Raw genomic sequence first — 144,179 nt, 5'->3', positions numbered from 1 at the left:
CAGAATAGTGTATCATATCCCTGTGAACTGAAGTTAGATAGGTGTGAGTTGCCGTGTGTGCTGAAAACAACAACTGGGGTCCTCTGAAAGAGCAGAGGTGAAGTGTATCTGAGCCACCTCTTTACCTGCCTTTTTTTTTTTTAATTTTAAGCCAGAATTTATTTGGAATAGAAGCATTGTTTTGTTTTTAAAGATTGTTCTCTAATCTTTATAAACATGTGTGCATGCACACATGTGTATGTATATGGACACACATAAAATAATGTAACTAAGGACAAAATTTTTCTAACTCCAGACTATCCAACACCCTCATACAAACATACACATAGGCAAAACACCACTGCACATGAAATAAAAATAATTAAAAATATGTTCAAGCACTCTTTAGAAGCACACATACTAAAACTAGAATGGTAAATGCTAATTTAAAAATGAGTATAGCAGATGAAGAAGAAAAATAAAATAAAAACCTAAGTCACTTTATCTGAAACAGAAAAGTCAGATAAATTATAAAGAAAAATTCTAAAACACACTAATGTTGAAGTAAAATTAAGGCTAATCCATCCATTAATCTAGTTGGATATGATATCCAAGGATCTCCTTTTTCCTTGTCTTTAACCTATGCCTAGACCGAAAGGATCACACTGGAAAAAATTAAAACATTACTTACCCACTGTATATTTATTGATAACCAGGTAAAACCATTTGTAAAACACTATATGAAGGCAAATATGAAAAAGTATATATTTTTGGGAATGTAGGTATATGCTTATGACCTGAATAAAAGGTTGAGGGAGAAATATCTCAAGCTTGAGATCAGTTTAGGATGAAAAAAAGTAACCTTGTCATTTGAAAACAGGAAGAAACTTACGTATTTCATCTACAGGGGTATCAGACACAAACTATAAGCTACTATGAAATCTTGTAGAAAGCACTAATGAGAGAACAGAAAACAATCTCCACAGTAAGTTCTGGACACCTTCATGAGATGACAGCAGTTAGAACTGACCCTGAGAGATGGGAACACTCTGAATGCATGTAGTCAGGCAAAAGAAAATTTGAATACAAAGAAGAGGATGACTACAGAAACACTTACAGAAATTATCTGAGGACTAATGACAAAATGGCTTAAGGGCTGCTGGACTGATGGCTCTGTGGTTAAGAACACTATATATTCTTCCAGAGGATCCAGGTTCAATTCCTATCACCTATACAGCAGCTTACAGCCATTGCTAACTCCGATTCCAGAGAATCCAACACCCTCGTCTGGCTTCCGTGAGCACCAGGCATAAATGAGGTGCATGCATATATACATACATGTAGGCAAAACATTTATACACATAAATCTAAAAAAAAAGATAAAATAGTATATAGATAAATAGATGCCATCAACAGTGTGAAATAACCCAAAGAATTAAAGAAAATATTTATAAATTACATACTTACAAGAAAGTAAGAATATAGAATATATAAAAAAAAAATTTTATTGACAGCCATGGTGGTACATTCCTTTAATTACAGCACTCAGAAGGCAGAGGCAGGTTGATCTCTGTGACTTCCTTTGCCAGCCTGGTCTACACTGCCAGACCAGGACTACTCAGTAAGAACTGCCCCAACACTACCACCCAACTTCTATGAACAACAGACAACAAATAACCTAATCAAAAATAGACAAAGTATATTCTAACTTGGTGTTGAAGCCCTACAGCTGAAAACAATACATGTTTTGGTTACAAGATAAATTGAGCTGGCTCAGCAACTTTCTCTCTCTGGTAGCTAGCTTATGTATGCAGTCTGCATGGGGAGAAGACACCAACTGCCACGCCCAGTGTTGGGCTCTGAATGCTAAAATACTGACCTTCTGGACAAGATGTGCTCACTGAGTGTAAAACAGTAGCATGACCATTAGAAGGTAACCAACTACTTTCTGACTGTATTTGAAGTCAGCTGCACATGAAGGAATTCATGCCTGATACTGTAAATTTGGTGAAAAGCCTGAGTCAGGTATTCATAGGCTGTAGGGGAAACCTAGTACTGTTTTGCTACATGCCCACATTGTTAAACTGCTTTCTAAATGTTTACATTTATACTCATAGATTTGTATTGCTCTCAACCCTGTTCAGAGAGAAGCTTCTTTTTGCAATGCACAGTAGTTAAATTCAGAAATTCATAACCGGTCAAAGTGGCAAAAATAGGTGACTTAGGCCTAAATGGGACAACTATCATCTGTATCACAATGTATACCACAAGACACAGGGAACACTGACTGGGGCATCAGGTTATAAAAACTGGAGGATGCAAAGAAATGCCATAAACTGTCAATTCCTGGACATGACATGGTATTGTAGTCTTAAACCACAGATTATGGTTACCTGACCTGTTCAAGATCAACCAAGGTAGTTGAAATTCCAGCACGAGTGGAAAGGGGTTCAGGAGGTCTAACCCCTACCTCAACATAGCTGACTCCCAAATTGACTTCTTTTTTAAATAACCCTTTGATTCCAGTTAGTGGTATCTGTATGTGTGTAGGTGTGGGCCATCCACTTGAACATGAACAACTTTCCAGTGACCACAGTCCCTTCAATTGAAGAAGTCAATTTGGGAGTCAGCTATGTTGTATGTATATACATGTGCAGTGTCCAGAAGTTGAAGGGAAGGATAAGAGATGTATTTGATCAAAATACACGCATGCCTGGAATTCTCAGAAACTAAAAAAAATATATATATATATTGAAAAGGGAGAAGATATTTAAGAAGACATTTTTAAAGAATATATGCAAATGGAAAATAACCAGAAAAAAACATTTCCAATCAGAACAATAATGAAATATAATTTCATCCTCCCATAAAGATAACTATAAAAAAAGGCCACTTATGGATCTCACTCATAATCTCAATACTTGAGAGGCAGGAAGACTGCCACAAATCCCAGACCTGCCGAGACTGTACAGTAATTTCAAGGCTAGCCGGGAATACAGTGTCTCTCTAAAAGAAAGGAAGGAAATAAAATAACACAGAATTACTATATGTCAAAGCAATTTCATTCTTATGTATGCACCCCAAATAACTAAAAATGGTTATCTAATAAATATTTTGACGTGAATGTTCAGAACAACACTGTCCAGAATAGTCAAGTAGAAATTTAATGTCCAATAAAAATGAATGGTTAACACACTGGGATTTATAACAAGGAGAGAAAAAAAAAGGGGAGGGAGGAGAAAACTTGAAGAAAGATAGTAGATTGACAGTTATCAGGGTCTGGATGGAAGTAAATGAGGAATAACTGCCTCAGTTGAGTTTTCTTTTAGGAATGAAAATGTTTCAGATATAAATACAGAGGTTATATAACATTGTGAACATACTTAAATTTTAATTAATTAAAAAAAACTTTTGAGACAGTTTCGAGTACCCCAAGCTGGTGTCAAACTTCCTATGGAGATGAGAATGAGCCTCGTATTTTGATTCTTCTGTCTCTATCTCGTGAATGTTCCAATTATAAATCCACACCACCATGCCAGGTTAATGAAGGATGAGACTCAAACCCAGGGCTCCATATCTACTAGGTGAGCACTATATCAACCTGTAATACACTATATCAACTAAACTACATACACAGAGCACTAAATGCCATTTGATCGCTAACTTAACTTCATATGTAAAATTTTCCTCAACTTGAAAAACTTAAATAAAAATAACTATAGGCACAAAGAGGCTAAAGTTACTAATATCAAGGTTTACTGTCTCCAGGGACAAGAAAAGGATAGAAGATAAAAACACTGGCAGCAGCTGGTTCTACTGCAAACAAGCTAACAGGGTTCACGTTAGGGAAAATGTTTTGTTATAAAAATGGCCTGACACCTGATCCGTTTCAATCAGATTTGTTAAAGGGAACTTTCCAGAACCATCACGCAGCTACAAAATGTACATAAGTAGCAAAATCAACAAACTCTTTCCAGAATTATCAAGCCCATACCCATCTCTAATTTTTTTTTTTTTCTTGATCAAAAAACCTAATTCTGTCAGGCCATAGTGGTCTGCAAGAGCTGTCATACCCATCTCTTAAATGCTGCTCTTATAAATCCATGGTCTGAAGTTAATGGTGGAATCAAGTTCTATTTTTCTCTTGTACTTTCTTTTTCCCACCCTTATGTTTCTATCCACTGTTCTCCCTCCTCAAATTGAGTCAATGTTATGGAGCAGAGATAGCAAAAGCTCTTCTGTATTTTCTACACTAACACCAGTGAGGAGACTGGACCTAGTGAAAACATTATTGCCTTTAGCTTTAAGAGTCATGTCCCTCTTCCAAAGAGAAGATTCTTTGTCTTCATATTTCTGCACCCCATTTCTTTTTTTAAGGGAACTGGGGGGTAGGTTTGGAATCAGGATGTGTGAAGGAGTGAGAGGGTTTTGAGAGAGAAATTGGTAAGGGTGACATCTCTGCACAAGCCAGAGATCTGGGACTGGGGAGACTCCTGAAAGAATATGGGGGTGACCCTAGCTGAGACTCTTTAACAGGGGTGGGGTATGGAGCCTGAAGTGGCCACCTCCTGTAGCCAGGAAAAACTTCCAGTGGAGGGAGATGGACATCAACCTACCTACAAAACCTCCAACTCAAAATCTACCCTGCCTTCAAGGTGTACAGGGATAAAGATAGAGCAGAGATTGAGGGAATGGTTAAGCAATGACTGACCTGACTTGAGACCTATCCCATGGGAGCGAGCCAACCCCTGACATTTTTAATGATACTTTGCTATGCTTGCAGACAGGAGCCTAACATAACTGTTTCCTGAGAGGCTCCACCCAGCAGCTGATGGAAACAGATGCCAGGACCCACAGTCAAACATCAGGCAGAGCTCAGGGAGTCTTTTTCATTTGTTGTTTTATTTTTTTTAATTGGAAATTTTCTGCATTTACATTTCAGATGTTATCCCTTTCCCACAATCCCATTAGGAGGGAGGGAAGTTAAGAGGGTAGTAGGGGCAGAGAGTGAGAGAGGCAGGCAGACACACACACACACACACAGAGAGAGAGAGAGAGAGAGAGAGAGAGAGAGAGAGAGAGAGAGAGAGAGAGAGAGAGAGAGAGAGAGAGAGAAGAAGAAGAAGGAGGAGGAGGAGGAGGAGGAGGAGGAGGAGGAGGAGGAGGAGTAGAGAAGGGGGGAGGGAATGGGGAAAGAAGGTACAGGAAGGCAAGAGCAAGAGAGACCTGCACCCCATTTCTAAGAACTGACTTGATTATGCTTCTAATTTATCCTTCCTTCCATGATGCTAGGGGGTCTGCTACTAAGCAAAACTCCCAGTCCACCTACCATCACTTGATTTATTTAGAGACAGGGTTTCGGGGTTTCATGTAGTCCAGGCTGGTCTTGAATTGTGTAGCTGAAAGTGGGTCAAAAACTTCTGTGTATGTAGAAGAGTAGGCTATAACTAGACAGAAATCAAAAGCAGCATACCAACTGAAGAAAAAGGCAAATCCCTAATACCACAAACTCCTCTATATTCAGAGCACACTGATGACCTAAGTTAAACATGTACTGGATTTCTGACAGAAAGGTAATATAGGAATAAGAAGTCAGGTCTGTACATTTGTGTGTGTGTGTAATCATTTCTGAATTTGCCAATCACAGACTCAGACCCTGATTTTAGCTTTCCCAGAGTCCCAAGCTTCTCAGTATAAACAGAAAAAGCAAAGGGGGGAAGGGGAGACCCAGAGGACATGGAAGGGTGAAACCGTTAAGAGCTTTGGTAAGCACTCAGAACTCCCTAGAGTTCAGCCTACTTTAAGCCCTGATGACTTAGAGAAAACACTAACTACAGGAGTATAAGCTAGCACCTAGAAAAATTTGTACCCTTCATCTCCAAAGCCCACCCTGAAACATTGACTTTTGCTAGACAGCACACTCCCCTCATTCTCCTTCCCCATTAATAAAAGTCCCATACTTCATATAAGGTATAGCCATATTTGAACTCTCCCCCGACTAAAGTTTCTCAAATCCATCAGCAAATACAAAACATCTTTTGGATAATGGTGAGAAGACATGGGGAAGCAGAACTGGTCACTTGGCTCCTTGAACAAGATAAAAGGCTGGCACAATGAGAAACACTTGTTCTGGGACTCAAGAAGCTGAGGCAGGATGATCATAAGGAACCCAGTCTGGATAGTGTCTCAAGCACCAAAGAACACCACCACCCCCACAAATGTGAGGAGAAGGTAAGGAAGTGGGGGCTAAGTACATTTAGAACATTGCTGTTCTGACCACATTAGCTGCTTAGTCAGTGATTAACACTCCCTCAAGTGATAAATACTTTACAGAATTATAAAATGAACTAAGTAGACAGATTGATGGGAAAGTAACTTACCCTGTTAAGCCCTAGGCTTCCTTCCTTCTCTTTCCTCCAAGTGAAATCAATGTTTCATCTCTTCAGATCTAGGCTGTGTCTCACTTGCAGCTGTCCATTCAAATCACTTCTGCAAACTGCTGAAATGCTGGGTCTCAGTGACTAACATATGCCCTGCCAACCAGACAGACAAGGATGAATTCTCTCTAACGAGACAAGTCAGGACCTGGACACCTGCTTGAGTTTCCTTTCTGACCTGACCCTCTTCTCTGCCAAGAGGGCTCAAGACTCTGTCAACACTCTCCAACTCACCAAAGGCAGGCAAGCTGAGGAAAGATGAAACCTACCATTTCCTGGATGTCTTTCAAGGTAGCATTTCTGCTCTCACTTTACAGCTTCATTAGGAGGGGAAAGCCCTTGGGGTTAATTAAAGAACCAGTATTTGGCTGGAAAGATAGGCACCAAAGGAAAGGAACCTCTGGAAAATCTGTGTGTCAGTCTAGACCCAGGATGATTCTCCACAATGATGTCCTTTTTTTAGCTTTACACTTGTCAAACAGAATCTAATAATGTCCAAACTAGGGTCAAATACAAATATAAGTACTCCAAGAAGGCAGAAGAAAGTGGCATTTAATGGACAAGGAACTTAACTATAGATAAAACAAGAACTGCTTTGTAAAAATCACTTCACTGGTACGCAAGATATTCTCAAAGGACATTCTACATGACAGTTTCAAAAGAAAAAATGTTTCTGAAATATTAAAATAACTAAGACCAATTTTGAGTTACTGAGTAAAAATACATACTATGTATAGGGACAGTAAACGATAATCTTTTCACTCCTGGTAAAGGTTGCTGCTGATACAGTTCAATTGGATTTCCTAGATCCTTTCCACTTATAACCAATGAGCTCAAGATATCTGGATAGTGACCCAGTGCCCCCCCCCACACCTTTTTTTTCCCCACTTACATTTGACCTCAACTGTCACTTACCTGACTCTGGAAAACGAAACTTCTGGCAGTGAGGTCCTAGAATTCAGTATGCAATTTTACAAAGAAAGGATTCCCAAACTATAAAAAACAGGAACTACAAACAAGGAGTCAATGAAACATTGTACAACACCATATAGAATAGCTTTAGACGAAGGAAATCAGTTATGTTAAAAAATCAGAGATTAAGTAGAGGTTATTATTGTGATAAAGATTTTAGGTCAACTTCAAACTAAAGGAACTTCAAAATTAAATGATAATCTTCAATGAGCTCAAGAGTTCTGTTGCTGATGACTGAATTCCAGAAGGTATAAGAAAGCACAGGCTCTGATAACTCAGAAGTGTCATTTTTGGAAATAAAGGGATAGCACCGGGAGGAAAAAAAAACTGATAGTGGATATTTCTATTTTACTGCCACTACTTACATAGGTAGACATTAAAAAAAAAACAATTTAGAGATCTGAATTTTTCACAATTTGTATCGTGATTTGCAATGAAAATTATCTAAATATTTCACCATTTTTGGTAAAATAATCCATGAAGACGAAAAACCAGGCATGATAGTTCACTCCTATAAAAATTCTAGCCCTAGAGAGGAAGATGGATGAGTTGAAGGATAATCTGAACTACAAAGATTCTTTTCAGGAAAAGAAAAAGGAAGGAGAGGATAGGGTGTGGGTTAGAAAGAATTTCATACTTTATTAATTTGAAAGAAGTCTGTGAGGCTGGGTGACATCCAGCCTTCTCTTTCTATTTTTAAAGTTTTACTGATTTCTTTTTTAAAAGATTTATTTACCTATTATATATGATTGTTCTTTCTTCATGTATACCAGAAGAGAGAATCAGATCCCATTACAGTTGGCTGTAAGCCACCATGTGCCTGCTAGGAACTGAACTCGGGACCAATGGAAGAGTAGCCACAGAACCATTGAATCATCTCTTCAGCACCCCAAGTCTACCATTTTCATGCTTATTTGTTTAAGTTCTATTACTTTCTCCCTAATTTTTTTATCACCAACCTGTAATCCTACAAGTTGATAATGATGCTTTGTGCTTACCTATGACTCCCACAAACACTAACCCTAGCAAAAAATTATAGAGCTAAGAAGTTATTAACACTTACTATACTAGTTAAGTCCCTACTTTAATGTGAAATTTTCATAAAACAAAACCAGAAAAAATCTTCAAAGTACACAATAATTTTAGAGGCAGCTAATGGGCTGAATTTACAATTCTATATTAGACACTATAGTAAATAATTTAGATTGTTCTTAACTGGAATTTGCCTAGAATATTTTGATACAAAAATATATATTTTGATATGAAATGATGCTTTATGTGTTTCATAGCTACTGTTTAAAGTTATCTGCCATATTATAAATTGCTAGCAATTTCTGAATTTGCACAATGTTATACTCAATTCAACAATGGCAGAGGCAGAGCAACCTAATATTAGTAATTTTGCTTGCTATTAAAATACCCAATTTATCACTATCACTCTAACAAAGTTCAAGACAAGAACATCTCTTCCAACCCAGAATTGGTTTAAAAAAAAAAAAAAAAGTGACTTTCATTTTATATATGGTACCAGGGGTTGAACCTAGAGTTTTGCACATGACTAACAAGCACTCTACCACTGAACTATATATATCCTTAGCCCCAAGTGACTTCAAATACTATATTTTGGAAAATTATTGTAGGCATCCAATACTCAACTACTCACCTCACATTAAATAAAAAAGTGCAACAAAAGTTGAAGGGGGAAAACAAAATGTATGAAGAATTTAACTCATGAAATCATCATTAATTACCTATAGGATAATCTCTAAGAATATCCTAGCTCTGATAACAGAATTTTACAATTTGCATAAAAAGATTAAATTAGACTAGCTTATCCAAATAAAACCCAACACAGAGATAGGAGCAGCGGCCCATGCATGGAATTTATTGTGTGCTACTGTTTATAAAATACTTGAATAGTCCTGCACATGCATAATATTTCCAACTTAGACATAAGACCATACAGGGTGCACTTTCTGGCAAACAAAACAACAGATGGTTCCCGCTGCCTGATGCTATGAGCTGTATTCCAGGGCATAAGGGAAGCAGGCCACCAAAGTAAAGGGAAATACCAAACTACAGTGGCAATCAGTACAGGTCAGTAACTGTAAAATTAGCACATGGTTCCATTTAGTTTAACCAAGCGGTTCTGTAACTATCAAAAGTAAAATTTCGACATGCAGTCTTGACTTTTATGCTTCCACTAACATCTGAAGGGTTGAAGAGAACCATTGCTTCTAGGCTGCATTACTTAGTCAAAAACATTTCCAGACATTTTTAATTTCCTTTGCATTTAAACATAAAAATGATAGAAAGCCAGTAGCAAATCACCCTGGTGGTTTTTTAAGCAACTGGAGTACTCACAATAAACTAAAATTTCTCATAATATCTACGTAACCTATACATGTTGTACCTGTACATCATAGGTCTATATATTAAATATTTGCAAATGAAAACATGCATACACAAAATACGTCAAGTTTTACAGACATGATTTGAATTAAAATTTACTTTGACAATGTACAAACTTCTTTTAAAGTACCTTAAATGAGTAATTCTGTAATTCTTCATAATTTTAAAATTTAGGTTTTTTTATTTCCTTAAATCTCTGGGGTGTAAATCTCAAAAGATATGGGCAAAAAAGAATCTAAATTGGTTTTTGGATTTTGTTCAAGTAAGAGTCTTCTTAGAAATAGTTTATGCATTCATAATTGAAAAATACCAAGACTATGTTACAGAATTAGCCACATTTAAGAACTATGACCTGAGGTCAGCATTTTATATAAACACCAACTGGGTTTCTCAGATGTTGTCTACAATTCAAAATACATCTAGTAACCTCAGAAATATATTTTAAGACCATGCTAATCCATCCTTTTAAAGACATTTCACAGGGTGGAGGTGTGTGTGTGGGTGTTCCACGTTAACTCTAAAGATTGCATTTAAAGTCATGATTGAAAAAAAATCTAATTCTACTGAGGGAAAGACAAAGGAAATCTCATTTGTAAACGTCAATGTGTGAACCACAAGCATGAATGGAGGTATAGATATCCTCCACTGGAAATTGCCCCAAGCCCCTTGCTCACTGCTCTCCTCAGTGGCAGCGAGTACCCAATCTTATAGACAGCACAAGTCCCAGGGCCCTCAAGCTTCCATCCGGGAAGGGGGCAGGGGTCTCAAAAAGCACAATGGTTTCTTCAGAGAGATTATGACATTTATCATCAGCTCAGTCGAACGCTCCAGCTCCTTGAGTGATTTGTCCATTTTGGGCCCAAGATGTGAGAGTCCCTGGGAAGCCGCTGGTCACTGGGCACTATGGTTGCCAGTCCCGTGGTTCTCAGTGGTATGTGCGGTGTTCAGGGAATTGAAACCATCTTGCTGCACAGCATCTTTCCGGGGTGGCATTCTCTCATTGATCCTATCCAAACCCTTTGCCTCTTCAAAACTGCAGATTCTATGTGGTGGAGAGAATCCTCGTATTGCTTAACAAAACGCAAATTTGATAAGTCAGTAATTGTGAAAACAGTTCCGAGTTTCCAAAAACAACGAATTTTAAGAAGAAAAGAAATTACTGTAGATAGCAACATTTAAATTTTACTTTAGTTGAAATTCTATCCACATTTGAGTCTTCCTAAAAATATGAAACATTTTTAATCCTAAATAAAAAGAAAGCTTCATAGATAACAAGTTAGCATGGTTTTGTTTGCTTCACTTTAAGTAAATCAAAACAAACTAAAATTACCTCTCCCTGCTCACAGAAAACAACCTATAGGCAATGGCCTCCAGATATCTGTTTGCTTCTAACCAGTTATCCCCTATTACCTCAGACCTAAGAGCACATGGTGACCCTAACAGTGAGGGAGTAAAGAGGGGGCAAGTGAGGAAGCTGAAGGAGGACAATCCTCATCACACAGATATATACCAGAAACTTGGGAGGAGAAAGAAACGAATGAAGTAAAACCCAGCAGTTAGGAACTACTGTGAAGAACTATTATCCCAGCAATGGCAGTATAAAATAAAAAAGGTGAAAAATGCCTCCCATGTTAGAACTGTGTTTGGATGATAAGCAAAAAGGATTCATAATTTTACATTTAAAAACATGTTTCCTTTCATTTTCCAGCCAATCAATACAAACTATATCAAAACCAATGGCAATTCTTCTTGAGTGTCAAGGGGTTTTGGTTTAACTGTCTGGAGACAGAGCCTCACTACCTGGAATTATTATGTAGCTTAGCCTGGCCTCAAATCATGATCCCCCTGACAACATCCCTAATGCTGAGAGAAACATTCAATACCAAGCCAAGCGTACACTAATATTTATGGACTCAATATTCCTTTGTCTGGAAAGACAGATTCCATTAACAAAATGTTAGTTAAAACATCTACATAATCACTTACAGTCTAGCTGTTTAATATCTACTCTCTAGCACTGGATATAAAAGCATGAAGCAAACAGCTTTAGGCACCAAACAGAAGTGTGTAATATCAAGCTAAGTCTTGATACACATGAATATAATCCTAACTATAAAACTATAACCCAAACTACAAGAATCAAATCATTATAGTAGTACTTCCTGTATCAGAATGGGCAAAAAATAAGCTCACATGTTTATTTAGTGAAGGTTTCACTTGGGAGGGAAAAATCTGAGTAGCATAAACATACAAAATATGGCTAGGTCTCTTACTTGCAAGGTTAGTTTAATAATGTCCACTAAAACAGGCAACATAACTGCTACATATACAACATATGCTAAAGAAATCAGCAACAATGAACTCTAGATTATACTAGAAAAGAGAAAAGACATATATATGTATATATATACATATAGGTATCAGCTATTGTGACTTAAATAAAAGAGGGATGTGACTGTTAAACTTGATGAGTTAGCCAGTATGATTCATCTGTGCGAGCTAGGCATTAGACACACCCACAGGATATTCTCTGATTCCCACCCACAGACCACAGATCCCTGCCCAGTGCAAGGACTCTGATCGTACCTTTTTCAGCCTCAATAGCCTCAACTGTGGCTGTACAGAAGTGAGCAGAGGCATGCAAAATGAATGAGAGAGATGAGAAGGGTCATATTGTACAGCAGAAAAGGCAATGATTACTTAATATATCACAGTACCCCCAAACTACATCTTTTACAATTGAACACAAACTATACCCACACTAGAGAGCCCCATCCAACCCCCCAATTTCTAACACAGCACAGCTTACACACAGCACTATGACATCAGAGCACAGACATATAGACCTATTATAAAGACAAACACCACAGCACCCATGCAAATACACTCCAGTATTAATGACTCATCTTGAATTTACTGTTCTAGAATTTTTCAATTGTTTATCAGTGAATTACCGTTACAGGAAAATTATGATAATGGCACTGTAGCAGAAAAACAAACAAGATCTTTCTTTCACTTTAAATATGAACAACATTCATCATCACTTGATTCTCTGAGACAAAACTAAGAAGGGATCAGTAACAGATCTGTCCCTTTAGGGCAAAGAATAAACAACAAAATCTGGTATAACTATGATGAAATTTAAGGACCCTGAATTTGTTTATTAGTCTAAGTATAATTCTCAAGTTCTGTTCTTTAGGGAGAGCCTAAATGATAAATTTTCTATGCTAAGAACGTGGGGTTTGTTTGTGGTGAAGGAATCTGGCCTTGAACTCCTTACTAAGTGGTCATCTTGCATCATGTTTAGAGTAGCTGAATGGCTATAAGAGTATACCACTGTGCTCTGGCCCCTATCTAATGTTGACTGCTTAATATCTAAACACCTATAACATTGTAAAAATTCTATTTATATTCCATTTATCATGATGATGAATTTATTATGATGATGAAGGGAGAAGCCTGTATTCTTAGGTGAAGAATAAAAGGCTATTACTGGGCATCTTTTCAAAACTGTACACTCATCAGAAAGGAATTAAGGGATGGAACTAATGTCTTTCAGGCAATGAATCTTAATTATTTCATAATATGGATATGATATATAGATCATGTGAGAAAAAAATTCTTGATATAACTTGCACTGGCACATTTAAAGAAATGAACATTTAATCATGCATTTTATAATTAAAGATGCCTTCTTTTTGGGTAATGCAAAGTTGGTAGGTGAGAGCATTTGCTCTTCTTGTAGAGAATTCAAGTTCGATTCCCAGCAACCACTTGACATTTAAAAATTATCCCTAATGCCAGCCCCAGGGGATCTGACACCCTCTTCTTAACTGGGAGGACATCGTAAATGCACACAACACCATGTACATATAAGCAGGCCAAATACCCGCATGAATAAGATAATAAATTTTTAAAAACTTTAAAGGATACATGTTCATTTATTTTGGGGTTTAAACTATAAAGAGTTGACAAGGGAGAACAAGATCTAAAAATGCAAAAATAATAGTACTTGTTTTACAATGTTACCCTCTCTGCACCCAAAGTGTACACGCTCATGTTATAAGAATGCCACATTCATTTTTGCTTTGCTTCTTCTATAATAAAGGTAATTACAATACTTATTTCTGAAACATCTTTTTAAGAAACAGTATGATTTAGATATTATTTCATCCAAAATAGTTATGAAGAAAAACCTTAAAAACTAAATGTTAAAAATATAGGTAGTCTTAACCAGAATGTAGAGTGAATTGAGGATACAAGAGGTAGGATGAATATTGAATAAAATTTAGTTTTCCTTAACTATTAAATCAAATTTCTACTCAGACACACACATTATATGCCCACCATGAAACTCATCCTTGGGGGAAAAAAAAAAAAACAAAAACCTATCATTCTGTATCTGGAAAGAATTCTACAAAATTTGCCCAGGCAGAAAACAGGAACAAATGATCCTTTTAAGTGGACCTGGTGGCAATGCCTTTGATCCCAGCACTCAGGCTGGTGGAGCTCTGTGAGTTCCAGGCCAGCCAGAGCTACACGGTAAGACCTTGTCTCAAATAAACAAACAGAAAATGCACAAAACAGAAAGAAAAAAAAAACATTTATACTTATTAGTCCTCAAACATTCATTATCAGCCCCTTCAGAATGTAAACATTTTTCTTCATGAAGTTGAATGAAGAAAAAATGTCCATAAGAATATGATTTAAGAGTTTGTGATACTAGAAGTGATTATATATGAAGCATTCTCCAACTTGTATATGGTAATAAATTAAGACTAAAATTGATCTCATTAAGATAATTTCTATCTAGTTAATTATATCAAAAAATTAATTCTACTGATAGACTTTCTAAACGATGAAACATGACAGTAAGCTATGTACTCTGTTAAACTGAGAAGCTTAAAACTGAAAAATAAACATCTAGAGCTTAAATAGTAAACTAGAAACAAACATCTGGTAATTGTAAAATTCTACCTCAAAGCCACTACTGTACTTCTTAATTTTCAGTTACACAGGTGACAGTGCTAATGAGTGTCAGTACAGCACTGCCTTTAACTATTATATTCTTCAATATGACAAAGAATAAATGATAAACAGGAATTTGGCATTATTAAAATAGAGATACCTACGTATTTTCCCATATAGGTTGTGTTGTGGATAGACTTATAGGGTTAATTCCCAGTCAAATTACTATGGGAAAGCAGATACAGCACTCCAAAAAAAAAAAAAAAAAAAAAAAAAAAAAAATCAAACTGCAGCAGACTTGTAGTTTTTAAAAAACAACCCCCTCCACCCAAGAAATAACATGTAAAATTAGCTTCAAATATACTAAAAAGAAGCTGGGCATAGTGGTGCTTGTGCCTTTAATTCCAGCAGTCAGAAGGCAGAGGCTGGAGGAGTTCGATGGCAGTCTGGTCTATGAACTCCATGCCAGCCAAGGCTATATCATGAAACCCTCCCTGCCTCAAAAAACAAAATTAACCCCCCCCAAAAAAATTAAAGATATTGAAAAGTTACCTTCTATAGTCTGAAAATAGGCTTGAAATCTCAGAATTAAATTCATTTTTATATTACCTCTTAGTCATATACATTAACATCAGAGTTTGAATCTATAGAGATCTAGAACATTAACCTTTTAGTAAAACATCTCAAAGATGTGGTTTTTATATGAGCTTTGTCACTTCTTTTAAAATCAAGTTTTCATATGCTAGGGAAGTAACTTCCACCAAATGCTCAAACCATTACATCAAGAAGCGTCCCTAGCAAAACTAGGGAGCTGTCCAGTTTCCCAAATTAGACCCCTCACGCTCAGCTCCTTCCAGTAACTCACTCTATGCTGGGAACAGACAATCCCTTCAGCAAAGCTGCTGTCTCCCAAACCTTCCCTGCAGTTGAGGGTGGTTTCCAAGTTGGAGGAATGAGCTTCAGGCTGCATGCAAATTAAGAATAAATAGAAGTACCAAGCTGTCAACAAAGCATGTAATTAACAGGTGCTCAGTGTGAAATCTGAAAGCATGGTTTGCCATGGATACAACATAAAACTAATAATATATCCAAGGATAACTGAGAGATGACTGTTAAGTATATTTATTTAAATATGGTATCTTAATTTTTTTCTTTTCTAAACAAAGGGTATACTTTTCCTTATTAAAATGATCCTTTATTAGCAATAATTTTTAATTTATTGAATATTTAAGGTTTTGTTAATGTTTTAATTTACATTCATATAATTTCCTTTGGCATTTAAAAATCTCTGTAATAGAAAAAATCTAGGGCAAAGAAAATTATAAGGAAATTTTTTTAAAATCCAAAAATAAGAGAAAAAGAGATCTAGGGATGGAATATAGTTCAGTGGTTTAGTTTAGCGGTTCAGTAGTGTTCAAGGTTCTAGATTCTCAGATCTCTAGAACTATGACAAAAACTGAAAAACAAAACAAACAACAAAAAACCCCAAGAATCAACTAAACAAAAAACCTCATTCACCAGAGAAATCTGAAGTTACGTGCAGTTTCTATTAAAAATGAAAGCCGATACTGTACTAACTGTACTTCTTGTTTGCAACAGTGGTAACAACACATGATAAAATAATATGAACTAATAGTTATGTTTATCAAAAATTACTTTAATTAAAAGGACTTGTTTTGGAACTAAGTAAAATAACATTACAAGGGAGTTTGAAATTTATTCAAATACTTAAGACTCCTTCTTTTTCCACTTTAAAAATTTACTAATTACAACACCAATAAGTAACTGTAGTAATAGCAACAGAGCTATCATTGCCATTTTAATAAAACAATGACCTGTCAAAGTCACTTTATGTAGTTTTTTCACATCACAAATTCTGTATTCTATCCATAAGGGAAAGAAATTGAGACTGTGTGCTACTGTGTATTGGCAGCAATACTCATACTTCTTTCTTCTATTCAATCTGCAATGGGCTTTCAAAGATTACCCAGTACTTACACAGATGTTTAAAACAATAAAGTTAGCTTTAAAAAAAAAAAAAAAAACATAAAATATTCAACGAGCCAGATTACAGGAATGCTTTATGTATAGTTTTTTTATTTTCATGCAAAATAAAGGCACACTTAATAACACCCTTTCAATTTTAACTTACATGATTTAAAGTCAACCCTTTATAACAATAGCTTAATGTCTAACGTTACATTCATATTCAGAATGGACCAAGTGCAGCAACAGATGCGGCAAACCTAAAAATCAAGGTGCTACAAAGCTGCTTCTACATCAAAAGACAGATAAGCATCTAATAGAGTAATTTAATTGAACATATATTTACAGACATACAGCTATCCTAAAGAAAGACAGACAGATTTAGGAAAGCAGCTATATCTGCAGAGGAAGGAAACAGCATGTTACAGACAGTCAATTATACATAGAACATTTGACAAACACCACAGAAAACAAACTCTAATCATTTACCAGGGTACAAAACTCGGCATAAATCTTTTTGGCAAATGAGTGCATAAAGAAAGTTTTGGGGCCTAGGCAGAATTTTAACTCAAAAAATAAATACTTGAAAATATAAGCATAATCTAATACAATTATATAAATTTTAAAAGAAACTTGGAATTACATTTTCACTTTAATAATATGTATATCCCTAATTCACATTCTTGACTAAGGCTTTTAAAAGAAGGGGGTGCATTAAACAAATGAATAAATATTTCAGAATTATGACATGAGCTACTCCCATTTCAGTTTATGAAAAGCTGGGGAACTGATCATTATTTTCAGTTAAAAGACAACTCTACCAATATTGTGCCCTGGAGAGGAACTAATCAGATGCCTATGATATAGTACCCTGCTTATGTCAGCTGCTAAGACAGGAACTGAAAAGCAGAAGGAGTTCCCTGCATGCATTATGTGTATTGTTAGCAAAAGAGTGAGGTGTGCCCCAGTCCATCTGAGGCACAGCAAGTTGCATAACATCATTACCACTTTGCAAGGTCTGCCGTCCTCCAGCCAACACTCCACTAGGCAACATCCCTGTGGGAGTCAGGCCCTTGAGTGTCAGCACGCTTTCACTCTCCTCCCTAAAGCAGAGAAATTTAACAAGTATAAGAAGAATTAATAGCTCAAAAGTACAGCATCTGCCTAGTATGCACAATGCACTAGGCCTGATCCCCAAAAATTTCAAAAAGCAAAAAGAAACAAAATAAAAATCTATCAATAAGTATTTACTTTAAAAGAGGAGCTATAGCTCAGATGTGGTTGATGTATATAATTTATCACATTCATTGTTATTAACATATTTCCCTCAATTCCAAGATACTTAATTTTCCATATTCTAAATGTATCATTTTAGGAGGGTAGACATATTATAATTGAAGCATATATTGTTTTCCTGAAACCTCATCTTCCTAAATTTTAACCGCGAGAAGGTTAAGTTGTACTTTCATAAAACAAATATAGGATTTTATGGATTAGAAAATTCATCAGGAATCTTATTCTGATCTTCTGATTTTCAAGGTACAAATTTGCTGCTTTCACCACAAGATTAAATTTCAGTATGCTTGGTATGTTTTAGGTCCTGGGTTTGATACCAGCATCACCACAATATAGAACAAAAAGCAAGCAAACAAAACACCACCAGCTTCAAATGAATTTCTATTCCCTTCAACAGTACATAACCCTACAACTAGTTTCAATATAGAAAGAAAACCAGCTGCTTTAGGTATCAACCAGAACAATGCTCATAAAATACAATAAAATTATTTTTGGAAACAATTAGGAAAACCTATCAGTACCTGAGAACAGAGAAGACTCTTGCCATTTTGCCAATTGCTCGGATCTTGTTTCTTATGATTTCTTTCCGGGCTGCAGCTGAACCTACTTTCAATGGAATAAATAGAAAAAAAGGCTCAAGTTTAGGGCATTCAAGCATTATTTTATTATTCTACTAGCATATTCCAGACTCATCTAAATCAATACCAGGTCTCCTGCTACCAGCTCACATGGAGGAAACTAGATAAACTCATGCCAGAAAGTTTCTCAGTCCCTCAATGATTAGCCCAACTAATCAAATATTGGGAACTGAAAAGAACAATTCACAAACGTTAATTATCTTACAGCACTGACTAAATCAGGAGGAGTAAAATGGGGTAGGGATGGGGAGACTGGAGCCCAACTTGGACTACAAAGCAAATGACAAAAAATAGAAACAATCCTATAGTTTTTTAATTTTCATGGGAGCCTATGGCATGCAGACTAGACAAATGGAAGACTTCTGTTTATCACAAAAGCCTTTAACATGCACAGTGGAAATATGTAGTATTATAAAAGAATAAGCTTCTTTACTCTAAGCTAATCTCCAAAAATGTACAAAGGTAACAGTAATTACAAAGCTGACCACAAAGTAGGGACAAGTATTTTAGAAACAATGAATATCTCTTAACTTCATGGAATACCCGTCTTCTAAAATCATGCAAGCTTTAAATTTCCATAGGCAAATATGAGATAAATAGTAAGAAAAGACTCCCTTGAAAAGCTGGCTAAAGAATACAACAAAGAACTGGCTCCTTGGCTGGACAGACTCAAAGAATCACTCTTCCTTCCCTTGGTCTCCAGCAAGAACAACAATCTCAGTACTGTTACCACATACCTAGCAACTAGAGTTACTCTGGATCAGAGTGTGTTCCTTATACCTGTGCTTCAACATGATGAAAACACACATATGGAAGCACCATTGTTGACAAGGAAAAGCCAAGATGCTAGAGCAAAATACACCTTAGGTATGCAGAAGTTTGAACAACCAGAAGTCTTATAGGTGACAGCATTTAATTGAAAATTCAGACTACAAATACATGTAATTAAAAACTAAGATGATGACTAGACCTAGAATGAAAACAGGAAAAAAAACAAAACAAAACAAAAAAACCCCAAGTTCAAGGATGAAAACAGCATGTATTTAGAGGGCAGGGCTCTAGTATCCTATGTGTTATTCTCTAAAGGATAATATAGAGAGCGCTGAAGCTCCACGCCAAAAACTATGTGGTCATTACAGTATCAAAGGCATGTTCTTCAGATTAACTAAAAAGGTTAAGTATCAAAGGATATCAGAATCTGAAGACATATTGGGTATATTTCCTTATTTTACAGACAAAAATAAAGAAAGAAAGAAAAAACAAACCCCTGAGTTTATTAAATAACTCTTCCAAAGAGAAAGTCTAAGTTTCTTCTAATAAATTACTATAAATTTTATTTTTAAATTGGCAGAAATTTTAAAAAGTTTGATTTGTATAAAGAATAGTAGGTTAAGAAGAATGGCTATAACAATATACATTTGCCTTTTCAGCCTTAATTTATATATTTGTAAAACCAAATGATATGAAGACTATACTGAATTCAAATTTAAAAAAATTTTAAATATAAACACACTGTACAAATCAGGATTTAAAATCAGTCTACAAACACATCATGCATCATATTAAAGTAAATGTCCACTTTAAAAATACTTTGGGGAATAAGACGATCAAACACCCCTAATCATGCAGGGAAAAGTACAAAACATTACAAATAAGCAAAAGAATGAAATTTTAAAACAAGAGGAATGAAAAGAGGGAAAACTATTTCCATGCACAGAAAGACAGATGTCTTGGAATATGACTTCTAAAACATCAAATACTAAGTGTTATATTAGGTGTCAGGCTAAATTTGCACAAGGCCCAAAAAGATTCTTAAAACATTAGTCAATGAATGTGCCAACTTACACGGACATGAAGTAACTTATAAAGTCATATTTCAAAACAATGTTACTCTGTCTGGTCTGTACCTTTTTTATTGCCATATATGAGCCGTTCTTCAGATGGAGAGTCCAGAAAAAAGGAAGTGAATGATGGAGAAAAGGTGGTTGAGACAAATAAAAAGATAGAAATTTAACTTGGCAGTGGTACGAAGGATGAATGTAGAAAGAAGGAGAAAAAATGAAGGCCTCATATTTGAAATTTGGAAAAATGTAGTACTATAGAATTTGGTGAATAAAAGACAGATGCTATAGGGTAGAACTCTAAAGCAGAGATTTCTTAAAAGATATGTGTACAGAAAGAAATTATGAATAAGTGATTTTAATTTTTGATGAACATAGACATAATTAAGAGACAGGAGAAAAACATGAAAACACATAAGACCAATAAAAGACTGCTAACAACCACACATCTATAGCCATAACGCTAAGGAAATATGCCATCCATGAAAGTATGTTAAGTGAAAAGCAATGACACAAATAAGATACAAATGCGTGTGGTTCTTCACGGACACCAACATATGCAAAATCTGTAGCATATACAGGAAATGTAGGTAACTTTTCTCAGTGAAAAGCCTCAACCACTCCCAGCTAAAAAAAAGTTGAGTCTCCCACATTCCATGACAAAATGACATGATTTCTTCAATCTGAATTGTAGAATGTTTGCATATATTCAAATTTAACATTGTGCTGTTTGTTACAATCCAATCTGGGAAACGGAGTGACATCTTTTTGCAAAAATAGTGACAGATTGCTTCAATCCAAGTAAATAGCTTTAAGAGTAGCTGTAGAGGTGGTTTGAGTTTTCCAGATCTTATATTCTGATGCTAAGATACATGATAGGAGCTAGAGTTTAACTTATTGACACTAACACATAGATTATGCCTTTCTTTTACCAAAAATTGAGGACAAAAGATAGTATCTGAAAGAAACGTATGCATTCTAATACCATAGAAACTAGTGTTCAAAAATGTGTTCATAATTAACAGCTCTAAAAAGGATGCTACATATTCTATGCAATGTTTATACAGATTTATCTTGAGGGAAAAGCAACAACCCATACAATCATTAAACAAACAATGCAGAGTACCAAAGAGCCATCGACAAGAGTCTTAATCCACTTTAATAGATCTCAAAAGTGAATCATTAAGACATACTCTTTACTTCCTGCTACTGGAAAATCTCTAACCCTACTTTCTCCCTTTTTCTACAGAAAAACTGAACCTCATACTACCTCCATTGCAAAGTCCAATCTACCAAGTTTCTCTCTAAAGTCAAATTTCTCCCCATATCCATAAGATGGCTTAACTGAGGTGCAGGAAAAGAGATAGAAAGAGAGAAGTCATGCCATCACGGTGAAAGAAGGTAGAAAGGAGTGACAAAGAAGGACAGGGTAAAAGGGATGAAGCATGGAGGCATGGGGATAGGTGGGCTTCCAGTAGTCCTTTTCTGGATCCTATGCTGAACTTCAGTGTCCATCGGAACACCCTCCTCCACTCTCCTCCATCTTTCAATGCGTTCTCTCCCAAACCACTCCCACTCCGCTATATAAACTTCTGGACTCATATTTTTATGAATCTTCAGAATTTCTGAGACTAACACTTGGTTAGTGAAAGGGTGAAAAAAAGAAGAGTAAATACACTCGTGACGCTAACAAGGGAAGGAGACCTACTTTTAAAATACAAAAGAGAACGCTGTTTTCCCATAGAAACAATGTCATAAATGGTGCAGAAAACTGTAAAAGATACTGGAGAGTAAAATGTCATCTTTTCTGTTCTCTCAATTCATAAATGAGAAGATCCAAAGCTGGGTGCTTTTCCAAGACTACATAGCTAAGAATGAAAGTGAAAGGTACTACTAAAACATTATCTTTTCATCAAGTAACACTGCTTCTTTAATAATTAAATTTAATTCATCCCTGGAATGCAAGAATAATATGACAAATAAATAAACTGGCATAATTTATATCTTGATGGAAAAAACATTAAGATAAATACAAGTTATTTAAAAGGAATATATATTCTAAAGCTTCTATGCTTTGGCAGCTGATAAATTATGTGTCCTTTTCCCTGTTTGTTTTGAACAGTTAATAAAACCTTTTGTATATTACTTGTTAAATCTTTAAAAATTCGCATAAATTATAGGTACTTAAACCAAGTAGTAAGTTAGCCTTAACCATAAAAATTTTTCTTTTTATTACAAGAAACTAACCTATTCCTACTCCTACTTAAGATGTTATTGGCAACACTAACAACAACAATGAAAAAAATACAATGGCAAAAGTAAGGAAATACTACCAGCCCAATGCAAATGACTAATTTCTAGAAGTTATATATAAAAACATAAATTACCGTGTAAAAAATTCTACCAATCTTACTAGATATTAAAAAATTCCTTTAAAACAATGATGAATTCCTGAATATGGACAAAGAAGATGTTAAATATAGCAGTTGAGTAGTAGTGAGAATTTAAAAAAAAAATACAAGTTTCAATTTAACTTTATAAGTGTCAAAAAATTAATTCTAACTTAAGTAATTATAAATTCAGTGTAGTAAATGTCAGTAAATGTACTAATTGTATAAGTTATATGATATATAATTATAAAAACTATTTAGTTTGAGAGCTAAATATTATTTTCAAAATACTACACTTATAGTTAACATGAACCAATTAAAATACCCACTGAAAATTTCAGCAAATGTGACAAATTGCCAGAAAACCTAAGAAAATGAAAAACATACAAGGCATGTGCCAAGAGTTATTTCAATCATCATCTCAAATTATCTCAACACCTATAACATGAATAGTAATTATTATTCTCAAATTGATAAAGGAAGCATAAATCCAGAAGTGAAAACGATTTGCCTGAAGCCTCAGAGGCATTCATAAGGAATTAGAATCTGAACCAACTGATGCAGTGATACAGAAATTACAATTACTTACATTTTTAAGGGAAAAATAAGCTATGTATGATGAAATATTTTATAACAGAAACTCAGGAGAAAAAAAGTTTCTTATCTAATTCCTCCCCAAAAACACTAACATAAATTCCCTTTTAAGTTATTAATAAAGGTACATTAATAAAAGAACATAATAGAAAAAACCAAAGAAGATGGCACATTTCTATAATCCCAGTGATTAGGAAGTGGAGGATTAGAAGTTCAAGGTCATCAACTACAGGGTGAGTTTTGGGGCCAGCCTGAAGTATGTAAGATGCTATTTCAAAAAATTATTAAAAAAAAAAAGTGTGTAGGAGAGAATAAAAAGGGGGAAAAAGGGCAATATCTCCCTATTAAATCTTAAATCTTACAAATATGTAGAAAGTAATTAGCACAACAAAGAATCTTAATGCTGACTACCATATAAAATTAGTACACTACAGAAAGTATACACAAAGCACAAAAATAGGAATGTAAGTTTTCCACTTTTTAAGCTATTTTATTTTTATATTTACTGTTAAAATTTAAGTAGCTTTAATATTTAATTGAAAATTTCAAAACATAAAACCTAATAATTTTTAATGGTATTCCTTTATACATACTATAAATATGCATTAGGCACACAAGTTCGTTGGCTTATGTAAGAGCTAACAACCATGTATTTGTTTCTGTAGAAAAAAAAAAAAAAGCTTCCAAAAATCTCTTCAGAAAGGGGTCTTTTAAAATATAAGTGCACTTCAGTGAGAACAACCTACATAAAAAAGATTGGTAAGATCCTTTTCATCGACAAAAAAGTAAATATAACAGTAAAAGTTCAGAGATGTTTCTGATGAACCACACTGTACGAGATTGCCCTCTTCAAAAAGTAATGTCTGTATTCATCAAGAACCACATCCTTTCAACTCTCCATTGTTTCTGTTTTTTCTTCCAAACTTCCTCTTTCCTCAAAGTCCCATACTACTACTACTACTACTACTACTACTACTACAACAAAACAAAAAAACCTAGATTATTCTCAAAACTTAAAATGTGCGTGTGTGTGCATGTGCATGCATGTATACTCTGAAGAGAAGGAGTGGGTGAATTCTCACTTATCAAGTAGGATAGCCACAGGAAAAAAATGATTTTTTCATACAGAGTGCACTGAAACTCAGTAGTTAAAGAGGTATCACTTCATAATTAGAAATAGCAAGATAAGTATTCATACCATCAAACTGGTCTTCACCTTCTGTCATCAGTTCATCATCAGAGCAAATACTCAGAACATTTACCAACATTTCTGTCACTATTCAAAAAGAAAAGAGAATATGTTAGATGCTGACATACTATTGTCCACATATATGTACAGCAATAATTCAATGATACCTTGTGATAGCAGGAATGATGAAATTTTAAAAACTAAAAAACTTTAAAATGAAAACAATTTAATAGATAAGAACTCTGAGAAACTGAAATTAAAAGACACCAAGTCTACTAATATAAGAGTTTCAAAAAATAACATCTGAGAGGACCTATAAATCAGACTTCAGTTTTCCATTTTATGAAGAAGTTATAAAATGGTCTCATAGGTAAATGATGTCCATAAATAAAAGTTCATGGTTAATGTCAGTTGATTCTTTTTAATGTGGGTGTCAAAATAATTCAGCAGACATAGAATGGTTTTCATAACTGCATGTCTACTGCAAAGGAACAAGTCAGACACCCTCCTGCCCGTAACATACTAATATGAAAACTAACTCAGAACAGAACGAAAGTCACTCACTAAAACCATAAAATACTCAGGAAAAATATGAGTTAATATTTATAAATTAGGTAATTAATTCTTAGGAATTAGATGAAAATTTCATCAAAATTACAAACCTCTGAAACAAGCCACAGAAGCATGTGCCAATGCTGTACTCATAGCACTGAGCAGCACTGCTTCATCATAGGTCTGGCTATAGCTTGGGCAACATAAGAAGATGCAATTTCAAAAACAAAGTAAAAATTGCTTCCAAAACTACTATCAAAGTACCACAGAACTTTCAACCCAAAATTTATCCTGTCTACAAGAAATGCAGAAACGGGATGGAGCAGAGTCTGGAGGAAATGGCCAACCAATCACCAGCACATGGTCAAGCACCAATTCCTGACACTATTAATGATATTCTGTTATGCTTGCAGAAGATTCTAGCATGTTGTCCTCTCAGAGGCTCCACCCAGCAGCTGACTCAGACAGATTCAGAGACCCACAGCAAAATAGTGGACAGAGACTGCAGACTCTTATGGGGAAGGACTGTGGGCCCCAAAGGAGATAGAAACTCCACAGGAAGACCAACAGTCAACTAACCTGGACCCTTGGGTGCTCAAGAGACTAAACCACCAAGGAAAAAACATGCACAGTAGAACCTAGCCCCAAATACACACACATGCACACGCACACACACTCCTCCCACCCCCTTCTTGGCAGATGTGCAACTTGGTTTTCATGTGGTTCCTAAACAACTAAAGCAGGACCTATCCTAAAAGCTGCTGCCTGACCATGGGGATATGTTCTTCTAGCTTTGTCTGGCCTAAGTGGGAGAGGATGCAACTAGCCCTGCAGAAACTTGATGTTCCAGGGTTGGGGGATACAAGGAGGGGCTTCCACCCTCTCAGAGGAGAAGGGGAGTGGGAGGGGGAAAGAACTGTGGGAGGGAGTGACTGCTAGGGAGGCAGTGAGTGGGATGTAAAGTGAATATCAAAATATAAATAAAGAGATTTACATCTAGAATATGTATACACATTTATTATGCACATATAAGTATATATAATATGAAACACAATTATTAATAAAAAAAGGTAGTATATCCACACAATACAGTATAGTATTATTCAGTCATAGAAAGGAATGAAGTCCAGATTCATTCTTCAACATGGATAGATCTTTAAAATGTTACAGAAGACAGGAATGATGGCACAGTGGCCTATAATCACATTTATAAGGCTAAGGCACAAGGATCACAAGTTTTAGGCCATCCTGAGCAACACAGTAAGACCTACTCTCAAAAACAGAAACAAAACATAAGACCAGGGAGAGAGCTCAATTTATAAAGTTTTCTGTGCAAGCATGAAGACCTGAGTTCAATGCCCAATACCCACATAAGAAGCTGGATATACCAGAAGTGGTACTACCTGCCTTGATTGGTCCACATGAGTTCAAAGACAGCTACAGAGTTAAGACCCTGTCTCAATCAATGAATCAAAGTGCTATGGATATGTAATCCCAGAGCTGGAAAGATAAAGCTAGCCTCTTTTTTTTTTTTTTTTTTTTTTTGCTGCTCCCAAGTCAGTGAAAGACACAATTTCAAAAATCAATGTAGAAGACACCTGAGGATGAATGACACCCAAGTTTGTCCTCTGGCGTCCACATGTCTGTGCATACAATTGGTACCTACACATATTTGTACCAGCTTATAGATGAACACGCACACAAAAACAATACAGAAAGGGGGGCATACAAACAAGCTACTACATATTGTATACCAACATTTAAATGAAACGTCTGTAACAGGCAAATCCATTGAGACTATTTTTGATGATCTACTGTAAGCTGTGCACCAGTGAATACTGATATTAATCGAGCACTCTCCGTCTTCATAAAACCTACAGTGTAAGGAGCCTGGCAGATAATTGCTGTATTAAGTATAATAATGGAGACAAAGAAAACATGCACGAGACAGTTACTGGAATGATCTGTAGTTTGGGAGAATTCACTTTAGGAGTTGCTTAAAGCTGATAATGAATGGTAAGAGGAAGAAATAAGAGTGACCACTAATGCTGGCTTTGGAAGCACATACACTAAAACTGGAACACCACAGAGATTAACATGGACTCTTGGACAATAATAACTTGTAGATTTGTAAAATGTTCTGAAAACAAACAAACAAACAAACAAACAAAAAGACCATTAAATGAGGATGGATGGCATGAACACACATCTGGGGAGAAAGAAGCAAGAGGGCCATGAATTCAGGGAAAATTATGTTAAACATGAGCTATATAGACAGAACATACGGAAGGGAGGGAGGGAAGAAGAAAAGAGAGGGGGAGGAGAGAGGAGGGAAGGGAAGGGAAGGAGAGGGGAGTCTTATATGTATGACCTCTGAGTAAAGGTCCTTAAATTGGAGGCAATAAACAAGAGTCTACCAATTCAGTTCAGCTATGAAAATAGGGCTAGGCAATGGTGGCACAGACCTTTCAAAAAATGGTTTTATATTTTCTGTATTAAGAAACCAACAAACAATTTTATGTGGACTTAAAACTGAGTCTCCGACTTAACTAGCTGCAGGGAGAGGTAAAGCACGGAGCCGACTGGAGGAGCGACCGAGAACAGGAGCGCTGCATTTCAGCTCAGTTACTTATGGTTTCCCCGAAAATTGCCTCCCTCTCTTGGGGACAAATGAAAGTACAAGGCTCTACCTTAACCTATAAGGATTGCAAAGTTTGGCCAGGAGGCAGTCGGGCTTGGGATTGGAGAGAAACAGGAACTGAGCATTCTCCTGGAGTACAGCCAGCAGACGTAAAGGAAGTTGCTGAGAAGGGTGTGCAGACTCTTGTGATTGGCAGAGGAATGAGTGAGGCCTTGAAGGTGCCTCCCTCGACTGTGGAGTACCTGGAGAAACAAGGCATTGCTGTGCGGGTCCTGCAGACAGAGCAGGCAGTGAAGGAGTATAACGCCTTGGCTGCCCAGGGGGTAAGGGTAGGTGGTGTCTTCCATTCCACCTGCTGATGAGAACAGCTACAGAGAACAAACCTCCAGGCAGCAATGGCTGTCTTACCATTGTCCACCTCAGCCTCTCCTGTGTATTCAGGACCTATGTTCATGTTCTTGGGACACACTGATGGGAGGCTAAGGCAAAATCTTGCCCTCCAGGTAGCTTAAATCAGAAAAGAGAGATCTGCTGATGTTTAATATTGTACTACGTATTAGGTTCAAAGTACAAAAAAAAATAAAGGTTGAAACTTGAAGAACAAAAAAAAAAAAAAAAAAAACTGAGTCTCCATAATTTTAGAGATAGTCTAAAATATCTAAAAAAGAAATTGCTTCAAAACAGTTTAGATATAGAGAACTAATATTAAATAGGAATATTAACAACAAACGGTTGGTGGTGATTTACTAACTGTGGAGGATGAATAATTGGTACACAAAAATTCATAATATTACTATACACTGAATTTTTTCAGTGTTGAGATTTGGGGAGAGTAGAGTTAGACCTGGCTCACCTCAAACTCAAACTTAAGATGTAGCAGAGGATGACTTCAAATTCCTGAGCCTCATACTTCTACCTCTTAAATTTTGAGATTATATGTATAAACCAGATGGTGGTGGCTCACATTTTAATCCAAGCATTCAGCAGGGGAACTCTCTTTTTCCCACTGTGGGCTTGGGGGAATAAGCTCAGAGGTCAGGCTTTCATGGCAAGTACTTCTATCAGCTGGAAACATCTTACTGACATTAACCTTTTTTTTTGTTTTCAACTTTATTTAAAAAAAAAAAAACAGAGACACATGTACAGGTTTTTTAAAGTATTTATGCATAAAACTATATGAATATATTTTTGTTAGTACTTGATTTTTTTTAAAGGTTTGATAGCATGCATTGAAATCTTACTAGTTACAATGAGCATAAAGTACATGTAAAACAAAACGTAACATGGAAATAGTCAAAGTTTTCTTGGTGTGTAAAGATTAAACATAATAATTTTTAAATGTCAAGAATTGCCACTAGGCTACACTCTTAGTTCTTGAATTATTGATGATTTAAGGTCTAGGTGTACTCGACTCTAGAGAGGGTGCTGTACACTTATTTATTTATTTATTTTCTAAGAAGGACGGAGGCTTCCACTTTTTGGCCTTTCTTTTTTTCTTTTCTTTTCTTTTTTTTTTTTTTTTGGAGCTAGTTCTTGAATTATTGATGATTTAAGGTCTAGGTGTACTCGACTCTAGAGAGGGTGCTGTACACTTATTTATTTATTTTTTTCTAAGAAGGACGGAGGCTTCTACTTTTTGGCCTTTCTTTTTTTCTTTTCTTTTCTTTTTTTTTTTTTTTTTGGAGCTACTTCTTGAATTATTGATGATTTAAGGTCTAGGTGTACTCGACTCTAGAGAGGGTGCTGTACACTTATTTATTTATTTTTTTCTAAGAAGGACGGAGGCTTCCACTTTTTGGCCTTTCTTTTTTTCTTTTCTTTTCTTTTTTTTTTTTTTTTTTTTTTGGAGCTTCATATGGTCTGTGAGTTGTTTCTTGGATATTGAGAGCTTTCTACTTTCTAGGGCTAGTATCTAATTATCAGTGACTGCATATTATGTCTGTTCTTTTGTGACTGGGTTACCTCACTCAGGATGATATTCTCTAGATTCATTTGCTTAGAAATTTCATAAAGTCATTGTTTCTGATAGCTGAGTAGTACTCCATTGTGTAAATATACCACAATTTCTGTATCTATTCATCTACTGAAGGGCATCTGGGTTCTTTCCAGCTTCTGGCTATTATAAATAAGGCTTCTATGAACATGGTGGAGCATATGTCCTTGTTATATGTTAAAGCATCTTTGGGGTATATGCCCAGAAGTGGAGACACTAACCTTTTGAGATTTACTTTTTTATATTTTACAGGAGATCCATAGGAAAAATGTTCATAAAATTATAGTATTTCCACACCATACAAGAGATTGTTGTTTGTTTGTTGAAGACAGGGTATTCGTGGAAGCCAAAGGTGTTGGTTCATCCTTGAAGCTCCAGCTACAAGTAGATGTGCGCCACCTGACTCAGGTGCTGGGAAATGAATTTGGGTCTTCTGTAAAAACACTTCATGCTCTTAACTATTGAGCCATCTATCTAGGTCCAAAGAACAGAGAGTATTGTATGAAACCTAAGCTGACCTCAAACTCCTTACAGCCTCTACCCTCTTACTCCCCCTGCTATGCTTATAAGAATGTTCTGTCAGAGGCAGCTCAACATTTCCAAACTTTACAAAATTATTTAATGCATTAGAGTAGCAAAAGAACTACCAAAGTCTGGCAAGATGGCTCTGTGGGTCAGGATGCTTGCTGCTAAGCCTTGTGACCCAAGTTCTATCTCAAGACCAACATGGTAGAAGAAAACCGACTCTCACACATCTTCCTCTGGCCTCCACATATGTGCATGACTCATGTGTATGCATGCAATGCACTCCATACACACCCACACAAAATAAATGTAATCTTTAAAAAAATTCACAGGAAGGAACTAAAGATCATTTGGTAACAGTCAAGTGTAGAAACACCCACAGTAGTCTACTACTCTCCATTCTCTCCTCACTTGTAGCAAACAAATAGAAGTCTGCTTAAATTTTCTGATCTCTCAACAAGTAGACAGTACAAACTAATAAATATACTTATAAGCTGTGATTTGTTTAAACACTCATAGCAGAAACATTAGATGTTTGAAATAGTATAGGGAGGTATAACTAAATTAGAATGTACAAATTAATCCCTTTCCCTTTGCTTTATTCTGATCCTCATACTCCACCCTTAATTAAAAGTAACTGAGCTACAATCTAGCCTAAAGGCAACACAGTGACCAAGATGAATTCTTAAATTCCCTTTAGCTTGATGATGCTATGATGGAACTATTTCTCATATCCCAAAGATAGAAGGTTGTAAGTGTAATGCATCCCTTTCACCTAAGCCCTTAACTAGTCCTCTTCTCAAATGTTAACGTGGGTAATTCTATCTCCATATAAACTTAACATCAGACCTACTGAGTAAATGCAATGAGTAAAGGCAATCTACTGAAACTCTAACATAACATATACAGTGCAATTATTAACTCTGGATTTTAGAACCTGAAACTGCCTTGGCAGAGGTGACATGTTTTATAATGTGAAAGAGGTATAAAAAAAAATAGAGGGGATATAGAACAAAAGGTTTTATAAATCTATCTGTATTCTTGCACTGTCAATTTGACGCATATGACATCTGATGCATTGCCTTTTTAGAAAGAAGAGAAAAAAGAGGTAGAAAGAAAGAATGAACACTATTGTGAAAAGGGCAACAAAATCCTAAGAATTTTATACAACTAGGAAAAAAAATCTTAAACAGCACTTATAATCTCTTTAAAAGCCCAATGATTACTTTTGAAAGGTAAACATTCTAATTGTTATTTCTCAACATTTGTTAGAAAGTATCATTTCTCTTAAAAAAAGAAAAAAGTATATTTTTTGATATAGGAGAATTGTTAGGTGAGAACCTGGATTTCTCTAATCCACTGAGAATATTGCCAAAATGACAGCTACTAAATTCTCCCATTAACTGCTGTAAAATCTCAACAAATGGTTTTAGAATACAGAAGTGTCCACTCCAAAGCAAAGCTAACCTTCTATAAAAGATTACGCTTAACTCAAAATGAAAGAAAATCCAACAGCTGAAGATATCAAGCTATTTATAAACCCTCTTCCAGTCCCCCAGACATCCTCACTCATGGGGGCTGTAAACATCAAACCAAAATATCACTGAAGCTGTCATGTCCACACCCAGACACACGTACAGCTGTGGGCACAGTGGGACCAGGCTTCAATTTCCTCTAGCAAGTATGCATTTATAATAGTAAGCTGGAGTAAATCTAAAAGAAATCATTATTTTGTAAAAACAAAAACAAAACTCATACCTTTTTCTCCAACAAATGGTAAAGACCATGTAAAAACATCCATAAAATTGGGCAACCAATAAGGATGTGGAGAACAATTAAACTGTCGAATGTTCATCACATTATTTTCATACTTTAGTACAGCAGCTGCAAGGGAAGGTAAGCATCAGTCTAATAAGCCATCTTGAGCCTAAAGAGCATCAAACACATAAAACACAGTAACTGTTTATGAGGAGGGAGATACAGAGACAAGTAGGATCCAAGTTAGATAGTGGGAAACAGGGATAAATTTTTTTGCTATGACACACATTAATTTTCTCTTGTAGACTGGATCTCACTTAGTGCCCTGGCTGTCCTAGAACTCACTATGTAGAGTAGGTCAGCCTTGAATTCATAGAGATCCACTTGCCTAGGCCTCCTGCATGCTCAGAGTAAAAACATGTGCCACCATGCCCAGTTTAAAATATGTAAACATATAAAATGTTTAATAATTATTAATCAAATTTTCAGATTCCTTTCAGAATGCTTGTTTTACATTATATCCAATGATGAACATGTACTACTACTAAATGCAAAATTGTGAATATCAATTTTTATGGAAAACACAAAATGACAATAAGCAATTTTCTAGTTGTTTTAAAGCTCAAAAAGTTGAGAAATTAAAGAAGATCCCTGGGGGCTGGAGAGATGACTCAGCGATTAAGAACACTGACTGCTCTTCCAGGGGTTCTGAGTTCAATTCCCAGCAACCACACGGTGGCTCACAACCATCTGTAATGGGATCTGATGCCCTCTTCTGGTGTTTGATGACAGCTACAGTGTACTCACATAAAGTAAATTAAACAAATCTTTAAAAAAAAATCCCTTAATTGCAGGCAATCTAATAAGAACAGCTAAATTCAATAAAGTAAACAAAAAACCACACCAAGTTAGAAATTATGAGTGTAGAAATGTGTTTTTTACATTTAGCATATGAAATCAGATGAACTACTTCAAAGGAGTATTTTACTCCATTTAGGGGAAAATAACTTATTAAAATAACCAGAAGAAAATAATAATATAACTAAACAATCCCAGAATACATATTCACCTCAATTTTAGATTTATTTCTAGTGTCCCAATATGAAGAGATGACCATACCTACCTAAGTTTAAGGTTCTGGTTATACTATTTTATAGAACAAAGGATTAGAAGGGATATATTCAAAACTGAAGTACAGCATGTATTGGCTATGCAACTCATTATCATTTAACTAATCTGGCCATTTATAAGATGAAATAAAAACGTCCACTCTGCCTATCTGTTGAAAGTTAAAGATCAGAGAATGTGTTCCATATGAAATCATTTAAAAAGTATAATGCATTCTATAAATATGTATCTTTTTCAATGTAGAAATAAAGGTTAACTTTGGCTCATAATTCTGAGATTTCAGTTCATGATTAATTTGCCTATTGCTTTGGATCTCAGCTGGATTAATACATTATGGCAGGAAAGTATGGCCACAAAGTATGTTCACCTTATGATCAGGTGGATTATCCCCCTCTCCCTTTTATTTTAACAAAAAGCACTGAAATGGAGACACTAAATCCAACATTTGAAATTCTAGTTAACATAGAACCAAAAGCAACCCTGCTCTGTGCTACCATTTACTAACTCACAAATATGTTTTCCCCGATACAACTCACATGTTAAACAAAAACAACTTAAAAATTGTCTCAGAAATTATGCTGATACCAACCTTTCAGACATTTTATTTAAAGGAGAAAAGACAAAAAATACAAAATCAGGAATACGCCTTTTGGGTGAGAATGAAACATCACAAATATGCCCATTCTATATAAATACTCAAATTATTAACATCATTTATACACAAATCAGATCTACTAAAACATCTGATTCTGACAGAACATTTAGTGGTTTGAGTGTCAGTTTTAAAAAATAAAAATAAAAACTGATTTCCTTAGTGTCCTAAGTCAAAGTCACAAGAAATAAGCAGTAAGGCAGCAATCAACTTAACAGAGAATACTTGCTCCTTTTATGTTAAGAGTTTGGGTACTGGTAGACAGATGTACCAATCAATTTTGATCTCGAAAAAAATGAAGCCATGTATCATTGAGTATTGTTATATTCTTATAGCATATCCTATATGAAAATCATCTAGTATGCTGTTTAACCCCAGACTAACATTTAAATCTTTTAACTCTCAACTACCATCATCAAAAGTCTTTCAAACCATGACCCACATTTAGCAATGGTCTTATTATCTTTCTACATTACCTTTTAACATCTTTGACCTTCTGTTTTTTTCTCAGAGCACATCTAATCTAGTCTGACCCTGAAGCTATAATTTCAACTGAATTCTAGACATGCTCAGACAGAATAGAAGCTGGCATCTTAATTTCCTCCTCTGAAGACATGAACTACGTAAACCCCATCTCATCTTCCATGTCCCTGGAACAAATTTAACTAGATTACAAACCTGAAGCATTTTCAATCAGTAAATTATGTTCAGAATAAAATGAAATCCAATCTTTATAGTCAGATCAAATTAGGAGAAAGGGGAGAAGGGAGAAAAATAGTTGCCTAGAATAGGAGGTAAAGAAAAAGGATATAAGGAAAAGGTTAAAAGTAAATAAAAGAAAGGGTAGCTCTAAAAGTAAACCAAAGTGGATTATTTAAAAAAACAAAATCAAAAATCAAAGCAAAAAAAAAAAAAAAAAAAAAAAAAAAACCTGAAATCTTACAGAAGTAATTTAAACTGAAGAAAAAGAAGGGGAAAAAAACAAGATAACCTGTACTGGTCAACATAAAACAAGCAACATGACAAAGTAAACAAGGAGACACTGCAAATGAAATGGTGAGAGCAACGACTACACAAACATGAAAACATTCTCAGTTACACGGGAAGATTTAAGAGAGGGTTTAGGAAACTCATCAGGGGTAGTACTTAACTCACAATCATCTGTGGCTGTGCTTAACTCAGAGCACGTTTAGAAATAGCTTTAAGAGAAACAAGTTATAGAGTACACTGCATACAACTTGAGTGCACATTTTGAGTTTTATTTATTTTTCTTTCCCCTCCCTTATATCTTAGGTTTTTATAGGATTTGGACAGTTTCAAACAATGCCCCATATTATTTTTAAAATAAATTAAAAGGCTAAGTTGTCTATACATGTTTTTATCAACAACATCTTACCTTTATTATTGTAGACATCTAAGTAATTAGGTGCCGAAAAAATTGTTATTAATGAAGGAAACCCTGTAGTTTGACTTTTTCTGTACATTCTATAGCTGCAAAACAAATAGCTTAATATGCATCGTAAAGCATCAATCATGATTACTAAGTTTGATTTGTATTTAAGTCTAATTTTGGGCTAAGAAAACAGAATTCTTACCCTGCATCTTGAGCTTCATGAGCTCTAATAATCGATAACAAATTATTGTTTTGCAAAAATTCACATACTGCTGGATAGCTGTAGGAAAAAAGAGTAAATTAAGTCAAATAATTCTTTTCATATGAATCATAAACTTGTTATATAACAAAAATGTGATTAATCTTGGATGTTTTTCCTTACTTATAAAAATAAGAACATCCTCGAACCGTATTATGACTAAAATGTTCTTGTGATTTTTCATTTCCAAAGTCTTCAGAAGGATCAGACCATAGCAAGTCACACATTGGTCCAAATGCAGGTGGCTCTTTAAATCTATCTAACTGTGAAATAAAAGACATAAAAAAAAATGCACATAAGAAAGTGATCCCAACTTTGAGTATAGTCTGTACTACATTGTTCTAAATAAATGATCAGGAGCTATTAACTAGTATATAAATTTTTATCATTATCTAATCTTATCAGTGAAAATAAATTTGATGCTTTTAAAAACTCTCTAATCAAAATATTGTAAACAGGAACCAACTTCAGAAGCTGGTTATACTCACTCTCCTAATATCATCCAGTGTGTGTATTTCTGGTGAAAGTCCACCATGAACACAAAGAAATTGTTGGTTTAGAAGTGCAGCAAGGGGCAAACTGTCAAAAGCCTCCATACAAGCTTCATAGACTCTTTCTGAATATTTAATTTTACCTAGAAAATAAAAATATTAGCATCTGAAAATTCTTAGCTACTTTAAATGTTTTTACATTTATTTAGTTGTATATATATGTATATACATTCTTTTCAAAGAACAATTTTCAAGATTCAATTCTCTTTCTTCAACATGGGTTTGGACTATCAAACAAGTTTATCAGGCTTGATGGCAAGTCTTTATCTGCTGAGCCATCTTACAGGCTGGGTTATTCTTTAAATATACACCAATACAGGATTTTTCTTATTCTCTTCATAATATTTTATACTTTTTTCTTCTGTAGTGAGTTTTGAATAGCTTGTTTCAATTGTTATAGGGAAGTCTTCTAAACTGACTACTGAAGCCAAAGCAAGGAAACACAGGAAAGATTTGCGTGGTAGTCATCAGTTAGTCATATAAGTAGAGAATGGGTGAAAAAGAAAAAACAAAACAAAACAAAAAACCAAACCCTAAAACACAGCAAAAATAAATTTATGGCATAAGAACACTTCTGTAACACAAATACAGTAATGGGCACTACTGTGCAATTGTTAAAATTCATAGAAATACAACATCACAAAGAATTAAGTTTACTGTACATAAATCTTTTTAAAAGCCTCTCCATCCTAAGAGTAAACAGAAGTTTGCAAAGTTATCAGTCTCACAAAGATAAATATATGCTCTCTCTAAATTAATTTTTGACATGTAATAAACAGTCATAAAATATTATAAAAATCAATAAATGAAGTCTCTAAACACAGTTCAACTTTGAACTTCCAAAGGTCTAATAAAGAAAAATTAAAACTACTTTGAGATTAAACTTTTAACAGTAACTTAATTTTAAATACTAAATAACCCTAAAATTATTATTACAGACAGACCACCACATCATTACAACAAAATTCAAAGTTCACCTACTTGATGATCTAAAATGAGCAGGGAAGCAGGAAGCCAATACAGAAACACATGAAAGACAAAACCCTATCAAATCAAACTATTGTTTACTTTTAGAGTTATGTGGGCTGGAGAGATGGCTCAGCAGTTAAGAGCACTGACTGCTCTTCCAATGGTCCTGAGTTCAATTCTCACCAACTACATGATGGCTCACAACTATCTGTAATGGGATCTGATGCCCTCTACTGGTGTGTCTAAAGACAGCTACAGTACACTTATGTAAAATAAAATATATAAATCTTAAAAACAAAAAAAGCACATTCCTGAATCTAACAGCTCATTAAATTCCTAATTGTTTTAAGCGACATCTTTGTTTTATAGAAAAACAAAAAGACATCAGTTTTTTCCCTTCTTTTTTTTTTCTCTTATTTATTTCTGACTTCAAGATAGAGGTTTATCTTACCTACAGGGTAAACACATGGCTGATGAGACCTAATACTAAGGAGATTCTATGGTCTCTTTTTCCTGGGTCTAAATGTGGGGAAATATGCACATGCATAATGATAGGGAGGATGACTAACCCATAATCTTTAGTAACAATCAAACATAAGAAAAATCCTGGGGCTAGAGAAATGGCTCAGCAATTAAGAGCACACTGTGCTCTCCCAAAGGACTGAAATTTTGAGTTTCAGCACCTACATCAGACATCTATCTCACAACCACCTATAACTGTTCCAAGTTTCAGTTGCATCTGGCACTAACACGCACCAACACAGACATATACCCATAAACATAACTATAAATAAAATAATCTAAAGAAAAAAATCTATACAACTAGGGTATCTTAGCTTATAGACAACTGACAGACCAATTGTTTAGTAATGTGGTCTAATAAAAATTTTAATTTGATCTCTTAGATCAAACATGTATTTTCCATTTTCATCTTATATTTGATTGCCTCATTCTTGAAATTAGATGACTGTATCTGTAATAGTCTATGTTGTTTCTTCTTTGTCTTTATGTTCCCTACTCATTGTTTCTCCTTTTTTTATATAAAAAGTCTCAGTATGCAGCCCTGGATCTCAATATATCATAGAGTTGCTTATAGATTATTACTACTTAAGTTGACAGAAAAAAAAAGGATAAATGTTACAGGTTTAGAATTTCAGTTCAGGTCTGGAAAGATGGCTCAGTGGTTAAGTGCACTTGTTCTTCCAGAAAACCTAAGTTTAGTTACCAACACTCACATTAAGTAACACACAACCACCTGTAACTCAACTCCAGAGAGATATGCTGCCTTTGGACTCCACCTGTACCTACACACATGTACACATACATACTCAGACACAGGCACACTCTTAATTTAAAATAATAAAAATAAATTTAAAGGAAAAAACTGAGTCCATTAATAGTATTTTTGAGATAGTGATGAAAAGATAAATAATTTGTATTTTTAGGATGACTCAAAATTGAGACATAAAAAAATAGCAATGGAGGACTGGAAAAATAGCTCAGAGATTAAGAGCATTGACTGTTCTTGCAGAGAACCAGAGTGCAATTCCAAGCACCCACATGGCAGCTCAAAACTATCTGTAACTCTGGTTCCAGGGGATCTTCTGACCTCCATGTACACATGTGGTACACATGCATCCAAGCAAAAATACTCATATGCATAAAGTAAAAATAAATTTTTTTATTTAATCTGTTAGGGAACAATACCACCACCACCCCTTTGGTCTTGGCTTTTCCTACTAGAAAAAATGTTAACATTAAAACTATACATGTATTATAAATACATAAAATTATCACATCACTTAAAAAAAAACAAACTACTCATACCTACATCTATAAAATTTAATAGAAAATTAACTTGAAAGACTTTTAACAATTTTTTTTTCTCAAATGTGCACAAGAGTGGTCATGGAATATGTTTTTAAGTGTTGCAGTATAAAGTCTTTGTTATGTCTTACTACCCATGTCATCCCAAAGAGACACAAAGAACTGGAAACATCACCTCTAAAAGTACTTACATTCCTGCTTAAAGGTAAAATATTCAGTGAGGTGTCTGCATTCATGGTTGCCTCTCAGAAGGAATAATGTGCTTGGGTATAGAATCTTCAAGACCCATAAATACAAGACACACTGAAAAAAAAAATGTTTCCAGTGAACTTTCCTTGTATTTAACTAAGTTGATCTTCACTTTTTATCTTCTAACTATATTATCCTTACAAATTCCATTACTCTTTATTATTGCTCTTTATTCCTTAATAAATATAAGCTTCATGAAATCAGACTTTTGAGTCTTCAAGAAAAGCTAGCTAGCAAATAGAAGAGTAATGAATACTTGCTGAATCAGTAAGTTAAATCTACTTAATTACTTTACATTTACAGATTGCTTAATATAGCTTAGCAAAATGGCTTCTTTTCTTAAGCATATTAGTAAAGATAACAATGCAAAAAATAATAATAGCTAATATCTATAGAGTACTTAAAATGTGATGAGCACTAGAATGCCTTACAATTTTTCACTATCAAAGTGTTTCTTTTACTCCTCAAATTATGAAGTATTTACTAGCTCTCCCACTTTATCTTAGCCAAAAGGCCAAAGAGCAACTATCATCTTATCTCTATTTTATATATAAAGAAACTAAAAGAGTAAGTTAAGTAACCTATCCAAAAATCACAAAGCTCCCACAGGATAAAGACAGGTTTGATCCTTTCATCTTAAGTATTGTGTCACACAAGCTAACACAGGGCCACATTTCCTGTTTGCTTTGTTGTTTGCAAATAATTCCTTACATAAGGCATATATTTATGATCTAATCCAGTGGTTCTCAACCTGAGGGTAATGCCGCTGCACAGATCAAATGACCCTTTCACAGGGGTTGCCTAAGACCACCAAAAAACACAGATATTTATATTATGATTTATAACAGAAGCAAAATTATAGTTACAAAGTAGAAACAAAAATAATTTTATTGTTGGGAGTCTTCACAACATTAAGAAGGTTGAGAACCATTGATATAATTTAATTTAAAAAATGCAATTTTTATAATTTAAAAACAATGAAACAGCATTTTATATACATGGTTTTCTCTAGATTTAACATAAAAGACTAATATTTTGTTATGATTTTAAGAAATAAATGTTTATATAATACAAAAAATTATTTTAACCAAGTCTAACAAGACAAGGATAACTATTTAGACCTTAGTTTTATTTTTTATAGTAAAACCAGTATCTACTGAAACTAAACTGTACTTGTTTTTGATATTTTATCTTCTTATTGTAATAGTAAATCTACTATTAACTAAGCTACAAAATAATTTTAAGTAAGTGCATATACACTGATGTGCTCAGTAACAACTAAGTTTTACCTTCTGATTTTGTCAATTAGACTAAATTCTTTGTTAGGCAGGACCACTTTCTAATTTTTCTTAAAATCCTGAGGTAATTCAGAAGAGATTAAAAGGTTTAATAATAGAATTATGAATGGGAAGAACAACCAACTAGAATAATAAAATTCCTAAGGAAAGGAATGGATACATTCCCAAAGTCCTTACTGAGAAGTACAGTACCCTGAAAAATCCTTAGAAGTGGATACATGTAACACTAAATAGAACCGAAGTTTGCTAGATAAGAAGGCCTCAATACCCATTAGGGTCAGACTCCAGACAGTGGGACTTACTCTGTAACCTTGGCCAAATTACTTTAACTTCAATCCTTAGGTTTCTTGTGTACTGAATGGATAAAATAACAGTACTTACCTCATCACAATGTTGTGAGGACTAAATTAACCAGTATCTGTTAATGCTTAAACCTGGTTGGAATATATTAAATGTGTAACATAAATTATATACCGATAGAGCTTTGACTAAGCAAGTCTACTTAACAAATCTGTCCTATAGAAATAATAGGGTAAATACACAAAAAATATAGCACTACAATGTCCCAATAAGGTATCTTTGTAACGAAAAAAAAAAAAAAGACTTGGGAACCTTAAGTGTCTAACAAGTTATTGCTTGTTTATTCAATGGAAGATAATGCAGCTGTTTAAAATGACTCTAGATTTGTATTTACCAGTTTGTAAAGACATTATAGTGTACAGATATGTAAAACCTTATAAAGAAAAGTGTTTTCATATGGTCCCATTTTTCATTTAAAGAAAGAAGAGATACATACATGTTAGAAAATACAGGCCATCCTGTATTTTTCATACTTCATACAATTAAAAAGGAAAGAAACAAAAAGAATCACTGGATTAAGTAACAAACAATAGGTCATTTTAATGCCTCTTAAGTTTAAAAGAATTGTTTCAGATAGTCTTAGATCTTAATACCATCATGATTAGATAGATCTAGAGTTTAAGCAATAAAAGAATCATAAAATACTTCACTTAAAGGGAATATCATGTTTCTCATGGTTTACTGCCCTTAGTGGCAAGGAAGGTAAAAAAAGAAATGAGCACCTTTAGCTCATAAGCCATGAGATAACAAGAAAATAAAGATCCCAGTCTGCTCATTTCCACTGGGAGAAAAACAATTATAACTATAGGAAATGACACAAAGAAAACTAATTGGATGGTCTGAAAAAGGAATAAATGATAGCTTTTCCTACTATTTCAGAATATACAGAGGTATTAAAAAGAACCCAATACAAATATTTTTAGAAACTTACTGTACTAGGAATATAAATAATTTATATTAACAATAGCAAATCAAATGACAGTATATGATTATTACCTCTATACTAAAATAACCTCTGTCCACATAATCACCAAGAAAAAGGTATCGTGTATTAGCAGGTGATCCTCCTACTTCAAAAAGTTTCATCAGATCAAAAAATTGGCCATGGATGTCACCACACACTGAAACAAGAAGATTATTAGATATGAAAAAAAGCCTCTAAATAAACAAATATTACTTAAACTCTAACTGCTGTAACATGAGATAGTATAAATGCTATAAAGAACTATCTGAAGAGTGGCCTATGAAGAGTCATCATATGGATTATATCTAGCCAATGTTCAGATGCTCAAGATCTAAAACAAGATGTATCAGAAGTAACAAGATTTGGGTCAGTAATGAATTTTTTCTCTAAATTTATAAATCTCTTTTAGAATTAAGGATGACAAGATTATAATGCTGGCAATAAACCCCCATTTTAACTCAGTACTTTGCAATGACCTTCAAATGATCACTGTAGGTATCTAATACCATTTGCCACTAGTAATTAAGAGCAAAGTAAGGTGTTGAATCAAACTGAAGTATGGCCAATACAACTGATGAAACCTTCATAAAAGCATATTAGACTAGTTTTGTGTAAATACAGAAATTTGTAAAATCAAGACAATGTACATACACTATTAATCAGTAACTATGTGATGAAAGGGAAACAGCTTTCTCTCCAATCAACTAAATACTGGTTTAGTAATATCCAAAACAAAAGTTTACCTGTAATTGGAGCTTCTACTTCTATCATGGTTTTCTCTCGCCGAAGTATGGCAGCACCCTCATTGATAATTCTTAGTGCAATTTCTTCATCTACCCGACCTTCTTTTACCAGGTGGTTCTTCAGAACATCAACCCTGGGTATTCCATCCATATCAAACACTTCTTCAGATGTCAACCGATGAGTTGGGGGAAAGGGAACAGCTGCATTTTTTTAAATGAACATAAAATAAGGAACAATACATTAACACAGAAACTAATAATTGGATTTAGATAAATAAAACTGAGTAAAATTTTTAAAAATAGATTTGAAAAGCACCAGGTTTTTTTTTCTTCTTCATTTAATGGCTACAAGTGTTAATTTAAACAAATTTTTTTCTAAAGGAATAATCAAATTACTCTTTGTGTGTAATTTTGAGATGAAACCCAGGCCCTCCTACATGTTAAGTGTTCTTGTGCGAACATGAGCACATGCGCATGCTAGCGCGCGCGCACACACACACACACACACACACACACACACACACACACACAGAAAGAAAGAAAGAAAGAAAGAAAGAAAGAAAGAAAGAAAGAAAGAAAGAAAGAAAGAAAAAACAGTATTTCTTAGGAGTCTCATACTAGGGCGTTGAGGTGGGAATGGATTGGCGGGGGGGGGGGGGGGGGGGGGGGGGGAGGGCACCCTGACAGAAGCAGGGGAAGGGGATGAGATAGAGGGTTTGTGTACGGGAAACTGGGAAGGGAATAACATCTGAAATGTAAATAAATAAAATAACCAATTATTTAAAAGTCTCATTACATAGTCCTGGCTTTCCTGGGGTTCACATGTACATCAGGTTGATCACAGACTCATAGAGAATCACTTGCCTTTAAAATCTGGGTTCAGCCTAGGCTACTGAGAGCTTGCCTCAAAAAATAAATATCACACACACACACACACACACACACACAAGCAAATAAATAAGTAAGTAAATATAAATGAGGGGAAACTAGCTAGCTGAACTCTGTAAGATCTGGACTATAGCTCAGTGGTAGAGTACCTGCCTCACAAATGCAAGGCATTCCTTAGATTCAATCCCTAATACCCAGGGAGTGGGGATGGGGAATAACAAACTACATATAGTAACATGTTCTTTGTTAAAAATGGTTTAAAAAAAATCATACCTAAAGCTTTTTCCTTACTACAAAACATTTTCAGCCTGAACCCTTTGATTACAATGCACACTTAACTATAAAATATAATTTATGCCAGGCAGTGGTAGTGCAGAGGCTTAAAACTCTGTGAGTTTAAGGTCAGCCTGGTCTACAAAGTAGTCCTAAGATAACCAGATTTACACAAAGAAACCCTGTCTCAAAACAAGCAAACAAACAAAATAAAATTATATATATATATGTATATATATGTATATATATATAAACTACATATACCAAAATATGAAATAAAATGCAAGGAAGATAATCTTCCATATTAGCTCTAAAATAATTATTATAGTATGTGTTTATGTGACTATATAAGTATTTCTCACTCTGTTTAGTGTCACCTAAGACCATTGAAAAACACAAGGTATTTACATTATGGTTCATTAGCAGTAGCAAATTACATAGTAATGAAAGTAATTTTATAGCTGGGGGTCACTACATCATGATAAATTGTATTAAAGGGTTACAGTAATAGGGAAGTTGAGAACCACTAGTCAACATGATGTGTGTGAGTTCATGTGCCACAATATGTGTGTGGAGGTCAGAAGACAATTTTATGGGTTTGTTTTTTTACACCATCTAAACATGGGTTCTAGGATCAAACTCAGATTGCTAGGGTAGCAAGTGCCTTTACATGTTGATATCTTTTGCTAGTCCATCTTCCATGGCTTTTTCTTTCAGATTTAATTTATTTTATCTATGGGAGTATACTGTCACTGTCTTCAGACACACTAGAAGAGAGTATCAGATCCCATTACAGATTGGTTGTGAGCCACCATGTGGTTGCTGGGAATTGAACTCAGGGTCTTTGGAAGAGCAGTCAGTACTCTTAACCACTGAGCCATTTCTCCAGCCCCCATCTTCCATGCTCTTAATACAAACATAAAACAATGTTTTCTGATCAATTTTTATATGATCTTTTAGGGATGTAGATAAAACTAAAGTCAAATGCTTAACTATATAATTTAACTTATTTTACTGCCTACATATATTTAAACAACACATTGTAATATAGCAATACTGCTTTTTTCACCTACTCATTATTCACAAACTACTTTCACCCTGTCTTTATATATATCTTTAATATCAATGCATTAATATTAATGCATCCTTCCTACTAGAGTTAGCAAATCATTTTTATTTCAATCTAAATTATATGATACAGCAGTTTTTCAATATTCATAAAACCCTTTCACAATTAACTTTACTCAAGAGGTGCCATAAGTCTTACTGTTGAAGTAGTTAACTTTTTCCATTCCTAAAGTATGTATTTATGATTTCCACAAGTAATCACCAACTGTACAATTAAATAGTATTTACAAATGGAATGAAACATGAGACAGTGTTTGTCCTTCTTTTGGATTTCTTGTCTGTCATCTCTCCTCCAACACCACCAACACCATACCACCAATTTTTTGAGATGAGTCTTCATCCATCTCAGGTAGGTAGTCTGGCTGGTCTAATTCCATATGTAAACTAGACTGGCTCTGACTGAGGATCCTCCTGTCTCTGCCTCTAAGTTCTGGAATTAATTATAGTTATGTGCCTGCATCGCCAGGCCTATCCATTTTTGATAGCATAAAGGCACATTTTTGAGGTCATATACATAAGAAAACATACCACATGAACCTAGTAAGTTTATGAATTTAACTTGAAGTTTATTAAATAGTATAAAACAAGAGAGAATTTTATACTATAAGTATGAAGGACTAGACAAATAGCCCAGTTGTTAAAGTGCATGACAACCTGGGTTTGGCCACTAGCACCCACAAAAAAAAAAAAAAAAAAAAGCCTGATATAATGGCAGTCACCTGTAATCTCAGTGCTAGAGAGGCAAAGACAGGTAGTAGATCCCTGGAGTTGCTGGCCAGCCAGCAAAGCCTACTCTGAACATCAGATCCCAGTGAAAGACCCTGTCCCAGAAAGCAAAGGAGGAGGGATGGCTCAGTGGTTTAACAAAAAAAAAATTTTAAAGCCTGATTTCCTGAGTTTAATCCCAGAGATCCACATGAACAGAATTGTTCTTTGACCACCCAGTCACAATAGCATGTGCATGCAAGCACAAAATATATACATATTATAAAAAAAAAAGAACTAGGCTACAGTTCAGAATGAGGTGGTCTGGCTACACTGCACATCCATGTGCACTGTATACACAAGTACTTACACTGTATAAATAAAATGTAAAAATAATAGCCTTAGCTGAGATGGCTCTAATCCTAGATATTGAGAGGCTGAAATAAGAGAACTGTCATGATTCAACATACTTTTAGGCCAATCACGACTATATAGCAAAATCCTGTCTTAAAAACAAAGCAAAACAGCTAAGATTCCTAGCAGTGGGGGATATGGATCTTAAAGTGGCCACTTCCTGTAGCCAGGCAGGATTACCAGTAAAAGGACAGCAACCCACCCACAAAGCCTCTGACCCAAAACATGTCTTGTGTACAAGGTGAGCAGGAACAAAGAGCATAGTCTGAGGGACTGGCAAACAATGACCACCCCAAATTGAGACCCACTCCATGGCAAGAACCAACCCAACACTTATCTTGCATACTGAAATACTTATATAATGAAATGCTTACATCCAGGAACTTAGCATAACTGTCCTCTGAGAGGCTCCATCCAATTGCCAATGGAAAGAGATGCAGAGACTCACATCCAAACAGTAGATGAAGCTTGAGGAATTAGGAAAAAGATTTGAGGGACCCGAAGAAGATAGATCTTCCACAAAGTCCAAGACCAAGAAAGTCACCTAAACTGGACTCTTGTGGACTCCAGAAGACTGAATCACCAACCACAGAACAAGCACAGGCTGGACCTAAGCCTCCTGTACACATGTAGCAGATGAGCAGCTTGGTCTTCATGCAGGTCCTCCAAACAGCTGGAGCAGGGGCTGTCCCTGAGCCTGTTGCCTACCTGCCTACTTGTAAATCTCACACCTCCAAATGGACAGCCTAGTCTGGTCTCAGTGGGAGAGGATGTGCCTAGTCCTGTAGCAACTGGATGTTCAGGGTGGGATGGGAGGTGGGAAGGGGGTTGATACCCAGAGGGGGGCTTTTCCTTCTTAGGGGAGTGGGGGGATTACATAAGGGGGTACTAGGAGAAGAAGGGCTGATATTGGGTTGTAAAGTAAATAAATTTAAAAAACAACAACAAAGCAGAAAACAAAGCAAAACATGCCTTCAATCGTAGCACTCAGGAGGCAGAGGCAGAGGCAGAGGCAGGAGTGCCTCTGTGAGCTCAACACTAGTCTGGTCTATACAGCAAGCTCCAGGTCATCATATAATACATATGGATGGAGGGGGCTGGAGAAATAGATGTCTCAGCAGTTAAGAACATTGGCTGCTCATCCAAATGACCCAAATTCAAATCTCAGCCCCCACATGACAGTTCACAACTGTCTGCAATTCCAGTTCCAGGGAATCTCACACCCTCATACAAATATACATGGAGGCAGAACACCAATGAAAATATTTTTTTAATTTAAAATATTAAAAAGCCCAAAAAATTAAAATATTTAAAAAATTAAACTGAAGATGTAGATTGATCAGGGATGAAAGAGAACCAGAAATCTTACCGTGTCATCAGTAAGCAAAGAATCTTGGAAATTAATATTGCTTCTCATTCTAAGTAAAACCTGTAAAACCTTAACCCTTTGAGGCCTCCAATTCTAAAGCAAAGGTAACCTGTACTAAATAAACAACTTTTCTCCTGTGATCAGTTAACCCTATCTATGCTTCCTACTACTCCCATTTATTATTGACAAATCCTTAAGATACTCACTGTACTTCTATGCTTCTAAATTACCTACTGTCCTTTTCTTCATGACATTTTCTTCTAGTGTTCTCCTCTTCCAATAACTTTTGAGGACTCTAGAAGTCCTTTTATAAATTAACAACAAACACAAAACTCCCTTCTCCCATTAACATACACAAACTATCTGTTCACATATTACTTATCTCTCTAGCTTAATTAAATCCTGCCTCTCCTAAAGGAAAATATTGTTTTCAAAGTGGATCCTGCTTGCTTTTCCATGGTCTATAATTCAATTTTTTCTCTCCATTATAATTTTCAACATTGTCACTATACTAAAGACCAAAATCAAAGTCTTTCTTTGAGATATTATCTTCTAAGTAGTTGACTCATGTCTCTGCCATCTACTAAATTTAAACTGTTTTCTGTCATCCTAATCTCATATCCCTTCTAAATTCTTTCATTGTCAATATCCAAATACATGATCTACCTAAAACTGAAGAACTAAGAGGTATGAACTTTCCATGATTATTACTCCACCTCCTGAACTGCAATCCCTAAAGGACCAAACCCATTTATGTTCTGGTTTCACTCCCTTTTCTTCATCTACAGTGTGAGTCTATATTAAGAACTTGGAGATCTGAGCTTGTATAGCTCAATGGTAGAATATTTTCTCAGCATTTACCAAGGCCCTGGGTTCCAGGAGGAGCACTGTAAAATGAAACAAAAAAACTGGAGTTCGGTTCCTAGAACCTATGTCATGTGGCTCATACCTGTGGCACCAGCTCCAGATTTGATTTTCTCTTCTGACCTCTGCACACATGCATATGTTTGAGTTTGAGCACAACAATCACACAAAAATAAATCTTTAGCATAACACACACACAAATAAATAAAAACAAATACTTAAAAAAAAACCTGCAGAGTCCTTTCTTATCACTTCCTTTCTGGTTACTTTTAATTCTTACAATGAAGCTACTCCATCATCCATTCACTTTTAAAGCATTCTAGATGTTTTGCCCTTCTTTCTGTCTTTCCATACTGCTTGGCAGGCAAAAATCCCAATTTTCAAATAACTTAACTTATAAGTTTTTGTGGCAAGTATAAAATTATCAAAATCACCCAGTAATACTACAAATCCATAGTCTCCAATTTGGCTAGTCCCTGGCACTTCCAGGCAAACTTCTCATTATCTGGCTTCTACACTATTCCCTATCTTGTAATTAATTCTCTCTTCTTGGGTTCTAATAATAACTTACCTGGCTTTGCATTTTATTTTTTAACTCAGTATCTCACTGCCTTACTTCATGGACTTCTTCCCATTCTGTTTTGTTTGTGATAGGATCTCTGCTAGCATTCCTTCTAGGCTCTGCCCCACAATAGCCAGGTATGCCTGGCTAACTATAAAAGGGGCTGTCTGCCCCCTCTTCACTCTCATACTCTTCTCTCCCTGACCCTTTCTCCCCTTCTCCTTCCCTGCTCTCTTTTCACGTTCCTGGCCGGGCTCTAGTCTAGTCTAGTCTTTCTCCACTCCCTTCCCAATTCCTTTCTCATGTCCTAAATAAACTCTATTCTGTATTAAACCTGTTGCATGGCTGGTACCTCAGGGGGAAGGGATGCCTCAGCATGGGCCTGCTGAGGCAGCCCTCTCACCTCACCTCACCTCACAATACCCAGCTCTATATAACATATTCTGGCCTCTTTCTTCTTTTATAAAACACAACAGTCTCACTATGCATGTAGCTCTGGATGACCTGAAACTTGCATGGTATCACAACAATCGCTCAGATTTAAAAAAAAAAAAAAAAAAAAAAAAAAAAAAAAAAAATGTGGACTTTTAAAAACCCTTCCTGGATTTTAGGTTTTTTTTTTTTTTTTTTTTTTTAAGATTTATTACATATAAATACACTGTAGCTGTCTTCAGACACACCAGAAGAGGGCATCAGATCTCATTACAGATGGTTGTGAGCCACCATGTGGTTGCTGGGAATTGAACTCAGAACCTCTGGAAGAGCAGCCAGTGCTCTTAACCACTGAGCTATCTCTTCAGCCCTTAGGGTTTTTTTTTTTCTTAAAAGATTATTTTTTTAATCTTTAATTTTTTTAGATTTATTATAGATATGTGTGTTTTACCTGCATGTATGTATGTATGTACGTGTGCTGTGTGCATGCCTGGTACAAATGGAGGTCAGAAAAGAGTATCAAGATTCCTGGAACTGGAATTATAGATGCTTGTTAACTACAAGGTTGGTGCTGGGAACTTAGAGTCTTCTTCAAAAGCAAAAAGTAACAAGTACTCTTAACTGAGCCATCTCTCTAGCCATATTTTTATTTTATAAAAGAGTAATCCTGAGTATGTGTGTGTGTACCACATGTGTACAGCAGTTGCCGTTGGGGCCAGAAGAGGACTTCACAATCACTGAAACTGGAGTTACAGGTGGTTGTTAAGCCATCAGAAATGGGTGCAGGGAAACTCAGTTTCCTTGCAAGATAAAGGCTATTAATCATTGGGTTGCTTCTATAATGACTCAGTCTTTTTGATTATTCAAATTCTTGAAGTTTCTTTTACATCTTCATTATCAACTTTTAACTGCATTGTGTCAATATTACTTCAATTCTTATCATCTAATTTCTATCAGAAAACTTTAATTCTACTATTCATCTTCAATAAAATAAAGCACAGCTAATTTCCAGGCTCAAAATTTTAAATAGTTTTATTTTGTTTAAGTTTTCCTTGTTTAAATAGTCTCTCCTATTTAGTTCAGACTGAGGCAGAACTTAAGAGCACTCCTGTGTCTCCCTCTCAAATGCGGGGATTAAATGTGTACACTATGTGACTGAAAATAGTTTTATACTGAGTAAAAGAAAAAAACCAGTTCTCTGCTTTCACCATGGGTTCTAGACTCAAACCTGGAGCATCAGGCTTACACAGGAAGTGCTTTTACTTCCATAGGCACTTCACTCAGTGAGGTATTTTTCAGTATTCTAAATTTTAAGGTCTTTTTCAATGAAGTCTTCCCAAGACTCACCATTCTCAGTATTTTACAAGTAATTCCAATCCCCTATAACTGTTCAATTGAATCTCCTTAAAGTAAATTTAGTCTTACTATCTCGCAGTGTTGCTGATCTGTTTCATTCCCATTCCCCATCATTTATCCAGTATGTATCTACCTCTACTATTATTAAGCATAATCAGACACATTTTTTTCTTCCCTTAATTAATGTTTTGGCAATCCCTCTCTTGAACTACTCTAGTAACATAACTAAACCAAAGTAAAGTTTCTGTCTTCTTTAATAATTTTGTTTCATAAAACTTCATCAGTTAGCTTTCAAAATAGTAACGAATCACTATTCTACTTTAATAACAAAAACAGTGATTCAGGGCTGGAGAGATGGCTCAGAGGTTAAGAGCACGGACTGCTCTTAACCAGAGGTCCTGGGTTAATTCCCAGCAACCACATGGTGGCTCACAACCATCTGTAAAGAGATCTGATGCCCTCTTCTTGTGTGTCTGAAGTACAGTGACAGTGTATTCATATATCTAAAGTAAATCTTAAAAAAAAAAAAAAAGTGATTCAGAACAAGCCACATGCCTGGCTAGGCAGTACGGCACACTCTTCACATGCAATAGTCTCATTAATATTCCACAAGCTCTATTAAAAAGACCGTATTAACTCTACCTCTGATGAGGAAACTAAGACTTAGGATGTTAAGAACTTGTCTGCCTGAGGCTTATTCAATCACAGAGCTAGTTTTCAAAGCCAGGTACAGCTTGCATTCTTAATCATCCACAGGCTAACCTGCTATAGCAAGCTAAAATTCTAGCTTTTTAACTTGGAACACAAAAGGTTCCTTTTCAACTTTATCTGCCATTCCTTGCCAAGCACCTTACATATTAACTGCCATACATCTCATTCTCTACGCCCCCCCAACTCTGCCTTTTTGTTTTCTCTATTCTATTCCTACTCATTTTTCTGGGGTACCTGCAAACATTATTCCTGGTGATACTTTCTTTTTAAGTTGAGATTGTCATTTCCCTCATCATTCTAATAGCACTTTGTTTCTAACTCATATTTATTCAGTGTCACTGCCATGTGAAGACTGTATCCTACTTATCTTTTAAAGTCTCATGTATCACAGGCTGACTTCAAACTCAAACAAGATATCCTTGAACTTCTGATACTTATGACTCAACTTCCTAAATACTGAGATGTATCACTAAAACCTGGTTTATGTGGTGCTATAGATGAAACTCAGGGCTTCCTTCATGCTAGGCAAGTACACTGACAACTAAGTTACATACTCCAATTCCTAGTAAAAAGCCTGGTACAAAGCATGTACACAGTAGATGCTGCACATGTAAAGGACTCTACCTTCTTATTTCAATCCTTTCCATTCTTCAAGGCTTCTTTCCCCCTAAAAAAAAAAGCTTTTTACCATCTTATCTATCTCCCATTAAAAAAAAAAAAAAAAAGGTGCAGTGGCACTCACTTTCAATCCTAGCACTAGGGAGGCAAAGGTAGGTAGATGATCTGGGTTCAAGGCCAACCTGGTCATTGAAGACCACATTGTGAAACCCTGGCTTTAAAAAGAGCCCTGCCAGACCAGACGTTACTACATCCCTTCAACTGAGACAACTTCCTAGTTCTGCAATAACCTCATTAATCATAACCACATTCATATTCCATGAAATTTGTTGACTTTTCATGAGTACTTACTTTCCTAAGGACCAAGACTTCCTATACTGCCACTGTCTCCTTATAAGGTAAGAAGCATACAGCAGGAATTTAGTAGTTACTACTTTATAACCTTTTGTTTCTTTGATAGTTGATTGATTTTTGAGACAGAGTTTCTCTGTTGTCATGCTGTCCTAGAACTCACTCTGCAGACCAGGCTGGTCTCAAACTCAAGAGATCCACCTTGCCTCTGCCTCCCAAAAGTTGAGATTAAAGGCATGCTCCACCACTGTCCCATTACTATTTTATAACTTTAATGTGCTAAAATAAATGTTATGTACAAAGACAATCAGCTCAATCATTTCACCTCTGAATATAAATTAACATTTTTATGATGAAATTAAGTTGAATGATTGACACTAAAACACACCCAATTTAATACTTCATGGTTCTTTTCAACAATTTTTTCCCTTACAATTTTTGCTTATTTATTTAACAGCTCTGGCTTTCTACTCTCTCCTGAGCATCTATATTTCTTTCTTGACATTTTCTTTCTAAGGTAACTTGCTACCAAAGCCCTTTCTCTTTTCTTTTAAACACACGTTATAGTCTCTGTTTCTTTGCTTTCTCTAGAACACATGGTACTAAAATTTTATCTTAGTATGGTTAAAATGTTAACAGGGGTAAAAAGGAAAATCTTTTAAAGGAGTTATCTTTATACATAAGATACTTATACTATAAGATACCATGTAGATGAAACTAACTGCTTTTAAAATATAAAGTAAAAACATCTGTGAGCAACAATGAAATCAGCATTTGTATGAATATTATGAATCATTTGCAAATCTGTGATGAAAATTAAAGAATTTTAATAAAACTAAGGTATTGGAAATAAGAGTGGCAAATGAACTCTGGTTTATAAGCTAAATGAATATGCCTGGCTATTAAAAAATCAGTCTAAAACAAAGTATATTCTTTCAGCATTTTGGCTCAATATGAAAATGTGATAATTTATGATTAATAAAAACTATTAAATTGGAGGATAATGCTGAATATAAAAGAAAATTGTTGCTAGGCATGGTAGTATATGCATGCACTTGGTGAAATGAAACTCAGTAATAAATTCAAGGCTAGCCTCAGCTAAATAACTGACTTTGAGGCCAACCTCTTGGCTATATATAACCCTGTCTCTAAATAAATAAATGAATGAATAAATAAATAAATAAATAAATAAATAAATAAGGGGGCTGTGTGGAATAGTTCAGCAGTACAGGTACTGATGTAGGCACAGTTGTTTTTCCTACTGTTTCCATTTTCTTGTTAAGCCTATATTCTATTAAATTTATTCCATTTATTTTTGTCCATATATGTGTGTATATGCAAGTGAAGGACAGAGGACAACTTTCAAGAGGAATTGGTTCTCTGCTTCCACCATATTGGTCCCAGGAATTAATTAAGGTTAGTTTGGCAGCAAGCACCTTCACCCACTGAGCCAATCATCTCACCAACCTGTTTGTTTCCATTTTCTTAAGTGAAATATAATATATACCCCACCCCCAAAAAAAAGAGTAACAAAAGCTTCAGGAGTATTTTATTTTGTTTGAGGATTTCTGAGACATAGTCTCATTATATATAGTATGTATATACATATATATCTGTTGGAGTATATGAAGGTGAATGCAGCATTCCATGAAGCACAGAAGATCTTCTGAAACTGGAGTTAGACAGCTGTGGGCTGTTTGATATAGATATTCAGAATGGAATTCTGGTCCTCTGTAAGGGCAGTACATGGGATCAACAACCAGCCTCTCTATTAAATTTCTAATAAAAAGAGTTTGAACTGAGTCAGTAGCTGGACTACCAGATTTAGAACTAAATAAAACTAACCAAGATATCTAATTATCCATGACTATGAAACAGAGTTACTATTAAACTTTTAGTAATAGACTCATCACATTTATAAATGCAACATCTGTAGTATTAAAATCTCTCAAACTTATATCTGTATTTCTTAAGTGTGACTATTAACAAAACATTCTATATTCTCTTAAAAACCTACATGTCTGCAGACTTAAAATGGCTCAGCAGTTAAGAGCCTTTAATTGCCTGTTCTTCCAAAGGATCTGAGTTTGGTTTCCAATACCCATATGGCTTAGAGCCTCCTGAAACTCCAATTACACAGGATATAATACCCTCTTCTGGCCTCATGGGGCACTATACACATGTGGTACAAATATGTAACATGCAGACAAAACATCCATACACACAAAATAAAATCAACCTTAAAAAAAAAAAAAAAAAAAAAAAAAAAAAACCGTCCATAATAAAAGGTCTTTAGAACAGAAGCACTGTGCCTAAAATTTAAAGGAAAAGTTCCAGAGGAAGACTACTTGTACTCAATACTACTGGCAGTCTCCCCAACAATCTGATGAAGTAGTGTATATGCAAAGCTAAAAAAATATACTGAACTTATGAAATTTGAGATTGCTTTATGTGTTGTTGTTTTACTTATTTATCTTTTAAGACAGGGTACATTATGTAGCTCTGGCTACCCTGAAACTTGCTATACAGACCAGACTGACCTCAAAATTAACAGCAATCTTTCTGCCTCTGCCTCCAGAGTGGTGGTATTAAAGGCATGTGCCACCACCTTATCAGGAATTCTAATACATTCCACATGGAAATGAAAGCTGTCACCATGAAGAAGATACAACTAATACACAACATGCTTTAACCATAAACTTTATTAACTGAAATTTTCCAAACAAGCTCCTTTCCTACTAAGAAAGCGGTTTTCATTTCAAAACAATAAACTGTAAATGGCTATGTATTAGACTTACAACTCTCCCCTTTTGTTTGTAAACTCATTTTTCCTTCATTAAGGCAGCATGGGAAAGACTGCCACATAAATAACAAGGAACAAGATTCACATAAGAAAACATAAATACATGATTCAGGAATGTGACTAGTTACCTCAGCTATCATTCTGATGAAAAGTATACAGAGAAATAAAGCATACAGGAAATATAGTTAAGAAAATAAAGAGGCAGGCAATGGCTTCTCTTTCAACCACCACCTATTGATAGGATCAAAGCATGATTTTGTCTCTTTCCTTAAAGGCAAAAAAAAAAAAAAAAGAGGAGCAGCTCATAAACTATTTAATTCATTCTAAATGCCTAACCCAACCACATAAGACTAAGACTAAGTTCAAATACTTGTGTCATGCTTTAAGAACCAAAAGTGCAGATTGAAAACAGAAAACACACAGTTGGGCAGTGGTGGTACATGCCTTCAATCTGAGCTCTGGAGAGACAGAGGCAGAGGCAGAAATATCTTTGAGTTCCAGGCCAGCCTGGTCTAAAGAGTACGATCCAGGACAGCTGGGGGAAATAAAATCAACACACACACACACACACACACACACACACACACACACACACACACACGAGAAGAGGGCTTCTTGTTTTAAGTATTTTAATGGCAAACAAACAACCATGGTCAAAATGCAAAACAAAGCTAACACTAAACTATATGCCAGTCTATACTTGAGACACTCATTTTGAAAATTAAAATAACTTTAAAAACAAACAATCTAAATGATGAGATTTTCATTTTACGACTTCTGCTTATTGACTACACACTGAAGAAAAATAATTTCAGTTCTTACTAATATCCACAGTACTAGTGTGGTAGATGGGTTCTCTGAGAGCTTGGACTTTTAAGGAAAGCTCAACTGCCTCTCCATTTATTTTAAATAAATCTGTTTATCTGTATACAAACGTCCATTAACTCCTCCCTGGCTCAGAAGAATTTCACTTTTTCTTCTAAACAGTATATCATGTGTTTAGAGGTGATGCGTAAAACCCTTTCTGTTAAGTGCTGACGGTTTTTTAAAATAACTACCACTTCCTATACATAAGACTTCCCCCCGCCTCCCTGTAATACCTATCCCCTGTCCTGCAGCCATGTCTGGGTTCCTAGGTCTCGCCTGGATCCTTCACCCTTGTTCAGTCCCATACGGTTTTCCCAATTTCCGCGCGGGGTGGCACCTAAAGGCCGAGCGCAAACCCCCTGCTGTTGGCGCTCTCTAAGCGCTGTCACTGGGGAGCAGGCGTGGGCCAGAACCCGGACGAGTCCGACGGCGTGCGGCTAAGGGAATCCGGGGCCCCTCGGTGCGCCCGGACTAGCCGGGAGTGCAGCTGTCGATGAGCCGGAAGCTCAACGCGGGCACTGCGCCGGTAACGGGCAATGCAGGAAAGAAAGGGGCTCACTGCGGCGGACATCCCTAACCCCGCGTTAGCAACACCCGGCGCAGAACCCCCGCCCGGGCCTGCAGGGCGAGCGGGAGACCGCGGAGCAGCCACCGCCTCGGCCCGGCCCAGCCGGGACCCGCCCAGGGGCCACTCCCCAAGGGAGGCAGCCAGTCACTCGCCCGCCCCGCCGGGCCCGCTCCTGAGGGGACGGACTCCCGCCCGCCCTGACACCGCGCCTCACGCCAGGCCCCCAGGGCTTCGGGTACCTCTCACCTTTGACGACGCGGTCGGCTCCGAGAGGGGGCGGCGGGGGCGGGGGAGGGGGCGGCGCGGCCCGGGCCGGCTCCGGGGCGGCCATGCTGGGCCCGGGGCTCGGCTAGGTGCCGGGCCGGGCGGGGTTGGGGGCGGGGGCGGCTGCTACCAAAGCCAAGCGGCGGCGCCGCCGGGGAACATGGCGGACCCTCTTTCCCTTCAGAGGGGCTAAGACCGTCATGCACCGCGCGTGCGGGGGCGGGGGCGGGACAAGCTCCAGGGACTTGAGCAAAATTACTGAAGCTACTACAGAAATGGGAGCAGTCCAAGGGATCAGGTGAAAATTAATTCCTTACATGCAGAAAGACAGGGTGCAGACTAACTAGACTTAGGGGCTGTTGATGCGTGCAAGCAAAAAAAAAAAAAAAGAAAACCGGACATTTTTCTGGCCGCTTTGGAGGAAGGAAAATGAAGAGATGTAATTTGATCTCAGAATTTCCCACTATTAGACAAATATACGACAATATATGTACAAAATCTATTGTATGACTAGAGACAAAAATGAAAGAAGCATTGGAGACTGTAAAGAGTGGCATTATCATTTAAAATGGAGTTTGTCCTTTAATGCCAGACCTCAGGAGGCAGAGGAAGCCAGGTCTAGCCACTCAATGAGACTGTCCTGACAAAGTGGGAGGGTGCAAAGGAGGTTAAATAGAATTCTAACCTTTGCTGTGAGAGTTTGAAAGGCACATACATTCAGCTGAAAAAGTCCAAGCACCGCGATTCAAGAACAAAAATGAGTCAAGGGAAGTAGGGAATGACAGCAAGAGATATTCAGAGAACTTGTAAGATTCATCTGGAAAGGCCAGAGCCTCTTAACTCACTGGGCAAATACATTTGAAGCCAGAGAGATGGTTCAATGGTTAAAGGTGCTTGGAGCCAAGGATGGTGACCTAAGTTCCTTAGGACAAATCCACATGGAAGAAATCAATGGAAGGACGAAATAGATTCCTTCAAGTCTGACTTCTAAAACTTTAAATAAATAAATAAATAAATAAATAAATAAATAAATGTTATAGAAAAAATGGAAATTAGAAACTAAGTAGGCAGAAAATTGGAAGTTACTTCCATATAGATATATATCACACACACACAGAATTTGGGTTGGGTTTGGGCAACTTACACAGATCCAAGCTGACCAGCATCCATAAGGTCAAGAAACAAGAACAGATTGTTCCATCAATAACTATTAGTTACTTTATGATGGCTCAGGGGCCACCAAATGCAACGATGGAACACAGAACACTCAAGGTAGAAAAAGAAAACTGACTGCTACAACTTACTCTAACCTTCATGTGTCCTTCTCAGTCTTATAAAAGGTTAAAGAGTGTGTATGACACAAGCTGTGTTGAAAGGTTCAGGGACTAACATAGCGAAGGCCCATGTTATAGCATCCAAATGGGATAAAACAAAAAAACCCTCTGTATCCTATTACTCAATAACATATGTGCTCAGAATCTGTCCACGATGATTAGGAAGGCAACAGGACAACATTCTCAGCATCTGTTGTCTCTTTGTGTTCATCAATGAGACCAAGAGCTGGAATAAATAGGAAGGGAAAACCTAATAAATATTCTTTGCAAAGGGAACCTACAAAAGTATTTTCTTTTGTGTGTTTATGTGTTTTGCCTGCATGAATGTCTGTGCAGCACATGTGTCCAGTCCCCATGGAGGGCAGAGGAGTGAGTTATATTCCCTAGAACTAGAGCTATCAAATGTTGTGAACCACCATGTGGTGCTGAAAACTGAACTCAGGTCCATTGAATGAGCAGTCTCTTCTCCTAACCACTGAATCATCTCTCCAGCCACTACAAAAGTACTTTTAAAAGAAAAGAGACTTTTGGGAGTGTGTCATGGGTAAAAATAGATCTCATTGTCACAGAGATATTCTAACTCCTAAGGGGAAAGGAGAAAGAGTGGGGCTATAGGAAGAGAGCAAGGGACAGGAGGCACATCACACACCTGCAATGCAGAGAGGAAAGGCACCAAGACTGGTACTGTACTGGGATTGAGGCTGTCAAAGTGGTTTGAATGCTCAGAAAACAAAGGGAAGTGGAGTATGTAATACACTGAGTGTCCCAGCAGGAGAAGGATAACTAACATGCTTGCAGCCATAGCAGAAAGGAAAGCCTCCTATTTAAAGATATGTTGACTCCAACAGTGAGTATATATTTTTAAACTCCTCTTTGGCTATTCACTTTCACTTGGTCAAAGCCATTTCATATAAATGTCAAGGCCTCCCCACCCCAGAAGAAAAGAGCAACAACATACAAAAGTGAAGGACAAGAGATTAAATACAACTATCTTATAGATTTATTAATGAAAAATACTTTACAAAACCAGTATGCTTTGCCTTAAAATAGTTTAGCTGACTCTTGAGAGTTTACAACGGTGACTGAGCAAGTGGCAGTAATGGCTCTGCTGCTGAGGACAGGAGGGTGTGTTAGTATGCCCAAATCCATCTGTTCAGAAGGGCAAATATTATATTAGCAGCTCCATACTCTAGGCCTAAAGTCTGAGTCACAAGGAAGGCTGAGAGGCCATAATACCTGGGTAGTTGGACTTCCCTTAAGGACATGGTCAGAATCCTGACTACAGGGATAAATACCCCTCTACATTGGTAGGAGATGGGGAAGAAAGAGAGTTAGGTAATATGAACAGGTAGATACACAGAGTATAAGTTGGGAATATAGCAGAACCAGAAGATGGGGGCTCTGATGGAGATGTGGGCTAAAAGTAACCGAAATAAAGTAGTCCAGACTAGCCTAGAACTTGCTATGTAGCCAGGGATAAACCTGAACTTCTAATCCTCCATCTCCCAAGTGCTAGGATGACAGCTGTGGACCATCATGCCCAGTTTCACACACTGCTAAGGCTATAACCCTGGGTGATATGCATGTTAGGAAAATTCTACCAATTGAGCTACATCCCCAACTCTAAAAGCTGGAATTTCAAATATTCCCTCTCAAAGAAGCAAACACCCTTAGGGAAAAAAAAATGTTTTTTTTTTTTTTTTTGTTTTTTTTTTTTGTGGTGGTGGTTCTGTTCTTTAAAAAAAAAAAAAAGAAAAGAAAAGAAAAAAGAAAAACCCATGGTCTCTTTTTACCCCAGTGTCGCTGGTCTTGAAATGCTGATTCTCCAGCCTCTACCTCCCAACTGCTGGGATTACAGGCATACAATGCCTGGACTGAAATGGCCAAGTCTAAGTTGAGACGAGAATGGCATAACTGGCAGGATGCAAGGTATCATTGTGCCACTGTACAGTTTTATCGAGAAGGCATGGCTCCAGGACAGGTTAGGATAACCCTTACCACCTGCTACGCTGTAAAAATCTCACCCTGTTCTGCTCTTTTCCAGCGGCATTTGATAGAACAAACATAATTCTTTCCTCTCCTGTACTCCTATATCTATACTGGGAGGGATAACTGCTCTGTCTCCAGTCATCATCTGGGGGCATATCTATTCTTCGAGGACCAGGTGTTCGGGACCCCAGAACAGGACCCGAATTCCAAGATGACCTATGAAGATTGCTGGATGGTAGGGACCCTGGGTGAACAGCAGAAGGATGGGAGGATGAGTGGAAAAGATTTCCCCAGGACTGAGAATGAGGAACCTGAAGGCCCTGGTGTCTTTCTGGTAGTGTGGCAGTGTAGGTAGGCTGAGGCTTGCATGCTGGCATAGTTAGGACTCTGGCCCCAATGTGCTGGTTGGTCTCTGACCCTGGTCCCCAGGAAGCATCAGTTCTGGAACGATGAGGTAGACTTCTGTAGTTCAAAGTCCTTCCTGTGTACTTGACCCCTTGGGGAGCTTCATCCCTGTCACACATAGCCAGAAACTGCTGGACACTCCTCGAAGTTCCTAAAGAAAAGAAAAGAAAAGAAACCCAAAGACTGAGCATTTTTAGAAAATAAATCTTCTTCCCAAAGGACTACTCTTGGCTATTTTGCCCAACCCTTTACTCCTCCAAGAATACAAACAGAAGGAAAAAAGAAGAAGAAGAAGACACACGCACACACACGCACACACGCACACACACACACTTTTTAAATTTTTTCCCCAGTACTGGGGATTGAACCCAGGACCTGTGCATGCTAGGCAAACACTCTACCATTAAGCTATAACCTTAGCCCTAACAACTCCTAAATATGTCAAAATCAATCTCTTCTATCTTGGGGAAATGCAACAGTCTCCTGGATATTGCCATAACTATTTTCAATACAATCCTCCTCTAATAAACACACTCACGTACACACATGTACAAATGTGTTTACAATTCCCCTTGCGAACTCCTATAGCATTTACACTAAAATCTCACTTGGCTTTTCTTTTTTAAATATTTATATTTTATTCTGGGGCGGGGGGCATTTGAGGCAGGGTTTGTCTGTATAGTCTTTGCTGTTCTGGAACTAACTTTATATACCAGACTGGACACTCTCTGTGTGTCTCTTGTTCTCTGTCTCTGTCTCTCTCTCTTTCTGTTTTTTGGTTTGTTTGTTTGTTTGTTTGTTTGTTTTTTGAGATAGAGCTTCTCTGTGTAGCTCTGGCTGTTCTGGAAGTCAGTTTGTAGACCAGGCTGGCTTCTGCCTGCTTCTGTCTCCCAGGTTCTGAGATTAAAGACATGCACCACTGCCAGGCCACTTGGCCTATCTTAACATGGTACCTTGCCACTACTGTTAAATGGCCTCTACTTAAATCCTTGTTCAATTTCTGAGATCTCTGCTTTTGTTCATGCCACACTTACCTCATACCCAATATAGAAAATCTTTTTCTATTTTTGTCCAACATCCATAAAGTACCAAGTAGTATGTCCTCTTTCCCCATTGAGAACCAGAGACTTAAAATGTAAGTTAAACCCATAAGGAGTAAAAAAAAAAAAAAAAAAAAAAAAAAAAATCTTCCATAGAAGTCAATGAGAGCCAGAAGGGTGCTGCCATCTTCCTGCGGACTATCTGGGCCTATATGTATGACATGTGTTCTCAAGGTACAGCGTCTTCCCAGTCTTCCATTCACTTCTGTCCTCCCACATCATCCCTCAGCTAAGACTTAACAAACAACAGGGGAGAGAAAACTTGCTAAAAGAGATGACACTTCCAGTTTGGGGACTTCCAAAGAGTAGTTATTAACTACACTTTATCACTTCAACGTTTTTTCTTCATGACTCAAACAGGTTGGTTCACACTCATGAGTGAAGCAAAGTATCTAAAAAATTATTCAGTCTTACTTTATGAAGATCAATGCCTGATCTTAAAACAGTAATTCATGTCTATTATTCCATTCTACCTTGGGACACCCCACTGTCCTAGGAAGTATATGATTTGACCCTGAAAAAGAATCACATTTTAGCAGATAATATTAGTTTGGGGGGTGTTACCTGGGGGTCTATGGGGCTCCCCTGCCATGCTGGGCATCAGGACATCTGGGGACAGGAACTGTGGTTGGGGAGGGTAGAGTTTAGGATCAAGGAGAAATACAGGAGGATCATGGATGACAGGGAGGGAAGAGGAGCTGGAACAATGGTGCCCGGTTTCCAAAGTCTTTTTCCTCACGTTTGATGAATCCTTATATGAGACAAGACAAGAAAACACAAAGATGAGGGTTAACATGGCAGGACATGGTTGGATAAACACAGTGAGGCAAGCAAGAGGGGATGGAAGGAACCAGAGCACAGCACATGGAGAGGACTCACATCACTGCACCCTGACGGCCCACAATCCTGCCCTTCCACCACGTTCCTCACAACCTCTGCCTTCCCAGGCCCACCATTTGGGCCTTTAGCAAACACTCTAATGCTAACTGTACAATTAAAGAGATTGAAATAGAAACGTAGCAATAGACAGAGCTGAGCATGCTTGTGTATGCACACCTATGATCAACGGTACTCAGAAGACTGAGCAGGACTGCTTTGAGTTTAAAGCTAGCTTGGCCCACACAATAAGTTCAAAGTCAGTCTGGGCCACACAACAATACCTATCTCCAAAAAGAAAAAAGGGAAGAAACCATAAGCATGAACCAAGTAGGGGTTGTGAGTTTAGTTCAGTTGTAGAGTAGGCCCTGGGTTCAATCCTCTCTACCCCCCCCCAAATAAAGGAGGTAGAGGGCAGGAAAGGAGACAGGGAGAGGTGGGGGTAGTCATTTAAGCAGAATAAGAGGCTGAGGAGGATCTATACTGTGCACCAAACTACCTGCTGAGATACAGAACTAGACTCTAGTCCACAGCTGACTCTTCTGGAGGTCACCTTCCTACTCACAGTTGCTCATGTCCTGCCATGGCTCCACTCACTTCTGTGGTAAAGACCCAGAAATATTTCATTTATTGTAAAAAAGTTGAAACATTCAAAATTGAATACATTTTTCCAAACTCCTTCTAGTACTACATTTTTCTAAGTTACTTAGACATAAATATTGGATTTGCCCTTAACTTCCTATTTCCCATTCACCATGAGACATTTCTACATATGGATTTCATATTTAAACTTGCCTGGACCATTGCAGAAGCCTTAATCCAATCTTCCTATCTCCTGCTACTTGCTTAATTGTATTATAAGGTCGAGTGTGACAGCGAAGGTAATCTTTCTCACTTTAATCCTGTACTGTCTCTGTGTTCTTTACACATACTCTTTTTTCCTGATTTGCTTATTATTATTATTAGTAGTAGTAGTATTAATTATTAATTATTATTATTAGGGAGACAGCATATTGTTATGTAACCCAGACTGGCTCAAACTTAAAATACTCCAGCTTCAGGGCTGGAAAGATGGGGCTAAAGAGATGGCTCAGTGATTAGGAGCACTGGCTGCCCTTCCAGAGAACCTGGGTTCAATTCCTAGCACCCACATGGCAGCTCACAGCTGTCTGTAACTCCACGATCTAATTTTCTTTGTTTTTGTCTTTTTTTTTTTTTTTTTTGAGACAGTGTTTCTTTATGTAACCCTAGCTATCCTGAAACTATTCTATAGACCAGGCTGGCCTCAAACTCAGAGATCCACCTGCCACTGCCTTTGGATTGCTGGGATTTAAGGTGTACACTACCACCACCACCCAGCCACTAAAAAGGTTTAAAAACAAAACAGTACAAAACAACCCCCCCAACTTTAACCTGACAAGTATAAATATTACAGACAAGTATCATCTCACTTTTTTGACGTTTCTCAAACACACCAACTTATCATATTTCAGACCTGTCCCCTTGTTTTTCTGTTACCAGAAATATTGTGTCATGGCTAAACTTCCTATCACTGGAATCGTTGATCAAATGTTAATTCCTCTCACTACTTCTTACTATCCTAACAAAACACCTCTTTAGCTCCCTATTCCCTTGACTTACTTTATTCTTCGTTATCATAATTATTGCTGTCTTGGGTTATATCAGTTGTGATTGTCTTTCTTCCTGTAGTAGAATATATTTGATTTCAAGTACTTAGTAAATAATACATTCATCTACATGTCAATCTAGTTAGTTTCATTTAATAGGCTGCAAGCTATTCAAGGGCAAAATTTGTGTTACATCATCTATGTTCATAATATTTAGGGAAATGTTTTACAGAGAAAGGATTTCTAGTGGAATAACACTACCACATTTTCATTGAGCTCTTGTCACTTTTCTGTATTGTTTTAAGCCTTTTCAGAGAAAGAAATATGATGCTCTTCATAAGCATGTACTGACCCATTACCTATCTTTTTCTGGGGCAAGGAATCCCAATCCAGTTCTCTACTTCTAACTCATATGTCTCATATCCAGACCTAATCGGCTATTTCCAGTAATGAATAATATATCTGAATTTAAATATATTTAATTCTCCCAAACATAATTAGGAACCCACAATCATTCTTAGTTCCTCTTTTCCCTGTGTGCACCAAGTCATGCCTTCATTGCTGACTCTCCAATATATTTACTTCTTACTATGCTCTCAAACTCCTCTGTGATCCAAGATCTGACTCCTACTCACAGTCCTTACTATCACTGTCAACACTGCTATGGCTTCTCTTTGTCAGACTCTCTAGTCCTGTCATGCCAGTGAGCTCCAGCTGCCTGGTAGATTCATAGTTCTTTCCCCCATGAACCTTTCCCTGGTATTTCACATCTAATGCTCCATGAAACCAGAGACTGGATCACTCATTCAGCACAGTATCCCCATCATCAGACATGGCATCAAGTATAAGTCCAATAAGCAGTGTTTTAAAAGGATAACTAAAGCAATAAATAATTGCATAATACACTAGACAGAAGCCAACTCTCTTGGGGAAAATAACATTTCAGTTAAGTGTATGAAAATATGTGAGAGCAAATGCTCTGCCAGAGAAACTACCTTTTCCCAAAAAAGATAAGAAGGAGGAGGAGAAGGAAAAGATGAGGAGGAAGAAAAGAAGAGTAGAAATAGGAGAAAGAAGAAAAAGAAAATGAGAAGAAAGAAAAAATGTTTATTTAGAAACTTACACTCAGTAACCCAAGAGTTCTTTCTGGGAATGAAATTGGATATGTGTGTGTGTGTGTGTGTGTGTGTGTGTGTGTGTGTGTGTGTGCGCGCGCGCATCTGTCTGTCTGTCTGTCTGTCTGTCTCCTTTTGAACCTTTTAATTGTACCATGTATTTATAACCCATTTTAAGGGGTTTGTGTATATAATTTAGGTGATAGAAGGGTTGCCCAGCACATGAGGTCCTGGTTCAGTTCTGGTAGAGCAAAGCTTAGTATAGTGGCACATGCCTCTCATCTCAGCACTTCGGAGGCAGAGGCTGGCAGTTCTCTGTGGAGTCTAGCCTGGTCTACATAGTGAGTTCTACTAGGCAGAGTACATGAGACCCTGTAAATAATAAAACAACAAAAATAATAAAGCAAACAAAAAATGTTTATATATATTTTATCCAACTAATTTGGTAGACAAACTTCAAAGCAGGATGCTTTGTATTGACCTTTATAGTAACGAAAATTCAACTTGTTTTTAGAAAAGTATATAAAATTCTCAGAAGAGTAGACTATCTATAAGCCTAGCCAACAATATAGAATGTGAGTCTGTTGATTGATCTCTACTCCTTGGGTATAATATTGACAGTAATCCCCAAAGACTGAGGGTAAACACAGGATAGCACCATAAATTCAAGGCCAGAATGGTCTACAGAGTGACTCAGAAAACTGCCAGGAATATGTACATAGTAAAACCTTGTCTCAGAAGAAACCAAAACACAGAAATAAAATAAAAATAAAATAAAAAGTCTCAAAAAGGAAGGATCTTAATCATTTTTCTTTCTTTGTTCACGTTTCAATTCTTGACTTAAAACTTCCTGGAGTGTGCTCGGCTGTGCAGTGCGCTGAAGAGAAGGTGAAGCAGCTCTTCTTCTGTCTTCCTCCTTCCTTCTGGGAACATAGCTACTCTCATGCAATCAGCAGCTTTTGCTTCTCAGATTTTCTCAAGCCTTCCATAACTCGTTGTGGTTTGGATATAAAGTTTCCTCTCATAAGTTTCCTTCATTTTGGAAGCTTGGTTAATCAGTGCAGATCCAATCACTGAGCAGTGACGGATCGTCAGAGTGCTGGCTTCACCGAAGGAAAGGTATGCTACCCCATAGCCTTCCTGCCACTGTTGCTCTGCTTCATGGCTGCCCTGGGGCAAGCAACTAGCCTTCAAACACACAGACACACACAGCCAGATGCAAAACATCAGACTTGTGGCTTCCCTAGCCCCTGTGCTCAGGAATATGAGAAAATGGTTACAAGTCACAATTAACAAGTAAGTTTGATTACAAAGGCTACGGCCAGGGGATAACCTCCTCTCACTCCAGTTTACACTTTCCTCGCAGCCCCACTTCCACCTGCCTTCCTCTCTAGCACACCACCTGAGTCCAGCACCTTAGCACTAGACGCTGATACCTGAGAGACAGGCACTGTGCTCGGTTCACAAAGAACATGCTCCATTTCTGCTGTCGGAGTCTTGGAGAGATCAAGACCAGGGGCTGAGTGCAGTCTCCTCCCCATGCCATCTGCAGAGCCTGAGGAGGAAAACGTGAGAGTTGAAGCCATCTCTCTAGAATCTGAGCCTAGAAGAACATTAAGTAATTAATATGCATCTCTGAATTCAGTGGAGAAGCATGTTCCTCGAATCTATAAACACCAAACTTCAGCATATGGATAAAGTCCTATCGGCCACAAAAATCAAAACTTCAAGAATATTTATAGCATGTGAAATATTCTGTTATCCTCATTTACTCCCAGCTTTTCTCAATCACTTAAATTATAATCAACCATCAATGCTGCTTTAAACTAGATATGTGAAACCCCCACGGGGTTATCCCCAATCCAACTAATTATGTCTTGTGAAAAATGTACCTGCCCTTGACCTACATTTGGTGTGTCTGTGTGTATATATGTTATGTATATGTATGTGGATATGATAATTTGATATATGTACCCACTCCCCCCCCACACATATATACACACATACACACACACACACACACACACACACAGTGCTTAAGTATACTGTTGCTGTTAGTACTTAGATTGGTTATTTTAAACATTTTCTGTTACTTAATGCATTGGTTCTCATAATATTGATTCATCTGAGAACTTTAAAAATTATACATATATTAAAATTATATATATATATAATTGTATATAAACTATATAGTTTAGTTGTATAACACTTGACTAACATGCAGGAAGCATTGGGGGTTCAATCCTCAGTAGGCAGAAAGGGAGAAGAGACATGTAAACAACTTCTTGAGCCACACCTTGGTGTTTGTTTTGTTTTGTTGTTTTTTGAGACAGAGTTTCTCTGTATAGCTCTGGCTATCATGGAACTTGCTATATAGATCACTGGCTTTGAACTTGAAAATCTACCTGTTTTAGCCTTGGAATGCTGGGATTAAAGGTGTGCACCACCACTGACTGGCAGAAATTTTCACTTTAAAAGGCTGTCCAACAAATAAATAATCTTAAATGCAGTCTAGTATGGTGGTATCCAACTGCATTCTCAGTACTTGTTAGGTGTAGGCAAAAGAATAAAGGAGTTCAAGGCCAGCCTGAGCTACATAAGACTGTATCAAACATTTTTTAAAGATTATTTATGTATATGAGTACACTGTTGCTGTCCTCAGACACATCAGATCCCATTACAGATGGTTGTGAGCCACCATGTGGTTGCTGGGAATTGAACTCAGGACCTCTTGAAGAGCAGTTGGTGCTCTAAACCACTGAGCCATCTCTTCAGTCCCGCAAAAATTTCTTACTAAATGGCTTGACAGTTAAGGGAACTGGGTTTAATTCCCATAACCAACCATCTATAACTCCTGTTCTAGGGAATATGGCTCCCTCTTCTACCTTCCACAGGTTCTGCACACATGTAGGATGCAGACACACAGGCTGACTGCTGCAGTTTGTCATACCCATGCTGAGAACACACACATATATACACACACTAAATAAATAGTTTAGTTTGTTTTGTCCTTTATATTGTTTAATTATTTTAAGTGTGTATGTGTTACTTCTACATATGTCTGTGTAGCACTTGCATACAGTAGCCACAAAAGCCAAAAGAGGGCATTGAATCTTCTGGAAGTGAAGGTACAGATTGCTGTGAGCTGCCATGTGGTATTAGGAATTGAACCTGGGTACAATGTAAGAGCAGCCAGTACTATAAGGCATTGAGCCATGTCTCCAGTCCTGTATAATATCTTTCTTAATTTTACTTCTCTATGGTCTTGGTGGTTGAACCAGCCTCATGCATGCTAATGCTCACACTCTACCACTGACGCACACATCAATAATGTCCTTTGATCACAGACGTTTTTCACTTTGATCTGGTATGGTTTATCTTTTTCCATCTATTGCCTGTTTTCTTGGTGTCACACCTCAGAAACTGTTGTCAAATCCAAGTCTTAAGGCTTTTTCTTTCTTCTGATTTTTATAATTTTTAACTCTTAATTCTTTAGGCCAAACAAACTCAAGTCACTTGGAACTCACTATGCACACTGGACCGGCCTAGAACTCACAAGGGTCTGTCTCCCTCTGCCTTCCAAGTGCTGAGATACACATGCAACACCACAACTGTCCTGAAATTTTCTTAACAAAAGCTACTTTCAATGTTTTAGTTAACTGTGGATAAAATTAATTCTATGCAGCTTGAAAGTACTAGAAAATATAAGATATAGAACAAAAGCAGAATCATATAATTCTTCAGGAACTAATATGTAAGAACTAGTCAAGTCACAAAAGTCCAAACCCTTAACTTTATTCATATGAAATGCCCAGAAGAGAGCAGTGTGTACAGGAAACACTGTGTTTACATGAAGTAAGGGAGAGGGATAAAGGACAAGAAGCACAGGACTGCTGCTGGGTCAGGGTTCTTTGGAAGGTGACAAGAACACTTTAAAACTGACTGTGGTGGGCAGTTAATAATAGCATTGGTTGCTCTTGTAGAAGACCTGGGTGTGATTCCCAGGACCTACATGGTGGCTCACACAATCTGTGACCCCAGTTCCAGAGGATCCCATGTCCTGTCCTGGTCTGCATATGGTATATAGACAGACATAGGTGCAAACAAAATACCCATAAAGTTAAAATAAAACTGGTTGTGGTAAGCTAGTATAATATTTGCCTTGAGTTCCAATACTCTGGGAAACTGAGGCAAGAGGATCCTCATGCATTTGATACATTGGGCTACATAATAAGATCAATACTGTGGTGAGACGATCTCGAAACTAAGCCATCTCTCTAGCTCCTTCCACCTTTATGTAGATCATGCGAGCTAAGTTCAAGTCAATAAACTTGTGCAGAAAGTGCCTTTACCCACTAAACCACCTCAACAGCATCATAGTATTTGTAAAACACTTAATTTGGACTTAATATTTGCATACTTTTCCCTCATATTAGAAGAAAGCATAGTGAAGTATACTCCAGCTTCTCCTCATTCATTAAAATCTCTCTATACGACCCTGTCTTGTATACCTAAAGAGTACTTAGTAAATGTTATTATAAAGTCTATACTAGAATGCACATCAGAAATATATCTTAATATCAACTCCTGAGTCTATTTAATATCCAGGAAACATACACAACAGTTTCTGGAAGAATCAGAAAAGGTCTTAATATCAATAGCTTGATAAAATTGGAAAATGCCACAGTGGCTTGGTTTAGTGTAGCTATCCTTGTTGCAAGATGAACCTGAAGCCTTATTCTTGGATTAGTTTAACATCTAAAACACACACACACACACACACACAGAAGACTCTTCTACGCCTTCCCCATATTGTGTAGCTCACTCTCAAAAACCTGTGAAGCAGTTCTTTGCACTATATCCTGGAGAACCCACCAGCCAATACTTACACAGTCATTTCATTACAAGGAAGGAACTGCTCTCCCAGTGATAATTCTAACCCAACTTCAACTCTGACCAAGCGGGGCAAATGCCTGGCCCTTGTCCTGAAGGCTCTATGAGGAAAGCTAAAGAGTTCATTGCCTCTTAGTAAGCTATTGATACTGTACAGAGCACTATCCCACCTTTGATCTTGTTCTCTGGCTTTCAGTTTTTACATGTCCCCACCATTGGTTATTTTTACCTGTTAGGCTAAGTGGCTGCCAGGCTACATCCTGTGACCTCCAATCAGAATAGCCAGTATGAGAAGAGGCCTGAAGACTGGCTTGGTAGAGAGACTCCAGTTCAGAGGTCTCCTGCTCTGTGTCTTGGTTCCAGTGTGGATGCAAAAGGATATGATTTCTTTCTGGGTAGGTTACACATGTATGGGAATCATGGGAGGAGGACTTGACTCCTGGCCCAGGAGCCCTGTGTTTAACCTGAGAGTCACAAAGCCTTGTGACATTTACCCAAGAATCCAAAGGCAAAGAAGTCCCCAGGTTGATACTACTCCCTGGTTCCTTGGGCCTATTATCTGTTACTTGGGGTAGCTTTCCTTGGTATGTATCTGGCTCAGCCAACCTGGGCTTTCCTCTCCTCAAGGTTTCAGCATTAGGAAGCCCAGAGTCCATGGAAAGAGAAGGATGACCTGCAGGTTCCTCCCAGCAGGGCAGTCTTTCCCTGCCATCTGGAGAAGGAGGCTGTTTTACCCAGCTACAGTGTTCTTTTCCTGGATCCTGGGATAATGAAAGCATGAAGTCAGAAGAAGAGCTCTTCCTTAGACCATTTGGCAAACTTCGATTCTGGGAACCTATAACATCTCTCATGGAAGTGTTCTGAATCTTCTGGAACTGCTCTGCCAATGATCGGACAAGTCCTTTTGTACTGGGGAACTCTGGCCTATAGAGCTCCTCACTGCCTCTGACCACTTTTGAAGTCAATGGAGTTTGGAGACTTTGGGCTTGGAGATGCTGGTTAAGTTTCTGCTTGGGGTCAGTAGCCTGAAGCACAGGTGAAGCAGCAGCAAACATCACAGGTTGGCGGGCACTGTAAGGGGGGACAGTAGGCTGAGCTGATGAGCTTGAAGGGCTATTTAGACTATGTATAACTCTCTCAGAAGTGGCTTCTCCTGCTGAATGTGACCGAAGCATCTCCATGGATATATCAACAGAATTCTTTTTTTCTTCGAACAGCTGATCTTGAGCTATGTCTCTTCCTTCTTGTGGGGGGAATTTGCTGCAACAGCTGTTGTCCACCCTGCAGCCTTGGAGCCTATCTTCAAGGGCATCAAATGGTAGGCATTCATGCTGACAATTCATCTCAGTTCTACCTGCTGTTTTAGGTAAATCCTGCCTGTGGAATGCAGAATGATTGACACTGTCCACCTCAAAAGACGTCAGAAGCTTCGAGGAAGATCTCCTAGGGGGACTGTGCTGTGAAACAGACGGAACAGGTGACTCTGGGATGAGTGATGAGTGTGACTCAGGGCAGGAAGCAGGTGAGGGGAAGAAAGAGGAAGTGGCCCCAAGCTCTGTATCCTTGCAGGGTTCCAGCTGTGCATCCTGGCTTAACAATACTTGGAGCGGGATAGACTGTTCACTGAAACAAATGGAGAGAACCAGTCACACAGTGCCTTGACTAACAAATCTTCCAAAAAGAGCAATTCATTCCATTCCACTTCTAGCTATTCACAAATATAATGAATAGTGTAAGAAAGACAAAACTAAAGAAAGCCAATAGTTTACAGGTTCACAAAAGAAAAGAAAGGAAGTATCACCAAATTTGTGTATGTGTTATTAAGTCCAGTGTTTGCCAATATTCTTTACTACCTGCAAAGTCCAATTCCAATCACATTCTACTTGCAAATTTAAAAAATTGCCAGGTAGTGGTGGCAAACTCATTTAATCCCAGTACTCAGGAGGCAGAGGCAAGTGGATCTCTAAGTTCAAGGTCAGCCTGGTTTACAGAGCAAGTTCCAAGATAACCAGTGCTACACAGAGAAACCCTGTCTCAAAGAGCAAACAAACAAACAAAAGATTAAAAAATTGCTTCTTCTACAGAAGGGAAAGTCTAAAAGCCACTCCCACTATACAACAGAAGTCCCAGATGCTGTACAAGAGGAGAAGAGCTACCCTAAGATCCTATGGAGGAGCACAGGCAACAAGAAGACACCACTTCAGAACACAAGGGGATTTGGATCCTGGGTACATAGACATCAACTATCATTGCATTCTTCACTCAAATGTCTCCTCACAGTAACAGAACAGAGCTCTCTTAACACTGAGGAGGGCTCAGAACATACTGCATTTAGTTAATTCTTACTGTTTTATATTCATGACAAAAATAATACAGCCTTACAGGAAACTTCAACCTTTCCAACTTTAGAGTTTCAGAGAAGAATTAAGAAACTAAAAATCCATAACTGAAGTACTTCAAAGCCCAACTGTTTAAAGCATGGCACAATGATGAAATAAGTTTGGACCCTAAAGCATCTCAGGATTTAGATTTCAGGGTTAAGGGTGTTCAACCCATCTATATGAATGTTCCAAAATCTGAAAAGGGGGGGAAAAAGATATCTGAACTGGGCATGGCAGTGCAAACCTCTAACCCCACCATTTAGGAACCAAAGGCAGGAAGATTGTAGTAAGGTTGAGGCCTACATAGTCTACCTAGCAAGTCCCAGGCCAGCTAAGCAACCTTATCTCAAAAACTAAACAAAAAAAGACAAAGGGAAACAAGTGGAATGGAGGAAGGGAGGGGGGAAGAGACAGGAAGACAGAGAGAGAAGCAGAAAGACAGACAGACAGAGAAAGGCAGAAACAAATGGATAAGAGAGAGAAAGACAGACACAAACAGGCAGACAGAGACTTACTTCAGGTCTCACAGCATTTTAGATAAGGAATACTCAAACTGTACATCACAAATGATTGTGGGTTTAATCATCCAGTCACTCTTGTAACATGAATGTGATACTTTTTTTAAAGATTTATTTATTTGTTTTATGTAAATACAAGACATACTGTCATTGTCTTAAAACACATCAGAAGAGTGTGTTGAGTTCCATTACAGATGGTTGTGTGAGCCACCATGTGGTTGTTGGGAATTGAACTCAGGACCTATGGAAGACCAGTCAGTGCTCTTAACTACTGAGCCATCTCTCCAGCCCATGAATGTGACACTTTAATCAAAACCTGGCCTACTGATATAGTATAATTGGTAGAGTGCTGGCCCAACATGCAGGATGCCTTGGGTTCAACCCACAGAACTGAATAAGCCTGAGTAGTGTTAAACAGGCTTATAATACTAGCACTCCAGAGGCAAAAGAAAGATCAGGAGTTCAAGGTATTCCAAACTCTAGTTAGCCTACGCTATAAGAGACTCCTTGACGGTAGGAAAAAGGGGAGGAGAAGGAGGGAGGGAGGGAGACAACATTGACAGTAAACAGATCTGTATCTGAATTCTACACTTCTACTACTTATTAGCTACCTGACTATCCTCTCTACATGTCCCCTTATTTACAAAGTATGCCAAATAAGAGCCCCTGGATCATCAGTAAATCGTAATAAATAAAACAAAGTACTTGGCTCTAATCTGAACCCAGGCAAATGTCCAAAATCCTAACACACATAATAAAGCCAAGAGTTAAAAGACACACACACACACAGACACACACACACACACACACACGGCACTGCATGGTATCTGCACGCAGCAGGTCTCTCCTGTTGGGTGTTCAGAAGACAGTGCGATGGAAAGTCATGATCTGGCATTGTTCGTTTCTCGGCTTTGTGCATGTTAAACCTGGTATTTCTAATGATACAGTTTAAAAGGAAAAAAAAGGAAAGACAACAGAGGCAGACAATGTGTAGCTTACTGGTAGAATGCTTGCCTAGTAATATACAAGTTCCTGGGTTTTATTCCCAGCAAAACACACACACACACACACACACACACACACACACACACACACACACACACACACACAAAGTTATCTGCTTTTATTATAGTTATATTTATACCCCTAAAATGTGGGAACTACCCCAGTACCTCTTGGGACTTTCTCCTTGTCCTGACCTTAGAGAAGCAAACAAAGAAAATCTTTGTGTTTCTTCCCTATGGTTTAATCAAAGCAAGAAAAACTGATTATTTTCTCTGTGAGGATGGGAAACACTGAAATCCCAAATTAAATGCTTACTACAACATGAAAGGTACAATCAGATTCCATGTATAAGAACATAATAAATACAAATACAATAATCATGTTGCTACACAAATTCAGGAAATTTGGACAGCTTGTCATTTTGCACTTTTTTGCATCTTTTTAAGAATTATTAGGAAAAGGACTATCTATGCAATGAGCTTTTGTAGTTCTGACCTTAGAGAGGAAAACCTTAGTCATATATTTGTCTCTTTTCCCTTGTAGTGAAGAAGACAAGAGTCTTTGCTATGGAGTACCCACGGTCACTTCCTCCCCTGATGTCCACAGCTAATGTGGTTCTCAAGCACTACCTTGTCGGCTGAGGGAGGGTGCCCCCCTGTGATGGGAGAGAGGCTGAGGACTGCACCGGCTGCTGCGATGATGGCTGTTGCTGCATGCGATCCTGCAGGCTTCGTGCTTTTCGAATACTGATTTGCAACTTCTTATCGACTAGGGCTCTGCTGTGCGTGCTAGAGCTGGCATCATGCAGGGTAAGTCTTAGTTTAGCTAAAATGCAAAAGAAAATACAGCAGGAACAACACAAAATACAAACAAAAATAAAAGAACAAAAACTAAACTAAAACCAAGCAAAGATAGGTGGTAAAACAAAATACATAGCAGGAATGCAAGGCATAGACTACGCATGCGCTATCAAGAGCACAGAACCAGCTCTGGCTCCAGGAAACATTCATGAAAGCTACGGAGGCCAAACAGGTTAATTAAAATTTAAACAAACAAAACACTAAAGAAAATAAAACAAAACTAAAAAGGAACCAGGAAGATAAATTAGCACATGGAGGTTGCCATTCTCATCTTCTCACTGACCTGTTTGACTCTGGTCTCCATACTCTGCTCCCAACTCCCCCTTTCTAATGGCCAATGGCAAAAAATAAGGTACAAACATGCACCTGTCCTTACAGAGCACAGCTTCATGTAGTCATATTTAAGAGTCAGGTACAGCTCTTAGCCTTAGCCCCTTGCTGTTTCAGTATGGTACTGCATACCAGAAAGGCAGGGGAGGAAAAAAGAATCAGGTATTACAATAAAAAGTTACCACCTAGGGCGTCAGAGCCAGGTTCTTCAGTTTGCCTACTCACTAGTCAGTGACTAGAGAAAGAGTAGGCTAAGCTCATAGCTGAAGTCTAGCTTTATTTGGGTTACAATCCTCTGTAGTTTCCTGTTGAGGTTGTTCCAGTAAATGTCCACAGACCACAGTAACACTACCAGGTACATTTTAAAATCTGAAGGGAAAAGACAACTGGCCTCCACCTGGGAGCACAAGAGACATGAGAAATGTCCCTATGGCCATCTGTGTGACAGCACTAGTACCTGTTGTGGAGTTAGCGAAGAAGCACCATAGCCATAGCAGTTGAATTACTTACAGACAGCTTCGTTACAGAGAGCCAGAGCTGCAGCACAGTCTCCCTTTTGTTCCAGATGCAGCGACTCTTCAAATATTGAATTTGCCTCTTGCAAGGACCTTTCAAAGCCGTCACTCCTCCCTGAAAGGGCCAGCACTTTCATTTTTATTATAATTAATTCCAACTTCTCCTATGTACTGTTTCTTCTCTTTGGGACACACAGATCCTAGTTAAGCCACCTGTCTACTTCTTATCTCTCTGTCCACTGCTATTTAGAAGTTTTTAGAACAACTACAGCATCCATTTTTTTTGCCTTAACTGAGATCTAACCAAGGCCAGGTAAAGATGGGGGTAGGGATGGGGGTGCCATATGAATGCCATACTACTATTCCAACTCTAATATTCCTCAGGAAAAGAGCAAAGTGTTATCCATAGTAACACAAGCAGGGCTTACTCTCCTCTGCAACGTCACCCAGCCACTTCTTCTACAGCTTCAATTCCCTCTTCAGCACTCTGCTCTGTCAGTACACCTCTTGGGCTGGAGGTCGGCTACAGCTTCTACTGCAATAAATCTACCATAGTATTGAACTGCATTTGTTGTTACATGGACTGTCCTTTCTTTAGCAATGAAGTTTTTACTGTTAGCATGCCTCACTCACCAAAAGTATCCATCTCTAAAAAGCCACTTCTCATATAACAACATAGGTTAATTTTCCCTACTCCCAAAGTGCATGTAGGTCAAAGGAGATACAAAAGAGGAGTCCAAGAACAGTGGCAGATGAAAGGACTCAGAAGTATAGTAAAGACACTTTCGTGACGGACCATCAGATATCCTTACCTTCTAGTCATCGCTAACCATAAGCTAGTAGGAAGTTATGATGTCACTTCACCTACAATTAGAATTGACATTGAGCCTTCACCTAGTCACAGGGGCTAGAAGAATGAAATGTCAAGCCAGGTATGATGGCACATGCCTGTTATCCCCAGGATTGAAGATCCCTGGTCTATATAGCAAGTTAGAACCAGGTATTTCATGGTTACATATGAGATTATATCTCAAAAAATCAAAATAACAGAAAATAAAATGGAATAAGCTGGGATAAAAAGTCTGATAAAAAGTTCTTCATGTCACCCTTGCCCTACCCTCAACTTACCTACAGATGAACATGGTAAGAAAGGCTCTGTCAGAACCTTAACTAACCCAAGCCATGTAATCCCAGCACTTCAGAAGCCCAGGCATATAACTTTACAAAGATCTAGGCAAACTATAGTTACTGAATCAGTATAGCATATTTAAAATTAAATCTTCTTCTATAATCTCAGCACTCCAGGCTGCACCAAAGCTTATCAAAAACTGATAATGAGACATATTGAGCAGGATTCCAGTTCAACATTAATGTATAGTGGAACTAAGAGAGGAACAAAAAGACAAGACAAAGATGACAAGATCCTCTTTCAGTAGAAATATAAACTTTAAACTAAGGATGGCACATGCCTGTCATCTCAGCACTTAGAAGGACAATCTCCACAACCTGATCTACAAAGAGAGTTCTGGGCCAGCCAAGGCCTAAAAGTGGTAAAACCTGGTCTCAAAAAAAAGGAGGTAGAAAGGATGAGGAGGTAGCTTAGGTGATAAAGCATTTGTTTTACAAGCATGAGGACCTAAGTTTCATTCCCAAAGCACAGTGAATAAAGCCAGCTAGAAGTGTCCATTTGCAATCCCAGCATTGGGGAGGCAGAGATAGGTGTGTCCTTGAGGTTCACTAGCCAGCCAGACTGGCCCACTGAGTTAGGTTCCGAAATAAAGAACATATTCTAGAGAATGAAGAAATAAAGGTAGACAACATCTAAGATTGTCCTCTGGCTTTCTTGTGCACTCAAACATACATGTGCACCTATACACATACAAACATACAAACACAGAACAATATAAAATCAAACTATTAGGACTTGAGTTCAACATCAATTTTTAAATATAGAAACAGCTAAGAAAAACTGAAATTTTAAAGCCCTTTTCTTTTTGGTTTTGTCTGTTTATTAGGTTTTGTTTTTAAGACAGTTTCTCTTCCCTGGATGTCCTGGAACTAGTTCTGTAGACTAGACTAGCCTTGCACTCAGAGATCTTGTCTTTCCTTGCCTTGCCTCCTATGTGCTAGAACTAAAGGTGCATGCCAACACACCAGGCTTTAAAACCCATTTTGAAACTAGCACAATAAATAATGTGAGAAATAGAAGACAAAAGTGTCTCTGAATCAAAAGAAAGTAGAGGGCAGGTGACTGGCTCAGCTGTAGAGAACCTGGCAAGGGTGAGGCCCGGAGTTCAATCCCAAATCACAAAAAGACAAAAAAGAAAAGACCACACAGTAAGGTTAGAAGAAAAGCTGTCCTCAATTGAAACTACTTAGTCCAAAAAGCTGCTTTAAGTTCGGAAAGAGCTGAGAAAAAGCAGCTCGTCTAAATCCTAGACTTCATGCTGTTTGATCAGCAGATTCTGAGTAATAAGAGCAATAAACTCATCTTAGAGAAAGAAAAACTTAGGTAAACATTTCAAAGCCTAGATAAAAAAGATTACCTCAAGCTGTTAAACTCCTATTGTGAAGACTAGTCTCTTGGCAGTAGTGATAATCTAAAACTAATTTGTTTTTGTGTTCTTTGATTGAGGTAAGTAACCAATATGAGGCATCTGGGGGAGTCTATGCATATTATAATAAGATTTAGGAATGAGCTGTCATAGGATTAAAATTAATTATAGATGGGTGTGGTGGTAGAAACCTGTCATCCCAGTTACTTGGAAGGCTAAGGCAAGAAGATATGAGTACAAGGCCTGCCTGGGAAACAAAGGGAGAACCCCACTTGGAAAACAACCCCAACCCTAAAAACAAAACAAAAACAAAACTAGCAAATTACAGCTGGGAATACATCTCAGACAGAGAGCCCACCGGGCATGCACACTGCCTCAAGCTCAGTCTCCAACACTGCATTAAGGAATAACAATGCTTTTGTGCTCTCAGTTAAGTCTTGCTTTACTTACACATTTTCTAGTTGTTAAACATTTTTCCTGAATAATACAATGATGTACTGTCTCTAACCTTCAGGCTTTACACTTAAAAAAACACTTTATGTGTATTACAGATATTTTGCCTACATATATATCTGTGTACCTCATGTGTGTTTGGTGCCTGTGGAGGCCAGAAAAGGGCATCGGATGCCCTGGGACTGGAGTCGCAGATAGTTGTGAGCCACCATGCAGGTGCTGGGAATAGAACCCAGGCCCTCTAGAAGATCAACCAATGCTCTTAACCACTAAGACACCTCTTTAGCCACTAACCCTTCAGATGTTTTTAGTGGATGTTCCTAGAAGTAGTGCTATCTCTAATCGTTAAGTTTCTCAATTCAAAACTTAGCTCTCATTACAGTAGCTGAGCTGAAATAAAATCAAATATTGCTCAACAGTGGATAAGAAATTTCTAAGTGTGGATCTTATGTTTTGCCTTTTCTCTCTGTCCCCATTACCTACAGCCTAATTCTCACAATTACCCTGATTCTGTAGTTCATCCAAGTCCATGTATCGGCTAGGATGAGGATTAAACCCTTTAGCAGCCTCTAATTCCTTCTCCCGTTTCTTTCGAAGTTCTTGTTCCTGGGCCCGCCTGGTCACTTCTTCCTGTAGTTCATCCAACTCACTTTTAGAGGTGATCTCCCCATCTGAGACAGAAGCATAAAGATGAGTTACAACACTTCCAGAATCAAGGTGAATTATCTGTTAACCTTATGGTCACCATACCATTTTTACTTTGGAACTCTTGCTTTCCAGTTGTCTTTTGGACACTCTTTCTTTATTAGATTTAGAGAGAGAAAAACACAGACCATGAATAATGATGACGTTAACATACATATTGTCAATATTTCGTGAATGGTAAAAGTGTAACTCCTAATATTTCTTAAGCATTTTCAATATACTAAGAACAATTTTAAAATCATCTTTATATGTATTACTTCATTTATTTCTCTCAAATGATAATGTAAAAGAGACACAGGTTATCTTTTTTAGAAGAAAATAAAACTGAGACACAGAAAGGTAACACAAATGGCAAATGATAGAGTTGACTTTAAATCAAGTCTGTTAAATTCAGCTGGGACTGTTGGCACAGACCCATGATCCCAACTGCTCCAGATGATGGTGGGAGAGGGTTCAAAAGCTCAGGGCCTACATGGTTTACATAAAGAAATCAAAGCCAGCCTAGACCACTTCATGATATCTTAGCTCAGAAAGTATCTGGATGCTGTGCTCCTACCCGTGATGCCAGCTCTTGGGAAGCTGAAACAAAGAAACTGCCATGAGTTCAAGGCCTGACTGAGCTATAATATTCAGTTTCAGGCCAGTACAGACTACACAGAGAGAACCTGTCTCAGAAGCCAAAACAACAGCAAAAAAGATGCTGGGATACAGCTCAGTGACAAAACATTTGCCAAACATATATGGACCCCAAACTCCTGGGTTCAATGCCTGATACTTAAAAAAAAAAAAAAAAGTTATTTCTCTCTCTCTTAATTCCCTCATTTAAATCAGTTTGTAAAATATCCATAGTGAAAACTTTTAAGAGTTCATTGATCAATCTAAATAAATTGAGAGCTATATACATGATAAACCACATAAAAGTGTGAGGGATAAAATAGTATGCATAGTGTGACTTCAATTTTAATAGTTTTATATAATTATATTATAATGCTCGTGCGCACGCACACACACACACACACACATACACACACACACACACACACACACACACACGGTGTTAACACTAGCTCATTCCATTTCAGGAGGTAAAAGTTATTGAATTGTTGGAGCAGATTTATTTGTATAGCTGGGTTTCTTTACCTTTTGGTTCACTGAGGGAATATGCACAGCACATGAGGACATACACACTTCTTCACATGTACATACATGTGCATATGTGACTAAAAAAACCGTTGCCATCATTTTGCTAAATATCTTTTGCCTGCTGAGAAACCCTATTGGAAGATTCTGTTCTGTCCAGCAGATCCAGAACTGAGGATTAACAGGACAAACAATGAAACTCAATTTTTATTATCCTATTTCTTTTTCTTTTAATTTTTTTATTGGATATTCTCTGTATTTACATTTCAGATGTTATTCCCTTCCCCAAATCTCATCCCCTCTCCCCCTCCCATTGGCTCCATGAAGGTGCTCCCTCTCACAAGTTTCTTAAAGTAATGTTACTCTACATAAAATAAATTAAAATGTGAATAAAAAGACTATATAATTTCATCAGGAAGCAGGCATATTTTCTGCCAGTCCTTCACTTTAAGTTACCAATATTTCAAGCATACCTGTTTCTATACAATTCTCTGCCTAGCAAGTGTCAGTGCACATACCTTAGCAAGTTCATGCCTTCAATTTATAGATAGATAGATAGATAGATAGATAGATAGATAGATAGATAGATAGATAGATAGACAGACAGACAGATAGATAGATATCTCCATCCCATGGCTTGCCTGAATGTTTTAACATTGGAAAGAATTTTGTGGAAATTAGGAGGAACAGAAATAGAGTGCATGATGGTTTAAAAAAAAAAAAAAAAAAAAAGGTTCCATTGTTTAGAAGAATAAGTCCCAGAGCTTCCTCCGTATACACAACCTCTTGAGAAATGAATTCCTCACTGAACTGTGATACAAGAGAGACATACCACTTTACACCCAGTATCAGTCCTTCCTCTTCTCCCAGTGCCCCTCACACAAGTCCTCCCCACATTCTATCTTCCCTTTCTCTTCTGAGAAGGGAAAGCCCCCTCTGGGGTACCCCCACTAATAAATACAATACTCCCCTACACCCTACTGCAATATGAGGCACATCCTGGAAATAAAAGGAGGAGAAGATTCCCAGCTCAAAGACCCAAAAAACATCTTCAACAAAACCATAGAAGAAAGAGATGCCTATAAAGGTATAAGAAGCTTACAGAACACCAAACAGATTAGATTAGAAATAACACCCCCCCCCCCGCAACATAATAATTAAAACACAAAATATACAAAATTATAAAAGCATCAAGGGGAAAAGTCAAGTAGCATATAAAGGCAGACCCATCAGAATTATATCCAATTTCTCATCTGAGACTCTGAAAGCCAGAAGGGCCTGGGCAGAGGTCTTGAAGACCCTAAGAGACCACAGATATCAGCCCAGACTACTATATCTAGCAAAACTCTCTATCACCACAGATGGAGAAACCAAGTTCACACCTTATTACTGTTCTTGCATACTCCTTTCCACCGAACTCAAAGGACCATTCAGTAACAATCAACTGGTAAAGGAGACTATGACACACAGGCAGAGGTGGGTAAACTTGGATTGCTAATACATAATTTTGCCCATGTCTCTGTTGTCTCATTGAGGAATTCATTTCTCAAGAGGTTGCCTATACAAAGGAAGCCCTGGGACTTGCTCTTCTAAAGAATGGAACCATTTTTACCATCATGTATTATATTTCTGTTCCTCCTCATTCCCACAAAATGTTTTAACAAAACTTTGTTAAAACATTCGGGCAAGCCATGGAAAACAAAACAAAACAAAACAAAACAAAAAAAAAAAAAAAAAAAAAAAAAAAAAACCTAGAGAAACTCATAAAAAGAAGCCAAAAAGCCTCCACACTTACACTTGGGGGTGGATATGCTTGAATGGTGTGTGTACTCACTGGTGGGTGTGGGTCAAACTTGACTACTATCCTTAGTACATCCGCTTTGCATTTTGAGACATGTTCTCTTAGTGAGTCCTGGGACTTGCTGATTCAGCTTTGGCTGGCTGACTACCCAGTGAGCTCCATTGATATACCTCCCCAATATTCTGGTAACTGAATTCAGGTCTTCATGGTGTTTAACAAGCACTAACTAACTGAGATACTCTCTAGCACAAACATTACATGTTGATGGAATTCTCAAACAACTGTTGATTCCCAAATAGAACTGGTGGTCAAATCCAGTTACCCAAATGCTGTTTACCTGAGAGAGGTTGAGTCTTTGTCCAGCCAGTCATGGGTGCTGTAGAGTCTACCTCCAGGATGCTACTGCTGTGAGACTTTGGAATATGACGCCAAGAAGGGACAAACCCAACAGGTCTCTTTGTGCTTTGATCCCTTCAAAAGAGAATACAAGGATAAAAAGTTTCAAACAGTGGCTTCAAACAACATTCTTAAGACTAAAATTCAAAACAGAAAGCAAACATCATAAAAAGCTTAGAAACCAGGGGTCATGGATCAAAACCATAATGCAGCTACTCCTCAGGCTGAGACAGAAAAATAAGCCTTGGAACACCAGACTTAAGCAACAAGTAGTGAACAAGAGGCCCTCTGGGTCTGTCCAAGTGGTGAGTGGATGTAAGCCGTCGCTGGAGCTTCGGACGGTTTGCAGAGCCCGTTAGCGCTGCTGGCGCAGAGTCCCAATACATCGCCCCATCAGAACTCTGTTCATCAGAAAAGTGGCTGATGACACCAGGTCTGAAGATTTACGTCAGAAATTTGGTTGTTATGGTCCAATAGTAGATGTTTATGTTCCACTTGATTTCTACACTCACCATCCAAGAGAATTTGCATATGTTTAATTTGAGGATGTTCATGATACTGAAGATGCTTTACATAATTTGGACAGAAAATGGATTTGTGGGCATCAAATTGAAATGCAGTTTGCATAAGGGGATCGAAAAACACCAAATCAAATAAATGAAAGCCAAGGAAGGGAGGAATGGATACAGCTCTTCACAATATGATGATTATGACCAATGTAGATGTTCTAGAAGCTGAAGTTATGATAGAAAGAGATCAAGGAGTTGCTCCTTTAATTCTAACCATGGGAGATCGTACAGTCCTAAAACACCAAACTGCAGCTGGAAAACCCTGCTTTCTACACTTCAAGTTCTGCTTACTACACTTCAAGAAAGATCTGAAAGCGGAAAAAAGAACCAAAGGGTTCAAGCGACCAAAGGGTGGGTGGAAGGCGCTGCAGCATGAATTCTGTACAAATATTTTGACTCTGGTCTGAAAAGATAAAAAAAAATATCGAAACTACATAGAATAATTGAAGTCCCTTTAAGTCTGAAAGCAAGCATTTTAGGACAAATAAATGGAAATTCAACTTTGTACTTGTGGAAACTGATCCCTAATTATGAACATGTTTTCACTGAGTCATGGGTGTCGGATCCATGATAAGTTACTGGAAACTAGGATGTCTGACTATCAAGGAAGACAGCCATAGTCTCTAACAGTGCCTCTCTTGGTCTGTCTCAAATTAACTTGGATGGTAAAGGTGTGGTCCAATATAAAGCTTTTCCTAGTTATCTCTTAAAAGTCAGTTCACTTAATGCCAGTGTTGGCAAATCTGCCTGTTTATTCCAGTGCCAGTATTTTCTGATTCACTGTTTGTTGGCCTCTGAGTTTATTTACTTGTGTACTCCATAGAGTTTACATCTAACCACTCCTTCCCATGCTAATTCCACATATACTTGATGTCCACCCATAAGGGCCTGGCTCTTCTCACCTGCAGTGTAGACAGTATGTTCAACAGATATTTACTGAACCTTTACTGTGGCAAAACATACAGGATAATTGGAGAGGAGAACAGATTCTTTAGTAAAACCTACTGAGCATAATCTAGTGAGTCATTTACCTTGAGGTGTATTATGATAATATTTTATACCGTTCATATCCTAGTGTAATTTAAAAACCCAATATACTATCAAAGAGAAGTAATTTTATGGTTGCCTGCCATCTAAAAGTATCTAGTATTTGTTGTATCCCAATACTACAAATAATGGAGAAAGCCTGTGATAAGCTGATCTCTTGTGCAGTGATTAATAGACCTGAGTAAGATTAAGTTATGAGGGTAAGGAGGCCTTGGCTGTCTCCTTGAAACTCCCCATCCTAGGCAGACAGGCTCATTAACTCTACAGCAAACAGAAAGAAAAAGAGCAAGCTGCTAAGAGAGTTAAAAAACATTTTGTCCTTGGACTGGTAAGATGGCTCAGTAGGTAAAAGCTGCTTGCCACATGGCCTGGTGACCTGAGATCAAACCAAGGAACTCAAGTAGTGGGAAAAAACTGACTTCCATAAGTTTTCCTCTGACTGACCCTCTCCCCCAAACATGTTTAAAAAATAATTTAACTAAAACCAAACAAACCAAAATAAAATACTGTATCCTTAAGAACAGCTAGTAGAAATGCCTACAATAGGAAAAGGAATTAGAAGGTCATCCACAGAAAGGACAGAAGAGGACCCTCTACCTGGAGTCTCCGTGGGAGCTACACTGGCTGCTCAGCTTCTCCAGCCAAATTCTGCTGGAGGACTGTAAGCCCCGATGTTATGGTGTTCTTTATTTACTATCATTCTCTCTTCTACTTGGAAGCCTCAGCCAAGGAATGCTCTCTGTGTGCTCTGTCTCTGTCTCTCTGTCTCTCTGTCTCTCTCTCTCTCTCTCTCTCTCTCTCTCTCTCTCTGTAGAAGTAACAAGTGCTTTTAGCTACAAAGTAATCTCTTCAGCACCTCCTAAACTATTTTTAAAATAAAAATGTGTAATACTGTAAATATTCACTCCTTCATCTCAGCACTCTGGAAATGAGGCAAGAGAGTCAGCTTAAGTTTAAGGTCAACCTGGGCTACAAAATGAATTCAAGACCAGCCCTGTACGCATGTACTACTTGACCTTTATTATGTTGTGTTTCAGTACGTACTAAACAACTTACTGCACAGCTAATGCTTAAAATAAAAAGCCACTGCCTTTATTCCTCCTCCCAACAGAGGGTGCTGCTGCTATAGGAAAGCTGGGAGAGACTATGTCAGTGCTAAAACCTATCTCTTCACTTGCCTACCCACAGCTGAAAGCTCCAAGGAGGTTGCTCACTGCTTCAGTGAACTCTTGTTATTAGAAGGCCAGACAATACCTGTAGACATTCAAGCTCTCAGGCGGGGCAACATCCAAACTGACAGGGCTGCTGCTGTTCCTCTCGCTGCTCTCATAGCCAGATTCCATCCGCTGGATTAGGCGAGGACGCTGCTCTAGGAGATGAGAGCCTGGCCTGGCTGTTCCCCAGAGTTTATGCTGTGAGCTTGGTCCACCATCTTTGATGTCATTAGCAGTTGGCTTGCTCACTTCATCTGGTGTAAATTCTTTACCTATCGCAATCAAAGGACAGGTGTAGAAAATGAGGTAGATTTAGTGTTTTCCTAAATTAAAATCTAACTAAACCTGTCCTCTAGACATTATTCATTGGAGTCATATCTGAAAAAATATGACATCAAAGTAAAAATGTTCCCTGCCAGCTATACTAAAAAACGCAGGATTTTTTAAACACATAAATCAATTGTATTTGAAAGCCCACCTGTTCCCTTATTCTCTGCTCACCTGCATCTTCAGGAAAGGTCTTAAGCTGGGTATAGCCACAATGCTTCCTTTTGTCCTTACTAAAAATGCTGTCAATATTTAGAGATTCTCGTTTAGGTCTCCATGTTGGGCGGTACTTGCTGGAAGAACTGGATTTTGCCTCACTACTGGTACTGTCCGATTCCCAGCTCCGAGAGTGTAAAGGTAAGGTCCTCGGAGGGATCTTGTCTGGCTGGTCTCCTGCCCTGCCTATACAGGGAGATCCTGCATTGGTCTGAGAACCCAAGGAAGGCCTGCTGTGGATTATATTGCTGACGGTTTCTTTGAAATCCTTTAGCCTGCTGGTGCTGCTGGATTTGGAGGCATTCCTAGGAGCCTGCTTTTCTTTCAATGTTTCTCCTAAAAATCAGAATGAAAGAAATGAAGACGTTTAAAATAATCACAAATGTCCTCATCCTAGAAAAAGTAAGGAAATCCGTTTGACAAGAAGAACAGAAGTGCAAATGGCTTGCCTTCACTGTGATACCCTGAGGCCTGTGGCTCATCGCCTTTCCTCCGAACTCGGCCAGAGCTCCTCCTGCGCTCTACCAGGGACCCTTTCTTCACCATGTGTTTCTGATTACATTCACTATCAGTCAGGTGTCCTGAAAGAACAAGGAAATGGGAGTGAGCTGCTTTCTACAACTAATCTCTACCCTCCTGAAAATCCAGTCTCCCGTTGAGACTTGTAACAGTTCCACAAACTTATTATATACATGGATCAGAAACTGGAGGGGTCAGAACCATCTGACCTAAGTGTAAGGGAGTTAGTCCCAGGGAGTTAGTGGCACCTTCCAAACATATAACATACCCTGAACAATCATCAGTCTCAAACCACAGTCTTCCTATTTCCCAGTTGACCTAAGAAGAAGTAAAGCTGCTGATAAATGACTTCAGGAACACTGTGGTGCTGAGGGAGCAACCCTTGCACAAACAAGTAGGCACTGAGCTCCATCTCCAGAGCTTGGTATTTTAAAGGCAAAAGAAACAATTTTTAAAAACTAATCTAAAAATGTCATAAATCCATATATTTTATTCTTACTCCCATTTTTCTCTTTTACTTTTTAAAAAATCTAAGATGGGTGAGTTTTATTTTATTTTACTGACACAGAGTTTTGTTAGGGTCTTGTTTTTATTTTATATTGTCCAGGCTGGCCCCAACTCATAGTAATTCTCCTGCCTCAGTCTCTTGAGTACTGAGATTACAGGTATGCATTACAACTACCTCTCACTCTCATAAACTGAAAGCAGAATTTGCTTCTACTTATTTGGCAACAGTCCTTACTATGACTAAATCCTCTTTAAATGTGAATTTTAAAATACATTTCAATAATTATTAATTCCCCTCTTCAACCTATGTTTCATCGAATCTGACTTCACTCAATTTGGAATTCATAATTATTTATCAGTAATCACTGAAAAAAACCCAAAGGGAGCTTTGTATTTTGTATAACTATCCCACTATCCTGCCCATAGTATGCAAATGTATAAGCTTAAGTTATATTAAAAAGAAAGGTTAGATTGTAAAAATATAATCAGCCATGCAGCTGGAACCTAGAAGATGAATTGAAGTTTGAAGCTGATAGAAACTGTCCAGGTTCTCAAAGGCATGCGAGTTAACAAACTTATTTTCACATGTTGGTATACACAGAAGCTTGTAGGCACCAGGTTGTCAGTAATGTAATGTGATGGTTACTATTCAGCCAACTGCCCAATGCAATCTTTTATTGCCTTTATCCATTTTATTTATTTGAACCCAAAGAAAGATTTACAAAACAAGAATATCAACTGCAGCAACTAAATGACACCATGGTTAAGTCATGAGTTCTCCTCATCCAAACACAACACTGTACGTCACTCCCTCCCAGGAGTGACTTCTCTCTGGCCCACAATTCCAGAAAGATAGCCTTTAAAAACAATTGCACTGAACACGATCTACACAGCAGTCTTCAAGAGAAACCCAATGAGTCCAACCAAACTTCTAGGTCCATAAACCTGGCATCATCCATAGAATGCTTTGTTTCAAGGCCATTAAAAATTACTCTTCACAGGGCAGTGAAGGAAAACCTTTAACATGCCTTTAATCCTAACATTCGGTAGGCAGAGGCAGGCAAAAATCTCTGAATTTGAGACCAGCCTAGTCTACAGAGCTGGTTCCAAGACAGTTGGGGCTACAAAAAGATACCCTGTCTCAAAACAAAGCAAAAACAAAAACCAGGACAGAAAAAATGCTCAGCAAAATTCAGAACCTGGGAAATATACAAGTTAAATTGTGTAGTTGTGAACCATAAATTGCAAGGGAAAAGTAGAAGAAAAAAAAAAAAAACCCTATTCATTAAAAGTACCCTATGTACAGTGGCATGCACCTGTAGTCTACCAATGGAGAAGTTTCAGAACTGCCTAGGCAACATACCAAGACCCTATCTCAAAATTTAAAAAAATAAACAACTAAATAAAGTCAGGTGCAGTATAGCACACCTGTACTGCCAGCACACCTGTACTGCCAGCACACTGAGGCTGCAACAAGGGCATCTTGACTATGAGACCCACTTTTGCTACAAAATAAGACCTTGTCAAGAAATGTAAGAAACAAAAATATGTAAAACTAAGAAGTAACTTAAAGGGGCTGGAGAGATGGCTCAGCGGTTAGGAGCACTCGCTGTTCTTCCAGAGGTCCTGAGTTCAAATCCCAGCAACCACATGATGGCTTACAACCATCTGTAATGGGATCTGATGCCCTCTTCTGGTGTGTCTGAAGACAGCTACAGTGTACTTACATATAATAAATAAATAAATCTTAAAAAAAAAAAAAAAAAAAAGAAGTAACTTAAAATGGCTTATAATCATCTCTAACTCCAGTTCCAGGGGATCTGACACCCTCTTCTGACCACGAAGAGCACCAGGAACATACAGGGTGCACAAACGCCCATGTAGGCAAAACACTCATACACATAAAATAACAAATAATTTAAAATTTTTATTTATTTCTATTTTATGTGCATTGGTTTTTTGCCTGCATGTTTGTCTGTGTGAGAGTGTCAGATCCCCTAAAACTGGAGTTACAGACGATTGTGAGCTGCCATGTTCATGCTGAAAATTGAACCTGGGTCCTTTGGAAGAGCAGCCAATGCTCTTAACCACTGAGCCCAACAAAATAAATCTTTTTTAAAAAAATTATGAAAAAACAGAAAAGACTCATCAAAATGTATGAATCTCTTTTGATCTTGGGAAAAACACAATCATGTAAAGACAGCATTTGCAATAGCAAACTACTCACTGGTGTTTAGCAGCTAGAAGCAGAATTACTTTCCTTTTGTTGCCATGCAGGAATCAAACACAGAGACTCACACACAGTAGGCAAACACTGAGCTATATCCCCTGCTTTTTTACTGTATTTAAATGTTTACAAATAATTTATATTTTTGTAGTACATATAAAATTATCTATGAAGGAAGTAATATAATGTCTTGGATTTGCTTCAAAATAATTGAGGAGTAAAAGACATCAGTAGAGGTCCAGGTAAAATTGCATTGGTCTTAGATTACAGCTATTGAAACTAAGTGATAAATACATGTGGGCAGGCATTCTGATACTCAGAAATGTTTGAAATTCTGTTATTAACGAGGGAACTGAAGGAATGGCCAGTAACTCGCTGCTCTTCCATAGGATTTGGATCCAATTCCTAGAAACCTAGCCTAATAGCTAACTGTAACTCCAGTTAGTCTCTGTAGGTACTAGTCACACACATGGTACACTGATATGCACACAGGCAAAACACCCATCAATATAAAAATAACTTAAAAAACCCAGAAACATGACGAGTATAAAGCACTGATCTGAAGCCATGAGTTTCACTCATCCTCAAAGTCCTTAGGCAGGCAGACAATAGTTTGTGCCTTAACTGTGCAGGTTCTCATAACTTTTCATTTTAGTAGTCACTCAACGTTCTTCCTTCTGTGTCCTGTAATGACTTCTACTGATACAAGCACAGACTAAAACACAATTTAAGAATTCTTATGTAGGGAATGTACAATAATAAGACAGCCATTTTTTTCTTTATTTGCATCTCTGTCCTTCAAAAACCTTTCGTAAGGATAAGTAGGTATTCACCACCCATAAATATATTTTCTCTTTAAGCCTTCCATTCAAAACCATGGCATGAAACATGACCAGGTAGAGGACAATGCAAAAGGTGTTTAACAGAATTATGGAATTAAAAGACTATCAGAACAAAGGTGGACTTAAGAAAAATTACACTGACAATCATATCACATGTTCCTTACTGGTGTACTGCTATGTACCATAAAGCATCATTACTCGTTCAGAACTATCTTATTTCTTTGTATCCTACTCAATTACCCAAATTCTGTACTTTTCTACCTTGCATATCATTTACTACTTGGCCCTATTTCTTTTTTCTTGGGAGACTTTCTATGTAGAAATTGAATCAGACCAGAGGGTTCTATGTGTAAGTCCCTACCTGTGTCCCGACTGCTCTGAGACATGGAATCATTCTCCACATTATAGATGACTGTCCCCTGAGAACCGGAAGAGAAGTGACTGACCACAGACTCATGGTGAGAATGTTTGTAGGGATAGCTCTCCGTTGAGGAATCTGTTCGAGTGTCACTTGAGATGGAAGGCTCCCTCCCTGAAGGAAGGAGGAGATACATATGCAAAAGTAAGGAGAGAGAGTAGTGACAGCCCTGAGGAAAGGAGAAAGATGCAACAAAGACCCATAAGCAAGAACTTCCTAGAAGGTAGGGTGAGAAGAATACACCATAGAGCCATTCTTCCCAACACCCGTCTTCCAGGTAATCCAGACACACATACAATTCCTCCCACCCCGTCCCTACCTTGCTGAAGCCCTCACTTTGCCTGCCACTGTGAAAAACTGTGGGGTTTTTAGAAAACCTATGGGGGAAAGTGGAAGAAATGAAAAAGTTGTGAGACGTAAGCTCTACATAGATGAAAACCCCAGGCCAACCTGCCACACATGCCAGCTGGTCACTGTCTTAGAAGCTCTCCTACACTATCACACATGCTGCTTTAAAAACTTGACATGCAAATTTTAATATCTTTGAAAACTTAAGGGGCAGTTATTCACTCTTTACTGTGAATATGCCCAGCAGAAGGCTTTTTCCTGGACCCTTAGCTAAAATAAACACAACAGACAAACGAGCACTTGGCTGAAGGAAGAAGTAGGGCAGGCCTGGGTGAGGCACAAAGCAGGAAGAGCAGTTGGACCTGGTATAAGCACAGAATTCAAGAGGCTAAGGCAGGAGGATCACCATGAAATAGAAGACAACCTGCTACACAGTGAGTTCCAGGCTGGTCTGTGCTACACAGTGAGGCTCTGTCTCAAAGAACAAACCAAATCAAAACAAAACAACAGGAAGAAACACAGCAGACCAGAAAGGAAGGAGATGCAATGGGAGAGGAAAGATTATGGGACAAGTACCTTCTCTTTCAAAACTATACTAAAGGCCAATCCTGTATCTTCATAGAAATCAAACCCAAACTATGAGGGCTATAGTTCAAACATTATCAGCCTCTGTGGGATATCCTGGGACAGTTAGTCATAAGCCCAAAGTTACTTCTGTAGGAAGGCATTATACAGTTGGATTATACTGGAACAAGTGAATCATGCACTGAGGACCATCATTTCTGCATCTGGAATTTAAACAAAACTTTTCCACCTCCAAGAATGAGTACTGTAGTGATGTAGTGTTTCTTAACAATTCACTTAAGCCAGGAACTGGTGAGATGGCTCAGTGGTTAGGAGCACTTTTTGCTCTTGCAGAGAACTTGGGGTTCAGTTTCCAACACCCACATGGTAGATCATAACCATCCATAACTCCAGTTCTAGAGGATTCAATGAGCTTTTCTGGATTCTGTAGGCACCAGGCATAAACACAGTGCAACATACACACAGGCAAAATACTCACACACATAAAATAAAATAAATATGTATTTTTTTTCAGAATTCTCTTAAGACTTTGTAACACTGCTAATATAAATCAATAACCTTTAAGAATGTTCAAGGCTACTGAGGCATTCCTTATAATTTTATTTTAGTATCTCAATACAAACAAACACAGTTGCCTTCTCACTTTTCTTTTTATTTTGAGCCAGCTGATTTGAGCAACACACTCTTGAAAGCTCAAGAAAACAAAGTTGGATGCTAATCAGCATGTACACGCATTGGCATTTCTTTCTTACTGTGATAGATCCTCTTTCTCTAGCTATGAGCTAACCCTATGTATGAGACCCAACCATCTGACTATGTAGGGTGGTGGGAGAGCTAGGCTGCTCACCTGAGTCTTCACTATCATAGCATGTCTTGGTGCATGACAGGAACTGAGCGTGGGGAGGCAGGTCCTGGGCAGACACTGGAGTACCCTGGGGATCTGCATAGAGCAGCAGCAAGGGCTGATAATGCCCCTTAATGCATTTGGTGACCACATCCTTCCACTTCGGACCAATCTGAACCACAAACACCAGAAGAACATAGCAATTAACTTCATATCCACAACTCAAAACACAATTTCTTTCCTAATGTAGTTCTCTTAGAATTAGAATTAGGTAGGAAAACAAAGAAAGAAAACAACAACAATAAAAAAAAAAGGATCTGAAATCTAAACTTAATGACTTTCTAATAAACCTTTTATTTTTTTTAAAAAGAGGGCATTTAAAATAGTATCAAAGCAAAGAATGAATGTAAATAGTTTTACTTCTGTGAATCATCAATTCAGTTTGAAAATATACATAAAACCTCACAAAAGTAGACACGCTATATGTGGTCTAAGTTGCTTTGGTGATCACATTCTTTTTACAGACATTAGATTTAAAAGCTTAGTTCCAGTTTTCACCTCCACAATTTTCTCCTAAATATTAAAATCACCTTAACAAATTGGAAAGGCAAAATAAGAACTGTCTTGCAGAAGGCCTTGAAGAAAAGATATTCATTTTCAGAGTTCCAACCTGGCGAGACTTGAGATGTCAAACTGCCTAGGACAGACAGCTTGAACTTCTCACTCTCTGCCTTGTGGTGGATTCAGCTTAGCTGTCACAGAGAAAGAGTTAGCCATAGAAACAACAATTTACCAACCCCCTAGATTTACCCCATCTTAAGTGTGAACCAGACACACTCTTGGGTGGGAATAAGCTATGGCTTGTCAGTTAGACAGCTAGTAAAGCAGTTTACTAATAACAGACACTTAGTAAACTTAAAGTGAGTTGCCATTATTTTAATGAAACATAATTTATGTTTTCAATGTTTTGTAAGAATACTTTTAAGATTAAAAAAGAAGCTAATGCTCAAATAATTTGTTATCCCCTAAAAAAGGAGAATATGGGAAATTGACAAAAGCTTTAGTAATGGAAGATTTTACTTGAAATCTACAGGTTGATATAGTCAGCAGTCTTCATAGCTACTGATTTTATGAATCGCAGCTTCCTAATTGATGCAGACACCTAAAACATTTTATCTATATAATCTGCTTTAGACAAGACCACTTTTCTTGCTGTAAGTATCACTGAAACCCCTTTGTTTCATATCTACCCAAAAACATCCTAACGTCTAATGAATCATTACAAGAAAATGAGACTTAAAGGAGAAATTTTTGTTTGTTTGTTTGTTCTTTTGTGACAGGGTCTCTCTGTATAGCCCTGGCAGTGCTGGAACTCACTCTGTAGACAAGGCTGGCCTAAAACTCACAGAGATAGACCTGTGTCTACCTCTGCCTCCTGAGTGCTGGGATTAAAGGCATGCACCACCACTGATCAGTAAAGAATAATTTTTAATGGCCTTGAAAGAAAGTATCACCTATGGATAATGCCAGGTTTAAAATTCTCAACTCTGTGTTAATCATGTAATCTAATTAATTGTATTACATGTTCACATTCAAATCTACCATTTAATAATGATGATGATTTCTCAACTATAAAAACAGAACGAGGGCTAGAGAGACAATCCAGCAGTTAAGAGCACTGACTGCTCTTCCAGAGATCCTGAGTTCAATTCCCAGCAACCATATGGTGGCTCACAATCATATATAATGGAATCCAATGCCCTCTTCTGGTGTGTCTGAAGACACTTCAGTTTACTCATATAAATAAAATAGATCTAAAAAATAAATTAATTAAATTAAATCTTTTTAAAAAAAAATAAAAACTAATGTAGTCACAAAGTATGTATGCCTTACCAACATTGTAGAGTAACCATTCAAAATTATCAAAATAAAGACTGAAAACAAATAAATGTGATTTCAGATCCTTGCATAATCCTACCTCCTTGACATGAGCATCATCAAAATACATCCATTTTCGGATCTTTGTTTGAAAAAAGAATGTAGAATAATGCTTGCCATAGTAACAGATCATCCCTACTAAGTATAGTTCAGACTGCTTGGCCCGGTCATCCGTCACTCTGAAGAACAGCTATGGGAAGGAAAAGGAGAGGGAAACAGTCATCACACAGTCGACCATCTAACATAACCCTTCGGCAGACTCCACCAACACGTCTCTTCCTCCCTCAACCTGACCAAGACCACACTATGCAGCCCTTGCTGGAGGTGCTCACTATGTAGGCCCGTGTGGCCTCAAAACACATGGAGATGCCTAAGCCTCAGCCTTCTGAGTCCAGGCATGTGCTGCCACACCTAGCTCTTCTATCAACATTTGTTGTTTTATTGAGACACAGGCTCATATAGCCCAGTCTGACTTTGAACTTGCTGTATAGCTACAGATGACTGAACCTCTGTTTCTCAAGTGCTGGATTACAAATGTGTACTACCATGTCCAGTGGCCACCAACATTTCTTTTTTATTATTATTATTCATTTTTGTCTTTTTTTATTAGATACTCTGTATTTACATTTGAGATGTTACCCCTTTACCCTGCCCCCTCAACATTTTTTTCATGATGGTAATCATTTGCTTCTCCCCTCAAGCTGAAATATTTTTACTGGTCCAGAGTATTCATCAGAAATGAACTAAAATGTACATATTGTGACAGGTGTATAATCCCAACACTGAGAAGCTAAGGCGGAAGGAAGACTGTAAGCACTGAGTTAGCCTGTGCTACATGGTAGGTCAGTATTTTCTTTCTGAGGCATAAAAGAAGCCAGACAGTTTCAAAGCAAACAAAAGCCAGCTCTCAAGTGTCAACTCCTTTCAATTTCTAGGGACCATCTGGACCTGTGTCAGGTGTGCAAACACTTGACTAAGAGAGTCTGACCTAAAAAGTTACCTAGTTGAGAAAACAGTCAAAATAATTAATTCAATTTCAGGCATGATAACGCACACCTGTAAGCCTTCGTCCTTTATGTAAAGGTTCAAGGGGGTGGAAGGAAAAGTGTAAACTAGGCTACATATCCCATTGTTGTCCATCTTGGAGTATATGAGACTGTATATGACAGTTTATCTGACTCCAAGCCAGAAATAAACAGAATATATAAAGTACCAAAAAAAAAAATACTATTTTTTAAGATTTTAGTGTGCACAACCTATTCCAGTTAGATTCCTTAAGGAGACCCAAAATGTAACTCCAGAAAATTCATTTATTCTCAAGAGTGGCTATTTAAAACAAGAACATACTCTCCTTAGTTACAGAACTATCCCAAACAGAAACCAGCACAAAGAACACAGGACTTTCCGGTTCCCCTAAATGGAAAGAAAACACTGGCTGTCCCTACCTTAGGACATAGAGCTGATAAGAATACGACCTAGTCTCACTTTTTTTTTTTTTTTGTCCATTCCCCAAAATATGGACTGGGCTGGAGAGATGGCTCAGCAGTTAAGAACACTGACTGTTCTTCCAGAGGTTCAAATCCCAGCAACCACATGGTGGCTCACAACCATCTTTGTAAGGAGATATGATGCCCCTTCTGGTGTGTCTGAAGACAGCTACAGTGTACTTATAATAAATAAATAAATAAATAAATAAATAAATAAATGAATGAATGAATGAATGAATGAATGAATGAATAAATAAATAAATAAATAAATCTTTAAAACCCCAAAGAACCAAATTATCATCTAATCTATTTCATTACTTCCACGTCCTGGGGAGGATTTGTCTTTTACTGTCTATTGTAATGCTAAGTGCAGGCCCCCAAGACCCAGAGTCTGCACTTAACCACTGTGACCCCACCCCCAAGTTAATTCTGAATAAAGATGCCAACAGCCAATAGCTGAGCAGAAGAAACGTAGGTGGGGTTTAGATTTCTCAGGTGTAGGGATGATTACAAAAGAGGAATAAGAGGAAGAAGTAGGAGGAGGAGGAAAGAGGAGATGGCAGGGCAGGAGGGGAGGAAGGACAAGCTGCCATAACTTAAGGGTCAAGGGAGCATGGTCCTGAGGGGTGCCCAATTGGAGATAAGGGCAGCCCTGATGGAACATAGTAAAATAGTAATAACTTGGGGTTATCGACTAGACAGTATATTCTATAGACAGTAGATTTTAACAGCATAGAGGGTAGATAGCTGCCTAGTTATTGTGCTGTTTAGGGCTTATTGTAAATATAAAGGTTGTGAGTGTTTCTTTCATCCGGGAATTCAATAACCAAAAGTGGGGTAGAAACCCGGGCTGGAATTTAAATAATACACAACAAGGTCCAAACTTGACAAAATGGTAACCTGAGCTCAGCTCAGGCTGGATTCTGCCCTGGTAACACTCAGCATTCTTCAGGAACCTTGTAAAGTGACTTTCTGTTTGTCAGGAGAAAGCCATTACATTCCTATCTTTCATGTTTGAATATAGTTCTCTACACCACCCTGGTATAAAGATGAGCATCCCATGGAAATTGACTCTCTTTTTTTTTTTTTTTTTTTCTTTACCAGTATCTAAGTTCTACCCATCCTGCTTGTCAAGGTAAAAATTGTGCTGCTTTTTCTAAAGGGTGCTACCATCCTCACAAAAGTGATATGTGAGCACATATCTGATGAGGCTCATGAATCTGCACACAGAAACACAAGTATATCTGTCCAAAATATTATCTTAATTGTCACATAGAGCATACCTGTTATGTTCAGTGCTTGAATGATACAAAAAGAAAGGTAACTAATACATACATCACCCAGCTTAAGGCAGGTGCCCAGGCTGTGGATAACATCCTCTGCCAAGTCTGAATGGTCTGAGTCCCAAACCAGCCCAATTGTGATTATCTGTGGTGCGTTCATCAACACACGGCGGATCCGGATTCTCTCCCCACAGTTGCTCTGAAATACATACATAGCACTAGTTCAAACATTCATACCTGCTCTGTAGCAATGCTACAAGCTAGAGTTCTCCTTCTTGTCCTAAGTTCTATAGTTAACTCACCGGACAGTTCCGCAAATCCCCCATGGTGCTGGCATTCTGAAGTAGCTCACCAAACATACTTGGTGAAGGTTTCTCTCGCTTTTCCAACATACAAATAGCCTGGTTACTTCAAGATGGGGAGAGAAGGAAAGTGATGGAAGTGGATGTTATCCCAAGTCATGGCTGAACTAAAAAACAATACCATTCATACAAACATCTAACTCACTTCTTTCTTTAAGACAGGACCTCATTGTGTAGCTTTCTCTGGCTATCTTGGAACTTGCTATGTAGACCAGGCTGACCTCTGCCTCCAAAAGACTGGATTAAAGGTGTGGTATGTGTGATATTTTTTTTTTCATTTGCCCTGTCCTGACTAGCCTCAGTGTCCTACAAACACAGTCCCAAATCCAAAACCCACAGAATCCCTGTTTCTGTTTCCGATTTGCTAGCCACAATAAGCCTACAAATTCTGGAGGGTTTTTTTTTTTTTTTTAAGATTTATTTATTTCTAATATATAAGAACACTGCAGCTATCTTCAGACACACCAGAAGAAGGCATTGGATCCCATTACAGATGGTTGTGAGCCACTATGTTGTTGCTGGGAATTAAACTCAAGACCTCTGGAAGAGCAGTCAGTACTTTTAACCACTGAGTCATCTCTGCAGCCCTGGAGTTTTATAATACAGCTGAAATTCATCAATAAGAATATATGCTACTTGGTGGCCTTCAGTTAAAACCCAATCAACTGGAGGAATGCCTAGCAGTACAATAAAGAATTCTATAAGAATGGGCTGGAAAAAATGGTTCAACTAACAGTTAAAAGCAGTGGCTGTTCTTGCAGAAGACCCAGGTTCAGTTCCTCTCACCACATGTTACCTCATGGCTACCTATAACCTCAGTTCCTCCAACACTCTCTCTGATCACTGCAGGTACCAGGCATAAGTGTGATGTACAAACATACATGCAGATAAAACATTCATACACATAAAATAAAAATAAATAAGTCTTAAAGGGAAAAAAAAAGAACTGCATAGAACTCACCAAAGGGAAGTAGTGGAGATGTAATGCACCATCTGGATGAAAGGCAGTGGGTCAGAAGTGGCACCACAGCTAGTACACACACACTGGGCCAGAGGGAAAAGGTGAAACTAAGCAGCCACAGTCATGAATTGTTTTGAAACTCTACACCCTCAGATAAAATATTCTTAAAGAAAAAGTCCAAGATATAGGTTTACCTGCTCAAACAATGTCATTGCAAACTTCTGGTGGGAAATGCAGTGTTGAGCAGTACATATATCCTCTTTGGTTTCGTCCGCAATATGGAAGTGAATTCTCATCAGAAGGTTTTCCTGACAGAAAAACACAAAAGCACTACACTTAAATCCCAAACTCATCAAGACACAGCAACCTTCCTGGAAAGCAGAAATATCTCTAAATATTTAAAATATTTTTTAAAGAATAGATAGATGGATAGATAGATAGATAGATAGATAGATAGATAGACAGACAGACAGGTAGTTAAAATTAATATAATCTATAGATCACTCCAATTTTAGCAGTTTTATATGAACTTGTGTTTCTATGTAATTCTATGCAATTTCATCATATACAGTAATGTAACCACTTCCACCATCAAGACACTGAAGAGTGGGGCTGGGGAGATGGGTCGGTGGTTAAGAGCACATGGTGTTCTTCCAGAGGTCCTACCTGGGTTGATTCCCAGCACCCATAGAGTAGCTCACAACTGCCTATAACTCTAGTTCCAATGAATCTGATGCTCTCTTCTGATTTCTGTGGACATCAAACACGCATGTGGTGCAGAAAGAGCATGCAGGCAAAACACTCCATATACATAAGTTTAAAATAAATCTTTTTAAAAAATGATACAGAAGAGTTTCATCACCACAGAGCTCCCCCACCCTACCTCTCTCTAGCCTCACCTATCTATCTATATTCCTGACTCCCAGCAGCCACTAGCCTGCTCCTCCATATTTATCATTTTGACAGTACTAAAGACTGTACTAAAGTACTGTAAAAATGGTATCACTCAGCACCATTTTTTTTTTTAAACAGTGTCTCCTATATCCTAGGTTAACTCTGAATTCACCATGTGGCCTGGAATGTCCCTCAACTTCTGATGCTCATGTTCCCATTCCATGAGTGCTGGGAGTACAAGTGTGTATCACTATGCACGATTTATACATTAGGAATTAGACTCAAGGATACAGCACATTAAGCAAGTACTCTTACCATCTTAGCTACATCCTCAATTGCAGTATATAAGCCCTTGATGTTATATTTTCATCCAACACTAATCCTCTACAGTCCCTTTTGATATGTGAGATAAGACTCCAGTCCTGCAAGGGCTCTACTGCACAGTCCAATCTTTAAAAGAAATTACAGAAAAATGAACTCTGAAAACTAGCCAATGAGCCCCAACTCCACTCTGTTCTATTTATCCAACTTCAGATGATCACGTATGGCATTCTGAGCACTGGCACATGCATTCAGCACTTGGAAGATGGGAGAACGAGGATTAAAGCCACTAGAGCAATGTGTTTACACAGAACATGACAGTAGCTCTCCAGAGCAGCACCATCAATACAGCATGGTCCTACACCAGAGTATTGAATCAGAGGCTCTGGGAGGACAATTTGTACTTCAACATGTCTTGGTTTCTCTGTAAAAAGCCACTGTTTTATGCAATAAAAAGCATTAAACTACCCTAAACCTGAAGGGAAAAAACTCATAAAGCCACTAGACAATTCATGTTGTAGTAGTAGACTCTGAAACTCTGAGACAGTTGACAAAGTCCCAGTTCCTATGCAGAGACCAGGGCATAGTAAATGCCATCATGAAATAGTCAGTCCTTGATGGAGAGAAACAAGTCTTCTCCACATCAAAGAGGACAAGAAGGTACACTTACAAAGCATTCTGCAGCATCATCCATAATCCCCAGCTGGAAGCGTTGTTCATCCTGGAAAGTCTTGGCCAGAGCACTTCGGAGAGTGTCAGAAGGAAGCACTTTCTCACTGCTACACTGAAACTGGTTAAAAATGCCCTGTAGGGAAGAGGTTAAACAGAGAAGCACAAAGCTGTTATAAAGCTTCTGCACATCCTAGTCTGTCATCTTATGCCGAGAGTCATAATTTTAAAAAGACTAAAAATCAGGATGAAGAGAGTATCTCTGCTGTAGATCTTGCATCTGAGTGCCATGCTATCAAAAACATACTAAGATGATGTGATGTGATGTGATATGATGTGATGTGATGTGATGTGATGTAATGTAATATAGTTACAATACTTCCTATGAGACAGAACAGTAAATAGTAGATGCTTCTAGAAGTAAACTACATGCAAATAAATTGGCAATTGTTCTGTGGGACACATCCTCCTATGAAACTTAGCCCTGTATTTTTCAGATAATAGAAGATTCCCAAACTTATAAAAAAATATACCAAGTCAGGTATTGTGTCCATTATCCCAGCACCTAAAAGGTTCAGATAGAAAGAATTTGAAGGCATCTGGGTGTGGTAGTGCATGCCTTTACACTTTTCTCACCACACATACTCCTTCAGTAATACAAGAAGAAAGAAGAAAAAAACCAAGAAGGAAGAGGAGGAGGAAGTAGAAGAGAAAAAAGAGAAGAAACAATAGAAAGCTCTATGTGTCATCCCCCCCACCCAGAAATAAGCACTCCATTATGTTTACTTCCAGTTACTTCCTTGTAGTTCATAAGCCAAAAACTGTGAAAATCAGAACTGAACCCCTCCTGTCAGACCTCACATGCCGTCAGTCATACTTCTGTTCACCTCCTCATCTGCTGTCCACCGTCCTCTTCATTGGATGACTGTTAACTCTTTATTATTTTTAAGATTTAATTTTTATTGTTTTTTATTATGTTTGAGCGTAGGTATGTCAACTGATACATACAGTGGAGGCCAAAGGTTTTAGAAGCTTGAAGCTGGAGCTACAGGCAATTGTAAGAGACCTGAATAGGTTCAAGAAACTAACTGAACGCTTTTCAACCCAACTGGGACCATTTCTTGACTGAACCATGTCTCCAAGGAAATACATAGTATATTCAAAATTGTAGTCAAATGATTTTTTTAAATTAAATAAAATTTTTATTTTGGTTAGACCCTCAGTATGGCACAGAGCATAGTGGACTGCACACACCTATAATGCTACCACTCCAGATATACAGGCAGGAGGAACAGAAACTCAAGATAGTCCTTGGCTACATAGCAAGTTTAAGGTCAGATTATGCTACTTAAGGCTGCCTTAAAAAAAAAAAAAAGTAATAGAAAAAAGGTCATTCTTCTGTTGAAAACCCTCCAAAGATTTCCCATCAAATATGCAGTAAAAGCCAAAGTAAAAATGCTATATGTTATTTGGCTAACTGGTCTAATTCTGGTTCACCACACCAGCCATATGGGCATCTCACAACTACTATGCATGGTCTAGACCAGGAACTTTGTACTAACAATCCCTTACCTGAATCACTTTTTCTCTCATTGTGCAACTTGATCATTTATATCCTGAAAAATTTTATGTAAGTATCACTTCTCAGTACAGTGACTCTAGATCAACCTACTTAAATTGTTAGTTCTAGGCTGGGCATGCACACCTTTAATCCCAGCACCCTGGAAGCAGAGGCAGGTAGATCCCTGAGTTTGATGCCAGCCTGGTCTAATGAGTGAGTTCCACAGGACTAGAGAGATGGTTCAGCAGTTTAAGTGTTCTGGCTGCTCTTCTAGAGAACTTGGTTCAATTCCAAGCACCCACATGGCAGCACATAACTGTAGCTCCCATTTCAGAGGGTCTGGGACCTTCATAAACATACATGCAAACAAACTACCCATGCACATGAAACAAAAATAAATATTTTTTTTAAAGGAGGAAGAAGAAGGGGAAAAGGAGGAGGAGTGAGTGAGTTCCAGGGCAGCCAGAAAGGCTACACAAAGAAATCCTAACTTGAAAAACAGGAAGGAAGGAAGGAAGGAAAGAAAGGAAGAAAGGAAGGAAGGAAGGAAGGAAGGAAGGAAGGAAGGAAGGAAGGAGAGAGAGGGAAGTATGGAAGGTAGAAGGGAGGGAGGGAGGGACAGAAGAGCTCTCTTTTCCTAAATCTCCATCATTGCCCATCTTTTCTATAGCACTTAATATTAACACACTGCTTATTTTAGCTATTGTCTGCCTCTACTTCCTAGAATATAGAAATGAGAAAAGTAAGCTTTGATCTTTTATTGATTGCTATGCTCTCATGGCCTAAAATAACACTATTATATAAAAGGCAACAGAAATTCATGTTTTAAGTAACTGAATCAATCAATTATGTAATACGGGTAGATCTCATGAAAGAAGAATATTAAAGGAACTTACTCCTCCCTCCTTTAAAAAAAATACAGAAAATTAGACTGGAGAGATGGCTTGGCAGTTAAGAGCAATGACTGCTTTTCTAGAGCACTTAGGTTCAAGTCCCAGCACCCACAATCCACATGGCAGCCCACACCTGTCTGTAACTCTGGTTCAAGAGCTTCTGACACACACACACACACACACACACAGAGGCAAAATACCAATAAACATAAATTTAAAATAAACTATAATACTGAGATTACACAGAAAAGCTGAAAACCTTGAAGTAATATAAATTGTTAAAGCAAAATGGAGCTCAGCTTGGCTCTGCTGACCTTGAAGTTAAAACTGTTTCCTCCTCTCACCCTCTCGCTGGCATCTTTTCTGTCACCCATGTTAAAATTCTAAAGTCACTCAAGTACAAATTACTTACTGTGTACCTACCTACAAACGAGTCCATATGTTGTGGAGGAGGCAGAGCCAACAATACACTCAGTATTAATTAATAATTTCTGAGAAAAATCTACTATAATTATTCCAAGTTTTGTAGCAATTTCAGATCTACTTACATCTCTGTTATAAAGTTGGTGAGGGCATGGCAAGCTGCTCTGTAATTTGTTGCTGAAGAATAAGCGCACCTACAAGAAAGCACTTAAACTAGACCAAGGGAAGGTCCAACAATGGGATACCTATCCTATAGACTGAAATGAAGGAATGAAGAGAAACAAGGGAAAAGAAAAATGGGAAAGCAATGACAACTACTACAAATCACATGGTGGCTTGGGCCTCACAGCTGGTGATTTCTGGTGAAAAAATTACCACTGCAGTTTGGCAAGACTTGTGATCACCAGCTGGCTGTCTCCACTGTTACCGATAAGGCACAGTGCTGACAAAGACTCCACCTCCAGACTAAAGGGCCAATGAGGTTAGAGCCTGTCTCTGTTTGGGGTCTAAACTGGTCTGCATGCCTGCTTCTGCAGGTACACACACAGGTGCATGCGGAGGCCAGAGGTCTGACAGCATCTTCGGTTGCTCTCCATCTCAGTTTTTATTGAGACAGGACCTCTCACAGGACTGGATCTCACAGATTCAGCAAACCCCCAGAGCTCCTCCCATGTCAGCCTCTACTACACTAGGATTACAAGTGTTTACCTCCATAACTGGCTTTTTATGAGGGTTCTGAGAATCCAAACTCAAGTTCTCCTGTTTAAAAGGCAAGCAATTTATCAACTGAGCTATTTCCCAAGCTTCTAAAACTAATTCTAAAATAACTAGGAAATTATTTCTTGGACAACTCTGTACAAATTAGACATTTGCAAATTTCAACCCCTTTAGTCTTGGTTGAGTTTCCTTGGAGATTAAGCCCTACTACTCATAAAGCATTTCTAGTGAAATTACATTCTCTACAAGGCATGGCAGAAACTGTACAGCAACCTTAAGAAACTACAGTAAGTTGTTTGGGCCATGATCTGGTACATATAATCTCTAGAAGCTGGTATAGGGGGACTGTCATTAATTTGAGGCCAGCCTGGGCCACAAAGTGAAGACCCTGTCTCAAAAATACATAAATAAATTTTAAAAGAAGAGAAAAGGTTTTCTGTGACTTCAAGTAATTACGGTTTGGGCACAGGGGAAAAAAGGTCTAAGGTCAGAGCTCTGTCTGCATCCAGTGGATGGACGACAGATCTGGCTCTTGTGTCCAGTAGCATCAATGTCTTCATGCTCCATTCCTTTCGCACCCCTTAATTAATTATAGGCAGCCTTCCCCCATCCACTTGGACTGAATCCTCTTTATTTTCTTACTTTAATTAACATCACTCTTGCTCTGCTATTGCTAGGAAGAACTGTGTTCGGGATAAGCAGCCTCAGCCTTCCTAGCTTGCATCTGTGGAGCTATAACTCTGCAAGGAGCTGAAGCACAAAGCCCCTCTGTTAGGGCAGCACACTAACCCTTGTGTGTCCCTCTCATATGAGCACAGGGGCTGGAACGGGCCTCCTCCTGTTCTCTTTTTCACCCTCCTCCCACCTTTCCCAGAGGGAGATCCTGTTCACACCAAAGAAAGCCAAGAACATTTAGTTCGGCAGTAAGAACAGGTGGCAGTACCAATAAGGAACAAAACCTGGTATTATTCCAATTGCTGAATTCTACAGTAGGAAGAAAGGACAGAAAGAACTCAAACCCGGGAACCATCTTTCCTTGTGGGTCCCTAACAATTCCATTTTGATAAGCCAAGAAAGAAAGAAAGAAAGAAAACACCTTTTGGATTTCTGTCTACACTAACTCACTTGAGGAAACTAAAGGTCCTTATTATTTGTGAGAAAGCAAATTACCTTTATCTGTTAACTATTTTTCTGGATGAAGTACAAAACCAACAAGACTTGAATGATTAGAAGCAGGTGCTTCCCCACCCATCTCTCTTGGATCAAATAGCAGACAATTTTGTCCATGTGAGCATATCATTATTTGGATTAGCAAAAGCCATGTAAATAAGACAGAAGTGCCATGAAGACAGAACATCTTTGTGTTTGGGCATCTGCAAATGCAGCTGTTCTATAAGACTCGTTCCCCCTAAAACACATATTCTTGTCTTTAAGCAGAGAACAGTGTTTTATTTCTCTCTCAGAATATCATAGCCTTACAGCTACAATAATTCATAAGTATTAGAGACAGTGAGGTTCAGTAAGTGCCCAAGATATTAGAATGTATTCCAGAGGCAGTCCACAAGACAGCAATACCTTCTGCAAAGGCATCATATACTCCATGACCTACATACTCTCTGCTCAGCTCTTCAGGATTCCCATTCTGTTCCTGGCTTCCCAATTTGTTTAGTATTTTGGCTCTCAGTCTTTTCCTGTACCTCCTGGAAATCGAAGAAGCTGAATGGAGACTATCTAGTCTGTAAATATAAGCCTCTAGAGGTAAGGGAGTTACCCTTGAGACCTACCAAAGGCTGGGGGTGGGGGGAACCTTTCATTGGTTTTGTGTGGTGAAAGAATGCTGAAAGTTCTTCAAGAGAGGGCAAGGCCATGTGCACCATAACCAAGTACCACCAGACATGCCAACAAAAGATTTTTCACATTTTGTTACAGAAAAACCTTAACTCCATCAAGAGCAGACAAAACAGAATGACCAGCTTCTATGTGCCCATAATCCACCTCACAATTACCAGTCTGTGGCTAATTTAATTCCTTTGTGTTGACTGTCTGTATTATTTATCCAACTCTCCAATCAGTTGAGGCACATGCCAGACATTTTGGAATAGGCCTATGTATATTCCAGAATATAACTCTAAAAAAAAATAAGAACTCTTTTTGTTTAAAGATTGTTTATACCATCCTCCAAACAGGCAACAATAATGCCTTAATATCACCAGATAACCATAAAAATTTGAGGGGAAGGATCTCGTTGCTATGCAGCCAAAGATAGCTTCCAACTCACTATATAACCAAGGTGGTCTCATACTTACAGCTATGTTCCTAAGCCTCTGAATGTCGAAGTTAGAGGTATGTACCGTCAGGCCCAAATATAAAAATATTTGATCCAACTTTAGAGAACACAAAGAACAACTGCCTTTTGTCTCCCCTGGGATTCTCTCCCTTGTGACTAAGAGGAGCAGCCTTCTAGATGTCTTAATTACAAACAAAAGCATCCACATATCCTATATTATTTCCTTTAAATTGTTATCAATTGTTTAAATTGTTATCATATCTACTAATAAATTTAAGCCTTTATTTATATTCAGTTGATAACCTGATCTTAGAATTATAAGGATAAAGATCAATAAAGTTACTTATCACATTTATTCCTGCTGTTATGCATTGAAAGACAGACATTGAGCTGGAGAGATGGCTCAACGGTTAAGAGCACTGGCTGCCCTTCCAGAGGTCCTGAGTTCAATTCCCAGCAACCACATGGTGGCTCACAACCATCTGTAATAGGGTCTGATGCCCTCTTCTGGTGTGTCTGAAACAGCAGCAGTGTACTCATATACAATAAATAAATCTTTAAAAAAAAAAAGACAGACAGACATTTCCATACATTCAAAGACAGAGATAGAGAGAGACAAAACTTCAAAGTAATGAATACAAACAAAGATGGGCCAGAACACAGTACTGCTTTTAGTGAAAAATCACAAACTGCTATTGATAATTTAGATAACAAACGATGAGGATCATCACGAATGACTGACATTATTAGAACAGCAGCATATCCACTTCCTGCACTGAGAATGAATGGGTCCTGTGGATGTGCACAGACATTTTAAGTCTGTATTAAGTTTTAGACTGCCATAAATTCTGGGAAGAAAAGAATTAACCATGATTTCTATATCTTTTTCTGGTAGTTAAACCCTTCTATTTGACTAACATGTGCAATCTGAACTCTTAAATTCTAAAAGGAATGAAGACTACCCACAGTAGAGGAGGACTTGAGAACCAAGACAACCACTCAAAGGACAACATGATTATGCTCTCATTAAGAGGTAATCAAAATAAGGAAGTTAAATACAAACACATACGAACTGGACAGACATAAAGACTTACTTCCCTATGTGTAGATTCTTATTTACTAGACAAAATTTCTAGGGAGCATATAGAAATTTAATTTTTGCTGCTAAATAGTATAGGATAATAGATTCACACTCTGATATTCATCATGAAGGACAATGAGAAACCTTCCATTGCTATAGTCTAGAAAAAACTAGGAATAAAGATCACTTTGTTTATTAGTATTAGAAAGTACTAACCTTTCAGTACTCAAAAGGAAATAGACACATGGTAGCACTCAAAAGATACTAAAGGATTGTTTTTCCCCTGAATTTTTAAATTTGCCCCAGCTAAACAGCCTAACTGCTCTCTAAATACAGAGATTTCAGAACATCTTAAAATACAAACCTACTTCCTCTTACCACCCCACTCCTACTCAACACCCCTCTCCAGCTCTTAGTTACACTGTAGAACTTTTTTTAAGTCACTAATTGAAGAAAATTAAATTTAATCAATCAAAAGCAACATTCTTCTTTGCCTAAAACAAAAAGTCCTCTGTCCTACATGCTGGCACTGTAAAACCTCCAGTACAATCCCTGGAAGAACAAAATCTTTGTAGCGTATGAAGTACAGAGGACGGATTTCCTCTCCAGAACAGAGACAAATAAAGATGTCAACACCAAAGTAAAGTTATCTCTGTGGAAAGGGGGTGCAAGAGCAGTCCAACATGAACAATAGGAAGAACTCTGGACTATGGGTGATGACAACTTAGGACAGGAAAAAAAAAAATCATTCAATCATAATAGATGGGAATAGGTTGGGTTATGAAAAGAAACAATAATGGGTATGACACAATCTTCTATTTATTAAATCAGACTTGACAGGCATCAAGGTTCAGAGTAAGCAAAATAATACAATGACACAAATTGCTTTAAACTAATTAATCTATTTGTGTATGTGTGTATGTGCATGTGTAGATACAAGTGTTCATTGCAAATGTATGGAGGTCAGAAGACAACTAGTGGGAGCTCGTTTCTCTTTCCATAGAATATATAATGATGACTAAAGTCAGGCCTTTCACTTCATGGCAAGCACTGGTCCCACTTGTCAGTCTCTTGATGACACAGTCAAAAACCATTACCAGGTATTTGTAAACCAGAACTAAAGGCTGAAATTAATATCTACATGAAGTACCAACTAACACAAGGGAAAAATAGCATATTTCATTGTAACAAAAAAAGAATATAAATATTATATAGAAACCATAATGAAGCAAGTGGAAGCAATGAATACAACAGATACAGTGAATTCAAGAGACCCAAGAACTCTTGACAGATGCTGAGAAAATAGAAGGAGAAAACAAAAATAATAAAGGCATCTACTAAAGCATTCCATGCAAAACCATGACAAGAGCACTTGAAGTGGTGAAAGGTAAAATTCTGTATCCAGAGAAAGAACAGGGTGTGCATCCCAGTGATGCTTAAGAGGGCAAATCCCTCATGTCAACATAGCATATGGAGCTGCCTAGCTTTTAACTCATCTAGGAACATGTTATTGAGGTTATCTTGTGAGTGTCTGTGTGAGACAGTGAACAATTATGTTCCAACACAATAAAATCTGAGTTCACAGAATTTGCAGGATGTTAAAGCAAACTTCAAAAGGAACTTTGGACTTTCCTGTTTTGAAAAAAAAAATATGAGGTAAGAAAAATATGTATGCCAAATTCAGTAGGGTAAAACATTAAAGAATACAAATATGTTACTAATAACTAGCAAAATATGAGTTCTTATTAACAGTACCAAATATTCCTCTAACTTTAAAAAAGAAAGCAATGTGAGGGGGGATTTAAAAATAGAGAATTATCTCTATAAAGTAACATGGAACCACAAAATAACAGAGCTTAAATCTCTGAATACTGAATGGCTATTTTTCTGACAAAAATGCTAGTCCTTTACTTTTACAGAGACCAAAGAAAAGGCAAACAAACCTAGACAGAAAGATAATTTGAAGGAATTAAGAAAGAAATGTAGGCTAGAGAGATGGCTCAGTGGTTAAAAGCTCTTCCAGAGGTCCTGAGTTCAAATCCCAGCAACCACATGGTGGCTCTGTAATAAGATCTGATGGCTTCTTTTGGTGTATCTGAAGACAGCTACAGTGTACTTAGATATAATAAATTAATTAATTAAAAAGAAAGAAAGAAATGTAACTAGGTGTGACGGTAAGCACCTTTAATCCCAGCACATAAAAAAAAAAAGAAGCATGCAAATCTCTAGGGGCCAGCCTGGTCTACATAGTGAGTTCCAAGCCGGTCAGAGCTACATTGTGAGGGAAGTGACAGTAAGACTGGAGGATACTCAGGCACCAAACAGGAGAACAAGGTGTTTATGAACTTGAAACAAGTAGCCTATGGCCAGTTAGAATACACTTAGGCTTTCTCCAAAACTATAAATATGGCCCAAACAATACTTGGCTATCTTAACATCTAAATTTACTCAGTGTGTGTGTGTATGTGTGTGTGTGTGTGTGTGTGTGTGTGTGTGTGTGTACACAACTGGGCAAAACAGCACTTACAATCAAAATGACATAAAATTAGTTCCCTACAGAACCTGAGTGTCTAAGTCACCATGTTCCGTACTAACTTAAAGAAAACAAATCTGGTCAGTAGTGACAACATGAGGAAAATACTAAAGTTATATCATCAGAATCATGAAGTCCCAAAATATGGCCTCTGACCTCCTTCCTAAGTGTATCTACCCTTCTATCATAAGCATCTTTTCTGAAGTTTTAACATATTTCTTCAAGGCAAAAAGATTGAAAAACAAGTTTGCTTCCACACTTGGATATCTTTGGGCATGCAGCATAAAGGCTGAAAGCTAATTTTCTTCACTCTGGCTTTTAAGATACTAGTTTACATTCCAATAACTATTTGTCACTTTGGAAATGCAATATGGTAGGTGGTTCTCCAGAGTCCCTCCTAAGTCAACAAATAGCACACACCCAGACATAGTAGCTCACACCTGCAATCCAGCACTGAGGAGATGAAGGAGAGGAGTTTTAAGTATGAGACCCCATTTCACATAAATGAACAGTACAGTAAAGTCCCAGCCAATCGGTGCATATGAGAAATCTCACAGGAGATTGTTCTACCCAGAATCTCTCCAAGATTAGTATTTTCCTTAGTAATATCTGCCTAACACGGTTTTAATGAATCAGACTTCCCTTGAACTTACTTATCAAGCAGATGCTATATTAATCTAAAAATGTCATTTATAAAATTAGGTAAAATGTTCTTTTGGATGGATCTCATAGAAAATGTTACAATCAATTTATTAAAGACCTAGAATATTAAAACTTATAGAAGGGGCTAAAGAGATGGCTCTGCCATTATGAGCACTGGCTGGTCTTCCAAGCACCCACATGGCAGCTCACAGCTCCAGGTGCAGGAAATCTGATAACCTCACACATACATGCAGACAAAACACTAATGCACATAAAATAAAAATAATATTTTAAATTTCTATTTAAATGAATAGCTAATAATGTTTACTTTTATAAGTTCACATATGCATATATTTTGATTATATACTCCCCTCATTATTTTTTGTTACAAGTTATAGTGGTTCTAAATAAAGTGTAGGAAAAAAGATGTCTATGGCCCAAATAACTCTTTCCAAGACTCTATCATGGTAAGTAGACCAGAATGTGGAAACTAGGAGCCAAAGAATCACAATCCAAGTTCAAAGCCAGTTTAGTACACAGTAAATTCAAGATCATCCAGGTAAGCATAAAATAACAAAAAAGACAAAATGATTACAAAACAGTACATAGTTCTGCTGGTAAAGTGCTTGCCTGGCATTCGAAGAGTCCTAGGTTTGACCCTAACCCTAGCATAAAACTGGATTTAGTAGTGCATGTCTATAACCACAACATACACAGGAGGTATTGTCAAGAAAGTCATCCTCAGTGAATTCAAGACCAGTCTGGGCTAATCTTGACAATACAAGAAACTATCTCCAAAAAAAAAAAATTTTTTTTAAGCCAACTATTGCATATAATCAATGCAAATTAGAAAATGCAAGACTTAAAAAGAAAAAAAATGCAAGACTATTTAACTCACAATTTCTACTTTAAGCTAAAAGGAAACTAAATTAAATATATAATTGCCACACCTAGGCGGTCAAAAAAAAACTAGTAATTCAGACTTCAGGCTGGGTGTGGTGGTGCATGCCTTTAATCCCAACTGCTCAGGAGGTGAATTCCAGGCCAGCCCTGTCTACAAAGTAAGTTCCAGAACAACCAGAGCTGTTACAGGAAGAAATCCTGTCTCAAAAACACAAACAAACAAACAAAAAAACATTCAACCATCATGAACAAAATAATGACCCTGGAATCTTGCTCTGAATTCAGATGGATATTACAGATTTACTCAAACACATCTAATCTATTGTACATCTGAACCAAAAAACAGACTAATGCATTGGTCAAGGATTATCATGTTTATTATCATTATTATCAAACAACCAAGGCCCATCATGTTTCTTTTTCTTTGTGAAGTCTCTCTTTTTCTTTGTCTCTATACAAATGCTCAGGCTTATTTTACTCCCCGCATGAAAACATGGGATAGAGAACTGGTAGAAAAGACTGAATGGGGAACCAGGCATAGTGTAATCCCAGCACTCCTCGGGAGGCAGGAAAAGTTTGAGCCCTGTCTTTGTGGCCAGCATGGTCTACAAAGCAAAGTTCCAGGACAGTCAGGGCTACACAGATAAACCCTGTTTCAAAATAAACACACATAGGAAGGAAGGAAGGAAGGAGGGAGGGGGGTAGAAAGAGGGAGGGAGGAAGGAAGGAAGGAAGGAAGGAAGGAAGGAAGGAAGGAAGGAAGGAAAAAGGAAGGAAGCAAGGAAGCAAGGAAGCAAGGAAGGAAGCAAGGAAGGAAGCAAGGAAGGAAAAAAGAAGAATCGAATGGAAGCTGTTCAGGAGGTAAAGCCATTTGCCTCACAGCCTGGTGATGTCTCAGTTCAATTTCCAGCTTCCACACCGTAGGAGAGAATGGACTCTTGAAAGTTGTCCTCTGAACTCCACAGTGTCATGGCATATACTCACACAAAACAAAACTTAATTTTGAAAATATAATGGGAAATATTATGAAATAATAAATTTCTTAAATTTAGTTTTAATAATAATAGTTGATTCCATTTAAAACTTCTTTCAAAAGGAAAGTTCAGAATTAGCTTTGGGAGTAAATAGGCAAAGCAGAAGCATACTTGAACAGTATTTTATTACATCAAATATTAAGTCTTCTGGCAAACTGTCTCAGAATAAAATACCAGCTGCATAACAATGTTTCAAAGCAAAATAATTAATTCATTTTTGCTATAAACAGCAAAAAGATAATTCAGTAAAAAAGTTTTTAAGAATTGCCCCAATCAACCAAATCTCCTCAATAGTAGCAATCTGGCAGCCTAGGATGCTGAGAAGAGACAACTTTATGGACTTACCTTGAGAGCACAGAAGATGCAGGAATCACCCATGCACTTGTGAGTTGTAAGCTGCCGAAAGCTACGGCGGAAGATGTCCAAGTGCCACAAAACCTTCCAAAACAGGGGGGAAACTCATTATCCTAAAACAACCTTTAACTTTAAAGTCAAGAATTCAAGCAAATAGGGACTGACTACAGAAAACAAAAAACCTTTATTCTCAGAACAAAAGATCATTCTTATAATATTAAAATAAACCTCAAAAGGGGGAAGCATCAGGGCTGGAGAAGGCTCAGTGGTTAAAAGCACATACTGTTCTTGCAAACTTTGGTTCCTAGCACCCACAGAAGATGGCTAACAACAACCTAGACCTGGAGCTCCAGGGGAATCCAGCATCCTTATCTGACCTCCATAGGCATACTGCATTCATGTGTACAAACGCATACACAGACACAGGGCACACATGCGCACACACACACAAAGAACTTTTAAAACATTTTTTAAGTCAAAGAAGGAAACTGGGATATAGTAACTAACAAGAATGACAAATGAGCATATTCTAGAAAAGCCATCCATTTGAACAAAAATAAGTCACGTGGTGAAAACATCCTATGACAAAAAATCAAACGTGATGTTAAAGAAGAAATTTAGGGATTAAAAACTGTAGAATAGGACTAAGGGATTCCCCATGGGATAGAGCACTTTAGCAAATGTAAGGTCCAGGTTCCATGTGAAGGAACCACTCATCAATAAATGGTACAAAATGAATGGTCTTCACAAGAAAAAAACAAATGCCTTTAAATTTGTATAATGAAAAAAACTTACCTTTGTGACAATTCCTTAAGTCAATAGGATAAAAAGTAATAGTGGCTGCTAGGTGTGTGATACAAACCCCTAAGAGGCAAGTGGATCTCTCTGTTAAGAAGCCACACTGGTTTACATACCAAGTTCCAGTCCAGCCAGAGCTACAGAGCAAGATCTGTTGTTCTGTGTATCTGTCTGTGTGTCTGTCTGTCTCTCTCTCTGGTCTGTGGTCTGTCTGTCTGCCCCCCACTCAAAGTAATATTATAGGGCCAAGGAGATGGCTCAGTGGGTAAGAGCACTTTGTATCAAATCAAGAAAGCCTGAGTTCAAATCCCTAGCACCCCCATAGAAGTTAGGCAAGAACAACATGCTCATGACCCTGGTGTTGAGCTCCCGGGCTAACTAGCCTAAATGAAATGGCAAGTCTCAGGTTTACTAAGCAACCTTGTCGGAAACATAAGGTACAGAGCAATAGAGGATGACACTGGTGTCTCCCCTGGCCTCCATGCACACATATATGAGTGCATACACAAACACGTAAGTGCACTTATACCATACAACACACACATAAGTAAATAAGGAAACAAACAAATAAATGTAATAAAACAGTTTTTAAAAATTAAATGACACTGGGGCTGCAGAGATGACTCAGCAATTAAGAACTGGCTGCAGAGGACCTACCCAAGTTCTATTCCCACACCGACACGACAGCTCACAATTATTTATAATGCCAGTCCCAGGAATCGAACACCCTCTCCTGGTCTCCACAGGCTTTGTAGTGTGCACACATACAGGCAGGTAAAACATCCATACACATGAAAAATACATCAGATAAATAAATAAATAGCCAGGCAGTGGTAGTACTTGCCTATAATCTCAGCACTCAGGAGCCAAAGGCAGGCTGATCTTCTGAGTCTGAGGTCTGAGGCCAACCTGGTCTATACAGAGTTTCAGGACAGCCAGGGCTACACAGAAAAACCCTGTCTTAAAAAAAAAGGGGGGGGGGGGGAGGACTGAAATATAGCTCTGAGTTTTAGAGCATTGGCTGCTCTTCCAGAGGACCCAGATTCAATTCCCAGCACCCACACAGCAGCTCAAACATATCTGTAACTCCAGTTTCAGGGTTTCTGACATCCTCACACAGACATACATGCAGGCAAAACACCAATGAACATAAATAAAAAATAATATACATAATATGTATTATATGTATAAAGACAAACCAAAAAAGGAAAAAGAATAAAGAGCCAGTAATGGGGCATGCACCTTTAATCTCAGAATTCAAGAGGCAGAGGAAGTTAGATCTCTGTAAATTCAAGGCCAGCCTGATATACATAAAGTTCTAGACCAACAGCGATACACAGTGAGATGCCATCTTTAAAGGGGAAGGGGAGATTTGTGTCTGGAAAGATGGTACAGGTGCCACTCTTCCATAGGACCCACATGACAGCTTACAATTTCTAATTCGGGAGATACTTGCTCTCAAGAGCACCTATACTCACATGCAGACACACATGTCTATACATAGTTTAATAAAAATAATCTTTTTTGAAGAAAACAATAATAAAACTGCTCTGGAAAACCAGGCCAAAGCACACCTAGAGCTTCTACTACCTGAATGCGACATTATCCTTGGAGCTGGAGAGCTGTCTCAGTTGGCCAGTCACTTGCTGCATAAGCAAGAGGATCAGAGTTCAGATCCCTGGTACCTAATATAATCTGGGTGTGCATGGCAGCCCTGCCTGTGATCTTAATGCTGGGTAAGCAGAGATGGAGAATCACCAGAACAAGCTGTCACTCACATGTGCACCCACACATACCAGAGCATAGGCATAAAAAGAGAGAGATACTATTCTCAAAGCAGATTAATAATATATTTATCATTGTCTCCAGTTCTACAAATTAGGTAACTGACTTCAAAAAGATTAAAAGGCTTTGCCTAAAATCACACAGATAAAGGTAAAATATGATCTTGGGAGCCATCAAGTCTCATATTTGGAAGTCTGCAGACATAGCAGTACCAACACAAAGAAGGAGGTGGGCTTACCTGCAGGGCACTGTTGAGGAAGCAGCTATTTTGCCCTGGCTCATTGCTGAGGCCTTTGCTGGGGGCAATAGACATTGAGCTTCGAGGTGCAAACATCCCTTGAACACTACCTCGGCCTCCAGAAAAGTAATTTCTTTTCCAAGACATTATTGTTCACATTAGCCCAAAAGGGGAACAAAAGGGGGGGAGGGTCTATATCTTTTTGGCAAGAAACCTGTGGTTTTTGAAATCCTAAAAAAAAAAAAAAAAAAAAAAAAATCTAGAAAATTATTCAAATTGAAAGGCTGAGTTTATAGTTTCCCAAACATCAATCTGTAAACTCAGGGAATTCAGGTGTCTCCTTAGATCCAGGTGCCAAAGCTGTCCTTCACCTGCCCCACTGTTCAGAATGTAACTTGGCACATGACCAATGCAGATGTAAGTACTGCTTCCTTCTATGTTGCTGAAACTCCCTCCCTAAAGTCCTGGTAAAACAGATGGAATCTTCAAGTCAACAGTACCCAGGACCTAGCAAAGCTTGTTCTTCAGCCCTCTTTACAATGCTTCGTGTGGACTGAAGACTGGAAGGAGAGACAGGAACCCACAGTCTTCCTTGCTCTCTCAGAGCCTCGGCTCATCCTCCTCTATCGAAGCCAACAAGTCTGTCTGGGTTCTTGGTAGGGTTGCTGTTGATGTTCCTCGCTGTGCACCTTTTAGCTGTATTCCAAATTCCTTCTATCCTCTACCAGATCTTCAGAAAGCCTCTTCTCTTTTCTTCTGAGACCAGAATAGCCAGCAGTGCCAGAGAGCTTTAACAGAAAGAAAAAAAAAATCAAAAGCTTACGTCATTTAATGACTCTGCTGGCTTTGCACTGTTCTGCCAAGATCAACGTTGCCTCACCTCTCAGTATAAACTTGAAACTTTGACAAACAATGCTGAGAGAGAGAGAGACAGAGAGACAGACGAAGAGAGACAGGGTGGGGAGAAGGGGAGAGAGACAGAGAACCAGAAACAAAAAAGGGAAATGCCAAACAAAAGGAAAATATGGGCAGCTTCACTTTCATGAAAAACTTCTCTTAAATTTTAAAGACAAAAGCTGAACTGAACTAAAATAAAAACCAAGCACAAACTTTCCAGAATGAAGCTAAGAAAGAACAAAAACAACAGCAAAATCACTAAGATAGCAAACACTAAGCAATAAGTCTGCCTTCTGGGTGTTGTTATTAAAGTACTTTTCTGAAGGTGCCTTCTATGCATGGTTATGAAACCCTGGTTATAGGTGGGGGGCACATCAGCATGGTCTGGACTCCATTCTAGGGGAATGAGGCTCCATCCCAGAGGGGTCACTAAACCACATGTCCTCAATATCCAATCCAAAGACAAGCCTTTCTGCCTTATCTGTTGCCTTGTTTGACTGACTAGTTCAACTAGTATTTTGCCAAAGGATCAGAGAAATAATTTGAGTTATAAATTACTTAATCTTGAAATTATCTACAGGGGCTCAGAATGAGAGGTCATCCACTGACTAACCTTTGTCTTCAACTAACCAAAATGTGAGGCAACAGTGTGTAGATTGTCCTACAACTGTTTGTATTTTGATGCTAATTCCACTTCCCTAAGAAGTGCTTCCTAATCACTTATTAGGAAGTGACTTCATCTGAACCTTTCCATTTAATTAGTAAAGGCTAGAGCCAGTGATTGGTCAGGGGAAGGGAGGTGGGGAGGAAAAGGGAGAGCGAGGGAGCACAGAGGAGGACCAAGAGAGGAGGAGCAGGATGGAGATTGAAAAGGATGAAGTGGATCCAGGTGGACTTACTTGGCAATAGGTAGCTATAAACATTTTAAGGATTTTATAGGTCTTTTATCTCATATAGAAGGGCAGTTTGTATCTTTGTCTATTTGATACAGAGTGAGACCTCAGGGGCCAATAAAGAGATAAGCTATTCCTTTTTTAATATTTACTGCAACAACAGTGCATATTATCAAGTCAAGTAGCATTTCTGGAAGGAAGCATCTGAGAAATAGGGTCTCACCATACTGGCTGAAATTCTCTATGTAGACCTGGCTGGCCTCAAACTCAGAACGCTAGGATTAAAGGTTTATGTCAATTGTGTACAGCACAACTTTCAGGAGTCAGTTCTTTCCTTCCACCATGTAAGTTCCTGTTATCAAACCCAGGTCATTAGGTTGGGCATTAGGTTGGGCAGCAAATGCCTTTACCCTCTGAGTCATCTCAATATCCCATATTTCTACTGAGATGGGGTCTTAATATATAGCCCTGGCTGGCCTGGAACTTACAACACAGACCAGGAAGACCTTAACCCTCCAGCAATACTCCTTGTCACAGTGCTCACATTATAGGTATGTGTAACCACACCTGGCTGAAGTGCTAAGTTTCAAATATCTCAAGCCTCCTTGAGATGGGCCTGGTATTATAGCAGGTGCCACTATCCCAATATCCTAGAGGCAAAGTCAGAGATATTATAAGTCTGAGGTCAACCTAGGTTAACAGCAAAACTATCTCAAAAATATTTTAAAAATTAAAAAGAAAATACTCAAAAAGCTGAGTGTGATGACATGCATCTTTAAACCCAGCACTCAAGAGCAGGGGCAGGCAGATCTCTATGAGATGAAGGTTAACCTGGTCTACATAGTGAGACCAGCTAGGGCTACATAGTGAGACCCGGCCTAAAACAAAAAGCAAACAACAAAAACTAAAATCGGCAGGGGAGGCATGGTTGAGGGGAGGACAGCCTGGACTACGTATCAAAACCCCATTTCAATCAAACAAACAAAAAGCAAAAATTCTTTGAGATTTTAATCATTTTCTAGAGAACATTTGACTATCCTCAGTGTGTCCAGGAGAAAAGCTGGGACGCAGGAATATTAACTGATTGCATAAGACCATTCTTTCCCTTCTCTACATTCCTGGGCTATTTATAATCTTCATAATCTACACATCACAATCAAAGTATTTGGTTATACATTGTATGGTCATTCAATTTACTATGTTTTATTAATCTCCTTTTGTTTTATATAATATCAGTCATGTATACATGACTATATAAAATAAAATACTATCTAGTATCACACATATGATGACACTATACTGACACTATTTAATCTTCACAATAACCTATCAGATAGATACTAGTAGTTCGGGTTTACAGAAGAATAAACAGGGACTTAAAGGCATCAACTTGCCTAACTGGTATGTGGCAGAGCTGGAACTGGGTGGCTATAATATTTGTCACTTAATATTTTATTATAGTATTCCCAAAGCCCCCATCACGGTGACAGTCATAAAGAGTATCAACATCTACAGTCTGTTGACTAATGTAGAACCAGAAGGAACCCACATCTCCAACAAAGACTGTAAAACCCTTATTTCTCCCATGAACACTATATTCAAGGCCACTCAGCAACTTCCAACAAGCCGTGCAACATTCCTTCAGCTCAACTGCTGCAAAGGAATGACAAGTACCAAGCCTCCACTTGGCTCACAGCAGATGGGACTTGGCAGGCAGGTGGGGTTTTCAGTATCCACATGAGGCATTCACTGAAACCCGCCTGCCCTATGACACATGACCAAGCAGAGAGCAGAGGGAAGACAGACAGTGGCAAAAAGGATTCACAGGCTTTGAATGGCAGCATTATGTGGGGAAAGTAGTAAGTTCTCACGGTAGTTAGGTATGTCAGAAACTAAAGTGACAGCCAAAAAAACAACAAAGGCAAGAGTGGCAGTAAAAATTGTTCAAGCAAACACTGATGACAAAAAGATTCCACTCCAGACGAAATGCTTGCTTCTAAGTCTAGCACTAACTCACATAATCATTCTCTAGTATCATCTACTGAAGATACATGAGAATATAAATAGTATTTCTAGCTACATGACTCTAATAATCTGTAAAGATAAAAAATTTTAGGCAACACTGAACTACTTCAGTATAAAAGAACATTATGTCTGTCTCTCATTCTCAAAGGGCTCAGAAAGAAAAGAATATGTATACACAAGCACATACAAATGGAAAACATAGACAAAACAAATACAAACAGAAGGTTAACAACAGATGTCTCTCACTGAAGAGTATGGAACACCTCAGTTGGCAGAGTCTGCCCACCATGCATAAGACCCTGGGATCAATCCCTAACACTGCCTAAATAATGTGCAAAAGTCATCCTTAACTACATAGAAAATCTTAGGCCAGACTGGAGACTACATGAGATCCTATTAAAAAAAAAAAAAAAAAAAAGCAGCATATGAGATTACATCTTACTATTTCTTATAACTTTTCTGTAAACTTTATATTTAAAGAAAAAAAAAGATTAGCAGCCTCAACATTAAGGGAAAAAGAAAAGGACAATTAAAACTAATACAGTTGTGAGGATCTGGAGAGATGGCTGAGTCTGTAAAGTGCTCACAGCAAAAGCATGAAGACCTGAGTGTGTGTACAAACACACACATTTTTTAAACAGATTGGGCAGTAGTGGTGCACATCTTCAATCCCAGCACTCAAGAGGCAAAGGCAGATGGATTTCTGTGAGTTCAAAGCCAACCTGGTCCACAGAGCGAGCTACAGGACAACCAAATGACACAAAAAAACCCTGTCTAGAAAAACAAAAACAAAATGTGCTCGCATGCACATACTCAAGTATACAAAAAAAAAAATTATATAATAGAAGAAAAATTTGAATTTTATGATTATTCTTAAAATATAAAGTTTAAATTAACCCAAATAATTGAGTCTATTACAAGCAATAAAGTTATACTTAATCCAGGTGTGATGGCACATGCTTTTAATACCAGTGCTTATAATGCAGAGGCAAACAGATCTCTGAGTTCAAGGCCATCCTGATCTACAGAGCGAGTTCCAGGACAGCCAGAACTACACTGAGAAACCCTGTCTCAAAAAAACAAGAAGAGAAAAAAAGGGTATACTTAAAGCCTACAAAGGAGATACACAGTTTAGAGGTTAAGAGCATATATTGTTCTTGCATAGGACCTGAATTTGATTCCCAGCACCCATATCAATCAGGTGGCTCACAGCCACCTATAACTACAGCTCCAAGATGATCCAATGCCATTGGTGGGCACCAACACTCACAACATACAAATACACAATACCCCCACACAAATATACATAACTTAAAATAATAAATCTGTTTTAAAATCTACAAAGATAAACTATACTAACCTATCAATGATTAAAGCGGAAATACCTTAGTGTGTGTGTACATGTTCATATGTGTTATATGTGCACATATATATACATGCAATGTAGAGACCAAGGGTTGACACTTCATGTCTTCTTTAATCACTCTCCACTTTGTTTTCTGACACAGGACCTCTCAACTAAACCTGGCAATCACCAATTCTCCTAGACTACCTGGCCATCCAGTCTCAGTGAGCCTCCTACTTCTGTCTCCTTAGCAATGGAGCTAGAGGTGTTTGCTGCTGTGCCCAGATTTTTCCGTGGCTGTGAGGTATCCAAACTCAGGTCTTCATGTTCTACTAAGCCATCTCCTCAGATCCTGGAACCTGACTCTAATCAAGTGCCAATGACTCTAAACTCCTGACCCTCCTTCACTCTATACCCTCAGTAGAACTTGTGGCATCACATCTAGTTCTAAAACAGATTTGTTTTGTCTTGCATGAGTCTCATAACTAAAGCTAGCCTTAAAATGCTGATTTTTCATCCTGTGCCCTAGGAGAGCTGGGATTAGAAGTATGTGCCACCATATCCAACTCCACTACATTTATTTGTTTACTGGTGTTTACTGTGTTTATATATCTATGGAGGTATGAACGCAGAGGCCACAGTATGTGATTTAGCTCTCTCTACCATATGGAGTCTAGAGATTGACCTCGGGTTGTCAGGCTGGGTAGTATGTGTATTAACCAGCTAAGCAATCTCACTTGCTCCCAAAATAAATTTTTCTTTAATAAAGATCACTCCTACTTTCTTAAGTCCCAAGCAAGGCAATGATGTCTAATTGAATCATTCCTACTTGACATTATTCTGAAGAAAATAGCCTGTGCAAATAAGGCAAGAAAAAAATACATTAACTGAAAACAAATATCATAGACTTGCACTTCATAATTAAGAACTTCTGCTCTTGGGCTAGAGAGATGACTCAGTGGTTAAAAGCACTGACTCCTCTTCCAGAGGTCCTGAGTTCAATTCCAAGCAACCACAAGATGGCTCACAACCAACCATCTGTAATGAGATCTGATGCCCTCTTCTGGTGTGTCTGAAGATAGCTACAGTGTACATATATGTAATATATAAATAAATCTTTTAAAAAGAACTTCTGCTCTTTCAAAGAGAAAAGAACGGACAAGAGGATGACGACAAGCCAAGGATTAGAAGAAATATTTGCAAATGACATAAAGGAAAATAACAGTTAACATGTACATACTGAATGTTATATAGTATACATAGATGGTTGGTAGTCTGTATGTATACATGTATACAAAGAGAGAGGATGAAAGAAAGGAGACACAACGACTAGTCCTATCTTGTCTCCTTTCCAGTCTTTCTAATATACTTTATCCTCCTTTATGCTCTCAGGACATCTGGAACTTAGATCACAACTGTCTTGTGCTCACAGATAAGCACTTAGAGGAACCAGAAATGCTAAACACACAATGTTGTTCCTTCAAAGGAAGTGATGAGTATAACCTATTATTGCCCCAAAGGCTGGGGCACTGTGGATGAGACCACACCAGATCCTCCCCCAGACACTTATCTATCACGAGCTTCTCAATCTATAGAACCCATCTTTATTGAAGATGTCACATGAACTTTACAAAGAGTTCCGATGCAGCCATACCTTAAGCTTTATTGTATATATGGAACTGAGTTAATTATTACTAGGAAATTTTTCTCCAAACTGTGCTGAGCTTAAATATACCTAAAATAACTTACTTGGGGTCAGACTCCCAAAGTTTGAACCAATACTGGCTACTTAGTTGTACTAAGCTGAACTTCTTGCCTCTCACAAATTATAATTCTGCAGGCCATGGTGGTCACAGACCTACTACCACCCCACCCAGTACTCCTTCAGGTTAAGTATTTCTGAACACAGATCGGAGTACATGAAATTTTTGTTCTATAGAGTTGGAGATAATTTGTATGAAATCACTGAACGTTTATTTGAAATAGAAAATGTAATAACCAATTCCATAATCTTATTAAATTCTGATTCTCTTTAAATACATCACTAAAATACATATCATATAAAATAGAGGTAACTTTTAAAATAGAAAACTTATAAACAGAATCAAATATTTATTTCCTTCTAACTCAAGCTTGAAAATACAGATAAGTATCTACAACCATTTTTAAAAGGTCAACTATTTGTTGACTTATAGGCTGATTATCTGAAACTCCTGAGTGAACAATTACAGAACAAGATTCTGAGGGCTGACCTTTGACATCAAATTAGTACATCATGTACAAAAGGAAGAATTATATAGTGTTAAAATACAGAATATCATGTTTTTGTAAAAAGCTGTCATTTCCAAGCAATTTGTCTGAAGCCAGCTAAAAAGAAAATAAACAGACAAGAAAACATGCTTCACTTTGTTATAGGCAGAGAGGTAGGTATAGGTAGGCTACTTAGGTCTTTTCTATAAAGATTCACAGTTCCACAGTTAATTTCCCAACCTCAATGGAAAATAGTAAGTACAAAGAGGAGAGTGATGAAAGTACAGGTACTTGGACTGGGTTTACAGCTCAGTAGGTAATACTGTTTGCTCTGCAAAACCTAAGGATATGTATGAGTTTGAATCCCCAGCACCTACATTAAAAAAAGCCAGGCATGGCCTCACAAGCCTGAAATCCCAGCATCAAGCAGCAGAAACAGACGGATCTCAGGAATTCAATAGCTAGCCAACCAGCTAGTCTAGCCAAATCACCAAGCAAGAAGGCTCCGTGAATTAAAATCCGTGCCACCAAGCCTGACAACCTGAGTTCTAGCCCAGAACCCACAAGATTCCCACAAGTTGTCCTCTGACCTCTGCTTTCTATTTGGCGCCAAGATAAATGCATACCCAGGCATGCATACACACATGCAACACATGAAAGATCTTTTCTTTAAAGTGCAGGTCCAGCCTGACAGCGGTGATGCATGCCTTTGACCCCAACACTTGGGAGACAGAGGCAGGCTAATAGAGTTTGAAGCCAGTGTAGTCTACAGAGTGAGTAGACAGAACTACTCAGAGAAACCCTGTATGGAAAACAAATGTAGGTTCTACACCAGGTGAGATAGCATGAGCCTTGTAATACTAGCACCTGTGACAGAGAAAAATTAGGAGTTCAAGGTCATCCTCACATATATAGCAAGTTCAGGCTCAGCCTGAGCTATGTGAGATCTCTTCATCCATCCCCAGACATACACAAATATATAATATTATATATAGTATGTGTGTATATTCAACAAAATATGTACAAAACACTTTAAGAGTTCAGTTTTTTAAAAAAGTAGTTCCACCAATAACAGCTATGGTTATATCTCATACACACATCTATAAGAGAAAAAAAATTCCAAGAAAGCTGGGCATGGTGGCCTATGCCTGTAATCTCAGCACTTAGGAGGTAGAAGCAAGAGGATAACTGTAAATTCAAGGCCAGCCTGATCTACCATAGCAAGTTCCACTCCAGACAGGGCTATACAGCAAGACCCTGCCTGATAAATCAAAAAAAAAAAAAAAAAAAAAGTTTTAAAAATTATTCTGCAGATATGCCCAGTACTTTGCTGGACTGTTCTCTTCCCACACCCATCTTCCCAGTCCTCCTACCTAATACCAGCATCACTTGGAGACAGCAACTCATTCTGACAGGGTCTAATGATGCTCACATCTTATAAAGAGTAGTCACTTAGATTCAGTCACGTTCTTGGGACCAATTGGGAAGATCGGTGGGAGGAACTCAGGATAGGGTGAATATGATCAAAACATATTATATGTGTATCAAAGTGTCATAATGAAGCCCACTATGTATGATTAATATATACTAATAAAAAATTTCCCCAGGACTGGTGGCATACACCTTTAATCTCTGCACTTAAGAGAAAGAGGCAAGTGGCTCTCTGGGAGTTTGAGATCAGTCTGGTCTGCAGAGTTCCAGAGCAGCCAAAGCTACATAATAGAGAGGCCCTTCCTAAAACTATAAAAATAATAAAATGTTTTATACATATTTATAAAAATGTATATTTAATAATGTTCTAAATTATTTATATTTAATCATTTATAAATATATTTTAAATAACCATAAAAATTTATAAAATAAATTCTTAATTACTTCCTACAGGATTGTCTTTTTAAAATATAGGTAACATATAGGGCTTCTCCCTCCCAGAAATTCATTAATTAGGTTGTACAAGTGTAACCTCCACAGTGCTTTATTAGAATATAATTAGGAAGCTACAGATGCTTAATACTTGTTGAAGAAGAGTTAATGAACTGGGTAATGGTGGTCCAAACTTTTTACCCCAAGACTCAGGAAGCAGAGGCAGTTGAATCTCTGAGTTCAAGGCCAGCCTGGTCGACGGAGTGAGTTACAGAACAGCCAGGGCTACACATTTTGGGTGTTTGACAAAATCTTATAAAACAAACCAAACTTTTTCCTGTTTAGAGGTAACCTGGTGACAGATATGACCAATCAACTCTTTAGCTCTTCCCCAAGTCTCCAACCTAAATCATATCACACTTCAATTTCAACTTCTGTTTCCAACAAGTCTATGGAGAAAAGAAAAATATTCTGGCCAGTAAGACAAGCAGGATGTTCCTCCCTAACCACACTGCCAACAGTAGCAAACTAATAACCGGTTAAAAGAAGAGAGTTTCAGGCAATTTATTTGGCCCATGGAAAGCAAAAAAATAAAAATGAATTCTATAGATTTACCCTATATAATCCTCTGGTTAAATCACTAAAAACCAAAGATGTTTTATCTTTCCTAGTTTTTTAAATCACTAAGGAATGCTTTTATAATTTAGATACTTGATTACAACTATGAATTATTTTATAGTCACAAACACATCAGTACCTGGGATATTTTGCACAATAATGAAAATAAAAGGACAGTATAACAAGAGGAAAGTAGGAGAGGAAGCCAACGAGAGCAGCAGCTTGACTCACTTCTGTCATGAGAACACTGGCACAGAATGGTACAAGCAGCTCCAGCGTGAGGAAGCGAGCACGTGACTGGGAAGGAAGGCTGGAGAATACAAAGGAAGGAATCAGAGAACACAAACAAGGCTCCCTTCAGTGAGAGCGGTAAAAACCAGGAGGTCCTGAAATCTACCCTAGAAGTCTTTCATAGTCTCAAAAGCTACTAAATTCTAGCAGTTGAGTCGGTTCAAATGTTGACCCCACCACTTACAAGGGAGAGGAGTGGCCTTCCATACTGCCTCTTTCACTGTAAAGTGGCAATAATGGTAGCAACTAAAGTGAACATTCCTGGACACAGCATGTCCTTAGTTCTTAAAAAGCGGGAGTCATCTGCCTCATAGTGCAAGGGGAAGAAGACAGGGAGAAGTTCTACCTATGCATGATACAAAAAAATACCATGTTCTTGTCAGGGTTGTAGTGGAAATTAGAAATACATGTGTAGCATTTAGCATAGAACCTAGGAGATCATGAGATTATTATTGTACAAGTACAGCCTCCACTTGAAAATCAGACTCAACTAAACGGCAATAAAATCTCAATAAGTTTTCCTCATATTGCTAACAGCACTTCTACAGAACTTTTCACAAATATGAGTGCCAGAACATACACACATACACACACACATGCATGCACACACACACAGGCACCCCACTATTTCTTAGATGAAGATCAAAACATACAGTCCAAGGAAATAGTTATGAAATACTGTTCAAGTAGCACTGGAATGGCCTGAGCATCAAATACAAAACACTTTATTTTCAAAGGATCAAAATACCTCATACCCAAAAGGAACAGGTCTAGTGACCGAATATACAAAGAATACAACCTTCTAACAAATTCAGAACACTAAGCCTACAACTCTTTTCTTTAAACCTGTAAATATTCCCTTTAATTCTAACAAGTTCATATATACATACATATATATATATGCATACATATAGTGTTAGAGGGTTAGAGGAGGAAAATAAAATCCCCAAATTTAATAACTGGTTGGGGGAAAGGGCAGAAAAAAAGACAACATAAAAAGTCTCCTGAAAATTGAGTTCAAAACTCAATTCCAAAGTAAACTATTATGGGGGTGGAGGTAGACTGGAATAACTTCACAAACACTACCCAATCATTGTATACTCCCTCTACACAATTTTAATACAACTACAATGCTTACCAGACAACCCATTCGAGCTCAGCAAAAAGCTTCAAGCACTCACAAGGGCATTTGTGGGGCAAGTGACACAGGCACAGAACAGAGGCAAGGGTACAGAGGGAGGAGACAAGCAGAACGAGCAACAATGGGAAACTATTCATCTAACCACAAAGCCACAGAACAGCGTATCAGGGATAAAACTTTTTTTTTTTTTTTTTTTTTTTTTTTTTTTGCCAACTACCAGGAGCAATTCATTGAGAAGCTAAAACTGAAGGAATTAACCAAAACTCTCTGGAAAAGACTTATGATAAACTTCACTGGAGGCTTATAACAACTATATGAGGCTGCTACCTCCAAAGGCATTCTTGAAGGCAAGGTCATCAAAAAATAAGGTTTTCAGGGTGGCAGCTGCTTCCAAAGGGCTGGTCCTAAAAGAACCCTTTGTGTGCTATCTGTGAGAAAACATCTTAGCAGTGTCCTAGAGAATCACCAAAACAAAGCCGTGTGAATCAACTCAAAATCTCAAGACTATCTGCAGTGAAACCATTTTAATGGGCAAAAGTCTTCTGTCTTAAACATTAAAATGGGCCATGCTATTAAAGAAATTAGGAAATTATGTGAATATAAATTATGTAAACTAAGCTGCTGGGGTTGTTAGTCAATTTAAAACAAGACCTGAATCTAAAGGTTCTTCCAGCCAAGATCTCCACAGCTCTTTAGGGAACTACATATGTGTCCCACCCTGAAACATGTGATCAGTCAAACAGAGCTTGCTTTTGCAGGCAGGGCATAAAGGCCCAGAGGACCAACACACATGCTTTTCTGTGTATCACTCTGCTTATTAAACAGCTTTATTTAAATGAGTTGTTTCATAAGCATACTGAGGAAAAAACTCATCAGCAAAATTCTTGCCATTTATGAAGATTAGCTGTATTTCTGTATCTTGAGAGAAAATACTTGAGGTCACTAAAACAAGATTTAATTAAAGTTTACTGGTAAAATTATACAGCTATGGACACTGCCCAAAACTAATTAAGCTTGCGTTTTAACAATATGCTTAAAGTAAAGTAGTCTTTTGGCAGAGAAGCAAGTGTCGAGTTTAAGAGAAAAAAGCTGTTGCTTCTCTTGCTCAATATTAGTATTCTAACCAGATCTTCTAATACCTAGTGCCAAGGCACAGAAGTGCTACATCAAGACAAAAGCACAGATTTCTACTGATCAGTGCTAAATAAAAAAAAAAAAAAAGATGCCCAAGATGTACTTGTTCTTTTCTCTATGAGAAAATATCTGACAAAGCAAATTGAGAAAAAATTACTTTGGCTCACAGCAGGAAAGGCTTAGCTGAAGGAGCACAGTCAACAGTCACACTGCAATGGTAGCTAGAAAGCAAGAAAGAGCAATCGGAGCAGGAGTTCCACATACTTTCTCATCTCAATCCAGGCCCACAAGTCATGATGCTACCCACATTCAGAGTGGTACTACCTTTTAAACCTTTCCAAAAACACTTTCATAGGCATACCTTTAGGCATGCAATTCCAATGGTAATTCTAAATCCAGACAGGTTGACAATGAAGATTAAATATTAGATGTTGAAGAGATGGCTCTGTGGTTAAGAACCCTGGCCGCTCTTCCAGAATATTTGGGTTCAATTCCTAGCACACACATGGGAGTTCATAACCAACTGTAATTCCATTTTCAGGGGACCTGATGCCCTCTTCTAGCCTATATAGGCAATGCACTCATAGTATATATACATCTATGTACCTGAAATTAAAATAAAGATTAATTATAAAAATATATTAACTATCAGGAATGTAAAAGGTGCCCTTCAAAGTCATTATGACATAGTATAGAGCCCCGCATGTCGCACACACCTTTAATCCCAGCACTTGGGTAAGTAGAAACAGGTAGATAGTGCTTTCCAGTCCAGCTAACATTGTGAGACCCTGTGTCCACTTATTTTTTTAAATGTATAGAGCTGTAGCTAGGGGTATAGGTCTACACTTGACATGAGAACCTCTGAGATCAATGCTCAGAACACTAACAATTCAGGTAGGGCACTGACCCTGCAGGGCATTTCTATCACCTCAGTAGGTCTAGTGGATTTAGGAATTGCCTAGTGGGTTTAGTAGGGTTTTTTTTCTTACATTTTTTTCTTTATTCTTTTGTTTCTAATGTTCACAAAATCAATCTCCTCTTCTTGGCTCATGTAAACACTCTATTTTATAGAATAAAGTGCTCCCTGGAGCCACCCAGATGGCTCAGGGTACAGTCACTGTGACACAAGTTGGAAAACCTGAGTTATGATAAAAGGAGAGCACAAACTACTCAAAGTTATAACACTCAGTAATGATGATGTTTTTAATTGAAGTGTTGATTCTAGAGTTACAAAAAGAGGACAAAATCTTTAAACCGCTATGATTTTTGTCTACTGAAAGAAAACAGCCAAGTAACAAAGCAAGAGTAAAATTAGATAAACTCAACCTCATCGAACATGAAGCTTGGGATTGAAGAGATAGCTCCACAGTTAAAATAGCACAGTATTCTTACAGAGGACCCATGTTTGGTTCCCAGCACCCATGTCTGCCATCTTACAAGTACCAGTAACTCTATCCCTAGAACATCAGTTCTCAACCTGAGGGCCTTGATCCTTTAGGGAGTTGCATATCAGATATTCTGCATATCAGACATTTGCACTATGATTCCTAACAGTAGCAAAATCATAGTTATAAATGAAACAATTTTATTGTTGGGGGTCACAACAACATTAGTGTTGCAGCATTAGGAAGGCTGGTAATCACACTGCTCTAGAGGATCCAACACCCTTTTGTGGCTTCCAAGGGTACTTGCACTAGCTCACACATAGTACATGCACACACATATACACACACACATATAATTAAAAATAAGAAACTCCTTAAAATTAAAACTATTAAGGTGATCAGAGTGGCATATACCTTTAATTCCAGCACTTAGGACACAAAAGGCAAAGCAAGCAGATCTCTGAGTTCAAGACCCAGTCACACAGTGAGTACCAGGAAGCCAGGGCTACATCAAGAGACCTTGTCTCAAAACAGATAACTGGACAGATAGATACATAGCTACACAGAAAGATACATAGATAAATGGGTATATGAATAAATAAATAAACCTGTCAGACAAAAAATAGTATATTCATAAAATAAATATTTTCAGTCACTATAGAAATGCTACAAAAATGAACCTACTAAGTGAAAGAATCCAGCCCACATACTATAGGTTGCATTTATATGAAGTATCCAGAATAGACAAATATATACACACAGGAAGATTACTGGTTGTCTACAGCAGTTAGAGTATGTGAAGGAAACAAACTGCTATGTGTAACATTTTATTGTATAGAAATGAAATTATTAAAACCACTGAATTGTATACTTTAAACATGTATATTATATATATAACATGTGAATTATCTCTCAATAAAGCTGCTTTTTTTCCCCAACAGTTTTTCTTTTTGTAAAACAAGATACTCTGTGTTTCATGTCTATGGATTAAATTAGGTCTCCATAAACAACAGCAGCTGCCACCTGGTAAAACTGGATGGCTTCAAATACTTGGCAAACAACTGTGTATGGCAAACAAATTCTGTTTGTTATGTGCCAATTTCAAATAATTGTTTTGGAAGAATATGTAAGAAAATCAGACTGCATTCTTATTTTTTGCTATTGTCATTTAAAGCAGAAGAGAATGCAATTATAATTTCCCTAGCCAAGAAGTCAGTATCACTATAATTTGTTATACACAGGCCATGGTGGCTGAAGAAAAATAATCCACCCTGATTTTAAAAAAGAAAACAGTTGAACATGTATGGAACAGGTACAGCAGCAAACGTCAGACTAGTCTTGGGTTCAGGTAGAACAGATGAATAAGGCAGGCTGAGTGATGCTTGCTAGGCACACCCTGCTCAATAATTACAAACATTCCACTTCCCCTCTTATCTATATATAGAGTGTTTCCCTAGAATACTCAGAGGCCAAATGAAAACCATCTGATAAACAATCTGACCACATCCAGGCTAGCAGAAGACAGAAGCTGAAGAGCGCTAGAGCTGGGTGTGACATAACCCTTGCCTTGGGACACTGGGGCCAGATTACCTAGCAAGACCAGGAAAGAGAATGAGGAGAATGAGGGAGGGGGAAAGAAAGTAAAATGTATGCACTCTTTTTCTTAAATTGTGTGTGGAGGGGGAGAGCGCACAAGAACACACTCATCTACACTCATCTATGTCATGGCAGGTGAACAGAGGTCAAAACACAACTTGCAGGAGTCAATTCTCTCCTTCTACCTTGTAAGAGTGTCCAGTCTCCTGGAACTGGCGTTTCATACAGTTGTGAACTGCCAATGTAGGTGCTGAGAATTGAACCCAGATCTTCTGGAAGATCAGCAAGTGCTTTTAACTGCTGAACCATTTATCCAGCCCAAATAAAGATATGCTTAAAGAACATAAAAAGTAATAAAATAAAATAAAGTGAATAGTCTGTAGTAGAACACACAAGAAATCCCATAACTTGGAGGTTTTGTCCAAAGGATCATAAGTTCGAGGCTAGCTGGGACTAAATAGTGAGACTATATCTCAAAAAAAAAAAAAAAAAATCTTTTAAGTACACATAAAAATTGTGAAGTGCAAGTGAGGATTAAAAACAGACTAAGGTTGAGCCAGCAGAATGTAGTCCACTGCACCTCTTGTGACAAGTGGCCTGCAAGGAACCAGCCTAAAAACAGGGAGTTACTGAAATGATTAATAGCAGCAACCACCAACAGATGACAGACTGACCCAGAACAGTCCTTGAGCCTCAGCATGCCTGTATCGGAACAGTCAGCTCTCTGCACATGACAGCTCTGGAACACTAACACAAGCATATGTACAAGTGAGCCATGTACAAGTGAGGCGTGCCTGCTGAGACTTTCCTAGAAAAAAATATGAGTATTTAAATTTTTCCCAGAAAAGGCTTATGTGTTTATACCCTCCCCCAAAACTGAAAAATACTTTTTGTTGCTGTCCTGACCATACAGTAGCTGTCATAGTTCTCTTCTATAATGAACTCTCATTTTCTTTTACTTCAGAACTGGTAGATGTCTGATATCTATCCTAAGACCCACACAGCTAGAGACAAGGTACAGCTACTGATTCTGTGTGCTTTTAAAACAACTCTAAAGCTGGGCAGTAGTGGTACACGGCTTTAATCCTAGCACTTGGGAGGCAGAGGCAGGCAGATCTCAGTGAGTTCAGGGCCAGCCAGATCTACAGTGAGTTCCAGACAGATAAGTCTACACAAGAAAGACCCTGTCTCAATAGAACAAAACAAAACAAAACAAAAAAAACAAAAAAACAAAAAAACAAAAACCTCAATCCAAGGCTGAGCTTTCCATGTATCCATTAAACATTTTATTTATCTATTAGGTGTGTGTGTGTGTGTGTGTGTGTGTGTGTGTGTGTGTGCACGCAAACATGCAAACGCTCATACACATGCCACATTGCATATGTGGAGGTCAGAGGACTTCTTTCTACTACATGGGTTCTAGGAATCAACTTGGGTTACTGGGCTTGACTGCAAGCTCTTTCACCCACTGAGCCATCTTGCCAGCCCTATTTAAATACTTTAATTCATTAAATGTTTAGTGAACAGCTACTAAAAGCCAAGCATATCTAAGAAACAAAGACTTTCAAGATTCACTGATGAAAAAGTAGACTAGAGATGGGAATAAAGTGCCTTGGAAAATTTATAACAACTTTTGGAGGAAGTAGTATCTGAACTCATCCCAACATGGCTATATAAAAAAAAAGAACCTGATTTGCCTATATCACTCATTCCTGAAAAAGAACCTCTAAATTTTGATACGAGTTTTGTTCTTGTTTTTGTGGAATCCACTAAGTTTTATATGAATCAACTGACTCACAGATACACCTCACCAACTTCAAAGTTAAGGCTGACAATATTGGAAAGACCAATCACTTTGACCCACATATCAACCTTGGGACTAGAGAAGTCGACAGACTAAGTATAATCTCTATGTAGCCAGACATCTAATCATGGTTACAAAACAAGGCTCAGATAAAGTTGTACACTGAGATCATGAACTTCCCAGGCTGGTAGTACACACTTACATGACAGGAAGACAATCATCACCCATCACCCAGCATCATTAAGTCTGTTTGTCTTTTCTTGCCCTCTAAATAATTAGCCAATAATGGCAATTTTGCCTGAGTAGAATAATATAAAACATCAAAAGAACAATTCAATCTCTAATGTCCTTTCGGTTTACCAGAGGCAGGGATATCTGATGTCTGATGCCCAGTAGATAGCATGGAAACCAAAATAAGCGGATTAACTGAAGAATTAGTGATCATTACAGAGCCCAGCTGAATTAAACTTTCTTGAAAACCCTTTTGTGACTGAGATAGAATTTGTGTGAAAGAGTCATCTTTTTCTGCAATTGCTATCAATAAAGTTCTTTCTTGTCCCATGATTCTAGCTTTACCTGACGATACAACCTGAACTTCTCAGGACAGAAGTTCGTGGCCTTTAGAACCCTCTCAGACCACACCTTCTGCATGAGGTTTCAGATTTGAACCTTTTTGCTAAAATAAAGAAACATTTGGAAAAAAATGCTTTTGGGGGTTCACTGAGTTATTCTAACCAATTATCAAACTTAAAGAGGTCATATGAATCCCTGAATTTATATCACCTTGGTTAGTGAAGGAGACCTGGGAAGTCTCAAATTTTCAGTTTATTATCTACAATGAGGGTCATCTTGTAGAGGACAATACCCTTGTGGATCTGAGCTAAGGCTGGGTTAATATCAGATTGGTAATACAAACACTCTAGAGAAATGAGTGGAAAATAAGATTTATACCTGATGTAATGGTGTTGGCTTGTGTCTATAACAGAAAAGTTTGGGAGGCAGATTCTATGTTTGAGGCCACTCTGGATTATATAGTAAGACCTTATTTAAAAAAAAAAAAAACAGTTACACACATGGTACGACTTCACCTTTAACGGGGACAGAGGAGTAATATATATTTGAGAGAACAGGCCTATTACTGTGATCTGATTGTATATGATTGTGTGTATTACTGTACCCGCAAATTTGTACAATTACTATGTGTCCATTAAATACATTGACCATGTTAGCCTCAAGCTTAGAATCCTTACAGCGATCTGCCAGCTCCTACCTCCCAAGTGTTGAGATGAAAGGCCTGCATAAAAGATGTGTGCAGCTTTAAAAACTTTAAAATTCTTAAAAACATGTTTCTTAAGAAATCAGATCTTACAGCTATAAAACAAGAAATTCAAAATTTTATTTATCAAGTATTAAAAGGTTTGAAAAACAATGTTAAGAAATTACAGACGAGAGGTGTGGTTATTACGCAGTTGATGGAGCACTTGCCCAGAATGTACCAAGCCTGGGCTCCAATTCCCAGCAGGTACTCTATCAACAGACTGCCTCGAAATTAAATGAAACGAAGGAGATAGTTAATTGTGGGTGGATGGACATAGATGTTATACCAGTTTTTGTAGTTTAAATTTTTTTCACTACCACCTCCATCACAAACCCTATGTTCCCCTATCTAAATGGTGTTCTAACCATTTAAGAATCTGTCTACCTTCCTTGGAATGATCTCAACTTCCTCAGTATTTACTTAAGCCAGCACTCAGATGTTTCTAACCTAGTACAAAAAAATACAGAGGGACTAATTCTGACGTCACCTGAATAAGTTCCAGGCATACAGCTGAAGGTGTTTTAGCAGCCACAGAGCATGAGAAGCTTCCCACTATGGCTAGATCAGTACTTATGACTCACCAAACTTCCAACTTCCCAGACACTTTTCACATGAACTACTGCCCAGTCAGCTTTTAGTCATCTGTTCTTGTGTTTGAGATCCTGAATTTTTATTTTTTTAGGACAGAAGGAGAACAGTTCTAGGGACTGAATTTAAGGCCTCACATATGCTAACAAGCACTCTAACACTAAGATCTAAGATTGCATCCTTAGTGGCTTTTACCTTTTTTTTTTTTTTTTTTTTTTTTTTTTTTTTTTTTTTTTTTTTGGTTTTTCAAGACAGGGTTTATCTATGCACCAGAGCCCTGGCCGTCCTAGATTCACTTTGTAGACCAGGCTGACCTCAAACTCACAGAGATCCACCTGTCTCTGCCTCCTAAGTGTTGGGATTAAAGGTGTGTACCACCATACCTAGTATTTATTTACTCATTTTCATATTACTATTTTCATTATCTTAAATTCTGTATATATAATGTGTGTTCACATGGGAATGTACACGCGGGTACTGGTGTCTTCAAAGGCTAACAACAGTCAGAGATCCCCTGGAGCTAGAGTTAAAGGTGGTTTTGAGCGGCCCAACAGGAGTGTTGGAAACAAAACTTGGGTCTTTTGTAAGAGCAGGTAAGTTCTCTTAAATACTTAGCCAACTTTCTAAGGACAGACTTTTAATTTTGAGACAGGGTGCTACTACATCACCCAGGCCCTTGTTGAAATTAACTATGTACACATTTCAGGTCTTGAACTTTCAGTCCTTCTGCCTCAGCCTCCAGACTAGCTAGGATTACAAATCTGTGCTATCAGGTCTACTTGAGCTTCAGAATGTAACATTAGAGCTAGGCCAGTGAGATGGCTCAACTGGTGAAAGCACTTGCTACACAAGCCTGATGGCCTAATTCAATCTTTAGAGCCCACATAAAAATAGAGAACATCAACTCCACAAATTATCTTACATAACCTACATAAGCACTACATGGCATACACACATACACACACATACAATGATAATTTAAGAGTAAACTACTCCCTGTAACTTTTTAATTTTATTCTATATAACAGCCCCCCTTCAGTTTTACAATACGTACACACTTAACTAATATTTTGAACTTTTAAATTTGTGTGTGTGTGTGTGTGAGAGAGAGAGTGAGAGAGAGAGAGAGAGAGAGAGAGAGAGAGAGCAAGAGAGACAGAGAATGGTTCTTTCCTAACCAAGAGGAAAAAAGTTATTTTCAAAAGAAGCCAGTGGAATGGCTCAGTGTCAAGTAAAGTACTTGCAACACAAGCCTTATAACCTGAGCTAGATTCCCAGAACCCACATAAAATAAGGAGAGAAGGGACTCTACGAAGTTATCCTCTGACCTCCACATATACACGATGGTATGAGTGTATGAGTGTGTGTGTGCACACACACACATTTAAAGCCACTAAATCTGGCACACACCTTTAATTCCAGCATAGAGAAAGGTGAATTGCTATGAGTTTGAGGATGGCCTGGTCTACATAGCAAGTTCCAGGCTAGCCAAGTGCTAGGTAGTGAGACTCTGTCGATAGATAAACAGACAGATAGAATCTAGATAGATAGATAGATATAGATAGATAGATAGATAGATAGATAGATGCACTTTTCCACAGTCCTCAGATTACAGTAAGTCTAAGTGTGTGTCACTTTCAATTTGCCATTCATATCTACATATTTCAAAGTTTCCCCCAAATGCATTTTGCCCCCTACTCACAAACTGCTTGAAGTTTCAATCAAATCCTGTTTCTCTCAGCTGTAAGACATGTAATAAGAAAAGCATCTACTCAGCGTCTGGAGCAGGTCTGGTTAGAATGATGAGGTCATCACTTCAGATTCATACCTGGTCCTTAAGAAGCAGCTCCTCCTACAGTAAGCCGGTCTCTGTGTATGCTTAAAGAGACATCCACAACCTGTGTAGCAATGTGACTAGAGCTACAAGTCCTTCTTTACACAGGCCTAGCTCGGGCCTAGTGCCATGGATCACTTTCCTGCTCTAGCCACTTCACATTACTGAATTCAGGGACCAACGGCAGCAGTGACTGCATCTGCTGCAGCAGTATATATAGGCTCACAAGAAAACTTCATGTTTAGCTACAATGAAGTCAGGCCTACCACCACTATCCTGGAAACAATACTATCTATTTAAACAGCTTTCCCCATAATTGTACTTATTTTACAAAAAAAAAAAAAAAAAAAAAAATTCCTCAAGAGGGAATTATAGCTCTTCTATATTTTCTTTTCTTTTTTCCAACAAGGTAGAGTCAATCTCCTGTATCCCAGCAAACCTTAAACTCAAGATGTACAACACAGTGACCTTTAGTTTCTGATCCTGCTTCCACCTACCAAGTTCTAGGGATATAGGTAGTGCTGGTATCAAACCTTGGACTTGTATGCTAGACAAACATTTTAGAAAGTGAGCCACATTCCCACCCCAGTACATATTCTTCCATTTGCTCTGTTCATAAATCTAAAGTAGCCAAGGCAGCTAAATGTGCTGCAGCAGTAAAAACTAAATATTTCCAAGTTGTCTCTCAGTTTCACCATCTTTAACAAAATATTTACGGCCATGACCATTTCTTAAGCGACAAAACAGAACAATCCTAGCCCAAAGATAGAGCTGACTTCATTTCAAAATGCTCTAACAGTGGTACTAAATAACTTCAGTCAGAGTACTGGGGAGAAATAACTCATATAGCTACGTTCCTACTGCATACAAAGCCCCCTGGTGGTGCTTGCTGAACTCTGAACCTGAAAGAAAACAAGAACCTTTCTCACCTTGGCCCTCCTTCACAAGACCTCTGTAATATTTTACTTCAGCCAGGATATACTTCTAATAAGCTGACAGACTATCTAAAGATTAAAAGTAGCTAGAGAAACATCACATTCACTACTGGTTATCTCTGACAATGGCTGGCTCTGAACTCTTCATCTTCTGGCCTTAACCTCCAAGTGCTGGGATTCCAAATGTGCACCAACAGCCATGTTGTATATATGAGTTACTATAAAAAGGGCATAACAGATTAAACAAAAGATTTTAAAAGTAACTATTAAAGTAAAAGACATCATTTACCTAAAATTTGTGTGATAAAAGATTATATTCAGTCATGTGCAACAGCACATATCTATAATTCCAGCACTCAGGAGGCTGAGAAAGAAGCATCATGAGTTCAAGGACATCCTGGGCCATACACTGAGTTCCAGGCCAGTGTAAGCTGTTGACTGAGACACTGTCTCCATAAAACAAAATAAACAATAGCACCAAAAAAGGTTAATACATATAACATGTGGAGAACTCTTACAAGTCTACAACAAAACATAACAAAGAAAATGGACAAGGGGTGTTGAAGAAATGGCTCAGTGGTTGAGCACCTACTGCTCTTGGAGAGGATCAGGGTTCAGTTCCTAGTACTCACAACTGAGTTGTGGTGGTTCACAACCGTAACTCTAGTCCCAAAGTATTAGATCCTTCCAACCTCCACAGGTTCCTGTGTGTATATCTATGACTCACATACATACTCAGGCACAAAAATGCACATAAAATTAAATGAACACATATTTTTAAAACCTTAAAAATAAAACTGAGCAGTGATCCACTCCTTTAATCTCAGCACCCAGGAGGCAAAGGTAGGTGGATCTCTATGAGTTCCAGGCCAGCCTGATCTACAGAGTGAGTTCCAGGACAGCCAGGGGTACATGGAGAAACCTGTCTCAAATGAAACCCCAAAAATATATGATTATAGGAAAGAAGGAAAAAATGAAGGATAGACAAAGGCCTAAAAGAACATTTTATCAAGTAAGATATACAAATGACAGTGATCATCTCAGGATTACTAACCATTAGGGAAATGAAAATCATAACAAAATGATACATCATCTCACACACATAAGAATACTTTTTGTGCTGGGCACGTCTTTAACCCAACACTTGGGAGGCAGAGACAGGTGAATCTGTGAGTTTGAGAACAGCCTGGTCTACATAGTGGGTTTTAGGACAGCCAGGGATATGCAGAAAGACCTTATCTCAAGAAAGAGACAGACAGACAGAGACAGGAAAAAAGAAAACTGTCCAACTTCAACTTGAAGAAACTGAACTTTAAAATGAAATCATCATCTTTATCTACCATGCAGGGTTAGCTGTTTTCAGTTTGTTCCTGTTAATAATAAATGTAAAATTAATAGTTTTATACTCCTGGAGGAGCAGAAGCAAATTCAGACTTCCAAAACCACAAAAGAAGACTGTTTAAATGAAAAAAGGTATGTCCATCCTAAGGAGGGTAAGAGGTGAGGACCACTTTCCAACTTCTCCATGTGTCACCGAACCCTGTCAAGCATCTCCATCTCCTGGACAAGTTTCTCTTTTACTTCTCAAGGATTTATGCATCTGCTTGTTCTTTTGCTCAAAACATTTCTTGGAAATATGTCTCTCGGTGTCTCAAAAATAACTCAGAAAACATGTGTTTTCCAGACAAGTTTCTCTGTATCCTGGGACTTGCTTTGGATTCTAGGCTGGCCTTGACTAAATGGGTGCACATTTAGATAAAGAAGTGTTGGGGGGGGGAACTCATTTTATTCACATGCTATTAGCAAAAATCAATACAGATGAGAACTGCTTCAACAGTCAACTCAAGTAAACATACCACTGACTCACCTTCAATCTCTCTCTCTCTCTCTCTCTCTCTCTCTCTCTCTCTCTGTGTGTGTGTGTGTGTGTGTGTGTGTGTGTCTGTCTGTCTGTCTGTCTGTCTGTCTGTCTATGTATATGTCTGTCTGTCTCTGCCTCTCTGTCTGTCTGTCTGTCTGTCTATGTATATGTCTGTCTGTCTCTGCCTCTCCCTCTCCTTCTCCCCAAGACTGGGTTTCTCTGTGTAACCCTGGCTGTCCTGGAACTCACTTTGTAGAACAGGCTGGCCTCAAATTCAGAGATCTACCTGCCTTTGTCTCCCAAGTCTTAGGATTAAAAGTGTACACCATCTTGCCCAGCTAAATCTGTAACCCCCACCTAAAAAGAAAAAATAAAAGATAAAATAACCCAGTAATACAGACAGGCACACACATACCAAATATAAAAGGTACTTAGATAAATGATCTGAATTCTTTATTCTTTGTAGGGTGCATAATACAATGTAAGGGAAGTCAGTAGTAAGTTTGTGCTTTGTGTGTTATCTAGTCTCCTGACAACACTGGTTTCCTAAACTTACCTGAAAGCATCTACTCCTTTCCATAATAATTATGGGAAAAGTAAAGAATATGTATCTGCACAGTGTTCAGCCACAAACAGTCATCTACCTTACTCCCACCCCACAAGGCTCAGGCCCACTAAAATTCTAAGAGCCAGAGACTGGGGAGTTCACAGAGAAAGCTGTCTTGTGGACAGGACAGCACCACTGCATTCATGAACTTGAGGCAACTGTGGTTGCCTATACAAGACCAACATAAGATGAAGCCAGCTGACACTCTAGCTTGGAAGAAGTAGAGACTCACTATGCTACACTACTAAGACAGAAACTATGAACTGCTGCTGGCTTCTGTGGAAAAGAGGTCAATTTTCTTTAAGGGTGTGGCCCCTGCTAGGTAAACTGCACTCCACTGAATAGGCCAACACCCATGAGTATATGGACAGGTCCCAGTCAGACTCAGTGGATTGTAATATTTTTTTTAATGGGGTAGGAGGCATGGTGGATATCTGTAAGTTCAAGGACAGCCTGGACTACAAGGCAAATTTCAGGTCAGCCAGGGCTGTTACACAGAAAAACTCTGTCTCGAAAAACTGGGGGAACAAACTATTTACAGATACATAAAACTTTAATTTCTGGCCAACTAGATTGCACTTGCTGCCAAACCTAAGGACCTGAATTCAATGCCAGAACTCACATGATGGAAAGAACTGAGTCCTACAAGTTATCTTTTGACTTCTCCAAACACACCAAGGCATATGCACACACCCAATCACAAACATTCATGAATAAATGTACTTTAAAAATACAATTAGGACTAAAGGGACACCTCAGGTGTTAAAAGCACTAACTGCTCTTCCAGAGGTCCTGAGTTCAATTCCCAGCAACCACATGGTGGCTCATGACCAACTTGGATGGGTTCCAATACCCTCTTCTGGTGTGTCTGAAGAAAGCGACAGTGTATTCATATACATAAAATAAATAAATTGACAGTAAACTCACATATACAAAGTAAATAAATAAATCATTATATATATATATATATATATATATATATATATATATGATTAAAATCAATTAAAATCAGGGGCTGGAGAGATGGCTTAGCAGTTTAGAGCACTTTTTGCTCTTGCGAAGAAACAAGTTCTAGTCCCAGTACCCACTTGGTGCCTCACAATCATAACTCTAGTTCCAGAAGATCCAATGCCCTCTTCTAATCTCACAGGGACACATGTGGTATATATATATATATATATATATATATATATATATATATATATATATATATACACACACACACACACACACATATATATATATACATATATATATAATGTATGTATGTATGTATGTATGTATTTACCTATAGATAAAACATTTCTACACATAAATCTTTTAAAATTATATGCATATTTTTCAATTTTTAATTTCAACCAAAAAATTTCAACAGGTAAAGGCACTTACCACTAAAGCCTATCACCTGAGTTTGAACCCCAGAATGGACATGATGGAAGGAAAAGAACCAATTCCACAAGTTGTCCTCTAATCTCTACATGAAGCCCTATATATATTAACAACAACAACAAAAAAAGTAAAACAGCATGAAAGCAGATCTGTGTGTATATATGTGTCTATCTCTTTGTATATATGTATGTATAAATTTCTGATGAAAGTATACCCAGGAGAGTTAACTACCTTAGTCTAATCTAATAGCATTCCATAGAGGCAGGTATGATGGTGAATCCCTGTAATCCCAGCACTGACTGGGAGACAGAAGTAGGAGGATCTGGTACAAAGCCAACCCCAGCTACCTTTTAAGTTCAGGATAGCCTGTGTATCTGAGATCCTTCCTCAAAACAAAACAAAACAAAAACAAAAAAGGGCCAGTGAGATAGCTCAGAGGGTAGAGGCTCTTGCCTGCAGGACTAGATTACCTTGCTTTAATCCCAGATCCCACAAGGTTACAGGAGAGTCTCAACTCCCAACAGTCCTATGACCTCTACACACATGCACCTACACTTGCACACACATACATGCACATACTCAAACAAAAAATAGATACTTTTTTTTACTTTTACAGTTGAAAAAATAAACCCAGCAGTGGTAGCACATGCTTTTGGTACTCAAGAGGCAGAGGCAGATAGATCTCTGTGAATTCGAGGCCAGCCTGGTCTACAGCGAGAGTTCCAGGACAGCCAAAGCTACATAGGAAAACCCTGTCTCAAAAAATGAAAACAAACAAAAACTTTCAAAAATAAAAATAAATTTTAATTTTTGCTAGCACTGTGAAACATACTTTTTTTTAACGATTTATTTATTTATTTTTATGTATATGAGTACACTGTAGCTGTCTTCAGACACACCAGAAGAGGGCATTAAATCCCATTACAGATGGTTGTGAGCCACCATGTGGTTGCTGGGATTTGGACCTCCGGAAGAGCAGTCAGTACTCCTAACTGCTGAGCCATCTCTCCAAACCATGAAACATACTTTTAATCCCAACACTTGTGATGTGGAGGCAGGAAGATCAAGAGTTCATGACATCCTCAGCTATAAAGGGCAGCCTAGGCTAAATGAGAATCTATCTCAAACACTAGAATATTACAAGTATCAAATTAAAAAGTAACATTTGGGACTAAAGAGATGGCTCAGCAGTTAAAAATACTTGCTGCTCTTCCGGAGGGCCCAGGTTTAATTCCCAGGACCTAAATGTATTCACAAAACATCTATAATTCTAGTTTCATGGGATCTGATGCCTGCTTCTAGCTTCCACAGGCACCAGGCACACAAGTAGTATATATACATAATTGCAGGAAAATATTCATACACACAAAATTAAATTTTTAAAAAGTATCATTTACCTCATATATAAATATAAACAAATAGCCATTTCCACTACTAAAACAACCATTTTCTGAGAGCTTGCAAATGTTAATTACTTCTTTTTACAACTATTTTCCCAAGCATAGTTCCCTATACAATCATACATAGCATAAATATTATAATTTATTCAAATCCCAGTATAACAATATAAACCCTCAATTTAACATCACACTAATACTCAAATTAGTTTCTCAGGCGTAGTAGAAATATGAGGAAACCCCACGAAGACATATCCTTACACAAAGACTCTCCCCACCAACCCCCCAAAATTTTGATCTCCTAGACAATTTTGACTTCAATCTCTACCTCGACAGAAAATCTGCTCTTTTTTCTTCCTTCTTTCCTCCCTTCCTTTCTTTCGAGACAGGATCACTCTACAGCCTTGGCTATCCTGGAATTCACTATATAGAGCAGGCTGGCCTCTACTCCCAGAGATCCACCTGCCTCTGTCTCACAGATTAAAGGTATGCAGCACCACACCCAATTTAAGAATCTTTCTTTAGCCAGGTGTGGTGGCACATGCCTTTAATTCCAACACTAGGAAGGCAGAGGCAGTCTGAATTTTCTGTAGAGCCAACCTGGTCTACAAAGTGAATCCAGGACAAAGGCTCTTTTTTTATGTATCATACAGGGCTGCGACTTGAACCCTGAACTTTTCTCTGGCTAAGAATAATACCACTGAGATCACCGAAGTCTAGGTTTTATGTGTATGTGTCTCACTTTTTTTTACATTTTGTGTGTGTTTACATGCACAAGAGTTAGGGGAGGATAAAACTATGTTTATGCCACATATATATGTGGAGGTCAGAAAACAACTGGAATCTCCCAACAGTGTAAATCCTGAGAATCAAAGTCAGGTCTTCATGCTTAGCTGAAAGTGCCCTTATTCACTGAGCCATCTTGATCACCTGATTCTAGGTTTTCTTCTGAGTTGGGTCTCCCAGGTTTTACACAAGCTGGCATAGAACTTCTAGGCTTATGCAATCCCCCTGTCCCAACCTCCCAGAGTAACCAGGACTACAGGCATGTACCACTATGCTATTTTTATTTTAAAAAGTAAGAATCACATCACTTCCAACTAATTTCTAATCTGCCATTTACCAACTCTATGATCTTTAACAACTTCATTTGACACCACCTTATCTTTTGCTGCCATTTAATTTTTTGAGTTGGGTCTCTCTATGTAGACTTGACTGGCCTGAAATACACTATAGACCAGGCTGGTCTCAAGCTTGCCTCTGCCTACCAAATTATAAAATTTCAAGGATGCACCACCAATCCCAGTTTCCTTTTGGTTTTTTTTTTGTTTGTTTGTTTGTTTGTTTGTTTGTTTGTTTTTGGTTTTTTTTGTGAGTTATTTTTTAACTTCCTTATCCTTGCTTTTAAAATAAAAAATAAAAAATAAAAAGATTTATTATATACC

The 144,179-nt window shown here is 37.9% G+C and overlaps 4 protein-coding genes across 13 annotated transcripts in view; 1 reads left to right on the top strand and 3 right to left on the bottom strand.

The window, feature by feature from the left end:
- LOC308427842 (putative protein MSS51 homolog, mitochondrial) overlaps nt 1–6,490 on the bottom strand; it is a 41,544-nt gene extending 35,054 nt beyond the window's left edge. For 3 of the 5 annotated variants that reach the window (XM_080926088.1, XM_080926091.1, XM_080926093.1), the window contains exon 1: nt 6,360–6,490. The gene's annotated coding sequence lies outside the window, so the exon portion shown is untranslated. Of the gene's footprint in view, nt 28–1,096; nt 1,205–6,359 lie in introns of those variants that run through there. The other 2 variants (XM_080926089.1, XM_080926090.1) reach the window with 2 other exon arrangements.
- A 2,756-nt stretch (nt 6,491–9,246) lies between these two features.
- PPP3CB (protein phosphatase 3 catalytic subunit beta) lies at nt 9,247–56,883 on the bottom strand. Of its 5 annotated transcripts, none has more exons than XM_080926082.1 (15): nt 56,720–56,883; nt 42,565–42,765; nt 41,854–41,978; nt 39,142–39,253; nt 36,092–36,237; nt 35,727–35,866; nt 35,547–35,624; nt 35,348–35,442; nt 32,172–32,297; nt 24,712–24,789; nt 20,596–20,622; nt 18,572–18,656; nt 17,760–17,857; nt 12,387–12,416; nt 9,247–10,870 (listed from the first exon to the last, which is right to left on the bottom strand). In XM_080926082.1, the coding sequence occupies exons 1-15, from the start codon at nt 56,802–56,804 to the stop codon at nt 10,692–10,694; spliced, it is 1,605 nt and encodes a 534-aa protein (XP_080782208.1). In that variant the 5' UTR covers nt 56,805–56,883; the 3' UTR covers nt 9,247–10,691. The 5 variants fall into 5 exon arrangements, with proteins under 5 accessions (XP_080782208.1, XP_080782209.1, XP_080782210.1 ...); XM_080926083.1 differs by having other exon boundaries at nt 18,572–18,653; XM_080926084.1 differs by having other exon boundaries at nt 35,348–35,436.
- Nucleotides 27,816–28,408, top strand: LOC308427841 (mth938 domain-containing protein-like). The gene has a single exon (XM_080926087.1). The coding sequence runs from the start codon at nt 27,886–27,888 to the stop codon at nt 28,252–28,254; it is 369 nt and encodes a 122-aa protein (XP_080782213.1). The 5' UTR covers nt 27,816–27,885; the 3' UTR covers nt 28,255–28,408.
- A 2,870-nt stretch (nt 56,884–59,753) lies between the features above and the next one.
- On the bottom strand, nt 59,754–115,710 carry USP54 (ubiquitin specific peptidase 54; the record flags this gene model as incomplete). Of its 2 annotated transcripts, XM_080926939.1 has the most annotated exons (21): nt 59,754–60,616; nt 62,130–62,316; nt 66,621–66,739; nt 70,307–71,700; nt 74,611–74,806; nt 75,682–75,801; nt 79,198–79,365; nt 82,678–82,811; nt 85,607–85,838; nt 86,068–86,445; nt 86,559–86,690; nt 90,566–90,736; nt 92,403–92,571; nt 94,378–94,527; nt 97,160–97,306; nt 97,410–97,515; nt 98,431–98,513; nt 98,625–98,738; nt 100,316–100,450; nt 112,734–112,826; nt 115,564–115,710. In XM_080926939.1, 21 exons carry the CDS (start codon nt 115,708–115,710, stop codon nt 60,066–60,068), a joined length of 4,926 nt encoding a protein of 1,641 aa, XP_080783065.1. In that variant the 3' UTR covers nt 59,754–60,065. The 2 variants fall into 2 exon arrangements, with proteins under 2 accessions (XP_080783065.1, XP_080783066.1); XM_080926940.1 differs by lacking the exon at nt 62,130–62,316 and having other exon boundaries at nt 60,387–60,616.
- Between the last annotated feature and the right edge of the window lie 28,469 nt (nt 115,711–144,179).

The sequence above is a fragment of the Micromys minutus genome (genome assembly GCF_963924665.1).
Source record: "Micromys minutus genome assembly, chromosome: 12".
In the NCBI taxonomy this organism is placed as follows: domain Eukaryota; kingdom Metazoa; phylum Chordata; class Mammalia; order Rodentia; family Muridae; genus Micromys; species Micromys minutus.
Note: the sequence above shows the minus strand (reverse complement) of the source record. Positions and strands in the feature narration are given on the sequence as shown.

Coding starts and splice junctions, on each gene's coding strand:
- LOC308427841 (XM_080926087.1), top strand. CDS start 27,886: ATGGTTTCCCCGAAAATTGCCTCCCTCTCTTGGGGACAAATGAAAGTA.
- PPP3CB (XM_080926082.1), bottom strand. CDS start 56,804: ATGGCCGCCCCGGAGCCGGCCCGGGCCGCGCCGCCCCCTCCCCCGCCC. Junction 39,254..41,853: donor GAGGTTATTTTAGTATAGAG/GTAATAATCATA, acceptor TTTTTTTTTCAG/TGTGTCTTGTATTTATGGGT. Junction 10,871..12,386: donor GGCTATTGAGGCTGAAAAAG/GTACGATCAGAG, acceptor CGTTTTGTTAAG/CAATACGAGGATTCTCTCCA.